The sequence below is a fragment of the Cebidichthys violaceus genome, unplaced genomic scaffold (assembly GCF_023349555.1).
Source record: "Cebidichthys violaceus isolate CVI_PGR_0920_01 unplaced genomic scaffold, fCebVio1.0.p SCAF_13, whole genome shotgun sequence".
NCBI classification, from domain to species: domain Eukaryota; kingdom Metazoa; phylum Chordata; class Actinopteri; order Perciformes; family Stichaeidae; genus Cebidichthys; species Cebidichthys violaceus.
Window position 1 is genome coordinate 4928107 of NW_027176296.1, and position 144179 is coordinate 5072285.

General features: G+C 40.0%; 1 long non-coding RNA gene across 1 annotated transcript; it reads left to right on the forward strand.

Annotated features, from left to right (window-relative positions):
- The first annotated feature begins 3915 nt into the window (after positions 1–3915).
- On the forward strand, positions 3916–79158 carry LOC137870127 (uncharacterized). Its single transcript, XR_011102679.1, has 4 exons — positions 3916–3997; positions 78410–78465; positions 78792–78863; positions 78965–79158. It is a non-coding gene; the product is annotated as an uncharacterized lncRNA (long non-coding RNA).
- Positions 79159–144179: the final 65021 nt, after the last annotated feature.

Here is a 144179-nt window from a genome sequence, read left to right on the forward strand (position 1 = left end):
GGAAGTGTAGCTTCTGGTTCACTTGCCATTTTAATCCATTAAAAAGTGAACCTGCCATGACTGTAGAGAGGATGAAAGCAAAGAGAAGGGAAAGCCGTACTCCCTGTGTACATACAGTAGTAGCACAAAGGGAGAAAGTGTAAATGGGAATTTCATCAGGTATTTCAAGCTTAGACACCACTAAACGGTGTCTCCAGGGAAAGTAACAGTTGCTTGGTTGGTGAGTGGTGCAAGGTCTATACCATTAATGTATATAAGAAGTTCAGGGCAGTCACCGTGACGTCACCCATTGGTTTGTGGACTGCCGTTTTGAGACCTGAAGTTTGCCATTTTGGTGTATAAGAATGTCACCAACAAACACTGCCCATTTCGCATTTCCATTTTTCCATTAAAGCAGTGATTATATAATATTAAATATGCCCTTGCCTTCATCATGTTCACTCAGTGGGAGGACATTTCTGAAGCACTTGCGGTTCTCTGTCCGCTATTCCTCAGGAAAGAGAGAGAACTAGGCACCCATGTCCAGGGAAATATAGATGACTTGCATTTTAATGGTAATAATTTTGTGAGAGAAAGGCACAGTGGTTCAGTGAGTAGGAGTTTTTGCGTAGGTTTGTATTGTTGTGGGATCAAATCCAGCTTATAGCCATTGCTGTGTTTCCATGATCTTCACCATTTATTCTGTCGCTTGCCACTAACTTCTTTGGAGGAAGCAGAACCAGAAGAACCACATTAAAACCCAAAGTTTCCAGGCATTGTCTCTGCTGAAGTGTCCATAAGCAACAATCCTCCCATGCACAATAACGTCACTGTAGCTGACCAAATTATTAAAAAACAAATGCTTATGGATTACATAAAAGCCTTGACTTGTTTTGAAGATTTGTTTGTCTCACTGGATAACATTAAATATCACACTGATAGATGCAGCATTAGCATACTATATACGTGTCATTATGTATGCATGCAGCAATTTACATAATTCCCTCTAACTGTCTCCTGTTGTGTTTGTTAATTAATTTACAGTGAATGAGTTTATTATCTGGGCCTCTGTGACTAAGGGCCATTAATTTCTTGATTAAAGCAGAAAAATGTGGTCCCAAGCTGCAACGAAAAAGGCTGTGTTTCAGCAAGCTTGAAACAGGTCAGTCGTGGTTAAGCCTGCCCGAGGACAAAATATGAAGACAGCTTCAGGCTCCGTATTTACTGTTAATAAAAAAAAGTGTCTGACTACTTGTGGCTCCATTAAACCTGACCTAAGAGTGCAAACTGCAGACTGCGATGCCTCTATTTTTCCATGAGGAGCCAATGTCAAAGTCTTGGCCTCCTGTTTAAGCCCCCTTTGTGTGCTCTGCTTTTAACTTTTTTATTTTTATTTTATTTTATTGAAAACATAACTCTTTAAGCATTTATCTATCCAGAGAGAGAGAGAGCATGTTGAATACCTCTGCCTTTACAATACACAAACAGTGAGGTAACCAACATTTGAAGAAATAAACTCTGGACTGGGTTCAATATACATATTTCACAGACAGTATACCTCAAACATGCACAATAAAAGACATTATTGGTAAGATGTGATTTGAGCTTTGTAATTGTTAAAGATATACAACAATCCCCTTGGCAGAGAGGAATTCACCTTGAATAATTTCATATAAATCATTTGTCCCCCTTAATGAGCTATATCAAGTGTGTCAATAACTCCACTCGTGTACCGATAAAACTGTGGCTTGAATAGATCACAGTGGTGAACCAACAAGTGCCAATATAATTGCATATTGAAACTGGACACCTTATCTAAATATTTCTGTTAGCACCCATGTAAACAGTGTATAGTCATCAATAAAATGGATTGCATTTAGAAACAAACAAACGTCTAATATAATTGCAAAACATCCTGCACAACCCTCTTGGTCTGGCTTTATAACTGTGTATAAATGATGAATTAAAAAAATTATGAACATGTTTGACAGCATGATGCAAATTGGTGCAAAAAGAAACCTGATCACTCACCAATATACTTGTGCGTGCCCTCAAACACCTTCTACTAAGAACATCATCAAACAGCATGAGTGTTGATTAGGCCAGGTTGTGGAGGAGCATTACTGCACTGAGTTATAGAGAGAATAAAGTGCACCCTCAGACCAAGGACAAATTAAACTGAAAAGAAGCTCTGATAAAATGTCTCTGATTGCCAGGATGGCATATTTAGAGAACAAAAATGTGAGAACAAAAAGTATAAATCCTGTTTTCCTCCTCCCTCTGACCTACAGCTGGTGACACATACTTTGAAGACCTAAAAAAGATTGTTTTTGTATTCGGCGGATATAGACATGTAACACTTAAAAAGAGCTCTAATCCCAAATGTGTACCGAGATCCAAATACATACAAAGAAACACCAAGCAAACACAGACTATATCTCTTAATTGGGAATACATTTTGGTACTTGTTCAATCTTAAAATTAGATACATCTGGCAGGTTTTCACAGTTGCCTTTAGTTTTGTTAGTATACACACTTCTCTGGCATTTACAACTCACAAGCCCTCGCTCCCCATGTGGTTATTGTACACTCAGCTTGCTCAGTTTGCCACCACGGTGCGCTACAACACATCAACAGATGGGAACATTACAGCCTTCTCGAGTAAGTTGCTGCTTGTTACAGATACATCAAACCAAGCATTATTTTTTTTTTGTTATCTTTGACAGAAGATCAGCTTGAAACCTTTAATGCAGTGGCAGTGACACCTTGCGAACAGATGTGCTCGGAATGTAAATGAGCAAAATGGGAAGGGATCTCCTATATTTTTGCAATGCCAGTGGTACAGTTGGCTAGGAACGATGTTTTAGCTAACGACGGGCCTAGATAATCATAGGAAGAGTGATGATGGTAATAACCATTACTGGGCTGCGTGATAGGCCCCATGGTGATACTTGTTTACAGTTATTAGTCAGCGCACTACCCAGTGCTGCATGACGCACATTAATAATGTGTGTGTTAGAGAAGGAGAGGAGGAAGCGTTCTGGGTTAAATGTCTGCACCTGAATGCCGCCTTTGGATGAGAGTGTCTGACTGTTTATGTGCCAGTGTGATTGTTTTCACATGTTTATGTATGTACCAATTTGTGAGTCTTTTCATAATGGTAACCCTAATGTGTGTGTGTGTGTGTGTGTATGAATGCATTTAGGTGTGTTGGCGTGTGTGTGTGTGTGTGTGTGTGTGTGTGTGTGTGTGTGTGTGTGTTTTTGCAGCTCTGTTTCTGCTCAGTATCCATCTGCAGCGAAGCCATCCATCAATCTGTCGACTCCCCAGCCCACCGTATCACCTTTCCTCTTCGCTCTTGCATTCCTCCCATCTTTCTCTTTTATCTCACACCTACACCCCCACCCTCCCCCACATCTCCCTCCCTTATCCTACTCTATCCCTGTCACCTACTCACAGTCCCATTTTAAGCATTATCATACCAAGTTGCGGCTGTTGGACAAAATACATGCATGTGCACTAAATTTGTTTCTCAGGCCTGAAATTACTCTTTCCTTTTTGCCTCTGACTGTACTTTGGATTCTTTCAGTTCTAAGACTTTTAAATCTTCTTCTGCAGATCAAAATAAATGGAAATTACAATTCAAGCAGGGAAAAGATGAATTCAAAAGTTACAGTTACAAGATTCACCCTGCTTAACATATTTAAACACACACACACACACACACACACACACACACACACACACACACACACACACACACACACACACACATCAAGGCCATTTCCTCCACTCCTCGGGGCACCCACTGGAAGGAACTAGCTGAGGTCAGTGTAATTGTAGCGCCGTTGATCAATGCTCATTTGCTTCTATGGCTGCTGTCTCTCATTCCCTCTCTTTCCCCACACTGTACCAAACTCCAGCCAGCCATACATCATTTATGAGGAGTGTAAAGAGAAGCTCAGCAGCTCTGGGGCCATCCAACCTCCAGGCCAAGGCTGGCCCCCCAGTGCCCTTTGTGAGTTATGTTCTCTCCTGTCTGTCTGTAAACGTGACAAGGTGTTCAGTTGCGGGGAAGAACTGTCACCTGGGTGAACCGGATTTGACCGTCGTAAGACAACTATGGAGTGACTCACGTTCTACCGGGGTGTGAGATGGTGGATAGTCTCATATGACGAAGATAATGTTAATTACTGTGTCTATTTTAACATTTGCTCTATCTATGTCCAACTCTTAACTCAGTTACTTAGGTAATCTAGAGGGTTGTGTTTAACCTACTGTAAATGTAATTACTTGGTTACAATCTGGTTAAGTCTATGGTGTGATCATCAGGAACATTGTTCAAGGGTCAGGTCAAACAAAATACAATTAAACTACACACGCCAACTAAATTTGTAATTGCAGAAGAAAATAGTTCTCATGGATAAAAGAGGTGCTGTTGTCAACATGGAAAAGGTTTGAAACATTGTACACAGTTTAGATATGATGCAGTGGTACTTGCTGAACTACTGTAGCAGTAGTGTTTAGCTACTCTACATACAAATCTCCGCAAATGTCTACATAGTTGTGTTTTTACATCCAATTCAATGTCGTCACTAAAGTTTGCTCAACCATAACCATGGACACAAACTAGTGAGGGCACCTCTGCAGAAAGTACTTCAAAATTAACTTTTCATAACAAGGTGTGTTTGGTTCAAACTCTATCATGACATTGCATCTGCTGAGCTTTTCTTAAGTAACATTTTGCAGCTTTGATTGGCACAATGCATATGCAACTGAGCTAAGCTTATATGTTTTATGTTTATTGTCTCTTTAAATTATTTATAAATATTTATACATAATTCATTGCTTTAACTTTTTCTCCTGTATGCCGTCAGGTCAGGCTCTGACTCAGTCTTTTGCATACATTTCGATACAAGACACACAATCACCAACACCGATGCTAGCGCAGCAAATTTTTAAAACATTTCACGAAAATAAAGTCTACTGTACCCTTGTAACCTGGATGCAAAGACTACATGATTTTTATTCAGAGCAAAGCTTTGACAGCAATGTCTTCTTTAGGGGGATGTTTTACATTTTGATGTTGGGGGGGAAAAAAGTACAAAGACCGTCAGAAGTGTGTTTCCGTTTGGATAAGCAGTTATTTCTCCTGCATTAGAAGTAGCTGACTTTTTAGTCAAACGAGGTGGAAAACATCTCATCTTTTTCACACTAGTTTATTCTGTTGACAGGAGACTGCATGTAGTCAGGGCAAGTAGGGAGATACAATTGCAGGATATCAACAGCTTAACTCAACTATGACCATAGCTTATACTCCTAACAGTACTCATATGTGCATGTACTGTTCAATGTAAGTATTATCAACAAAAATGTGTGGGTGGCACTCTTTATTGCTTTAACGCCCACATCCCAGGACCTCTGATCTGCATACACATTTGCACAACATAAAGCATTGAGCTTAGGAAAAACTGTAATCTTTTGCATAAAGAAAACAAATCCTCTCCCTTTTGATCTGTGCACACCAAGGCCATGAAAGTCAAGGTTTTAAACAAATATCTCATTAGCCATCACCCCACTACACAGGAAATCCTAATCGAGCCCATGTTACTTTTTTCCTTATTTCTCACCCCACCCATGAGACTAACACATAAAAGTTCAAGCTGGCAGGGAGTTGTGTAATCAGAGAGGCATTATGTAAATAACTTCCTCTTCTGCTGCGCGGAAGCCACGTGTATTTAAACTTTCCTGCTGTTCCCTCATTCTGGTCTCCACTGGTGCCTGTTCATTAGTTAGGTAAGCCCCGCAAATGAGATCATGCAAGAAGGCGGTAGGACATCTCCAACATCAGTTGACGTTTTTTTGATTGGGGCTATTCTATGGTCAGGATAACAAGGCGAAGCTGTGATGTGCAATGTGGCCACATCTTTTATGGCCGTGGAGCTTCCCCTGCCTGGCAGATAAGCTGGTATGAAAGGTGGTGACAGTTTGTTTATGTGCGGGTGGGTGTCTGCGCGCATCTGCCAGAAGGAAAGAAGGAAGAGATCATGAAAGAGAAACATTCCCATAAAACAATAAAGTTGCTATGTGCACACAGGCCTTGTAGCTCCGACTGTACTTCCCACTCTTCCCTATGTCTCCCCCTTGCCTCCTCCGTCGATTCATCTCTTCTTTGATCGCTGCCCTTTCTTTTCACAAGCCTCACTCCTTCTGTGGCTGTACACACACAAACACTGTCCGTGTATTTTCCTTCTTTCCCTCTTTCTTTTCTTCCCATCCTGGGTATCACCTAGACTTTGATCTGCATCCCAGACTTGCACATCCCTTTCACCTTTCTTGTTCCCCCTTTGCTCTTCATCTGCTGTTCTCTACCATGCATCTTGTGAGTATACCTTTGTTCCTCTGGGTTTCTTCCATTGCTTACTTCCTTCTGTTTCCTCATACTAGACCAACACAATCTCTAATACCCACTTTAGCCAACCGAGATCGCCTGGTATTATCATGATTATTATATCCTTAAACCCAAACAAGTCTGAAATTGATGACTTTTTTTAGTCTTTATGGTAAACAATTACTGGACAAACAGGGCAGCAAGAAAGCATAGATCTGACACTTGTTCAGCATGACTTTTCTCTGACGGCGGTTAATTGAAGACTTGAAAGAGATAAAGATTTAACAGGAAAGAGAGAAGGACAATGATGAATGGCAAGAGTATCATAGGCCCCTGTATCTTCCATCAGTCCTCTTGCCTCCCCACTTCATTCGAAGAAGTAACCATGGCAACAAGGACAAAGAAGGGCAGAGTGAAAAGTAAGTATAAAAGACAGGAGTGAGGCAGAAGAGGCAGACTATTATAGACAGAAAGGAATATGACATAGAGGAAGAAGACAAAGACAGAGGGACAGAGTCGAAGAGGAAAGGCAAGTACAAGCAGAGGCAGGACACAGACAGGTCATCTCCTTCGAGGTCTGACCTCTTGCCAACGATGGTCCTTCCTGCTGTGTGAAGACGTGAGCCCTGCGAGGACAGTGACATATACAGGCATCACGTCTCAAGGGAAGCAATTTCACAGACACTGTGTACTGCTGCAAGAACTTCCATTTAGCAAATTTGGCCCTCAGGGATCATAAAACCTCAGGGCCATTTACTACCTTCCTGGCCTTTGTTTATCCTTCAATTTCTATCTGTGTTCATCACCACGACCTGGCCTTGATAAGATAGGCCAGTTCTTTCTTTGTGCATTTGCTGCAAAGTCTCACATTGCTTGCTTATATTAATTACTGTGTAGATCCTTTGGCATATTTCTCCTCCTGCATAGGAACTATGAGTCCGTTCCTGAGAGCAAGACAGTTGTAACACTGCCAAGTGTTTGTCTCAATGGCAGTATCAATGGGATCGTCTTCTCCTAGTGTTTTCCCAATAGGCACAACCTTGGGAGGTACAATCTGTTAAAAAGCCTACTACACACACAAACACACTCAAGCTGGTGGCAGCCCACAGCCAAACACTTCAGTATACTGAACTAGACAATGCAACAACAAGAAAATATTGTAATCCAAGCCAAGTGGTAGCTTGCTAGAGCTGGAGTCAGCAGTAGTAAAACCAGCAACTACTAATGAAAATCTGAGGGGTCAAAATAGGTATTAGCTGTTGGTATTACTTTTTACTTCGAAGAACATTGAGTTTATAAAGAAACACTCAAATGTTCTGAACAAGATCCATTGTATACTTCATCAAGTAAAGTCAGAATTTGTTTAGTTAGCTGTGGTATGCCATCAAACTGTGAAGATTTGACCGTTAAGGCACACAATGTTGTTGTTTATTTGGATCTCACTCTGAACCATTGGTTGGATTTAGAGTAAACATTGATTCCAGTCTTTGTCAGTAGTCATTATTGCTTCAATATAAATATAACTACAGTACATGGTAATGCCACATTTGTTTTAATCTTGTCTGCAGGAACGTTTTTAAAATGGTGCAAGTGTATTTACTTTATTGAATTGTTATCAACTTGTTTAAATTACCTTGGCCAACATAATACAGCATTTTTAGGGGTGGAACACCACAACTTCCAAAAAGACAGCACAGCAGTGCATTTTCATATTTTCCTGTGTGGAAAAATTCAGATGCCCAAAGTATTGTCCCACTAAATGGTGAACAAAATATATATGCTGTTAGAGGCAATTAGGAGGTAATTAAAGGAACAGTGTCTAACATTTAGGGGTAATTTATTGGCAGATATTAAATAACTATGTTCTAATCAGAGTGCAATCACCTGAAACTAAGAAACTAAGTGTTTTCCTTAGAAAAAGCCATTTATATCTATGGGGGCAGGTTGTCTTCAGCGGGGTCTTGCACCACCATGTTTCTAAAGCCCTGAATGGACACTGGCTCTAGGGAGAGCCATTCATGTTTTTATATTATCTAAAGGTAGGGAGGCGTTCCTAAACTTGGTATTAAACTCATCGTTGTATTGATAAGCCGAGACCCTACTGGTGTTTTTGTTGTAGTTTATCTGTCATTTTTTATTACACTGCGCCTTCTGTCGGGCTAAGCTCCTCCAACAACAAGTACACATAGACACAACCACATGCACAAAGTGTGAGCAGAGAGGCAGCTGTGGTGAAGTGAACCAGCTGTGAAGTGAAGGATACTCAAGTTGACAGCAACTACGCTTGTTACTGTACGTGCAATATAATTATTGCAAGTGAAAAGCTAAAACTTGAGCAATTCATCTATGAACATACAAACAAAAGTGAAACCTAATTCAATCCGCTGTGTCCGCAGTCTCTCATCCACTGTCGCAATTTTTACACAAGCACAGCATGCAAAAACTTGAAAACTTCTCTGCTGGCTGAGACAAAGCAACCAGAAAGACAGAGAACAGGAGGAATGACTGATACTGACGAATATCTGTGTTCTTCATTCTTTATGAACTTAATTTTACATTTGTTTCCACTAACATATTAATGACTTTGTATAGTGACTTTGCTGTTGTAAACTATTGCTGCCCTATAAACAATAATTAGGTTTGTTTTTAAAATTCTATATATGTTTTTTAAAAACGTATTTAGTCATTTAAACCAAGTATTGATAAGAGCAACTCTTAGTTGTACAAAAATCCTAAAAATACTAATATATATATATAGGTATTTTTTAGGATATACCTAAAATATAATCCTATATTTTAGGAGATATCTATCTATCTATCTATCTATCTATCTATCTATCTATCTATCTATCTATCTATCTATCTATCTATCTATCTATATATATATATATATATATATATATATATATATATATATATATATAGGCCACCGTAGGTACCCCAACATACTTGGAAAGGGAGGGGTGAGCAGAGGGGTATTTAGTTGGTTGCAACCTGCCACAAATCACTAGATGTCACTAAAATGTGCACACTGTTCATTTAACACATAGTTTTTCCTTGTGTGACTATCCAATTTTTACATCCCAACACAGTATGTAGAATTACTGAAAACTGGTCGATGTCAAGATATGCGAATACTTCCTACTACGCCGGGTTGTTAAAACCTGCCGTACAGCAAGACTACTGGCATATTGGATCCTCGGTTTTACTCTAATTTAAACTGTCTCTCAGATAGCCAGAACAAACTGTATAAACCCTCTCCCAGCCCTAACAAAGTATTTTTTTTTCTGAATGTGCACCTTTGAGGTCTTTTTCACTTCAATTCAGCAAATTACTTACTTCAAAACGCAGTTTTATCAACATTTTGTAGTAAATTGACTCAAGTACAAGTCAAGAAAGCAGAAAGGAAACTAAAAGTGGCAATCAATGTGCACTGCAATAAAAATTTAAAAATTATACTTTGATGATGTGTCTTGTTGTCTAACAAGATACCTCTACCAATGCTGCTGTGTGTTGAAAGTACAATGGAAAATATATATTTCAACTGGAGGCGCAACTGGCAGCAGCTGCTTACAATCTGGGTGTGTTGGGCATTTTGCTGGCATCTTCCTAGCTTAACGACCCCGCCCCGCTGTCTCAGACTGACATTTTGGCCGCTAGCATCGGCCAAATGAAAGATTTGTTTTTCGACAGAGACATTCAAGCATCGCCCTCCTTGTGGCCAAGGTGGATTGTTACAACTAAGTGCAGCGAGGGCTCTGGGTCAACAGAAAGCTCCTGCTTGGAGAGTGTCTATAGTATAAGTGGTCAAGGTTGGTCTCAGCTTTTTAGCTGCTGCACTACAGCTAGTTGCTCGTCCACACAAAAGGCAGTTTGGCGGGGAGGGGTGACACATATGGGTCTGAAAGGTAGAGCGGGTCATCCTCCAATCCGAAGAAGGCCGGTTCGATCTTCGGCTCCTCAGTCGACATGTCAAAGTGTCCTTGGGAAAGACACAGAGGTGTGTGAAGTGCGTGAATGTGAATTAGTTTAGAGCCTAATGGGCAGGTGGCTCCTTGCATGCAATCCATCAGTGTATACATTTGTGTGAATGGATGAATGTTGACATGTAATGTACAGCACTTTTAGTTGTTGGAAGACTAGAAAGACGCTAGGTGAACGGGTTACCTGTGCATTACTGAATGGATGGACCTGACTTGGTTATTCTCTCTAATTCTGCAGTAACCCTGCTCCGTTCATGGGGGTCAAGAAGGTGAATCTGTCCTCCCAGTAGGATATTCATTACCTCTCAGCAGAGATCCAGGACCTGTTACAGAAACAAGCTGTGTCTGTCGTCCCGAATCACAACAGACAGAAAGGGTTTTACTCCACGCACTTCCTGGTTCCTAAGTAGATGGTAGTGTTCAGTCCCATTTTGGATCCCCCTCATCCAAAAATGATGCATTGACCACAATGCTAAGCATCAAGTGGTTACTGAAACTGGTTTAGCCAGACAATTAGTTCTCCACCATTGACTTAAAGCATGCATACTTTCATGTTGAGGTGGCCCAAAACAAAGGAAACTCTTGCATTTATTCTTCCATTGGATAGCCAACGAATACAACAGGCTACCGCTCATCTCTTCCCTAGCCTCCCGTACCTTCAGCAGATGTGTGGACACGGTGCTGAGCCACTGTTTGACCGTGGAATGAGGGTCTTCTTTTATCTTGACGATCTCATTGTCATGACCATGTCCAGAACTATTTTCCACATGGCCCAATTGATCTTGTACCTAACCAAGTTGGTGTTCGCAATCATCTGGAAGAAGTTGCCCCCTACCACACCAGAAGGTGTAGTGTTTGGGGGTTTGCTGGACACATGCAGGCTGTGGCCACTATCAGAACACAGACGGATGGACCTGCAGCAGGCACTTTGCAAACTGCAGCAGAGTGCAACGTTGACACGCTCGGGGTGCAGTGGTTTGCCAGCCTCTGCTCAGATGCCAAGAAGCACAAATGACGCTTAGTAACTATTCCCCCTTCTGTAGAGAACCATATACACCATATACAGGACCTCTTTAGGAATGTCACACGAATAGTTAAAGTTTGAGGTGTGTGTTGTTGGGTTTCACCTGCCCCCCCTTTCAAATGTAAATGACAGTGCTGAAATAGAAATGTTTAAAATGAAAATCAAATCGAATCGTGTCCTTAAAATTGAAAGTGAAATCGAATCATGGATTTGTAGAATCATGACACCCCGATAGATAGATAGATAGATAGATAGATAGATAGATAGATAGATAGATAGATAGATAGATAGATAGATAGATAGATAGATGTTAACAACAGAACACCTTAACATTACAATATACCAGTGGAATGGTAGACAGCAGTGTGGGCTGCATTATATACTCTGGGGTCTTCAAGCATTTAGGATGGCAAGTCCTGATTGGCTGGCTATGCTAATGAAATTCTTCAGTGGGCGAATGCATGTTTGTGATTGGAGGAGAACAAAACCCATATAGTCCACCAGAGAGTGGAGCTTGTGCTTATAGAACAAGGGTAACAATATCGCAACCCTTGTTTCCAGATTCAATTCTTCTCAGTATGGTAAAGACAAGAACTATACTTTCACTCAGTAACCTTGGTCAAAGGGTGTTTGAGCAAAGCTAATTTCCTCAAACAACTTCAGCGGAAATGCTACTTAGCTAATAGAAGAGGAATGGTTGATCAACTGCTTTCACTTATGAATGTGTGAAAATTAAGCCTGTGCGCTAATTCAGGGAGTCAACTTGAGTCTGCACTACACTCACTTACTCTTCTCTCAGCAGTATATCTCCAATGTAGGCCTTTGATTATGGCAGTTCATTTAAGCCGTGAGTGTTCTCTTGCTGCCTTTATGATGCTGTAACATTGGCTCTTCATTATAGCATTTAGAAAGCCACCCCAGCATCCAACTGTAGGCTTTGAGTCTACCTTAAAACACTTCCCTGCATAAGAAAATGTAAAGTTAGTTCTGTTTATAAGACTTGTAGATAGACATTAGAAACAGTTAATTTAGAGACTAGGAGCTGCTTTTACAGGAGAGCAAAACAATATAGTATGCATGTGTTTTGTCCTTTATGTGCTTTCTCCCTCTCATTTTGTCCCTCTACCTCTTTCTCCTTTTTCTGTGCCCTGTAAAATGGTTTGATTGACCCAACCCAGGAGTTCAAAAACATGCCTGTGAAACTGACCATCTGTAGGCTCAGCTTGTGAAAAAAGTAAAAAAAATAAACTGTATGTGTGTGTGCTCCTTTGTGATGGTGAGTGTGTGATAGCCTATGCACCCCTTATCTCATGCAAACATGTGACCATGTTTAAAATGCAGCAAATGTCATGTGGTTTACTCTCTTACGAAATTGGTTTGGTTGAACTCACAGAGGGGAACCATTTTCAATCAAGATTACTAGTGTCTAGAAATGTAGACACTATAAATCAATTCACATGAATAAAGCCTGTCAAAATAGACCCTGTCAAATATATATGTTTTATGAATAGCACAAATAATAGCAAAAAAACAGAAAAGCTATATCTAGATCACTCCATTCTTACCTACAAGGCTCAATGTTTGACAGCCATTCGGGTTCACATTGGCTTACGTAGTGACAGGTTCCATCCTGCTGTCACCTTCCTAAACCTTTGTGACCCAGAAAGCCCAAATACATGTAGCTCTGGCAGCAGAGTACAGGAAGCAGATTATGACAAGTAGAGTCCATGATGAGGCACCCACAACCACACACACACACACACACACACACACACACACACACACACACACACACACACACACACACACACACACACACACACACACACACACAGACAGGTTGCGCCAGTACATGCCCAGGCAGTGCAGTATGATGCTTGAAGGGCCTGTCAGCCACTTGCATGCCAGTTCTCTCCTGCCTTCCTTCCTTCCTTCCCAGGTCTTAATCCTTTCCTCATTTTGATGAAGCAGGACTTTGTGCTCTTCCTATAATTGGACTGGCTTTGGGCAAGGTGTGTGTATGTATATGCATGACTGTGTGTGCATTTGTGTGTATTCAAGTATTATCGTGTCTTTGTGAGTCTGTACGAACACATTCGCAGGGGACCTTACAAGGGTTCAAACCACTGCAAGAAACATTAAAACATTGTATTTTGGTCTGGTTATTGTCTGTTCAATATTTTTTTTTAAGAATGTAATATAATTACAGTTTAACTTTGCAAAGATTTGTATCTTTTTGTAGATAACTTCATATTTATTTTTCAAATTAAGAAATTAAAAATGTTTTGAACATTTTGAAACCTGCATTGTTTTCATCCAGCACAGTTTTATCTGTTTTGTGTGTGAATATTGCACGTATGTGTGTCCTCGTGCACATGCAGGAAACATGTTTTTTTATATATATATATATATATATATATATATATATATATATATATATATATATATTTCTCCCTCCATCACTACCAACGTTGTATTCATGAAAATAAGATTTTTGTATTTTTCATTTTACTAAGTTTTAAGGTTCACATGTTTGTTAAGGGAGTATTAGTTGTCCATGCAGAATCATCATAGCCTTTGTGAGAGCACTTTACCAGAAACTCCAACTTCATAACCACTTGCAATAAATGGCCAATTTCTTAACATACAGTTGGTGTCTCACTCTCAACCTGAAATATAGTTAGCATATTCTAACCACAGTAAGACCGTACTTGTCCGAAATGATGAGCTTACTCGAGCGACTCTGCTTCTGAGGAGTGTCTGTGCCGCCGTATTGTTTTGTGTCTGTGTTTGGATCCATGTCGCAATCGTACAAGGGCTGTTTATGTCTGTGTTCGAGTGCATAGTTACCTGAATGATTTTGGCTTAGGAACATAGCTTTCCTTGCTGTGGTCTTCTGTGGGGACAAACATGTCAATGTGGGAGAATTTTTGAATCACAACTTTAACCACATAAAAGACATGGGTGTCTCTCATCAGTTTGAAATGTTTTTACTTGTATGTTAAGCCAGTTAAAGCAACAATGCTGAATCCAGTATGACACAGGCCTCTGCTGAGTGCAACATAATCAAAATAAGACTTAGAAAGAAAAACATTGAGCAGTGCTCTGCTAGAAATGCAAACCTGTGGATGTATGTGTGTGTGTGTGTGGGGGCGTGTTTTCATGACTTGTGAGGACAAAAAAGGTTTACACTGTCACATTGTGGGGACTCACTTTCCTTTTGGGGGCAAAATTATCATCTCCATAACTTAAATCTCAAAATTTTGGGGTGACATCTTGGTTTAAGAATAGTGTAAGATTAGGTTTCGGTGGAGGGTTATAAGGCTGGTAGCGGTTATGGTTAGGTTTAGGGTAAGTCTCCAGGAAATAAATGAATCATGAAAACATGACGTGTGTGTGCGTAGGATCTCTCCAAGAAAGTAAAATTAAGGTCATTGAACTTGTTTCCTGCAAAATATGAATTTTGAAGATCCAAAAAGATATGTAAACCAGATAATCCATTTACCCTGACAGCCTTTAAGAGATAGATAACCAACCACAGCATTCTTGCTTTGTCAATCTGACACACATCTGTGCTTTTGTCACCACAGAGAAGCATGCGCATACAGATGCAGTCACACAAACCGACACTCACTGGTATACACTCTTTGGTAGTCTCTCAGAGGTGCAGTCAGTCAGTCAGTGTCAATCTGCAAGTGTCACTCACAACGTGCCAAGAAAACCAAGTCTGCTGCTTGCATTCCTCAGATGCTGCTGCTCTCAGAGGCCATAATGACACATTTAAGAGCAACGCCTTGCTGTGAGGCCTCATCCAGTTCTTCATAAATGTAGGTGACAACTTGGTTTGACAAATTAAACAGCTGAAACCTTTTGAGCAATGGAAGTCTACTTTAAAACATACCATCTAGGAAAGATAAGTCTTACAGGATGAATGTAGTTTAGATTTAGCCATCATGCCTATTGTAGTAATGAGATTGTAACTCAACGTGCTGATATCTGGCAATACAGAAGCAAGCCTGTAAGGACACGTAGCACTAGCAGATAGACAAATCCCCAAGATATTCCAAACTACTCATACAGTAGAAGTATTACCAAAAGCATAGATTTTAAACATCCATCACAGTTTACTGACAAGTTTTTGGGTTCAACTTTGAAATACTGTAGTTTTAGTGTTTTAGGGATGGCTGAACTGTTGTGTACAACCTGTCTGAGCATCTTTTGAAAATATCTGAATTCACCAGGAGATGTAACGGGTGAGCATTATGGCACTACAATTTGGATGGATTAAGTGGAAATAACCTAGTTGAAACACTTGCAAATGTTTTCGTTTTTTTGTGAACTGAACTATGATGTTACAAAACGAAGCACAGAAAACAAGAATGTTTATTATGTTCAACTAACATTACAATGAGTAAAAAAGGTATATTTTCTTTGTCCCACAACTGTCCACTGAGTGTGAGTATGTGACACTTATAGCCTTTGCATTACATTAGGCCATATGAAAGTAAAAATTTTCACTGCCCAAACCCAACATTATTGATACATTCATACCCACAACCTATTTCTCTGGAACCTAAAATGGAAGAGCAGCTGCCTCTAACAGATGCAAAGACAGCGTTTTCTCCACTATAAAATTCAGAAAGTTTGCATTAATTTTCCCATTGAGGGCTCTTTATGAATAACCATTAGTGACCACCTTGTACAATGTGTTACCCCAGTCATTCTGTATGCAGCTGATGTTAGTGATTTTTGCATTTATGTTAAAATGACCATTCTAGTGATGTGAAATAAAAGTATAGCATGCTCTCATTTCCATACCTCTCATGTCTGTAGCAACTGATTTACCTTTCTAACTCTTCCCTCTCTCCTTGTCTCTTGTTCTGTCTCTCTTTATCTTTATGTCTTGTTGTCAGTGGTAACCTCTCCAGGGAGATGTATTGCTTTAGGCGGTACAAGAGACTAGGTATTATACTCTCTTTCTTACTCTTACTCTCTGTCCCCCTCCTCCTCTGTCGCTGTCCCTTTTTGACAGATGAACCTTAAAGGAAACTCAAAACGTCAAGCAAAAAGCTGGGTTATCATTCTAAACCACTTTATTTGAAGGTAAAACTTAAAATGACTTCACTCAAAATGTTGGTAACAAATCCTCACTGCACAGGAAAAAATACAGCAAGTGCATTATAGGTCAAAGTTGAAACAAGATGTCAGTCTGTCAATTGTGTTGGTGTGGGAAATCATTTTTCTGTTTGTCATTGTTCCAAACCTGTGGGTTTGTTAAAAAACAAACTGACTGACTGACTGCTGTCTACAGTCATTACATTTATTTGAAGCCAAGCTGAGGTCTCAGTGATTAACTTTGGGAACACAATGTTATTACTGATAGGAACAAGAAAGATGCACTCAGTATAGTGCAGAAGGGTACTCAGTAGTGTACTGCTAGGTTCTTTAGCTGTCCAACACAGTTCGAGTTTCCAAAGTCTTTTCCCCCATTGTGTCTCTGGGCTCAGAGTAGCGGCTGGGGGTCTGCAATGCACTCAGCTGTGTAATCACCAGTGGCCCTTAATGACCAGAGGTTGCATGAGAATAGTGATTGAGAAGTCATCAGGCAGTCAATGGCAGTATAAAACAGGCAATAAAAGTTTTTTTGAGAAAGTGTGTGTCCCCACAACCAGATCATTGAGCATGCAGCCATTACTGGCCACCCAAAATAGTATGCAGTCTGCAGAAGCAGAATGCGAGATTGGCTGTTGACAGAGACATACGGTAGGCAGTGGGCACCTACCATATGTACGGCCGCACATGCGACCACTCACATGGTCCTCCTGGAAATAATGTCGCCCCAAAACACAGAACTTTATAACAGTGGGTTTGGTACAGAGCCGGTTAGATTTTTTAGATTGTTTGACCGACATAGGGAATTAACTTGACAACCTCTAGCAGTGGCTTTTACCTTCTTATATATATCAGCATATTTTTGTAGATCCAACCAACATTATTTTACACAGTGCAGTCAGTGCCCATCTGCTTGTGAGCCTGCTGAGTTATTCATAATAATAATAATAATAATAATCATCACCACGACACACTCATAATTTGCAATGCAACCCTTCAATCACTGTTCACTGAGCTACACTCAAGCCTTTAAATGACAACAAATCAAGAGAATCTAGCATCTTTAAATCCTCACTCAAAACAGCAACTGTTGCCTGCAGATAAAGACAATTAACCTCTTAACAGTCAATGCAGTGTTCCCAGCTGCACTAGACTACAAGATGACATTCATCTAATATGTTGTCTTGCACTTATTCAATCATGGAGTGAGAGCAGCAGCACAATAAATCACCAGTTTATATGACATTGCTACAAATGACATGTTGAAGAGTATAACTTTGAGAAATACAGTGTTCTAAATAACAATAGAAGACGTTAAATGACAGCTAAAGAGAAAGAGAGTCAGTGTATAAAGGACGAATCAGCAATATTCTCATAGATTTTCTCTACCTAATAAATGAAATAACATTTAGTGATATCATTAGTTCCACTTGTGCAGATGTTGTCAGAGTGTTCAGCCAGTGTTTCCACTAACAAAGAACACTCACTATTTTAGAGTGGTGAGTACTCTAATTGAAAGAAATGTGCAAATGACTAGAATGTAACAGATTTAAGGATGACTTAAAATTGATGCCAATTCAGCAGGCGATGAACCTTTGTGACAGCTGACACTAGACTTTTTCATATGTGTAATTGTAAGATGATAATCTGGTTGTTTATCTTATATTTAAAAGAATAATTTAATTGGTCTAAGAAAGCCTATACGTCTGTGGCAGCTTTTGTGTGTGTGTGATAAGGAAAAATTAGAAAGTAGGTTGTATTGTCATGTTGGTTTCACTGCACATATCACACTTTAAACAGGATATATTAATCTGTTGACTATAGAATAAAAAAAACAAAGCTTTCAACATTTTTTGTTTTATTTGCATGTGCCTTTCGCCTTGTTTTTCTGATCATGTTTCTTATTCTTTCACACTCTCTCATTGTTTCTGCTAACACTACACTAGACACACAAGGGACTATTGGAAATTGCTGAAATTTTAGCTAATTAGTGCAAAGATCCTCTTCTACAGCAAATTAAGGCATTCTGGATACTCATTCTGCACACAGCAGTTTTTTTTATTTATATAAGCAAGAACAATCCAGTTTTAATGTATTTGGGGATGTATAGTATTCAACACTTATATTGAATGAATATATATTTGAATACATCTGTTCTTTTTTGGCCCAACCAATCACAATAATGGTCCCTTGTTAGAACGTGTATAGACGGTGAGTGTAGGCACGAACAGGGGTTGAGGTTTTGTTGACATTTCTTAGTTTTGTTTGCTTGATCCTCATGGATGATGGATGGATAGAAATACCAGGATGAGACAACCTGAAAAAAATAAGCAATGAGAAGTCAGGTCTTTTCAGACTGTTAAGCAGAGGTGTTTGTGAACCACAAGTTTGAACAGCGAGTCAAACTGGTTTCCTGTAAACATGACGGCTGTTGTCCTAGATACGTGTGGACAGCCATCATCACTCCAGTAGACCTCTGAACTCTAGCTCCATCCATTCTTCCGGCTCCCTCCTCCCCCACCCTCTCTTGTTCTGTCTCGTGGCTACTGTACAGCACAGTGATGAGAGATCTACCGACTGATGCGGGTCAAGAAAAAAATGAGATCATGGGAGGGTGAGACATGATAAATCTGTGGTTGATAGCAATCTGGAACTAGAATACATGCAGGTATGTACTGTTGCATTTCTTCTCTGATAAGACAAACAATTTAAAAATGTAGAACGAGGCAGACTAAGGCTAGATTGGCAGGATATGTGACTTAAAAACAATGCGAACATTTTTGGCTGTGTTCTATGTCTTCAGTAACTGACTGGTAGAACTCAAATAATCACAAATAAATCTTTAACTTACTTGGTGCACTGTTAAAGAATGTAGCATACCCGTTGCCAAACAGATTTGCTCAGGGCTCTTGGGAAAATACAAAGTCAGGGAATGTATCAGTGAGAGTAAAAGTTGGGTATTATTTATATGTTAGCACCGGGAGGAACACTTCATCCACTTTCCAATACCAGGGAGTCATGTAACATGATAATAGTAAAATGTACACAAAACAGACATGATAATGGTTTGTGACTGCATTATACTTGGAGATAAACCAACTGACATGACTGAATGGAAATATTTCTCTGGACAGAGCATTGCTGATATTGATGACATTTTCACTCTGATGTTTTTTGGTGCAAACAGTAAACAAAAAAATATTGTAGCCCCATTTTGTAACAGTCATGATGTAGTTAGGCTGAGGTCATTGGAACATCATATTCTATTGTTTCTATAAACAATTTGCATAAATTGCATTGCCAGACCCTGTGCTCACAAGCTGATAATATCCCACTGTAATTTCTTTATCTTGGCCATGAGTTGAGTCACTGTGAGTCTTTGTGGAGAGGTGTCCTTTGTTGTTGTGTTTACCTCCCCTCTGCCTGATGTTGTTTTTGCTGTTCCAACCCCCTGGCAAGAGCACAATGTTCTTGTTTTATCTGATACTGCTGAAGATCAACTTCCTACAGCCTTTGCTCTACTGTCCTCTTATGACATGTGTCCATCAAGGTTCAAACTGAAGATACGCTGGCTGAAGTTCACTTCTGGTACCGTCTATATTGCATTGCATAATTAAGTGGTTCGGATATATGAAGTTGACTGTAAAGGCCTTAACATATTTATCTTAGTCGAGGATGTGATAACTGCTGCTGTGCTTAATTTATATTTACCAAAAAATATTGGAACATTGTATACATTTGTTTTATTAATCATTCGATTGAAGCTGTGATTTGCCTCAAAACAATGCAATCTTTATACATACAAAGTCTGAAAAAATACTTACCTCCCTGTGTGTTTGAAAATAAGCTCACCTATCCACACTGCGTCATCTCTCTCCTTATCCTATTAGTGTTTTACAGAATGTCAAGAGATATAGCATGCCATAGTGCTAGATAAAATCAAGCCTGTTTAGACATGCAGTCTGGCGATGTAAGTAGTCCCCTTCTGCAAAAGCATCTTAACAGTGCCTCAGTGTTTACTGCTCTAGCTCCCTCATTGTTGTTATCTCAAATGTCGGTTTGATACATCCTGCTGGATGAACCTTGGTATCTGCCCTTTAACTATGTCTTGTGATCATTGCCCTATTCACTTCCACGCTACCTTTAGCCCAGAAATGTTACAGGGGTGAGGGTTGATATATTGGGTACAATGATATACAATTAGACATTGTAAAAAACTGCATGTTTGGTTCAAGTATGTATTTATTTATTTTATTATTTGCATTATTGAGTTTTGTTAAATGTTAAAATGTAGCTTTTTGTTCATAGCGCTTAGTTCTGCAGGTCTGTCTGTTTAAACCAGAGCCATTGTACATGAAGTCACTTAGAAGTAAGTTTACTTTCATATTGAAAAAGTTACATTATCCTTTGATAATTTAGTGTGTAATATCATCACGTTGGCAATATACCCTCAGCTACCTATCCTCTAGCGGTGTACAAAAGACAACATGAGACAACATCTCAAGTAAGATGCTTTAGTATCTTTGTACATTGTAATGTCCTCTCACCAACATGTGGATTCCACCTTTTGATATACCACATGCATGGTACATCAGATTTATTTCTAAATTAATGAATTGTGCTGGTATTGAATATAAGCCTATAATGCCACATTTCTTGCTGCAGTGCATTCAAAACACATCAAAACATAACAATCCTTCAGGGTTGTAACATGGCTTTGTTTGTAGGTACAGTATTAACAAACAAAAGACAAAAATGAGAAAAAATTTTCTACTGAGACAACCACAAAAAGTGTCAAAATGAAAAGTGATTTTCAATGTAATTTCTGTCTAAGCTCATTTTTAAGGCTATACGGTCAACTCAGGTAAGTGATATTAAAACTATTTTCCTTCAGTAGACCTAAATGCACTCCCACACAGTTTTTTCCACACTAGTTCTTTTGACAACCATGAGTCAGGATGGAAAAACCCTCCACTCACGCACAGAAGTATTTTCTTTAGCAAGAGCATGAGTTAGTGTGCATAATTACTCTTAAAACTGATTTCACTGCATTTAATCACTTCATTTACGGTGCAAATACACATGGGACTAACCTGAAAAATGTGAATCTCTTTTTCTTGTTCTTTACTTAATTTATACACCTTCAAATTTGAGCTAAGGAGCTAGCTATATAAACCACATTAAACAGTTTTTTTTAGTTCATTCATTTTTCTATTTCAATCCCTTTGTGTATAATGGCCTAAGGAGGTTTGGGGCATATTCAAGTGCTCCTTTACCTGCCCATGTAATTATTTGCATCTTATATAAGTAATGAATCTGCTTGGTATTTAAATTGGCCCTGTGGCAGCATTCCAAAATGACTGTCACCAAACAAAACAAGAAAATTATTCCTGGGAGTAACGTTTAATCCATTAGAAGCTGTGTAAGATCTCTATCTGGGCTTCTAATAAGGAAGTAGGCAGACGGTCTAAAGTTTCACATACAGGTCATTGACAGTAAGGAATCACGGGAAAGCACATGGAGGGTGTCTGACTGTGTACTCATCATATAATTCTCTCTGACATACTCATATTCAACAACCACCTGCCATAAGGCATTCATTTGTATTCCTTTAGATGCACACACTCCAGCAGGAGTCATCCAGTATCTGACGTGGTATTAGTGTTTTATTAAGTTAGTGTTGGATTGATATACAGAGGTAGTGTGGGGGGGATTTCCAAGACTGGTGTTTGATACATTTTACATAAATAAATAATACTCATATATTATGCTCTATGCAACAGAAGAAAAAAAACTTGAAAGATTTGTGCACTCTCCTTTATTCTTATCACCACAAAAATAACAGAAAAAGGCTAAAACACAGTGGACGATACAGGCAACAGAGATACACATAGTAATTTCCAGCTAACATCGAGCCATAGGTACACTCGCGGTTCATCTAACAAGATTAACTACCTGTGTTGTATTCTGTGGCCATTGAAATGTGTGACAATTTTTCACTTTTATAGCATTTGTACAGTTACAGAAATTGATGTTAACACTGCCATGATAATAATGTATTTACTAGAGCCTGTCAACACCAGTGTGCTGATGTCAGCCAAAGAAAACGCATCATCACACATTGTGTGACTAAAGACATCTGATAATAAGACAGCTCCAACTGTGCCCTCACAATTAATGACGGGAGTGTATTGATATTTGTCTGGATATCACTCTGACTCAGATATTAGTATATAACTCTGAAATAGGTTAAATTGCTGAAATGAGTGTAAGGCCAGCATAACTGTAATGCTCCAAACAGGTATTTCTTATCGGATACATTGAGAGTATTTTTCCTAGATACGTAGATGGGTTTCACAACCATTAACAAGAAGAAAAAGGGGAACACCATCACAAAACTGTTCAAAGGAAATAGTGAGTGTACTGTAAGACTACGCTGAATTGAGTTTTCCTTCCTGGAATACAGCTAGATGACCCAGTGATAAGCAACCATTACATGAAGGCCTCCAGTGTAACATTGCATGTGACAGAGACTGTCTTTATGTTTCTAAAGACACATTACGAAAGTGCTTCAGCTGGACCCCAGTTGGCCCACACTTTTGTCAGGATCAGGGACAGGTTTTTATACGCAAAACACTTTTTCAACGCTCCACAAACAATGCTGCTTTCAGCAAGAGTGAGGACACACCAGCTGGTGGTGTTACCAATTCAAAAGGGAGCAGGGCTTAAGCTGCCAGCGGGGACACATAAATTAGCATCTTGAAACATACCACCTACATTTACTTTCCAACTGGGAGAGTAAAACACGACAGGGGTCACTGTTCTCTAAATGACCAACTTTAGATAAAGACTTCATCCTCCTCCCACCAACATACACATCACAGGGCTCTTGGAAGGTAATAATAGCTTGATCTTAATGCAGCCCCTCCAGAAGCCTCTTGTAGGCCAGTTTAGGGTTCACTGTCAATCAATAAGGTCTATTGGCCAATGAGGGCTTCCTCTGATTTAGCTGAACCATCCAAATGTATTGTGCTTAGTAGCCTAATTTTCCTCTGATTGCCACTGGGGTTGTGTGGTTAGAATTAAATGTTGGAACAAAGAGGCAGAGTTGTCAATGTCAAAAAAAAAAAAAGTATAAACGAAGCAAGGATATTTTTTAGAGTAAACTAAAGCGTTTGTTTGTTTGTTGTAGATGATTTTTGCAAGAAGAGCAAACGTATAAAAACTGCTGACGTGCCAGAGAAGCCAGAAGTCAGAAAGTCAGAATACAACTTTCAGCATTATGTGCATGATGCAAAACAGCCCATGTCTGACCCCTAACCAGCATATTTTCAACATGATGTTTTGACGGCTTTGTTATGAGGGATAGGAGAGATAGTGATAATTGGCAGAAATAAAACTCTCTGCAGGTTTCTTATGATGATCATGTTCTCGTCAGTGGGCCAAGTCAAACAGAAGAGTTGGTGAACCTGGACCTTAGCAGATACGTCCACCAATCCTCCATGCAACCTCCCTTTATCGTTCCTCCCTTCCCTCCTTGCCTGATATATCGTTCCCATAGTTGGACTCGGAGAGCCTGGGGAGGGTCCTGCAGCTCCAGATAACTCAAGACAACGCAGACATCCTCGCCTCCCCTCATGTCAGGGAGTCAAAGCTATATTTCTGGCTTATTCTGTGGTCTAAATGTGTGTTTAAATAAGTAAAAACCGGCAACAGTGCTCTGTGACTCTCTCATGCTTAAAAATGGATCAATTAATCGAGATCAAGGGGAAACTACTCAGATACTGATGGGTGTTTTAGGCTCTGAGCAAAGAAACAAACTTGCTACAGCCCTAGAGTAATGCATTATGCAGCATTTCTTTAGAAGCTACTGTGTTTTCTCATGCAGTATAATGAAAGTGCAAGGCGTAACATGGCCACTCCAAAAACTTACCACAATATTTAAACACGTTAATCTCACTTACATCGGCGACAGTTGTCCGTACACAGGTTATACAAACGCACATTGAGCCATTCTTGTGATGTATTTTTTCTCGTTCTTATCTGCGGTGCTAAAGCCTTCGTTATTCTACAGCAACCCTAGCGTTTGAGAAAACACAAGAGCCCATTAAAATAATAGGCCTTTTGCTAGTGGCGGCACATACCTTCTCTGTCCTCTAAGGTAGTCTGTCGGACAATGTTTGTTCTGTTATGGGATCTCACACAGCTGACAGTGTGTGTGTGCAAGTGGGTGTTTCTGTAAGAGAGAAACAGAAAGATAGTGTGTGCGTACATGGGCGACTGTGTGTCTGTGTATTTCTGTGTGTGATAAAGAGAGCCTGTTATCACTGCATATCAGCAAGGATCTAGCACAAGACCCATTCCACTCCTGAATATGGTGCTTGTTCTGAGGAGTTTGACTTACCTCTCTCTTAAGGCACAGCTTGACTCACAAAACACAGCAGCTTGGGTCTGATCCACTCTCCAGGTTGAGTTTGGTCTCTTTGCGTGCCTGCTGTGAAAACCATGATAGTCATACCAAGTCCTGGTTTATACCTGGAGCTGATAATATCAACTTGGAAGTTCCACTGTTCCCACAGGATGTTCAGTAAGCTTTAACCCCGTGAAAATGTCACAGCTCTTTACAAAGCAAAAAGATGATATTTGTCTGGAATTGATACTGTATGAGCATAGCGTTTCACTGTGTACAACAACAAAAAAATATCACTGAATGTGTAGAGAATGGCAAATTGAAACTAAGATATCTCCAATCATCATATCTATATCAATTGTGTCTTGAGTGGTTTATGAAATGTGTGTAGATTAAACAGCATTTAACATATAATTTTGCAGAAGAATGACTCATGTTTCCCGATCAATCTATAAAAGACAATGAAATGTAATTGTCAGTCATCAGAACAAGCTTATTGATCCTTGAGTGCAGCTTTTATTTGACAAGCAACTGGGCTATATGCATAAAAAATATGGAAGTAGTAGGGCGCCACGTTTGGGTTATGTGCTCCCAGCCTGAAGCTTAAAGAAGCACGCTAACAAGAGCAAGCTCACTGGCAGCATGCCATGTATTGCGCAAGGTAAGGGTCAAAATTAAGACTACTGAGAAGTGGGCGGAAGCTAGATCCTTGCTGATCTGGCCAATAATAAGCGTGTGCAGGTATCTGAGTGGCCAACAGTGGTAAATGAGAAGCTGACTATTCAAAAAAACTAAAACTTTTTACTAACTAAAACCAGATTCTGCAACTTGCTCAGTGTTTTGTGTGTGTGTTCATACCTACAATTGTCTAATTCAATTTGTGTGCTTATGCTTGTTTCTCTGCATGCGTATTCATGAATCACTTTTGAACAACTCAGTTTAGGGTAGAGGATTGCTTGGCTTGATAGAGCATTTTTCATCCCTTAATGATATCCACCTGCGAAGACAGTGGGGTGGGGGGCTCAGGGGCTATCGATCATATTCTAACGCAGGAAGGGGGGAAACACCAGTGAGGCTGTCAGATGAGGGGGCGAGGAGACAGATAGGCCCTCTTGACAAGTTACAGACCATTAAAGCATGCAGATAATGTGAGAAAAGGCGTCCAGAGAGAGACACAGTCAGAGCCATGGACAGCGATGTGAGACATCACTTTAAAAAGCAACAGGACCTGAGAAATGTAAGCTGGTTAATTGTGTCAGACTTCATGTGCATTTTGAGAGCTTTTTGCAGGGCCAGATGGGTGTGATTTCTTCTTAAACAGTCAGATCAAGGATGGTGAAATGTCTAAGAAAATTAATAATATTTTGCTGTAGTTGGTTAAACATGGTACTCATTTATCTCTTATGTGGAAAACACCAGAAATCTAATTCTAGGATTATGTGCAAATCTCCCACCTGGACTTGGCAAGTGAAAATTAATAGATTTTTAATTTTACATTTAATCTTGAGCAAAAAACAACAACATTACATTGATACCTTCTCAGTGCAGCCTGGTGTGATACAACTGAGATTCGTCTGGCACAAAACCAAGGAGATATTTTGACTCAGAACAGCACAAACAGTATGTTCTGTGCTTGGAGAAAAATGTCAACGCCACGCACTGTAGCTTTTAATAAAACTGAATAAGAGCTGAAACAACAGCCATACAAAAGTAGTGTTGGCAGGGGCCCCAAAACCGCTGTCTCAAGGTTACCAAGGTATCTGCTGGAACGCCTGTGAACAGGTGTACTGATGCCCTGTTAGCCATGTTAATGAAAGCATTAGTGCCAAGCTTCTGGATACAAGTTTCTCCATGGGATTGGGGGAAGAAACCCTCGACCGTCTGTTTTGCTCACCTGTCACACCCGAGATGGCTTTTATTATTTAATTAGGTAAACAAATGCCACCGGGAAGCTACCCATCGAGAACATGGTTCAAACCTGAGTAGTGTCCATTCATTAAGATAGATGACGCTTTCATCAAGCAATGACATGTTTTAAAAGGATGCATGACACAAAAACAGCCATGTACTGCATATCCAAATGTAAACTTTACTGGGTAAGTGCGCAAGCTTTACACAAATTATTGAAATCATTGATTTACACATCTGATTGATTTTGACTGACACACCATTAGAACCAAGCAGTCATAATATGGCTGGTTTAACTGAGTCATTGTGGAAAAGTGTGGAAAACAGAAGCAGATGGTTGTGTTGTGTGCGACTCAGTGGGGCTTGTCTACACCCATTTTGACCAGCTGAATTATTTGACAAGTAGCAGGTGGAAGACTGCTCCGAAACCTGGACAATTCCTGTGACTGCAGTTCAGTGCCTTTTTTCACATTACTTTTTATTTCTTGTGCATGTGCCAATAATAAAATTGGAGACATTTTTGTTTTTTATTTTGTGGGAAGAAATACATTTTTGATGTGATGCTAGAAGCAGTCTTTAAAGATTGTTTCCCTTTTACTCACAACAATTCTTCAACTGCTTCCATCATTAGTACTCATCGGGGTAACACACACACACACACACACACACACACACACACACACACACACACACACACACACACACTTTTCATGTGAAACGACAATTATTTAAAGTTACCTCAGGAGTTAGGGAGTGTGCACATACATACACAGCTGTCACACATACTGGCTTTCACTCCTATTCATAAAATGTCCATCTGTAGGAGAGCTTTGACAGCCAGATTCACATGCCCGGTTTATCTTGCTCATTTTATCGAGCATCTCCTCCAGCTGAAGACAGAAAACACTGTAGTGGAATTGATTGGTTGTCAGCATGCAGAGTAATAGCTCTGCTCATTTTGCATTGAAAATACATATTTCCCTCTTCTGCTTTGAGAGACTGATGCAGTGATGGGAGAGGGCAGAGTGATCAATGAGCCGCTGCCTTTGTGAGAATGAATGCACCGAGGATGTAACATTGATTCTCACACTGAATGATTCAGTGGATCACCTGACACTGAGTTGAAGTATATCATACTCCTTCAGTGAGGCGTTCGCCACCAAACTTCTAATCCTGTGACAGGGTTTATGGCAACACTTTGAAAACTAATGGACGTATGATGAAACCATGAGTGCTGAGATGACTGAAAAAAGAACTGGCTGACCACACTGCTGAAGCAATTTTAGCATCCCGGAAAGACACTTTATAAGATCCATTTACAAGTCAGTTAACGTGTTGTTTTTCTTCGCCGTGTCCTGCAGTCAAACAATGCCACATTCATTCTGCATCCCTAGACCTAACAAGAGGGTGGCGCAAATTAAAGTGGCATTAATTTCATTACAAGCGGGGAACAGTGAGGGATAAAACATTAGAGTAATTCAATTGAGAGGCTGACAGCAAGCTGAGAAGGCAGCAGTCCACTTGCCTGCAGCCATTATAATACAAAAGCCCCAGAATAACCCGAGAAAAGCGGGCTTTTTTTTTTTTACAATACGCCTGCCACTGGCTAATGTGATACAAAGCCACTCTATAAGCTGACGGCACTGATTACGCATTTGTAGTAGCACTTCAAAACACTGCCATCCACCATGGGCCCAATTCACAGCAGCAGTTTACAATTATATACTTTAATTTTTCTTAGACAGATATAAAAACTGAAAATTCAGTAAAGGTTTTATATTGCAAGCTTAAGCAGCAAATGGAAAAATAACTAATTCAAACAAAAAATGTTTTTGTCCGTTTGTGTCCAGGTTCTGTTGTATACTTCCCTGTAGATGGCAGCTCATTGCGTGGTCACTGTGGGGGTGGGCTGCGCCAACCTGCTTGGGTTATTTTGGGTGGTTGTGTGAAATGCGTGTTGGTACTTGACTCTCAAGTGGACTGCTGGCTCTGACAGGAAGGGAGGCTCACAGACATCCTTTAAGTGTCACTTTACAAAGCACATTGCACAGCACAGCGCTGTGGAGACCTCGTGTTACCACTGGTTCACCAGGTGGAAACATCCCACACTTAGATTAAAGATTAAACTTGCAACCCATTTGCAATTTGAAGACTGCACGTGTGCTATTTGCAATGTAAGATGTATTCAAATCCAGATGCCCGTTTCACATTATACAGTATGTAACGTAAACTCACAAGAATATCTGCTGTTATGTATTCATAACAACATAAACTATGGCAAACTTGATCAAAGGGTGTATTTGAGATGGAGCAGTGTTGTGGGCAGGTCTGTATGCCCAGCCTGTTTGTCCTGTGGTTGCCTTATCATATGAGCGTGCTGAAGAATGACTAAGCCACTCAGAGTCAAATAATCATTAGCAGTCTGGAGTCTGAGGCTGACGAGTGGACAGATTTGCGACATCAAAGGAGCTCCCATACTGTGAACAGCCATGCAGCAGCCGTCTTTATGCACAATGTTGAAATAATTAGCTTCCCGTTGTTGCGTGAGAAATGGAGACACTATCTGTTTAGCGCGGTTTTATAAACCCTCCAAAGCAACTCGGCTAGTTATTAAGTGCAGAGTTGAGTGGTTTTATGTGTTTGTGTACAGTTCAGGTTTGATCATTAGTGAGTTGGCTCAGACTATAGGGGAGTATCATTAAGACGGCAGGGTAATGTTATCATGGCACTGTGCCATTTACAGTAGGTTGCAAGCAGATCTGTTGCTTTGATGGAGGACATTGATTGCTTTGACTGAGGCTATTCATATTTTGAACATGATGGCATTCTTTTCGACAAATACTACTTTTTACTTTACCTGTTACACAACATATGCTCATTTATCACCACCAGACCTACACTCTTGATGATTGTGATTTAAAGTAATTCCATGATTTTGTCTCTGTTAGTGGTTGTGCTATCTTCAAAATGTATGATTGCCTAATATGCGTGTGTTGCAAAAGTGGTATGCATGAGAACTTGCAGTCTTGCATTTCAACTTTGCTGCTCGACCAAGATAATGAATAACAATGGAGGAAATGAAGAAATGCCAGAATAATCATCAAATTGCAGAATGTGTAACTCATTTAGAAGGTAAAATTGTTGTAATTCCTGTTTCATAACACCAGCACAATTCAAACAGGAAGAATCAAAAGTGACATGTCCACACATGCACGCAGCCTTTATGTGTGTTCATTTTTTGATTCAACTCACTTGCATACCACTAATATAACCTTAAGCAGGGCAAAATATGACATAATTATGAACATCATATTTATCGCTGATGAGTGAAATGACATGGGGATGATTCATAGTACTAAGTAGGAGGCAAAATTGCTTCACCGTGGAGCATAAACATTAGTGGCTGTGGAGCTCTGAGCTGAGTTGGTTCTCATTGGGAAAGCTTCATTAACCACATGCCCTCATAGTTTGTGTGACTGGGTAGTACCCATTATTATTGTATCTCATATCGAAAGGCAGAGTCACTGTCAGCATTACAAAATGACAAACCAATAGGCCGAACTTTCGAATCAACCTACAAAGATATTTATGAGATTGCTTTGCTTCGCAGCTTTATAAACAATGAGCCTGCATATGGTCCTTTACACCAGGTTCTAAAACCATGAAGCAGATTGTTTGTTCTGTTCCTTAAAATATGCAAGGATGCAAGGAATCAAGCCAAATTTTGACTAACAGGAGAAGTAAGCATGAGAGAGAGACGTGCTGGGAGGAGGAAGTAAAATCTTGAGAGAGCAGTTGATGCAGGGGGGAGTAAATGCTGTAAGGAAAAATGAGAGCTACAAACGATTCAGTGACAGGGCCGTGTGTCGCGTTGGCAGAAGCTTAGACATACAGCGGGTTGCTGTGACACTGACAGGCCTAGCAGACGACAGCACATCACAGGGTGTCCGGCGCTGTAGTGGTGGGCAGTGATGATGACACACTGTCTGATGACAGAAAGAGAGAGCTTGTTACTGGCAGAGCTCTCCAGTTAACTGGGGATAATTTTCGGTACTGTCCAGGGCAAAGAGTTTTGAGTCAAAAAGTGGGGCAATCTGTGTTGTAAAAATGAAAGACGAAGTGAAGCAATACACACAGAGGATAACGCCTGTAACTGATTACATGATGGAAATTTAAGATCGTACCATATTGCACCTGGAATTTGGTGAAAGTGATATTTGATCACCCCACCGTCCTCACACACAAGCCAAAACACATTCTGTTATTCACCTTGTTTTGCTTTAGCAGCGCCAACAGCCTTTACTGTACCTCAAAAATGCATTAACATACCAAAGATGAATTGATTTAATGTTTTAATAAACAGATGAAAAGAGCCACTGTTGTTCAGTCATTTCCTTCCCTGATTTCACTCTACATGTCCAGCCAAACAAGCTTTAATTGAGTTAGGCGCATGAACTTGAACTTTGCCTGTGCTCCAATGTTTGATGCTTAATTAAACTACAGATGGATGTTGGTGATTAAGATCAGCCAACAGCAGTATCAAATCGGACTCCCTTCTTGAAAACTAACTCCTCTGTTTGGAATCTTTGGTGCCGTTGGAAGACAGCAGAGAGGCAGGCCTGAATGGTATCAAGCACAAATGAGCCCATGAAGAAGCGATCAAATTTAAATAACAAGAAATTAATCTTGCAAGCATATTCAGCAAAGGAATTTGGGAGAGCAGATTGCCGTCATCAGTCTCTTGGAAGAAGTTAAAAACATTGTCCAGACTTTCTTATTCCAATGTTCCCTTGATGCCCACGGGAGCTGACTCCATTCGCTCTGATCCACTCAGCAGATTCCATCCCATTTTCCCATCGATTTCCCCCAGCGAACGCCCTCCAATCTCACCTCTCAAAGAAGAGCAAATTAAAAACCTGACACATGGTGTTAGAGTTCAGGTTGAGGCGTAAAAGAAAGAGTGACACAACTGGATACCTCGTTGCTACAGTTTTGTTCCCAGCACGAATGAGTAAATTAGACAAAGTACAGTAATTAGGATCAAAATGTTGGCAGACAATAAGCATGCTTGTCATTGATAGTTAAAGGCAGGGCATTGTGCCTCTATAAAAACATCAGATGATTGTAAAGAATTATTAAATCATGTCTGCAGAACCTCACATATGGACCTCCTACTTGATGTTAAATGTGAAAGGTCTCTGTTATTTCAAGGCTAGATCATATTTTTTAACAATACATGTGCCCCATTTGCTACATTATTTAATTTCCTTCCTTGCCCTATCAAAAGCTCTTGACTCATATCCTTTCTATTTTGCAGCTGCCTAATCAGTTTAATAGTCAAGTTAGGGTATTCTTGGGCAAGACAGTTAGCTTGTGAAATAATGTTAAGCATATGAGGAACAATTTTGATTTGCCAATTCTGAACTCGGGGCTTTGGGATGAATATATCCAGACTGAATTCAGAGATGTACTTTTGAATTATATCTGGTAAGTGTGTTTTCAATCTGCTCCAAAGAACTGTCTTTATGTTGATGGGGGCTGCAAGTGGAAGTGCTGAGGTTGTATTGAGGGTTGAGAGGGGTGTAAGTAAACATTTTGTGTCTGACAAGAATACAATATATCTTTCTGTAACAGACAATTTACAATTACAGCTTAGCTTTAGGACACAACAAGGTTGGCCATTGAGTCTATGAATAAGCTACATGAAACTTACACACACACACACACACACACACACACACACACACACACACACCTAAATGTGGATTTTTGTACTTTTTTACTTAGTTGATATTCTTACTGTGTATTACTTATTCACTTATTTATAATACTTGCTGCTCTTGTTTTTTACCATGCACCTTGTTTGCACTGTTCACTTTGCTGCTGTGATCCTGTAAATGTCCCCACTGCAGGACTAATAAAGGATTATCTTATCTTATATGTAATAACTATAATAATGTTATTATTACTCTACTGCATAATTCATTCATAGGTCCCTTTTACAAAACTGTTAATTCATAATTTGTTTTCCATTCCCTGCATTAGTTTGCTGCGTTATTAGTTTAATTAGGCCCTGTATTGTACAACATATCTTTAGTTGCTTTCCTTCAATCTGTATTCTAAAACACCGTGCTGTTCTGGAAGTACGCTGGTTTTGGCGCTCAGATGGCTAATGTCATTTTTTTTTTAACAATATAAGCAATGTTAGCGAACCCAAAAGCCAGGTGTGTATATTTAAGTATCATGCAATATGTCATCCATTGTCTGTGTCCAAAATTTCCCCCATTACCTATAGACCAATGTTTACTTTGCTTTAGATTGAGTTTCCAAATTCTATGTGAAAATTTGCTAAAAAGTTTCTCATAATCAGGTTTATTTGTAGGGTAATAGTTTAATATGCATTATACATTTAATAAAATGCAATAAATGCAATCGCAGCTGAGGGACATCTGTATCTTCATGCTTGTAGCTGTATTTACTTGTTGCCAATTGAGCGTGAATTAAAAACCTTCTTTTTCCCATTAACCGGAATGTATGTTTGTCCTATCATTCTATGGCTGCTGAGAACTCCAGACAGGTTAGAACAGCTCAGCGACTTTCTTATATCCTGGGGGTTGGGAAATGATGTACTTCCTGTGTTAAGGAGGTTGTAAAATACTTTTAACTCTACAAGTAGGTGCAAATATGCATTGCTGAAACTTTTGGGCCAGTTGCTGGCCCAGAACTCCACTTTTTGATCATCTCATTACATTCCTGCGTGGGTCATCGTTGCTTTTGCATTATCAAAGCCACGGTTAGTTGTTTCATTTAAACTTGGAGTTTAGAACAACAATTTGGAACAAAATGTCCTCTTAATGGCATGTGTTGATCAGAGTACCCATTCATGAAGAAGAAATCACCTTTATCCACTCGCTGAATGCTCTCATATGCATTAAGTAATGTTTGTTTTTTATCAAATCTGTTTGCCCTGGTTCCCTACGAAAGCTTATAGATGACATCAACAGTTTAGTCATATTTTCTCAACAGACATGAATGAAGCAGCTAATTGGAGTAAAGATCCAATACTTTAATCAATATGCCAAGGGCTCACTGTTATTGGGGTTATTTTATGTTATTGGACAGTAGAAGCTGTATTCCTCCTTTTTCTTATCCTCCTTTAAACTAAACCTGAATATTATAGCCAGGATACGTGAAGTTGTTTTTTTAGAAAAGGGCTTTTGTTTACTTGGTTTTGTAGTAGGTTTATCTATTCCAATAGCATTCTAAATTGTCTTCCTTCACATATGATATACATGTACAGTAAACAGTGTTCCCCAATTTACCTCACAAAGATACTGTGTGAACTTTCATCAGTATTACCACATGCATATGAACACATTCATTATGATTAATCCCCTCAATGCCATTTAACTTTCTACAGCATTCTTTTATAATCTATTGAGGTGGTGAACAATAGAGGTATTTCAGTGTTTTCTTTTATAAAACCCGAAAGAGAAATAACATGCCATGCGTGAGTCATAACCCTGGTCATTTCCTTTCATGACACACCTTTGGACGACAACGTTCTGGTTTGGCAAGTTATAGACCAAGCCCTCTTTTTCAACAGCATGCTCTATATAGTGCTTTGTTGTCTTTTCTGTTTTTGCTCCTCTGATCTAATGATTATAAAGACTGAGCCACCTGTGCATACTTTACCCAGCGTGTATTGTGCCCATTATTGCTGACGTCTTTCTCTTATGATGATACATGTACCTCTGGATGGATCTAAAGGGGCCACATGGAGCACCTTTTATCATCTGATTTCATACTGAGACAGACATAACTTCATGTATTATAAATAAACAAGAATATCATCTGATAGACTCTAGCTGTGTCTATGCTGCTATTTACCAGTACATATTTGGTCAAAGTTGAGCACTACAGTCGCAGGTGAGTCAGCTGATTAGCTTAATCTATGATTATCCCTGGTGTGTGTGCGTTTGTGTGCATAATTGGTGTTGTGGGTGCATGGTAGGACTAATGTACTTCATGTTGTTCTCTCTCCCCTGATGATATCTTGATCATTCATCCCCTCTTTGTCTCAGCTAGTCTTCATACTTCCCATTGCCAGTAACAGGCACCTCATTGATCTTTCTTTGTGTGTGTGTGTGTACTAGGGAGGCACATGCTGTGTACGTTGAGCTTGTCAGGGCTTGTCTGAGGAAGAGCTTGACGCTCAAAACGTCACTTGGTGGTAATTAAAGATATGTTCATGGGAACATTATCTAGTGTGAGGATTTTTTCTTTAACATTTTCTTCTATCAAGCATCTATTTATCGCCTGGATGTCTGAGCTTTTGTAAATGTTCTTGCCTTTTCTTGCCACATTTGGAGAGCAAGAAAACATGACACAGACAGAACTATCACCCCCCGCTGTATGCTGGATTTTAGCAGCTCTTTGCTTCAGAAGTTTTTCTGTGACAAAGACCTTTTACACTTCATGCCATCTGCCATTTGTAGTGATAGTATCTGCTGTAGTGTTAATTTAAATTAAGAATCTATCTATCTATCCATCTATATATATATATATATATATATATATCTGTTCTAAACAATTCAGAAGATTAATCCAGAATTAAGAACACGAATGGAATGACGGCAGTCATAAAGAGGAACTATTGTTGCATCTTAGGAGTTGACTGTCTATATTGCACTTCCACAGTATCAAAAACAACACAAGATAAGTGATAAGACAGAAACACTTAGCTGAGGCAATAGAAAGCATTATCATTCATCTATGCCTAAGGGTAGTGACCTCCGAACAGCTAACAGGTTATGTATGAGTTGCATTAGAGGGGACCGATTTACCTGCCCACCCCCAGCCTGGAAGATGGCTACTTTAATGGTCTCTGTGAAACAGGGGCTAACACAACGACTAGCTATACACATGTCAGGAATGATTGAAGTGGTAATAAACCATTCTGTCCATTAGCAGGGTGTTTTTTGCTATTAACTGAACCAGGGATGGTGTTTTAGCTTGTCAGTGCCTTCAGCGATCCCATATTGCCTGAATGAATAGGTTGGTGGGAGGAAATTGCTGGATCTTTGCAGTTAAAAATACACAAGGGGGTGATTTTGTGTTTAGTTAGGGGCTAAATCTCGTCCGTCTTCCCCACTGACATTTGCTATTGAAGGAGAAGGGGACAGGATGCTAACAAACACCACTGAACGTCCTGTGTGTGTTGGTCCTCCGCCCTTCTCAACAGTGATCCGTCTCCCTCGTGTCAAACTGACTTGAGATGACTCCCAGGCCATGTTGACCCACAGAGATGCTTCCCCTAAGAACACACGCACACACTCATGCACACTTACAACAGTCCCAAAGCTCTGTATAAACACAATTAAATGACCCCACCCACCACTGTCATTCTTATCTTATCTTGCCGTCCAACCTTAACCCCCTATACCCAGCACACACACACTGGAAAAGGCCTCAGGGTGGCCCCTGAATCCTCACCTTCCACGATACACACACAGATAGACAGCCCAAGCTAATTAATTTCCCCTTACTCACTCCATCATTTTCTTTGCCCCTGTCCCTCCCCTTTCCTTTCCGTAACCTCTCTTTTTTTCTCACACCAGAGTATCACAATGTGAGGCTGCCAATGGAAGGAAAAGTGCTTTTCTCAAAACTGTCAAACAGGTTACAATAAATTCCATTGAGGTGTAGCGTATCACAGCCTACTTACTGTATCCTATTAGTGGCAAACTTTCCTAAACTGAGCAGTTCACGGCTCAGTGTTTTCTGCTTGACTTGTTGCCCATGTAAAACCATCAAGCCATTACATGGAATGAGATGCCTCTGCACGAGGAGCACCTTTTGGCATGGCTGCAGAGGGGCCGAATGAGACATTCAGTGTCATTTTCCACTGCTCTGACTGCATAATGGCCAACGGCGGGCCCTGCCCTCAGCCTGTTATATATGATGTATAGCTCCTTTGGGTGTGTTTGTGAATATATGAACTAGCGGTCACAGATGGCTCAACGCTTGGCCGCCTTGGGTAAATAGGTAGCATAGTTCTCGGACGGTGATTTCTGTAATGCCTGGGAGCCTATATTTATGACAAACAAAACAGAAGGTATTATCATGTATCACAGCCCTCCAGGTAGCTGCAGGCCAATAATGAATTGTATGGCATACCTGGTGATACATTCGGCCCTCTGTCTGCTTATAGTGGAATGGCTTCATCAGTCACTCATGGTTTCAAGAGCAGTGGAACTGAAGGATTGTGTTGCAGCTGTGAATCAGTGCACGTCTGGCAAATTCTGCACTGGTCAGGGTTGTGCGTTGTTTCTAGACTGTAATTTAATATTTTAAAGTGACATTGCAATCTCAGAAAAATCATTCACAGCTCCATATGTAAAATTAATGTTAAAGGAATGGTTTGACATTTTGGGGTGTATGCTTGTTCACTTCCTTTCCACAGTTAAATGAAAAGATGGATACCGCGCTCATATTTGTCTGTTAAATATAAGGCCACAGCCAGTAGCAGGTTAGGTTAGCATTGTACTAGAAACAGAGGGGAAGCAGCAACATTTGCTCTATTTAAAGTATAACAAAATATTAAATTAAAAAGTAATACATTGAAGGGTTAAAATTAATTTGTGAAGAACCAACTCTGGACAACGCCCTGATTTTATGGACATTGTAAGGAATTCATATGAGAAAATGCCTTTAGCTTTATAGGTGATGGTAAGCGGATTTTGGTACTTTTGAATGGAGCCAGGCTTGCTTTTTCCCATATTTTCAGTCTCTATGCTAAGCTCAGCTAACTAGCTGCTGGCTCTAGCCTTATTAAATGTAACACACAAATGTGGTAGGTGTTGAACTTCTCATCTCGGCTAGAAAGCAAGTCGGCATATTTACCAATATGTTTTACTATTACTAGAGGCAAATGTTGAAAAAGTATATTTTATAAATGTTTTACTAAAACCGTCAATTAACGATATGTGCCTTACTGTATTCCATGGCCTCTATTTCAAAATATTTCCAATGGGCGTTTGCAAGGAGAACCTCTGAAAAATAGCCAAGGGCACCTACCAACAAAATCATAATAAAATATGGTGTCTGGCCTTCTCAGACAGTTACTTACTCTCATTCATTTCCAGTCGGCCAAGCTAGACAGGAGTGTAAGGCTATCTTGTGGAATGTAACGATCTCTACACCTCTGTGGAACAAAGACTCTTATCTCCCTGTGCCTTCTGCCATTTCCTTTACCCTCAGGCTCCATGGACATGAAGACGGAAAGGAGTGTAAATCACCTCCTCAATATCTCTTCTCCTTTTCCCCTCTTTCCTTCCTTCCTTCTGTATGTAGCGTCACACTTAGTGTGGTGCTACAGGGTGGATCTGTCTCCTGCAATAGCAAGAAATCTCACGCTGTTTATTCGCTTTCTGGATATTTTTCCTCCCTGTGGCTTTTTTTTCCTGCATGGCAAAACAATGCTTAATTTCCTATTTATCACAAGCTCATCCTCTCACTCTCTTTGATGCAGCCTTTGTTTTTCTCTGCCTCATTTTTTCTTCCCCTCCTACCTCCCTCCCCGCTCCCGCTTCCTCCCTTCCTTACAGTAATGGTTTAATTGGAGCCTTTTAAGGTGGTTGTGGTGGATGCAGAGGGTGGTGAGGGGGTGTTGAACTGTGGATGCTGCAGTTGCCTCTGCTGCTGCTGGGTCTGTTGAAGCGTGGTGTGGCCAGCTAGAGATAAAGCAGTTCTGTTTGTTTGTGTGAGAGACCAGCAATTAGAGCCCGCTGCAACACAGAGGGAAGGAAAAGAGCCGACGTCAGCCGCTGTTCCACCACATTGGATATGGAGAGACGGCAGGGCGGCAGGTTGCACACACAGAGAGAGGGAGAAACAGATAGAGAGAGTGTGATGGCGAGGAATGGGACTGACAGAAGTGGAGGGATTAAGTGAGAGGGAGGATTGGAGGCAGGCAATTGACAACAGAGGAAACACAATAAATAATTCTCATTAACCATGAAATGACCATTTAAGCATGGGAGGCATACAAACAAACCCACAGTCAAAGACTAAAAGACATGCAGCTGTAACTCCTCAAGTCATGACGGCTCTATTGAGCTGAAACATGTAGGTATATAACTTGGAATCACATTTTATTAAATTATCTTGCATTGTAATAACTTTACTAAAACAAAGTACCTCAGATCTTTTGTTTATTGCCGTTGGGTATAATTCTGCGGCACCGGCAACAGACAAACTAACCTTCCATCAGAGCATTATATAAAATTGTCCAATAAACAAGTTTCTTTACCTCAAATACAAATCCAAGCAACTGCTCTAAGCTAGTTCCTTGTCTTTTTTATTTTGAATTTCATGTGGCCATAATCATATGGTAGAGGTAGATCAGAGGTAGGAAAAGAAGTTGCACACTCTGCCTCCGTATGCATTTCTCTTTTAATCATATGACGTTTCAGCCCTCAGTCCTTCTTCAAGATCAACAATCATGAGTTGGACAGCATTACCACAAAATGAGGTCAGTGTCCTGGGGCGTCATTTACAGTAGAGTTACGTCTGTTGGTCACTGACTCACTCACCCTAACCATTATGGTACGGTCATGGCACGACTCTGCTGGTTGAACTAATAATCTGTTAACATTTGGATAAATAAATGCTTCTCTGTACCACACAGTGCTTTCTCACATTACCTCCCAAGTATTCATTCATTAAATAAATCCTTTGTTGTACAAGTAACCTTAGCAATAGCAGAGATAGAGATTACTAGCTACCAAATTTAAAAGGGAACTTTAACAATCTAAAATCGGTAACAGCATGGCCAAGCTTGACATATAACCTCTGGGACATATAGTGCCATTACCGATGAGCAGTATAGGAGAGGTCACTCACCGTATTTTCTGTCTACTTTTATTTCTCTTTCAATCTTGTTTTATCTCACCGTCTCTCCTGTCACTCCACAACCGTTAGCATGTTAATTATGCTGTCATGATAACAGCAACATAGTGGCTCCAATGACCTATCGACTTCCCCTTACCACATTTTAAGTTGCTGACCAGGGATAGAAAGAAGCTGTTCCCCTGCGCTGGTTGCAAGAATGAGGCTGTATGACTCAAGAACTGTTTGTTTCAACACGGAAAGCTTGAGAACATTTTTAATTGTACACAAAACTGTACTAAAGGGTAAAAAGATATCTGCATTTACTCTAATTATTGCCGTAATCACAGTATTTATGAACTCTACAGTTATTGAACTGCTGCTTTGCTGTACACAGAGGTTGAGAGAGTGAGACACAGTAGGAGCACTGATTAGAATAGACTTGAGCAGAGCAATACATACAACTGTAACTCCATAGGACACAGCTATGTATCACAATACAATAAATATGTTCAAGAAAATAAGAGATATTTGAGCCAAGATGTGCACTTGAGTTGGCAACTTACCCAACACCCTTCACACTTCCAATCCATCATTTATTGACTCCAGGTTTATAATGACTGACAACAAGCAGGGCTTTCACAGGATTCACAACATCCGTTATCATCTGTGGATTTAGCAAAAAAGAAACTAGGCATAGAACACACTGCATTGGCTACAGCTAAGCTATAATAAAAAAGTAAAAAAACAAGTCAGTATGTTTTGCTATTCAAAGATTGAGATAATGTCACTGCTGTTTTTGCTTTAACATTAGATGTGTGGCTGCTTCAAATAGTATTTAGTGTGCACTTATTCTGACAGCAAAAATGTGAAAAGTTACTGATAGGTTAGTATTTACTGATACGGCTTGTAATCATAACAACTGCTGATGTTAACTTTTGAAACTTAAACATAGAAAAACATTGTTTATTTATACAAATTAAAAATTACCTTAAATTATTACTTTGCATTACTTGGTCTGATGTTTATGCCTTTCTTGCTTCATCAAGACTATAATATTGTCAAAGTCATTATATGTCTTTTGTTTAATTACTCTATTTATTTAATACATATTACACTTGAGACTTGGGGGATTTGGACTTAAATTTTGTGAAAATCTGGTTTGATCCCAGTGATTCAATGCTTAGACGGGTAGTCATGCCTTGGCCTTGACTGTGCTCATGTGGGTAAGATTGTTATGTCTGTATGTGGGTTTCATCCCATGACTCACTGGCCTCTATTATTTTGCTGCCATCGTTCTGAGCGGCGAAATAAAAATGCTTGTTTATTTCCTTAGCAGAAATAACATTGGGAAATCCCTTGAAGGGCATTGCTCACGTTGACCATCGCTCTCACGCCTCAGTATGTCATCAGAGTGATCGCACACACACGCCCGAGTGCTATTCCTGCAGGGGTCTGGTCTTAATGCATGGTATCAATAAGGGCTGGTCAAAGGAAGCAACAGCTAACAGTGAGCCTAAAGTTGAAGGCTGGGCAGGAAGAGGTTTGGGCTTTTTACAGAGGAGGAAATGTGTGCTACACATACTGTAAATACAGACATTTTCTCTATTCCATGTGAGGCGTGACAGCCTTACTGCGGCATACAACATGCTCATTTACTCTCATCGGTGCACACACATGCACTCTCATTTCAAACTCCTGACTCAAGTCACAGACTGCAGATTTGATTTTCTTCTCAAAGGGCTCCTTTGTCAAACAAGCTTTGCCTATGAAAAGTACATACAGTACTGTGACTTAATTTGAACTTGGAATTAAGATGCTGTAATGTGTCCTCCCATATTGGATTACAAGGTTTACTTCTCATGACTATTCTGTCTGATGTTCTTCCTCTGCTTTCTGTCTTTTCTTTTGAATGAAATAGTTGATTCAAGTTTGAAAGGCATATCAACGTTGCCCGTGATCTGCTGTAGACAAAGGTACCCACAGTACTGTGAAAGGGGAGAGGCAGAGTGGAGGGGTAAAACTTAAACTGAGAGAAGCAAAAATCACAAGGCAACCTGACTTAATTAGCCAACCAATGCTGTACTGGTGCATATTTCAATTTCTTTCACTGCTAAAAGATTCAGAAGGTGGTTGAGATCCCACCTTTGACACATCTGTGCAAGTAAAAAGCCTGAAATTACACCGAATCACAAGTTAAAGTGCATGGAGTCAGGCATGAAGCGGAAGCCAATAACAAGTGGAAAGGAGGACAGCTACAAAAAGATTGTCCTGTACATAAATATGTGAAGCAGACCTGAAATACAGATGTAATGATGTAGAAGATATGCGTTTTTTGTCACGGTTGACATTCTGCCCCCCTGGGAATAAAAAAAAACAAAAACACGTCCACCTTTCCCCTCTGCCTCAGAGCACAGCCAAATGAAAAGTATGGAAATTCCAACATTGTTTTTATAAAGATTTCCTATCTTCCTTTGTTTAAGAAAGGGAAAGTATTTAGAAATAAGCCTTTTGAGGATTTATACTGAGCTGAAAAGAGCTGCAAATAATTAGGAAGGTAGGGCTGACCTGCGATAGAGGAAGCAATGCTAATGAATGTTAACTCAATTTAGTCTCACTCCTATTGGCCCCAAACAACAGAGTCTCAAGATGTCTGGTCACGTTTTCTCCTTCCCCCAGAAGTAAACATCTGCTGAGGCCTCCGTGACACATGACATGCCATCTGTTGTTTCTCTCTCTTGCCCTCTCATCCCTTTCCATCTTTTGCAATTATGTGAGTGGCAGCTTTTAGTAGAAAGGTGTGACGTGACTACTCTCATGGCCATGTCATTGGAGCTGTAATAAATATAAATAAATGTCAAGAAGTGAACTCCTCAACACTATAATGTTACTGTGTGCACTTTGCTGGGGACAGTTACTCCATCCTGTACATTGCTTTCGGTCTGGGTTATGCCCAGATGAGCGTGCCACAGATCTCCAGTGCAAAACAAAGGCCTCTTCTCTAAGTGAAACAGGAGATCTCCAAGGAAGCATCTGGCACCCTGGACGCTGGGCAAGTCGTGTAGATGATCTGGAGATGAAAAATGCCTATAATGCCTCCTTGAGGTCACTTGGCAGGGTTGGGCAAACTCGATACATTCCTTCCTCGACGTTTCTTTCTATCTCCCTCTTTGGCTCTGTGACTTTCTCACTCTTGCTGCCACTCTCTCATTTGTTCATCACCCTCAACGCTGGCTGGGAGAGGGAGAGGTGGGCTGACAGAGACAGGATACACTGTTTGTCAGCCAGCAGCGGATGTGCCTGGCGGAGCTCCGCTTTCAGCCGAGGTGTCAAACAAAGAGTCACTTGGTCCAGGAACTGCAGGACAAACTGTAAGTCCGTCCGCCCTCAGAGTCACACCCCCCTCCTCCTGTGATAGTGCTTGCCAGTGCTCTCTCTTTCACTACCTGACCCTACCTGACTCTCTCTTTCATCCTTTAAGGGAAAAAATAAAATAAACTAAGCAATAAAATGACATTGTCAACTCCTAACAAATTGCTTTCTCGTGCAGCCTATCACCCTTCTACGCCCCCCTACCCCCCTGCCCTCTAAGAACTGAAAGGTGACGAGTCAAAGAGCCACTGTTTGTGTTTTCATGTGGGTGTGTGTGTTTGTGCGTGTTAAAGGCGGAGCAGGGGGGCACGCAGGGCAAACACAAGTAGATTTAGTCTCGGACACAATCTCATCATCTTTTGTTGCTGCTGTCAGGCAGATGGTGCTGCCTGGTTCCTCATTTAACACACACACACACACACACACACACACACACACACACACACACACACACACACACACACACGTGCAGACATACAAGTACACACACACTCCCACCCGCTCAGTAAAAAACCACACATCATTTCATTACCCGTCTTCGGTTTTGTACAATAACATCCGCTGGGGTAATAACCGCATGCTCTCCCAGAACATTTCATCAGGGATATCAGTCTGTACTGCTGGGCAACGTTGCCAGGTCTTGTCTTTTCTTGTAAAACTATCCCTGCATTTCCCCTCCAACACCACCAGCATCTTCAATCAAACAACACCTGATACTTTTGATTAAATGGGAATCTACTTCATTCAGGCTGGTGGCACCAGCGGGGGAAATTGCCAATGTATTTTGTAGAGGTAGACCATATTGTTAAGAAAAAAATGTAAATACAAGATATTACAAATTATTGGAATTTACATTTTAGAATATTATTATTATAACATATTCCTAGTAGCTTATATCCATATCAAATGTACTTGCTTTCTCATCCTTTTAGGCTATTCAAGAAGGAAACTAGCAACTCTGACCTTTTTGAACATTGGCACAAAATGGTTTGCAAGCTTAAAAAACTTAAAAAACTTAAAAGACGCTAAAAACTGAGAGGAAAAGCTGAGGTGGGTGATCATTGTCACTCCAAATAACTCAAAACCCAAATAATGTTGAAATTGTACCCCGATGGGTTGGAGCAGCTTCTGTTTGTTGATGTGTTAGATTGTAGAAAATGTAGGGTCTATCTTACTCCTTTGTAATGGTTGGAAATGTTTCTACACAATGTCACACTGTCTCTATTTGGCTAGATATCCAGAAGCAAACTATACCACCGAACAACAAAAGAGAACCAAAAGCTCTCTACGTATGCGTGTTATTTTGTGTGACGGTGCGTCTTTCCTCACACCTCCCTCAGTGTAGACAAGCTTGACTGATCACAGTCATGCATGTATCTGTACATGTAAGTGCATATGGTTATACACTTGTGTAGGCATAATCCCTCATTAGTTTCACACCACTTTGTGTTTGTTGCAGCTTTCCCTGTTTTCTAACACCAGCTTTGACAACAGAGCTGTCATACAAGGAAGCAAATCATCATCACAGTGACTGAATGGTTGAGTGATAATACAAAAGAACAGCATTGACACATCATCACTGTACTGGGTCACCATGTCATAACTGTTTATAGACCCACACATGCACAGCTGCTTCCTTTACAATCTTCTATCATCACTTACCCTAGCAGTGCAGAGGCAGGAACACTGACGGTATGGGTGACTTCCTACCACCTGACTATTGACGTCCTTTTAAGGTGCTGATTGTTCAATTAGAATTTCCAGTCAGTCATGAATCATCATTGACAATTTGTAATGTTAAGTAAAGACAACTCTGCGTCAAATAACTTCTGTTAAATTTCAGCCATCCCTGTAAAGCAAAAGTTCAATCACAGGAGAAATGGTTCATTTCCCATGATTTAAACTAGTTAATACATATTCAATTTGCTTAAGTTGCTACAGTTAAACACAAAAGTCAAAGGTGACACTAACTGACAGTCCTCTTCAGTAGTCTGGCAGTCAGTGTGTGTGTGGCACGCTGTCTCAGACATTAGACTACAGACTGGGGTCCCCGGGGGCCCCGAGAAGCAACCATCATAGCCAAATGTTAACTTATTTCTTCTAAAAACATTATGTGTTAATGTAATTATTGCAATTTAAAAAAAACATTATTTAGGAAAATTACAGTTAATTTGTACACCCCTGATAGTGTATGCTACTTTAAATTAGGAGCAAACACAAACTCAATAAATAGTTCCATTTATTAATAATGTATAGGCAGAAATTGGTGTTTTTGACTGGGGTCAACTATAAATTCTAAGTATGAATGTAAAAATATACATTTAAACAATACCAAGAAACAGGCACACAACGTTATTTGACTTTGCTAAACAAACAGTTGCTAGAATAATTGCTCCTGTTGTATCAGTTTTGTGATTCATAATAATTTGTCAACTACCTTTTTTCAAAATGTGGTGACAAATAAAAAATCTAGGGGGACTTGGGTTACTGGGAACAATACTGTGTCATGACTCAACCAACCTTTGGGCCCTGGTCCTGTGCGTAAGACAAGAGCGTGTGTGTGTGTGTGTGTGTGTGTGTGTGTGTGTGTGTGTGTGTGTGTGTGTGTGTGTGCTGTATACCAGCCAAGTATAAGCCACACAGCAGATGGACAGTTTGAATAAATAAATGTTGTGCATGACATGGTTGCTCTTCCCCCCCCCCCCCCCCTTTCTCTCTCTGCGTCCCTCTCTAAAGCTTTTTCTCTTTCTCTCTGCCTCCCTCTGTCCATTACTACATGAAGGCCAAGTCATGAGCTGACTCTTTGCTTTCAGAAACCTTTTGTCCGACTTGGCAGCCAAACAGATTCAATCATGTCTGAAGGTCAAGAAGTTAAAAAGCCCTGAGTTGCCTCCTGTTTCTCTCTCCATGAGATGGCGAGATTGGAAACATGGACAAAAAAGAACAAGAAGAGATTCAAACTAGAGGAAATCATTCTGTAAGTAAGCATTGCCTCATTCTTTTATGGAAGCATACACGCAGTCGGTATTGACACACACAGACGCACACACTGGATACACCATTCAAATGAAATGTCTACATTGTCAAGCATAACAAAGAAATAAACAGTCACCCTACGTTTATCTTGATTTTCAGGAGTGCTAAGTGCAGAAGCAGACGGGGCTTCCATTTATACCCACATACATACAGAGTATGTACATAGAAGAAGAGAAATGTGTGTAAAGTAGCGAGAGAAATGGTAAAATGTCAAACAACTTCAATATCTTATCAGTGATGTAGGTAAATTACTAAAAAACTAAAAATCATTTCACTGTTAAATCACAACCACAAGTATTGTAATTAAATGTTCTTGCCATGTGTTTTTTTTTTTTAAATAACTTTTTCCCATATTGAAAAATGTTTTTGTATGACCCTATTCATTTGTAGTGATACTCTTTCAATGAAATGTGTCATCCATCAAAAGCAGCATGAATGGGAAGAAATTAAATATTCTGCAGGAAGCAGCTCTTCAGGACCAAAAAATGGCCCCATTTTTTCTTACACTGTCTTTCTGATAATTCCTTTAATCACAAAAGTGACAATTAGAACATGTAATATATGTTTGTGTTTTAGTTTGGAGAGCTACCAGTTTCTACGGTCTTTACAAGTAGTAGCCGTGGACAACCAAATCCGTTCTAAGCGATGGGGTTGAGGATTATTGAAGTGTGTGTGCTGGGACGTCTGGCCAGATTAACATTCCTGGGGGAATTTTAACACTCTGGGCGACAAATTTGCAACACTGTTCCCTCTTGTGTTGCTCCTGTGTGCTAAGCCCGGGACCCAAGTTTAGAGTAGGTCATCCGGAAAGAGCAGATCAAAATCCCTTCTTCCCTGAGAGCTGTCGGACTCCACTAAAGAGAAGGCAGAGGGTGTGTGAGTGTGTCTGTGTGGTAGGGAGGAATTTAGCAGCAGAGGGAGGAGGAGATATGTTTTTCAGTCATCCTGTTCCCATTCGCTGAAACTGAGCCCTTTATTGGAGGTGGTCCCTGCCATTGTTTTGGATGCTGGCGCACAATGAGCTGAGGATTTGCTTTTGGAATGTAAATTGGTGCAGTTTAGGGTTATCTTCATGAGCTAATGCTCTAAACAGTCACCCTCTGGCGACTATATGAGACGCACCAAGTTATCAAGTAATTACAAATTTAAACCCATCCGGGTCATTATTGGACATTCAGAGAAAATGCATTGGGATTTTGATGACGTAGTAAAAAGATAGAAAACCACACAGGGTGGGAGGGAGAGGAGGTGGATGAGTCAAACAAACACTGGACTTTTAACCAGGAGTCTGGTGTTGGTTGAGTTATTTTAAAGTTACGTTAATAAGGTTTGGGACGTCTTTTCCATACTTTTGTTACTTTGTTTAAGTTTTAATTAGTTTATGTCCAGCCAGGATATTTTTCCGAAAATATCCTGAACTATGTGTGTAGCAAGAAATATCTGGGGTTAAATAAAAGAAAATGTGATTCATCAGTCGGATGAACTGACTGTATTTCATGTTTAATTTGATGTACATGTTTGAGAATATTATTATATATAGTCCATACAATTGAAAAAAATTTAATAAAAATAAAAATAAAGATAGACCTGGTTGAGAAAAAAACAATTTGGGTTTTGAATACAAAAGTTGAGTCAAAGTCCTGACAGCTGAGAATAGACACCAACAAAGCAAGATTCAAATTCAAGTCTAAAGGAAAGTGACCAGCTGAGCAATCTCCTCCAACCTCTTTGTATTTCAGTAACCTTGCCAGTAAAATTGACCTTGTGATATTTACAGTAATGCACTCATCTCCGTGGCGGAACTGCCGTCTGCGGTTAAATGTGTCAGCCTGGCTAAGTGGAGCCAGAAAAAAATATCTCTGTCGCTCTCCCACAGCTTATCTGTTAGCAGCTCTTGTGTGAGTCAGGGCAGGGCAGGCGTGGGAGGCAAGATACCACAGTGTCATCAGCTCCACACCAGAAAACCCAGGTATCTAAATAAAGCATAAAGTGTAGCGCTGGCATAAAAACAGATAAGCACTCTCATTCCACTCACACTGTCACGCACGAACAGCATCCTGACGCAAAGGTCTTCAAAAGGATGTAGCGTTTTCAACACATCCGTGGGCAACATCTATTTGTGTTTCTCTAGAAAGCTGTCTCTTGCTACTGTTGTGAAAATTTGAATTTTAATGGATTACATGTTAGTGGATTGGGTAATGCTACAAGCCACAGCTTGTGGGAACTTTCAAAACATTCAGAAAGAGCAGTCATTTTGGAGATACGTGGTTTCCAACTGACTGTGACAGTATGCTGATTGGAGCGTGCATTGGTTGAAGATTTGGTTGTTGTGCATAAATAAAGTGCACCAGAGGGGCAAAATGAAAAGACATCTTACAAACACAAAGACACTTACAAACATACATGTTAAACAAACTGAAATTACATCTAAACCAGCACAAATACACAAACACACACACACACCCTCAACCACACACATATTACAAGTTCTTCACATATCATCCTAATGCAGTAGGTCTCAAATGTGTGGCAAAAGGTGTTCGTTCAGCCAGATAGCCTGTAGGCTTACAGCATGGACATTTATTTTACAGGAACAATAGGAAAAACAGGCGATGCTTCTGAGACAAACAAGGCCAAATGCTCAGCTGATGGTAATCAACCAAAACAAGTCAAGGAGAAAATTGCTCTTGGGTTCACAGTGAATGCAGTGTGAGATGAGAGAAAGACTATGTGGTCCATTTTTTGTCTGAAAACTCTGGCAGCTGACAGTATGACATCAAATTAAAATCATTCTTTTTTAGTTGCTGACATTTCCCTGTCCAGTTGATTGGAGGGTTATTGAGATCACCTGTTGCACAAGGTGTGAAGACTGGCTTCTAATTAAGAATTGAAAGCAGCTTGGTGCAGTTCCCCTCTTGGCCAATCAGGAAACACTCCCTAACCTCCTGGACAAGTGTCTGCTGACAGGGGAGTAAAGACTGCTGAATCTAGATGGACTACCTGCATACTAAGGGAAATAAAGGCCTTGTGTGATGACAAAGGCTATGGTAACATTATTTTTTAATTATATATTTGTAACTCATAATATTGTGTATACAAAATCACCCAATATTAGCACTTTCAGCATGTTTCTCAGAATGTGACACATACTGTAATTAATGGTAGCACTGTTCCAAGGTTCCTTCTGTATTCCTTAATAGTGGTAATATACACTTTGTGCCTCAGGGAGTGTGGTAAACACATCCAAAGCTGTCAGTCATGTCCCAGTTGAATCAGGAGACAGAAACTGCAATAAAGGTTTAACCAGAACAAATTTGACAAGCTGTGGAAGCTGCTAGAGAGCACAAAGTACTAACTGAGTCTGGGAGAACCTTGGCTTGTATAGCTTCCTGGCCAGTGTTCTGTATATTCAAGTCCAAACATTGTGGTTCATCTTTGCCAGTTGAGCATGTAATCCACTTCAATCTCTCACAAAGCACTCAGTCGTCTCCTCTTTTTTTAATTAAAAATCATCCAATAAGGAAATGACTGAATGCAAACAAAGCATACACTGTCAGATTAAAAGTCATAAATACTACTGCTACCACCTGTGGGAGTTTGACATGGCCCCTGATAGAGATGAGACAAAAAAACAGTATGCAAAGGGATATAAGGAAAAAGGACATTTGCCTCTGTACATAGACAAATGTGCCATGAATTGGATTTTTAAAAAGATGTTTCCTTATTCAATAACGGTGAATGGTGAGACAGAGAGGGAGAGAGATGGATCTCACACAGTAGAAACTAAAAAAGGCAATGTGACATGTTTCATTGCCATGAAGCAGCCCCAGGTTTCACCAAAGTTCAGAGTTGCTTCATAGGTTTGACTTTAAGGTGTCTTTAACCTTTTAACCTGATGACCTAGCTCACCGTGAAAGAAAGACAAATGGGTGAGCCACTTAATAAAGACATCATCAAAGAAAAGAGAAAAGTTTGTAAAGATACTCTGCAAACTGATGAGACGCTCCCTGAGCCAGGGTGTTAAAGGACTTTTTGTATTTTGCAGGCTAATAAAGAAGGTAAACTCACACTAATGTGCCAATGTGTACCCTCACACACCTGTCCAAACATAGCAGAACGGTGTGTGGACCAAACATGATTGATGGGTCATTCATTTCCAGGACTAGACAGTAAACTAGAGAGAGGCAAACTGGAGTTCATAGAGTATACAAGATCACATTTTGACTTTCGAACAACACATGTAAGGTTACCATGTCCTTACATTGTTTAAATTACAAAAAAAAGACTCATAATCATTCGGTTAATTGGTAGACTAAACTTTAGAATGGAAGTCATGAGGAATATACAAACAAAATATGTATGCATATTTGATGAAAATTCCATGTGACATTATGTCATGATCTAATGTCAACTAATAACATCCATAGGCAAGTTGTCCATCTCCTATTTTCATGTACAATTTGAAGACATTTCAATTTGACTTTGCTTACTCTAGCATAACCAAGGACACTAGATTTGAAGTGGTAAGACTGACTTGTTGAGTCTTTGCCGACTGAAGTCATGCCACAAATACCAGCTTCCCTGGGCTTTCAAAGGAAATGAGAAAATGCTAAGGACAAAAACCAGAGGAAGAAAAAAAAAGTTCTATTAAAAACCAAGCAGAAGGCCTGGTTTATGCTTCATCAAAGTGAAATTAACTTTGAAGAAAATATATAACAGGGGAGTTAAATGTATTACCTATTGCATATTTGGCTAAAAATGCAATTTTACAAACCAGCAACTAAATATGAAAGAGGCACACCGGCTAGGTCTTTCCACTATTATCATCATGCTAGCACTATTATTAATTCATTCACCTCATTTCTATCTATTCATCAGTGGATCGGAGGGAAGATAAATAAAGGTTTCAGGGAATCAGTTGGAGGACAGATGTGCGACTGTGAGAGTTGATGATGGATTTGTTTGAAACAGGAACAGCCAGGCTGTCAGGGATCTGTATTGCTCATGTTTAAATTCTTTTGTTTTACTAACGCAACAAGCGTTATGGGCCCCTTTCCATTATTCATACAGAGCTGATGTGGCTTTTGCACTAAATGGATTAAAGACAGTGGCAGTTTTTGTTATGTTGGTCTGTTTGTTTGAGAGCGAAATTCTGAAATATGTGCATTATTGCTGTTTTCATTGCCTTTTTTTGTTCACATTTTATTTCAATCTCAAATATTGTGCAGTATGTCTCCTGTATTTTAAGTAGTAAATAAGAGATGTTGAAGATGCATTGTGACCGCCCTTGATGAACTTATCATGAAATTCAGCAGTGATCTATCATTTAATCTGCACTGCACTGCATAGCAAAGTTTCTATTTTAATGTTTCCAAAAGGTCTCTTCACTTATGCATGCAAAGGAATGCTATGCGAATTGCTCCAAAATTACTTCTGGGTCATCCCAATTCAGCCGGAGCCTGCATTTTCTATCTACTGCCTCCTGCGGGTATGCTGTTTAAACCTTAACAACCACCAAAATGTCAGCCAATCAACTGACTTTCCACTCTACTGTTCCTCTACCTCGTCAGAGCACATGTGTAATGGAATACCAGGACATAAAGCAAAAGGTTAACTGGGAGGCTATGGTGTGACAGAATCCAGGGGCAGAGCCGACCCATGAGATCTTTACATCTGAGAGTCTCAATCTAGACCTACCGCTGTGAAGGGCGCTTTGCTTTAAACACTGACAATTTCCCGTATGCAGAGTGATTTGTATCTGCTTCTTCTGCGAATGTGAGATTTGACTTCTCGAGATCTGTATCTGTATGCAGTCACGCTGCATTCCTCCCGCTGTTTACATGGGGATTGCTTGAGATATGTCCATAATTGTTTGGGGCTTTGGGATGTTTTCATCTCCTTGGTGGTTTCACCTAACAATACCGTATTACCACTAATGACTAACTTTGTTATTAGTAAGCGGTTTTGATGTTGCAATCGCTGATGCTTGCTCTTGACCATAAAATAAAGTACTAAGTGGTAGATTAATCTATTTTTGAGTCTGAAACCAAAATAAATTGCTGAATGGAAATCATGGTCAATAAAGTATTATCTTTCTCAACATCTTAAATACCCTGACTTCAGATCCATATCATCTTTGAATCTATACTTTCTCTGATAACAACTTGGCTCAGGAAACCATTGCTTTCTCAAACAGCAAAGGCTGGATTTCATGACTGGTCAACAATTCTATATGGATTGTTTAGTCTAAAAGCATTTCTCGTTGTCTGTTTAGGAGGAATTACATGGTCCTGTGTCTTGAAAAAATGCAGTAAAAAGCCAGAAACATAACTCTTGTAGAAACAAGCTGGTAATAAATGTGTCGGTGTCCTATGAACTGGTTTACATCCATTTTATTTTTTCTCAAGCACACTGGTGTCTCAAGGCCTTGTGGTTAGGCAGGTAATGGGCTCTTTAAAATTGGCTACTTGCAACAAAGTTTCACCAAACTTTAGAAAATTAACAAAATAAAATAGTGGTGAACTCTGAAACACAGATTGAAGAGGCATTGAAGAATGTTTTTTACAGTATATTGTATAGCAAGAGCAGGACCATTGTGGAAAAAAAAAGGGTTCAAACTGTAAACAAATTGTAAGTGAACAAAATTAAAAAAGATAAACACTATTATTACTTCCCAATACCAATACCCTTGATTCCAATGTCAACCTGTGTCTGCTCCTGCTTCTTTACCCATCAGATTTTGTGATTTGTCAATTTTTCAAGCACACTTTGTGTCATTTGTTCTTTTAGACAGTGACTAATCTTGACTGTCAATGACCAATGACATCCATCCGTTCCTCCAAAGAGACGTTAGATGCAGATTAATTGCATCACTTGTCCTGTTAGTGCAGGAAGTAGTCAACCACAGTCTCACAATCCACCATGTAGACCATCACCACTGTGAGGCTGCTCAACTAAATCTTATACATCACTCAGTCCATTACTCCCTAACCTCTTTGGCATTAACATGCACTTAGTCCTAGATGTTTACGGCTATTGCATTTAAGAGCTCAGAGAGAACATGCCTTCTTCTGGCATAAAAAAAAACAAAAGAAAACTCCAAGGCAGTCCAGACATGCAACGACCTCCTCAGAGTTTTATGTTGTAATAAAACATGTTTACATGCTTTTTGCCTGTTTGGACCCAAAGGGCACAAGGGTGAAAAGGTTATCATGAAGCCACCATCTGCCCCAACCTTCAAAGGAATCTTTTCTTTTTTTTCTTGCCTTGAGGCGTTTTTTTATTTATTACATTTTTACTTTCTTAGTTTCCCCACCCCATCCAACACAAAAGTAATGTTTTAGGAGCATCCCAGAATTAGTAGAGGGCTGGTGTTTGTGAGAAAGCAGAGGATTTCTATTGCTCTCCTAAAACTGCTTTGAAGGATTTATTACAAAGATCAATACTTGGATTTGGATGGGAATGAAACACAGACCTTGACCTCTTGAGTCCTTCAAAAGAAAAACTAAATGTTTCTTTTGGGGTGGCAGAAATACTGAGAATCTGAACTCATTAGAAACCACCACTCATCCCTCTTTGCTGTTGAGTAAACTTGGCTTAACCATCCTCCTCTTATGTCTAGCTTTAATTTCTTAATCTTTTTGCTCTTTCCCGTTCAGTCACTCTCTCTCCTATTACCCCTTGGTGCCCTGATACACATCTTTGTCATCAACAAATGGTTGGGTCTTAGTTTTATTAGTGCCCCTGTTTAAAATGATTTTCTGAAGGGAGCGCAAAGGTTCCTCTGCATGGCTGGGCCCATCTGTGGTGTGGCATAATGATTTTTTCACGCCACATTAAGTTAACACTGCTGCCAGCAAAGAGATCCAAGACCCAGTTTCTAATTGGACTAAGAGAGGGAGAGAAGCGGGAACAGCAGCAACATAATACCTGGCACTTTTCGACCTCAACTTCATCCATTCTTCCCATCTTCTTATCTATTTAAAAAAAAAAAAAAACTGCTCTGTTGATATAGCTAGACACTTTTTGTATTGCCCTCAGTCCAATCTGTTGTCGCACTGAAAGATGGAGAGAAGGATTGCCATTCGGCTTTGTTTGTTTACACCCCTGGCAGATTAAAAGTCAGTGTCAGGTCATTTTGTTGGGCAGATAAGGTATTTGGGATTGTGGTGCACAAGGCCAGGCTGCTGGTCAGAGCCAACCAGCTACACATGAGTGGATTTCCCCAGTAGGCTTAAGCTGCGTACAAGCGTGCTGACCCACTGGACTATTTAATGCAGTTTTCTTCTTTGGCAAGGCAAAGCCACCTCTGAGCTCCAACAATCATTTAGCTAGTTTTGGCTTTGAAAGAAAGTGAAAGAACAACACTGACCTGTTTAAAGTTAGATTCAAATGAACCAACGTAATTTATGCTTCCCTGCTGATTGTGTTAATTGTTATAGAATAAATTAAACAAAAAAAAGTTTGAACACACAATTTCAGCAAGGGAAAGGTATTGCTCATATCAAAAAGTGTATTTATTTGGGTTATTTGTGCAGCCCACTTTGGGAGCTCTCAAGGCAAAATTTCCAGAGAAAAATCCTCTCTGGTGGACAATGTAATTGTGAATTGCTTACAAAAAACAATGGAGAGTGAAACCATCTCAGTTTTAACATGTAATGGTCTGAGAAAAAAACTAAAAGGGCTGCATTAAATCTGTGTTTTGTTGAATCATGTACAGTTTCCTCACTTGTCACAACCAGTCATGTCTGCATGTTAATAACAAAAATGTAATCACGACATGTCATTGTTGGGAATCATGGCTCTCTGCATGACTGCTTTCGGAGATGCTAACATTGGTATGACATGTTTTAATTTGCTCTGTTAGAAAACAGCCTCCAGGACATTCCTTCACTGGAGAACAGCCCCATCCATTTTTTACAATGTACCTGACATCCTGATTATAGACAGGTGAGCAAAAATTGACAAGCAGACTAATCTCTTATTCTTTCTTGAAGTGGGAACTGGAATCTGCTGTCTTCTTGTGGCTGGCAAAACCCTATCTTTTACGTGAAGATTTGACAACAGCTATATAACTGACACTGGCAGTATGTAAGGCCACGCTCACAGCACTGCTCATGCTGATCTCTATCATGCCATTCAAACACTTTTTGGGATGTCCCTTGTGTTGTATAACCAACAATCTAACAACTCATGAGAAGAACAGCTTAACTGACTGACAAAACAAAATGCCAATGTTTACTTTTAGTTTTGCATGGTATTGTGCAGGGGTCTCCTGGGTGAAAGTCCTGTTAGTTTGACTCTTTCACCACCCCTTCCACGCGCTACCTATCTGGACTACCTACCATGTTATATGTCATTTGCTCTGAGCATGTAATGAGTACATGGGTGTGTTTTACATTGAGTTAGTTGCAAGTCATGTGCGTTGCATTCACATGCTAAATGGTGCATCCAAGCGTCAGTGTTAAATGCCGAGGAGCCCTGACCAAGCTGCAGTATTTCACGCATTGGGAGTGAGAACAGGTTGGGTTTATACAACTGTCGTGTCAAAAAGCTGGTTTTACAATAGATCAAATGTTGCCTTAACACGTGTGTCCACCATGCAAATGCGACCTCAAACCACCATTTATACAAATTGAAAACAAATGTCAGTTTTACTATTGCCAAATTCCAATCTGAATGTCACAGAATTTGAATGCCAAGTCACATGTAGGTTGCTTTTCCTGGGATTTAACATATGAGATTGGGTTTGAGTAAAACAACACAATGCTATATTGTTAAAGATACCATGAGAACATGAGATCTGAGTCAAATGCAAAGGAAGAAAAGTCATTATATGCAGGTAATGTTTTGCAAGTCAAACACCGTTTTGGAAAGTTGGGACGCAACAATTCTTTGTAAAATCATAGTCTAGCTGTGATTCTTTAAGCAGGGTTGTAGTTTTTCCCAATGATTAGAAAGCTTGGCCTATTGACTGACAGAATTTTAGCCTATCCATCCTGGCTGGTCCTAGGTTCGAGGCTCATCAAAATGTCCACTATTTAGGTCCTTGATAGGAAATCCCAGGGAACACAGACTTCCACAAAAATGCTACCTTGCATTAGGGCTGGCCGATAAGGAGAAAATCAAATATTACAATATTTTGGATCATATACCTTAATAGGGTTGACCAATGGGGCTTTATATAATACCATAACTAAAGTCATGGCCATATTAATTAACCCTAAGTCAGTTCTAAATATAGGTGCAGTTGAGTTTGAATTTGTTTGCTTCATCAGAGGTGCTTGATGTTGAATTATTAAGGCATTAACAGTAATGGTAAATACATTAGTTACTGATCAGTAGAGTGGTAGATGCATCTGAAAGACTTCTGTGCTCAAGAGAGTGCCCTTCAACATGTTGTATAAGCTGATTGTTCACTAGAAAGACGATAACAATAAGCCGTGATTTAGACAGGAAGGGAAATCACAACTAAATATACAGTGATGTATGTGAACTATATGAATCTGGATCAATAGAGGCTCAAGCCACAGACAAATGTAAGTCTTCAAGAATGTCTGAGGCACTACAGCCCTTTCATGTATTAGTTCTCACACACACACACACACACACACACACACACACACACACACACACACATATACACACACACACACACACACACACACACACACAAACATACTGATTAAATACAATATCAGCCAAAGATACATGCACATCCCAAAGAAGAGGCACACACACCCATCAGTGGGCAATGATGCAAGCCAAGAATGCCTCCTTCTATCTCGACCTCTATCTCCATCCTTCTCCCTTCTGCCCCTATTGGGGTCCTCATCCTTCTTTCCTTGTGGACACTGGTGTCTTCTTCAGGTGATGAATGCTTCTTCCCTTTCACACTGTCTGGGTTTGGACGCTCTTAAATTACCCCAAGCTGAAGAGAGGAAAGGAAAGAGGATCTTAAAAATAGCATTTGGACTGGGCTTTTTCTTCACGGTTGCCCCTCCCTGACCCTACTTTAGGCCCCTTGTCACTCTTCCTTCACTTCCTTATTCCCTTCCTCCCACCTTTCCCCCTCTATTTATGTACAAGGATGGGAGGTGGGTTATTGATGATAATTCTGCAGACCTGTTACTTCCACACACACACACACACACACACACACACACACACACACACACACACACACATACACACCATTTCCCCCCACAGGCTTTAGCTCTCTTTCTTTCTCTTCCACTCCTCGGGCTCTCACATGAATAATGTTGTCCCCAAGCCAGAATGAGGTCAGGAAAGTAATGGCGAGACATATTGTGCAGTTAAGGCTGTCTGCAAATGGCCCATCAATAATCAAAGGCCACGCATTAGCAGATGCAACATTGTGTCTCTGAGTGTGTGTGTGTTTTTTTAATTGAAAATAGATGGTGCTATTGATTATCTTATCAACTAATCCCTTTAGTGTTTAGTGCAATAATTGATTGTTTTAAGAATAGAACCAAGCACAAATTAGTTGGAACAGGAAGAATCCTGAGGATGATAGTTTGTAAAATGAATTTCTCATATATTCTTTTTTTTCTTTTGAGAAAAATACTTTTCTTTTCACAGAAAAAAAGAAAGGAAAACAAAAGCATTTTTTTGGTGGAATCTCAAAAGAATAAAAATACTCCCATAGGTTTTAGGTACATGGGATGTGGTGGCAGCCAAACGAAGTCCCAGAGTTAGCACTTGGCATATAAATTGTTATTCCTGCAGTTAAAGTGATGAACAGCCCACAGCTCCACCAGGGTCTGTTTGACCTCCACTGTTGGCACATCAGCAACACAACTTGTCATCAAAGTTTGTTACAGCCCAAAGAGCCCCAGTTAACCCTTGACCTTTCACCTCTGCTGCCTCTCCGTAAAGTGGGTGCCTTTAACTTTGGGAGACAGCTTTCTTAAAGAGTATGTGGAGGGGTTCTGGGTCACGGACGTGAGGGGGGGGGGGGGTGCAGTGTCATAGGCTGATGGGTTTGGTGAAATAAGTGGGGGCTGGCTTTTTGTTAAAAGTCTTAATTGTGCCCTGCAGCACTCTCCTCAATCTCCTTTTACAACTCCCCAGCTTAAATATTTACAAACAACCAGCGCCATGGCCACATGTTTGTCCATTCTCTCATTTGCTGGTGTTTGGAGAGCTCTTGTTTCTGACTCAAAAGCCCATTTAGAGCGAACCTACCTCCCCCAGCCAAACTCCCTAATTCCCTTTACCTATTACCACGTGTCCCCCTATAAGACAAATTACTTATTTCATTACCTCTGAAACTATTTCCTGTTGAGTTTTTGTCCATAGTGGAAAAACATGATTCCTGGTATCTATTTTTAAAATCACAACACATAAAACCAGGAATTAAACGTAAGCCAAACCTCCAATAATTAACTTACAATGTAGGTCTGTGTTGATTCAATTGCAGCTTTCTCGAACGGGTTAGATAAAGTTTGCTGCACTCTCTCAGGTCTACATACCCCCATCTAGAAGCATGCAATTGATTCAAAGTTTTAAAAGGTAGAGTTTCCAGACGGAGGAGAAATCAAAGTATGCATTTAAGACATCAATAAGCGTAGCATGCCAATAACAGCCAGGGAGGCCAGGGCAGAGAGGCAGACAGACCAGACCTGTTGAAAGGAGCTGACTTCCATTCAAATAACCTCCAATGCCGCTTTGCTCCACCGAACAAGCTGAACAAATCAATACCATTCATTTAAAGTCATTTTTTGGTGAAATTATCAACAAGTGCTGAGGAACGTTTACGTGTGTGTGTGTGTGTGTGTGTGTGTGTGTGTGTGTGTGTGTGTGTGTGTGTGTGTGTGTGTGTGTGTGTGTGTGTGTGTGTGTGTGTGTGCGTGCGTGCGTGCGTGCGTGCGTGCGTGCGTGCGTGCGTGCGTGCGTGCGTGCGTGTGTTGTGATTGTATTTAACATTCACCCAAATGGAACCAGGCATTCAGATATTAAACACACATTTGTCTCAGAGGATTCATATGGTCCTATCAAGTTGCAATACGTACAGAGAACCATTGGGCATACTTTAAAGTCTCAAGATATAAACCATAATAAATGTATTGTGATTAAGTGCAGTTACAGAATGCGTCCTCTGCTGCTGTGAAGCAGAACAGATGCCTTTTTATTGAGCACATGGTTTAGTTTTGGGGATCGTATTGACGTTCTGACTATCACTTCAAACTGTCACTTTGAATGACGGGTAAGAATATTGATCACAAGAAATAAGTGGGGTGCTACCAGCAGCAACAAGGCTATTAGTGTACTCCAGTGAAGCCTGGAGCTCTGCTAAGGAGACAAGTCTTTTCTTACTCTTGCGAGGCATTCAACTGTCTGGGATCTGGCACATGCACTTTGATAAGCCATCATTGTCCTGTGGCCCAAAACCCAGCAGTTTGTGATGGTCATTGTGATTGTGTATTTAAATCAAACGCTTCTCTGAGTTTATGTGGAAAATAATAATTATCTTAAAAATTACATATTTCTAATGAGGTGAGATGAAGGTAGAGCAGAGTGCAGATCATATTTTCCGTCTTTTTGTCTGAATAGAATTTGTGTCAACTGGTTCAGATTTGACCACAAATATTCCACCTGTAATTTTGCTGTATCACATCATATTGCAGGTACAAATGCCGTGCTATTTTTGGCACACCATTTAGAAATGAGATGTTGACCACAGAATATTTGGAATGTATTTCATTGTCTTAAGATGTTTCTTTATGACAGCTCATCTAATTGTCAGAACGCTTAGCTGCAACAGTCCTGTTTGATGTAAAATAGAAACACAGAGGTTTATGAACTTATTTCGCAGCAACCACGTCTTGGTTATGATTTAATCAAAATATTCACAATGGATCATTATGCATAATGACTCTCCACTTTGGTACGCCACTTTTCAAATTAGAGGCTGACGAACACACACAGTAGCTGTCCTGCTGGCTTCAGACGGCTGTGGGGGTTTAATCAGCTGAAGGGGAATGCTTTAATACTATTTGGTGATGACAGATACTGGTAAAATAAATCACCCATTAATCTTTCTTATCAAGGCAGATTGATTTACTGGCATAGGTACAATCGCATTAAACCTCTAACATCTTACTGTGTTGCTAAAACTTAACTCTCAGTCCCCCAGATAAAGTTCTTATCTCAACAATTATAACTTATCCCATGAATGCATATTTATTATTACTACAACAGTCATTCATTATCTGTTTATGCAGCAGCTTCCATTATTGACAAATACATAACCATATAGGAATATGATTATAGCTGCATATAAGTACATTTTAGTGTGTTATATAAAATATTGATGTATTACCAATGTGTCTGTAGAGTGTATTAAATATTTTTGTTCACATTATTCCCCATTGTTATGTTATAACTCCATATTTCTGTTATTCATTTATTTTTTGCTTGCTGTTGGAATCTCTAAATTATCAACTGAGTGGAAAACTCAATCAAGTATTTGGGCAAAAACAGAGACCTGTGTAAATGGGGAAAATATGGCCCATGACTCATCTTCATGCAAAGTAGGTGAGAGATGGTAAATGACACAAGACAAATGTGGAGGCAAGCATGTGCATGCAATGGTTTACCTGTCAACAAGATGCAGAATGATGGATATGGGTAAATAAAGAGGAGAAAGAGGGCAATGAGTTTATTCCATCTGCAATGTGTGTGTGTGTGTGTGTGTGTGTGTGTGTGTGTGTGTGTGTGTGTGTGTGTGTGTGTGTGTGTGTGTGTGTGTGTGTGCGTGTGTGGGAGGGAGTAAGTCAAAATAATGCATGTGTGTTTGTGTCCATGCATGCTGCTGTGTGTCAGTTTAGATGCAGGCCAAGCTCTGTGTGAATATAATGAGACAGCAACACAACTTACCTGTCCAGTTGCCAGCAAGAGGTCAACTACAGGTGAACGCAGCATTTCTTTCTCTGACACATACACACAGATGAATGCACACACATGTGCTTGCGTACACACATATACACAGTACTGCTCACACTAATACCGCAGAATAATTTAAAAAAAAGTCTTACACTGTCTGCTCTGATACTTTCAATGATGTTGCATTTGCTGTCCCCTTTTCCCATCACCTCCTTTCCTTTCCCTCTGTCTGACTTTCAGAAGTTGCACAAAAGTTTCCCTAAATCCGATTGCTCTGCCCGTACTGTAAATATATATTTTTTTCAACAATGAAGATGCAATGGCTTGCCGAAAAACATGTCTTCAGAAGAATGCTTCTCCCTTTCTGTCCTCGGAGGATTCAAAATCCTCCTTGACAACGCGCATCCTAGCAAGTAGTGCATCCTATTATTTGATACACCTGTCTTTATAAAAGGTGTTAATCTGCCTAAACCTAGGTTCATATCATGGGATTTATATAATCACTCACTGCATTCTTTGAAGAAGTATTAAGTTATTAACAGAGACAGCCTTCTCAACAACGTATGTAATCAATTTGACTGAGACTTAAGTATTTCCTCTCCATTTAATGCTGGATTTTGCAGGATAAAATGACCGGTATGTAGTTTTCTTCTCATCCTGAAAAATATGTGATTTTGTGAACTAAACTGTCCAGTAAGCTGTTCCTTCAAATCAGAAAATCATTTTCAAGCTAATCATTTTTTAACAGCCACTGACAGTGGATAAGGCTATTAACAGATTGTAGAGGAAGGCAAATATAAAGGCATTCTGAAATCTCTTTAGTCAATAAAATGTTGCCCCATCCACAACATACATATGTGACGATTTCAAAACACGTCACAGGCACTCCATCTTAAGGGCTTTGAGAGCTGTGACTGGTCTAAAAGGCTGAGTGTGACAGTCCCTGAGGAGCACAATGCTAAAATGTCACTATGGTAGTTCATTTAGCATTGCTGTCCCACCAGAGAGCCATTGGGTCTTAGCAGCCCTAATAGTGTTCACTGCACCAGCCACTTAATCCAACCCTGGCCTTCCACAACTCTCAGCTCTCTGCTACATACACCCCCCCCGGCTGGGGAGAAGGGGACGTGCCAGTGTCTCAGAGTCAATTACAGGTCCAAGGCAGTCCCTGAAGAGCCAACAACAGCGTTTGTGACAAAATGGCCTGTCCTCATTCCTTCATGAAGATGCAATTTGCAAGAGCAAGGAGAGGCTTTTGTGGGTGGAGTGCAGAGTGCATTTCTTCGGAGCAGGAGATCATGGACTCCCCGTAGACGATGCTGTTAGCCCAAATGAATAAATGATGAAATGGGCTAGCACATTGTGCTTTAATGTAAAAGTTGAGTGCAGCGCAGTGAATTTAGACTGCATGAAGTGTCACAGGTATAAAGCACGGTGGATCTATAGTTAAGCTCAAGGCATTTATGACTTGAGTGGGCCGGGCACAACTCAACTGAGTGCAGTGTTAGAAAAGATGTTGGCACAGAACGAGGCTGGGAATGACAGACTGAGCTGAGCAACAGATCAGAGATAAGTCACTTTAGAAAACAACAACAAAACCAATTTCAATACACACTTGGTCATGTATTATTAAATGACGTATTTTATTATTTATTTAATTCATCAGCTAATAATGTTGTTGTAACCGTTGTGGCCTACTCATGATTGTTTTCATGAGAGTTAATAGAAACTTGAATGTGTACTTTATTGTGGAGGTGCTCTCAAATTACAGAATCAATTAATTTATATTAATAAAGTTACGACATTCACGCCTTGTCCCAGGCATTGTCTTTCTCATACAAATTTGATTTTACATTGGACATTGCTACAGCAGTCCTTGTTTACCCATTGCACAAATGTTGCTGTGTAATGCAATGCAAAATATACAGTGAAGGTTTACCGGTCATGGACAATGGCAGTACTTTGGGATTTGTCTGCAGTCTTGTGTTATCTTTGACATCCACAATATATATTTTGAGAGCAACTGAGTGTTTTTGTTAAGTAATCTTTACAAATTTCTATTTCAAGCTCTTTGACTTAAATGCTTGTATATTGGTAGAATTTTTTTTTAATTGATCAGATAGCAGTCTTGCAATGTTTGCGCAAAAGACCTGCAACTTGTCTTCAATAACATTTCCCTGTTGTGTCTTCCCAATAAATCACTGTTTTAACACTATATTTACATCTCGGGTTTGGTTGGGAAGTCACTGGGCTGAATCTGGATCATATAAGGAAATTCTGGACTGGATAACAAAGCATGAAATGCTTTTCCATTTCTCCAGCAGCTGGGGCACCCTTGAGCAAAGTGCTTAAATGTCCCTGTGGAATGACTCGATGGTGACTGGCTATCCTGCAAAATCCCCTAAAAAAGGAAAATACATGTGGGTGAACCCTCTTTTCCCTCTGCAACTGTTCTGTGAGGTCTCTAAATTAAATAGAATCTCCTCTTTGCTGCTGCAGCCAAAAGAAATCGTCTTTGTTTTGTCTAAGCTGTGTTTTGACCTTTGCACTCTTCCAACTCAACACTTGAGTAAGTGATTTTGATCAGCTTAATGGCTGAAATGCTGTCTGTGACTTTCAATGACCTGAAAATATTTCATATATAATCAGTGTCTTGCTGCTACTGGATGCATAAATCAGCATTGAAAGCTTGCCTATATTATCAGACAATGTCAAATGAATGTTTTTATGTCAATAGTATTTCAGCCCTGAATTTCTAAAGAGTTCCTTTAACTGAAGTTATTAAAAATGTCACTAGGGTTAGCTGTCAGAATTTAAAAGACTTGTAAGACCATCAGGTGATGCCCTCCATGTGAACAGTAATAACTCTATTCTGCACAAACACGACAATTTGCATTTGACATTTACAAAATTCCCTTGAATAATTTGTTATCCCAAAGCTATCTTTCTCAAAAATCACAATTCAATTAATTAACTTAGGAGTTATCTAATTATATTTGTACAGTTAAATTCATTCCCTATAGAGGTAAGACGTCAATTTCTTTAAAGCTCTCAATGGTAGTTTATTAGATTACCTGATTAAATGAAGACTGAATGATCGGAGGGCAGAAGGCAATGTTTTCCACCTTTTGAAAGATGAGTTTAGAACTAGCATGAATCACATGTCTTACGTGGATAATTTGCTGCTAAATGCTCTGTTTCTGAGTGTGTGTGTGTGTGTGTGTGTGTGCGCGTGTAAGTACAATTGTTCAATGCTGCTTATGAAAATATGAATTCTAGTTCCACAACTACAGCGACAATAAAAACAAGTCATTACACAATGGAATAGGATTTTTTTCAGAAGATGTCACGTTAATGCATTTGGCAACCCAGGAAGTGACTCCTTTTTTATTTTATATCTGTAAGGACAAACTTCTTTTTAAATGTTTTCTTTTGAGATTTATATCCCCTATAATGATTCCCAAAAAAATGTGTTCAATCGTTATGTGGCAGGGATCTGATGGTGCTTCAGCTGCCAGGGTGAGTGTTTATTTTCACAAGTCTCAGAGAAGCATAAACACTGAGGGCTGAGTGTGGGGGTGGCCATTTTTATGCCAAGTCTGCAGAGTTTTAAAAGCGGCACCAACCCTGTGTTGTTCGGCAACCAGACAAGGTATTCCCTTTCATCCGACAAGGATTCACCCCATTTCATGTCAACAAGGCCCTTTAAGCTCGGAAACTAGGTGGAAAAGAAAAAAAAAAATCAACGGAAATCACTGTGACTTGTAGTTGACAGACAAACCTCTTCCTCTAGACTAGAAAAAGAAGAAAAATGAGGCTCGTGTTGCAAAAACAAATGATCTGAATGCGTCTCAGGAACTTGTCCAGGCACGTTACCTTTCTGACGAGATTTTGATCGTCATTCTCAAATGAAATCACTGTGTATCATATCAATCAGCCCTGAATCACTGCTATTAATGGTGTACGATTTAGTCAGAAAAGTTTAAAAAAAGTCTCACAGTGCTGAGCTGTTTTGACGGGTTGCGGCATACCTCACCACGATGCTTTAGCCAGGTGACGCCACAGCCGGATGCAGGTGTTGTCTGCTTGACTCTCGGTCAGACCCGACTAAGCCAGGACAGAGGCCCTGCCACTCGGTCATTCATCCACCACCCCTCCTTGTTCCTCCCCTTTCAGCCTTAAATGCCTGGGCTATCTGGCTCAATCAATCACCTGTGTAAAGAGCAATGGCTGTGTGTAAAGGGAGAACTGTGATGCGGAGGGCGGGGGGAGGGAGAGAGAGCTGTGAGGTGGGTGTCAGGGACAGGTGGCCAGGGTCAGTATCTCTCTCACCTTGGCAGCTCTTCTCCAAGTGCTCTTGACAGGCTTACATGCATCCACCCACCTGCACAAGAGGGGCCACGGGCACACATATAGAGTAGGTGTCTCTCCCACACACTTGCACGCACATGGACACATGCACGCTCACGAACAACAGCATGAACTGCTTCAGGCTACTGCCGGTCCCTAGGGGAGCACTCGAACTATGCTAATGCATGCCAGTTCATCAATTTAGTCCTGGACACAACAAGCTTTCTGGTCTGCCTGGGCATGCATATTACTCAAGGTTAAAAAGTTATCAGGGGTAAGATGGCCACTTCTGTGTGAATGAATCTCCATATCATGAAAGGAAAATCAATAGCTGTAGCCAATAATGCGGCAGATGGAGTTCAGATGCACCCAATCCTTTTTAATGCACTGTTATTAGTTGGGATGTGACAATCACTGCAGGCAGTATTATCTTACGTACTACACAGTTCTGTAAATGTTAATAATGTTGACAAGAAGCCATTAACTTACTCAAATAACCATAATGACACTTGTATATGTTGCTCCCCGACCAAAATGTCTTAGGTTGCTTTGCTGTAGTTATAAGTGAGACATGCCCCAACAGTGACACTAAGTTTCGGGAGTGATGGATGTTCTGCACGTACGTAGCTGAACCAAGCAAGCAGCAGCCACATGACAGCAAAACGAGATGGGCAATTAGACCAAGAAAGAGAGGGAGGGGTTTTACAAAATGAGTGAGATTGACTCAAAAAGAAAACACAGGGGAAAGAGGAAACGGAGCAATACGAGGATGGGGGATTAGGTAGGAGGAGAGAGTGAAGGAGCGACGGAGGGTTGGGGTGGTAGGTGCTAGTATTAAGAAATCTCATGCATTTGTAATTTCCATTTCTATATTCAGATTTGTGCCTCTTTTTATTTGCTTTTACAAAAAAAACCTCATGAATATGGATGAGCCTGTCAATGTGATGGTACTGTTCCTTTACATGGACCAAATAAAAAAAAAATATTTCCCCAGTGTTCACTTGACCGAACATTTCCTCTGCCGCAGTGGACGACTGCTGCACTGCTGCTTGTTCAGTTGCTTTTCAAAGAGTGTGAGAGTTTTTGCGAGAAAGAAAGCATGTTGCAGTTTTACCTCCTTTTGTATTTTAGCATTGCAAAATGTAAATGAGGACTGTGGGAAGTGGAATAAATGGGATGAGTTCATGTTTATATACTCGCATATGCATAAATTCAACACAGCACACACACACAAGTTGCAAAGATATGGAGACTTGATTTCAATAACTATTGGCTCCCTACTGATTATGTACTGCTATTCACCCTAAGCCTACATATGTGTATGAATAATTTGAGTTCAACCCCCCACCCATCCCAATAACATGCCAGTGCTGTAAGCTTCCCAGTCAGCATATTTCTGATCCTAAATCCCAGTGATCAGAGAATTTCAGTGTAAATCCTGTCATTTTGCCCTCTAACACAAGACATGGTTGTTTTCATCACTTCAGCTCTGTGATAGTGGATTTAGACTCTGTAATGATACTGATAACTACAGTGTAAGTAAGGAAACAGAAAGAGAGAGAAAGAGAGAAAGACATAGGGACTTAAAGCTGGAGAACGGTCCCTTGTTCCGATGCTTCTTAAAAATAATGAGCAGCAAACCAGATGCATAATTTACTAAGTAGTTAGGGCATGATAAAATATGTCAGCTGAAGAATGATCTTTTTTTTTTCTTCTTCTTTTCTCACAATCTCTTAAAAAGGAGAACACAAAATAAGCATGAGAAGGAAAGTGGTGACTTTCAAGCGAGGAACCAAAACATAGAGATCTGCTCTTACTTACACAGTAAGATATGGTGTTGGTCAATTTGATTTGTGCATGGCTGACAAGAACTGAGTAGAGTAGACATCATCATTTATCACTGCTAACACACAGCAGGATGATCACTTCCGTTCTCAGCCTGTTGTGAAGGAGACACAAGAAGCAGACTCATCTGGCTTCCTGCAGTCTCAGCTCAAAGCACTTAACCTCCGACACAGGCCTAGGTTCAGCTCCAAGGCATGGGTCGTCACGATTACCACCCCCATGCTCCCCTACCCCAATGTACAGACTCTTTTCAGCAAGGGATAGTTGCTGTCACAAGGAGGTGATTATACATGTGTTTTCTAACCAGAAGAGAAAAGGTGGTTGGGCAGAGAGCAACTATGAAGAGTCTCCCTCTCCTCCATCTGTATCGATATATTAGGAAATACCTTGAATTTCATAAGGTACACAACAGAGAATCCAAGTTTTCTTCCTTGGCGAAAAAAGATAGCACTGATGAAAGATTGAGTAAAAGCATGCAGACACTGTTGGCAAGCACACACAGTGGCCAGAGGCCTTGGGGGAAATGCCAGATGTGTCCAATTTATCACAGAGACGGGTGAGAGGTGGGAGACAGACAAAGGAACCCGACGGATCCCTCTGTGTCTCTTTAGTAGCAGTTTTCAGTGTGTGCAAGGGAGTGAGAGAGCAAGAGTGAGAGAGCGTGGTCTTGGATAGATGATATGTTTAAAGTTATGATCCAAGATGTTCTGATACATATCGTTTTTTCTTGTATAGCCAAATTACGCGAAACACTAGTGATGCAACCCGTCCCAACTACATAAAGGACTGCTTTTCTATGCACTCTGAATCAGGTAGGACTTTCCCAGAATACATCCTCTAGCATATATCAAGTGATCCTTTTTAAGTTGCAGCTGCTTGTTTGTATTATACAGAGCCAGTACTGGGTACTTATGAGAAGCAATAGCTACCATGAATGAACAAACAAAGACAGTATGTGGCATCTGACACAAAAAACATTTAAAAAACTGATGATTTGCAAATTATGCATGTAAAAAAATAAAACTGATCTTGATCCTTATTCAAAACCCTAACATGGTCTATTCCATGCCAACGAATGTGACTGAATGGGATCCCACACCAATTAGCCCCCTGCCGTGCCATACAATTCAAGTGTGCACAGTCAGCAAACAGCCGCTGCCCACAAGGCTTAAGCCTCTGCTTCTGGGCGTTCCTTCCACCCCAGGTAGGTTCACACACGTATCAACACGAAATCCCTGCGTGATCAGGCTGGGATCTGTTCCCAACGGACGGTTCTCAATGGACCCACACCTGTGTGCTTCATTATAACCTAAAGCAAGGATTAAAAACCTCTGAGTTCCTTGGCTGTCTCAGTCAGCAGTCAGTGAGCTGTCAGTTTCAATCCTGTATGATGTAAAGAGTAGGCACGCCACACTTTGACAACTGTCCAAATAATTTGTTGTTGCACTTAACATTTTTATTAAAGGCATCAAGCTTATCCAAAGTGACATATAAGAATATAAAAGGAGATAATGCTTAAATCTCTGGATTCCCTAGAGCAGTCAAAAGCAAAGACTGCAGGCAGAATTTGACTGATAACGCTGCCATTGAAATCTCAAATCTATCACAATTCAATTATGTAATTAATAAAAAGCTTTACACTGAAAATGAATTTCAGATACATGTGATAGCAGAAGGATATAAAGTGCTATCTACATGTGACTGCATCTCAGATTTCCTCTCATCTTAAGCTTTCTATCATTGATGCAGACCAACGACTACATAAATCAAAATATTGAAAATGGAATGGAAAGTGTATTAATCTTTCTTTAGAATTAAGATCACACACGGCGGCAAAAAGAAAGAAAGAAGGAACAAACACACGTCTGGTTCTATGTGATATAGCATTTACTCTTAAAATCATTTAATGATAAAAGAACTCAACCTTTTTTAAGACTGTCATTACCACAGTTAATTATTCTTCCCAACCTGTGTACTTGCAGGGCAAGTGTTGCCTCAACATCATTTAGACATGTTAATTACAGCGTGCAACAGCAATTATGCCGGTTCTTATTTTTTTTTTCTTCCCACACCTGGTAGAATCGTCAAGAGTTCTCTGCATCATGCCGCTGGTTTGGTATGCCCCGTCTCAATATATGTTTGAGTTGGCACTGCACCAAGCATTTGGAGGCGAGTCAGTGTTTGCTTAAAAAAGAGTGACAGTTTTCAACAAAGCCTAAGGTTTTTTCACTTAGGGATCCAGACTGGGTATTGGATGGCTGAATGGGCTCAGTTTGCCTTTTCAGAGTCTGACACGGAGGAGGCCGTGTAGAGGTGCTGTGTATTCCAATGTTCTAAGGTTCATATGTCCTGCCACCCTTATTTGCTATGGAAGAAACTTTAAGAACCTCTTTAAAGCTACTGTTACATTAACATAAATATCATCAAAAGGTGCAGAGCTCATTATATATTTGTATGTAATAATTTGAATAAGTGTGATCATGGCTTAGCATTAGCTATACATGTCCCTTGTTAAAGATATTTCCTTTTTTTAGAGAATATACGGAGCATGGTGGTGCAGAGCTGATTTTTGGATATGAAATGTGTTGATTAACTTCTGGATCACAAGTTGATTGGCGACCAGACTGCTGATCCTGGAGATAAGTAATCCAACACTGAAATGCTTTACAGGCTCTCCTGCAAGACAGACACAATGGCTCTACTGGGGAGCTTTTAATTCAGATCAGGTTCTGCTGGAGCCAAGTCAGACAATTGGCAAGACACCAAATCAGGCGTGGTCCTTGTCTTAAGCTCTTTTCAAAAACCCTATTTAAAATGATGAGATGATCCTGCTATGTTTTACATTTGATGGAGTATGAATGGGTTTTGATGGAATAAATTAAATGAAGGGAAGAAAACAACTTCATTGTAATAATGGGATTTCTCCAGAGGAACATTGAAGATCATTTTGCCTATGAAAACTTGAACCAACCCTAAATCCATAAGGGGGAATGAGTGAACGGCAAGGTTCAGGATGATTTGCTGTAAGGAGTAACTCTACACTAAACCCTGTATGGAGGAAAGCAGCATGACCTGCTGCGCTTGACCACACCCAACTGTGATACAGAGTTAGTGCATTTTTAAGTCATGCACTAAACATACATCAACTGTGAGATTACTGTGCAACAGGATAAACAGCCTTGGTGAAGTAACTCTTTTAAGCATCCAATTTGAATGCAACATTTTTCATTTATCATTTCTAAAATATCAATACATTGCAGGTTGGTTCATTAATGTTCAATGTTGGACAGCAAAAGGTTAAGGTTATTTAAGGTTTGTGGTAATGGTTAAAAATAGTGTGGACATTGTTTTACTATTGTTCCAAATTAGTAGAAAATAGTTTCTGATTAAAACTGTTGACAATGTGATTCGTGGCTGAATAACTACAACATTGTCTCTGGAGAGACACATTGCTGTTGAGTTGAGCACATTTTTTGTTTCAACACTTTGAGCATCACAAACAAAAAATTCATCCCCCTCTGTGTTGTAGCGGTGGCTTAAGTCTCAGCAGGAAATATCTCTTAACATCAGCAGCTAAAGCTGAAAGTGTCTACATGGCTCGTACAGTCCCAACATTTCCCAAAATAAACAATGTGCAAAATCTTATTCCAATTCTCTGTTATATGTGTAGCTGGAGAGAGAAAAACGTGGAGCAAAGGTTTTCTTTTCTTCTAAAGAAAAAGTAAGTCTCACCCCTTATTTCAAACACATCATGTCTTGTTGCTGAATTGCATTCTGGTCTCCTAAGGCTACTGTGGGTGCAGAAACTGGCATCTCTGCCAGTTTGACAATGGTTTCCTAATGTTTGAGTGCTGAACATTGGTGAAAAACAACTCTCAAAAAAAGCCCATGTTCCAGGCTATTTTGCATTAAAGTACTAGATACTGACAGTTAATGCTGATGACAATGGGTCATTTTTTGTGTCGTTTTTGGGGAGAAAACATCTTTATTTATGTTATATATGTAACATAAAACACAGTGATTGAGTTTGAACACACTCTTTGGTGGAATCTCAATGCTTTCAACTGACAAATAACACTTTGGAAGAAAACTGATTCTAGTGGATGTTGTTAACTGTGGCTACAGAAGGTGGGAATTGTTTCTTGACAATAAAATATTCTTAGTCAAACACCATCACAGCACACATCACACCCAATCTGGTAGTTTCATCACTATCAGTGATTGAGTTCAAGTCCAAAACACATTAAAGGAAGCCTCTCACTTCCATTTCCTTTCTGTAACTAATTTAATATGCCTTTTATCATTGTAAAATTTCACTTGGCTTTAATGTGTCTTGTTCTTCATGCTGTCTGTAAACAGGGTACATCTGACAAACAGCTGTGCCAGTCCCTTTTAGAATAAAATATATATTTATTACTTTGTAGTGGCACTGAGGAGACAAAAAATATACACAACTAACTGCACACAATTCTTATGAATTCATTAAAACTATCTATAAAGCCACACATAAACCACACATAAACCATCAAAAAAGGCATTTGTCATCATTTTTCACTTTCCATGTTCCAAGCACTGACTTTCCTTTTCAGACAAAAATCTTTAGTAATCCTGTCATCTGCTGTCCTCTCATCTCTCTCTCTCTCACACACACACACACACACACACACACACACACACACACACACACACACACATACTGCTGTTCTCATAACTAAAGACAGCCACACATACTCATACAACACTTCTAAGTTGAAAAATAAAGCGGACCAGTATGACATGATGAATAGCTGTATCATCAGTCTTGTTAATTGTCAACAACTTCAACGACGTGTGGCAGTTTGTCACAAATGAAAATCAGCACAAGGCTCCAGACAGTGAAAATTGTATGTTGCTAATGAAAAATTCTCTATCAATCTCATGTCAACCCCAGATTGCCAACTGATTGAAACATTCATCTCATCTGAATATAATGGAGGATTCCATTTCACAAAACGATTAACACTATGATGCACCGCAAAGTCAATCTTTGTCAAGTTTCCTCTTTCTTGTCCATTTTCATTTCCACTAAAATTAACCCAGCCATTTTCTTCAAATATAGTAACGCACAAATGTTTTCATTTCCGTCATAATGGGGGTTTGTGCATTTAAAATAAAAAAACATGAAATAAAAGCCTTATTGAAAAGTTAAAACAAGACTGTATAATCTCGCCATTCTCTTTGCTTTGTTTTTTTCATCCTTGCTTTTTAACCAGAGCCCCATGCTTTTCTTCAGTCAGCTTCATAACAAAGAACCCATTCAATGTTCAGGTAAGAGCTACAGAGTCGCTAAAAAAGTCAAAACTCCAAATAGCTGTCACTCAGCAAAACATTATCAGGTCAATAAGACAATGACGACATTATGCTAACGTGCATGTTTCCTGGTTTCTCCTGGAGCACTGAATCCTGGTACATAAAGATGAAAAGGGCACTTGGCGCAGTCGTGTTTTTGTTTGGTGTTGCATTACCAGAGAACGTTTTTTGTGCTATTGTTTCAATCATGGACTATTATTGAAGTGTCAAACCCATTGCGGCTCTATTTTCCCATCTGTAATGATGTTTTACCTCCTGGAATTCAACTTGACTTTGGAAAGTTGCAAGAACTTTCCAAATCTGGCAAGTCGCACTTGCCAGATCTCATTGTACTTTCTTTTATTCTTGAGATGAATCAATTGGAGTATGCATTATTTTGCTTAAGAGTAAATTATATTGTGTTTTGTTTTTGTTTTTTGGAGGGGGGTGGGCAGTAACCCAGTGTGAAGGCAATATTGATATATCACTTTGATAGTAACAGCACTATTGCCATTTTAGTTGTGTTGGTTTACTTTATATTTGAGTCGCTCAATCTTTGATATTCGGTGATCAAGATGACAACTAGGAAACAGTAATAGGAAACAGAAAAAATAGGAAACAGTATTATGGCTTATGATCTAGTGCCTTTTCCTAATTCATCCTGCCAACTCATCCTCCAGGTCTGATTTAAATGATACTAATCCATTCATCTACCCCTGAGCATGCATCCATCCATCTATCTATCCTCCAACACACCCATCCGTGCATCTACAGTAAGCTGTTTTATCCATTTTCACCACAGACCACTTCTTTTGTGTTTGTGGAGGTGGAGAGCAGCTCTGTCTGTACCCCATCTTTGATATGCTGTGCCCATGCCAGCTTATTCCTAGGCAGTAAATGGCACCAGCTCACAGACATATTGTCTGAATCCTGCCACTGGAGTTGGGATGGCAGCTTTAGGCATGTCAAGCCTTTGGGCATCAGGATTGGGTTTCCCCAGACCCCCTTGTCAAAGGATTAGCTCACACTCTGATCATCGGGAACGCAAAACTGTTCCTCGTCTTCTCCGTTGCCACTGCAGACTCTCATTCCTTTGTATTTCTTTCACGCCTGGTGAAATTTTGCTAAATGTGTGGCAGCAGTCTTACTATATTCCTCTGTTCCCCTACCCCTGCTTTTTCTCTCTCTCGTTACTCTTTCCACCTCCCCCATTTCTTCCTTCTCTCCCTCTTTCTCCATCACTTCCTCCTCTCTTTTTTCGCCGTGTGTTGATGAGCCTGAGCACTGTTTTTTTCTTCTTTTTTTTCTGAGGAAGGAAGAGGGATTATGTTAAGCCCTAACTCGGGTAGACCAGCCTTATCTTGCCTGTAGCAGCTCCGTGCACCAGAGAAAAACAGGCTGGAAGAGAGCACAGCTACAGGCTGGGGGAAGACAGTAGGGGAGGAGAAAAAAATGGGCATGGCCAGTAATATAGAACACATCCATGTTGGTTTGTTTTTACATTGTTGGTACATTTGGCCATCTCTAGCCATGGTTTTCATCATGCTCCTTGTAAAATCGCTTTTCTAGTATTTGCATATAAACAGGTACATTAGCTTTTTTTTTTTTCTTCTTCATGTGGCCTGCAAATTGCTCCAATCACATATCTGATGTTATTTATCCTGCAGTGGAATGACAGTGTTCCCCAGGTGATTTAGACTCCCTGTCCCTTCCAAACTACCCCTCACCAGGAGACTCAATTGTGCCGAACCCTGCTCCAATCCCTCCTTTTAGCGTATCTTCAATTACGGCTGCATTATACTCAATTAGGGTGACTCTAATTAAAGTCCCATCCCCTGATCCATTTCCTGAATGAAACCTTCCCCCTTTACCCCAGTCCTGAGACAATGGGCCATGTTACAGCAGGGAACAAGGCCCCACTGTAAGCAGGCTGCTGGCCTATTCACCTGGCCTAATTGCCCTAGCCCTATAGGGGGCTGTGCTCCTGGGAAAGGCCCTGGCTCTGGGGGGCCCACGGTGAACTCAAATTTCTTTGCTGTGCCTGAGACAGGCATCTGCCCAAGGACCAATGGGAAAGCAATGGCAGTAAGTGACGTAAGCATTTTCAAATCCAGAAGGAAAGTATAATTTGCACTGCTGTTATGACCTGTGTTCATGACATAACCAAATATCTCAGTAGACCAGTAACTGCCATGATCTAAATAAATACAAAATGTATGGAGGCATCAACTTGTTAAAAGCAAAAGATCCCTCAGGGCAAAGGCCCATACACACATTAGCTATAGTGTTACCCCTTTGTTAGTGTTTGTTGTCTGGCTCCATTTACTTCAATGTCATCTGAAAGCTTTGCCAAGAAAGCTACACCAACAGATTAGCTGGGACTTGTGGGGGCACCAGAGCTAACGGAAAGTAAGCCTCCATAAACCGAAGGACGACATTAAGATACCAACCAAGGACTTGGTCTTTCAAATACGTCTGTAAATCCAGTATGCAAGAAAACCAAAATTGATGAGACTTTAAGCCCATGCATTGTGTCTCTCTAACGCACGACCCTATGGACTCTGTAATTCCTTGGTGCAACAATGCCATGGATTCTCAAGGCAAACATACATCTGGTAAATGTTGTCCTTTTAATGTTTTGTATTACTGTGCCATTTTTAAGGGAATATTGCAACTTTGCAAAACAATTCTTTCATATTTGCAGTGAGGAATAGAAACAAGTGGGCATTCAGAATTGTTTTTTAGAAATATTAAGTTTTTTACTTATTTTGAATCATCAGGTTACTGTTATCAAGTCAGAATGGCCTCATAATGACAATATGCTTGACAGTGCAGTACAATGTGTTTGAATTTAAAATATATCATGTATTGTATCTTAACATTGCATTACAGAGCGGAAACTGTGTAAACCACAATCTTGAAGTGACCTGAGTGGCCCTGGGGTTATTAGAAGGCCAGGGTGGGGTATCAGAGGGGGGAGGTATAGGGCAACAAAGCCTCTTTCTTCACTCTTCCTCCTGATCCTATCACTCCATTCCTTGGCTGGGGAGATGAAAGACTAGTCTGTAATTGGAGAGGAGGGAGCAAGTGGAAGTAATGAGAAAGTAAAAAAAAGGGAATGGCATAGAGAGTGCTTGAGCAGTAGGTAGGGGAGAGTGAAAGAGAAAATACTTTTGATTTCCTCAAATTAAGAGAAGAAAAACAGCCCAACCCTGGTCCTCTATCAGGCCAGAGTTTGATTGACATTTTAGCAACGTGAAGCTCTCGGCTGTAATAACTTGCCTTTGTGAGGAGAACTCAACGCTTTGTCTTCCTTCTTGGTGGGGCCCAGGGTTCAGGGATCAGCATTGACTTATTATGACTGGCTTTTGTCCTTCAGGAGCTGTGGGAGACTTGACTTGCCCTTTTGTCTGTCATCGGAATAGGGATCCCATACTGGGGCTGTTCACCAGGCATGGGAATGCTGGAATGACAGCTGAGGACAAGGCCAAAACATGTAGTGTCCTCTGATATTGTAATACACGTGTTGTTAAGAGCCCCAAGCCTAATATCTTTAAAATTAAACAGGCTATGTTGAATGTTATGTAATAATGAATCTATTAAGTAATCTTAAAATGTCTTCTTTATTTAATTGTTTTATTTAAAAGGCAATTATCAGCTCCATAAACTCATATAATGGTGAACAAAACGCACACATACATGTACAAATGTATCGTGCTGGTCTGGAGGTTTGAAAGACCTCACTGAGACACCTGTACATGTACACTATAACTCAAGTGTGTAACCTTGCCAACTCTGTAACCTCTCAAGCACCCTTAGACTTCATCTTTTTTGGGTGGAAAATCCTTTGAAATGGAACCTAAAAAGATAAAAAAAAAAAAAAAAAAAGAATTGGAACATGCAGACATAACTTGTTAGGAGTTTGAAATATTGTCCTCAATGTTAAATGGTCAACTAATGGATTATTATGCCTGGAAGATTTACTCTTGTCTCCTTCTGGAGTCTTTTAGTTGCTTGTCCATAAAGGGGAATGTCTTCCATTATCCAGTTGGAATTTTTAAGGAGGGACCTGGGCGCTTATCTTTGGCTCAAATCTGCAAAGCCGGGGTCTCCTGTTCCTTCACCCTGCCTTCATAAACTAGGGCAATAAAAGAGCTGTTACCCCAACCCACCCAAACCAAGAGCAACACCTGGCCACGACTGTGGACAAATATTTTAAATAAAGATACAACATATGCATTAAATTACGACCTGCAACATGCAGCATAGTTCATACCAATGTACAGTTTGATTTGAATGGTGTACCAACTTAGTATATACCGATACATACAAGCAGGTATAGGGGCACAAGATACGACTAACTTAAAATCGTATTGCCTTACATGTATGTTTAAATATGTACTTTACTGGTACAGCATCAGTACAAAAAATTACACTGTAAATAGGGCGCTGCGCATTATGGGCTTTAATCTGAAGCGTTTCGAAAGAGTGCATCAAAAGGGACTGAGGACTAAGCAGGAATGCAGAGGAAGCTTAAATACCGTGAAGGAGAAATGGAGGGAGGGTAAGTGAGACACAAGGGTATGGAGGTAGAGAAATAGAAGAAAGTGGAAAGGACGAATGGCTATAGCAAAGGTCAGAGAGGCAGCAGAGAGAGAGAGAGATGAAAAAAGTGTTAAGAATTTTTTTAAATAATATGTGTGGGAGGAGAGAGTTGGGTTGAGCTACAGGTTAGGGAGACACATAAAGGGGGATTCAAAGAAAGGAATTGGGAAGTTGTGGTTTTCCAAACACTGTAGCTTTAGTAAAAATGATCTTAAAAGGGGTTGCTATTCATTATTTCTTACCTGTATCCTTTACATGCTGTGACATACATTCACAGAAGATTTGCCCCCAAATGACCACCATCATAAACACTGAAAAGTTCTAGAGGACAGTATTAAGACAGCCAGTTTGAACACTGAAAGTGACTCTTTACTAACCAAAAACTATTGTGAATCACTTCACAAATATTTTGTGAAATGCCATCCTTTAAATGCTAGGCGAAACTGAAATGATTGGTAATGAGAACAAGAAATGGAATTTACAAAAGCAGATGAAAAAATTGTTTAGAGATTACCATGACACGTTTATCGTTTCTTACAATGTTTCCTGGAATCAGTGTCTTTTCATAAACAGCAGTTAAATGTTGACCTAACTTAGCTGCCTGTACAGCCTGAAACTACAAATAGATCAAAAATTACACAGAGATGGTGTTTCCATTACTCGAGAGCACATCACATTGACTTATATTAATTTCCTGGAGAACTACCCTAAATTTAACCATAACCGCTACTTTCCTAATCCTAACCCTCACACTTACCTTAACCTTAAAATGTGATAATAATATACTAACATTATATAATAACGTTTGCGTTATGGGAACTTGCATTTGGTCCCCAAAAGGAAGGCGAGTACCCACGATTTGACAGTGTAAAAAGATAGATGTCCCCATAACATGGCTAATACAAGCCAACACACACACACACCTACGCGTACATGAGCCAGAAATACAGCCTATTTAGTCACGACTGTGTGCCCTCTTGACTTTGAAAGTGACTTGAGTGAAAGAAATGTGCTCCCGACCTTCAAAGAAATTGGCTCTTTTCCACCTGGCCACCCCTTCTTATTTCCCTTCAGCCATCTTCACATCCTATCAAGTTAAACGTTAAGATGTAATTACCTCTGAACTGGGTGAACTACCAAGTGGGGGGAATGGCAGAGTTATAGGGACCCACTGAAAAAAAAACAGTAGCTTATAATCACGACAGGTGTTTTCTCCTGGGCCAAACGGCAATGAACATGAAAATGAATGTTTGAAATGTCTTCAGCAGGGAGAGGGAAGAGAGAAAGGCAGCAAGAAGGGAGAGCGAGCATCTAAGCAACAGAGGTAATTATTCCGCGACTCCTTCACCTGTGACAAGAGGCTCAGGCGAGTGGGGGTATTTTCAAAGGGAGGCAGGGAGGGATGGGGTGGGTGGTTGCTGCTACCCAGAAAGCAATTGGCCCGAGACCTCTTGTGCTGTCCCAGCCGACTTCCACAATGACATAATAAGCCCTTTAACTCTCGCCCTCTCCCTCCCACACTCAATTTCTCTCTCTTCAACTAGCTGATGATTATTGTTCTCTTTTTTCTGTCTTCACTCCTTTCTCTGTATACAGCAAACAATTTGACCATTCTCTCAATTTAAGTTTTATTTTTCTCTTTTTCCGCAGGCCTTTTGTGCTAGCCAGAGCTACCCCCTCAGTCCAGGCGAGAAGTAACTCACTCAGGGATGGAAATTAAAGGTCAATTTTGGTTATTACAAATTGTAAGGTCTGCAATCTTGTGGCTACGTCAGATGTATAGCTTCAATTCTTCTTTGCCCACTTTCTCCTTTTTTAAACAGCTCTGGAGCCTTGGTCTCTCTTCATGTGGATGGCTGCACTCGAGCTGTATAAGACAGAAAGCACAATAAGAAACTGGAAGAGTGAGGTGAAAGCAGCAAACACCAATCAGCGTTTTCTGGTGGAGGTAGCGAGACAGTACAGAAGCACATCTATTTTCTTCAAGTGTCACAGATCAATAATGTTCTGTCGGTTCTTCTTTATAAAATGATACCTTTGAAGGAAAGGAAGAGTGAGGGAATTAGGTAGGTGGAGAGAGTTATAGCCAAAAAGGTGACAGTTGTTTGAACTTGTGACCTATGACTCAAGCTCCAGGCCATTTCATTCAATTAGAGAGCGGACTCCAGTTGCAGTCCAAGACACAGAGGTAGAGAATCTCCTTGCACTGTGCGCAAACTTGAATTAAACATTTACGTGATCGGAACTCTGTGTTTCTCTGGGTGATGGTCTTGTTAGCCTGCACACAATTTTCTGTTTCACGCACCTACTAAAGGGAGGAAAGTCTTGTGATAATTAAGAATTATATTATAGGGAAAGGTATTTCCGTAAATTTAATCAAGAGATGTAATGTGAAAAATCCCATTATATAGATGCAAAGCAAACGTCTTAGAAGGGGTGTTTTTCTTTCATTAATAGAAATGCCGAGGCTTACAATAAGTTGAGTGGATTCATTTTACTGAAATTGTTAACAGTACGGACTTAATTCAATTTACTCTCAGTCCCTGTGCAGTACTCCATGCACAATAAAACTGATTCTCAGTCCTGCCCAGAGGCGGGCTGCAGATGATGTCATGATGCCATTATCAGCCAATTACATTACAGGGCAATTGCCTCTGATATATTGGCTATTCAAAACAATCACCAACATCCACTGGGGCCATCAGGAGCAATGCCATGAGCTCTCCTTGCTGAATAAATGCATAGTTTTACAGCCAAGCTATGAGTGCATTCTTTTGTGTTAGGTTTTTACTTTTGAAAAAGGCCTACAAACTGAAAATTGGTTATTTGATCAGTTTAAGTAGAATGGCAATAAAGAACCCCTGAGAGTAAAATGTAGACTGGTTTACAGTGAAATGTCCCCTTTCCTACTGCTGTGGATCCAAACAGTAGGCTGGGCAGTTAATCAAACGCCATGGCTCTGAAGTCATCGTGCATTATCCGCATAAATTACAGTGTCACCCTCATGTGCAAAAACATCTTGTGTTACTACTGTCGCCACATGGAATGTGGTATAAGAATATAAGGCTGGAACCGAGACAGATGGACACACTGAGAGACAGACGCAAAGACGGGAGTGTGATCGAATGTCCGCAGTGATCGGAGAGAGTTTCTGAAGGAAGCAGCCTGGAGTGAAACTAAAACCAAAACCAATCGACAACCTCCTAGTAAGTCAGAGGAGAAAATATAAGCAGATAAAACAGGAGATGGCACTGCTGCTGCTAGCAAAGAGTGCTTTTCTTCCTTTCTACCTTTGCCTTCTTGGAACAGTGTCAGATACAGTGAACTTGGTGGCAATCAAAGCTACTGAATACTGAAGGCCTCTGACCTCGTATGGGAGTCCACTTTACAGAGAGAAATCTGATCCATGCATCTGAGAAGTGTTAACATAACTCTGCTCTTACGTGAGTGTTCCTGTGGTTGTATACACGTGTTCATGTTGCATGACCAAATACTGGAGCCTCAGCTTGAGTGTGACAAAGTGTCTGTTGTGAAGTGTGGGACCCTGTTTAACAAGACTTCAAAGACAGTTGGGGCTTGTTTAAAATATGTGAATATTTGTCAATGTTGCAGACATCTGGAGATACTCATTTCATCTGACAACTGTGTGAATAAAGCGAGCATGCGGTGATTGTGTAAATATGTGAAATTTGTATGCAAAGTCTGTGAATTCCTGGCAATGTTTGTGTCTGGCTTCTTGCCATTCTTTTTTTCTTGTTTGCTGCTTTTAAGAACGTAGGCCTTGTGTGTTTTCATGTTTATGTTCATACTGTATGTTTTTCAGTGGGTGGTTTTTATATTGGCTTTTAGTATCAGATAAATACTATTCAGGGTTGCCTCTTTTTGCCGATATGAAAATGTGAGCATATGATTTTACTCAACCAGCTGTAAAACCATCCCATACTGATCATCCATTTTAACAACTATTGTGTGAGGAAGAAACAGTCTGTGAACAGTTACAAATCATACATCAATTAATTTGTAATACATTAGTGACCAGGCACTGCTCCACTGACTGATAACAAAATGACTGTGTGCATAAAGATTAGTTCAATTAACAAGCGTTCACAAGAATTTAAGCTCCATGTGACTTAAAAGAATCCTCTGATTAAGAAAAAACTACACATTTCACATCACAAATTCCATGGTTATATTTTCTTTTTCTAGCTTTATTAATGAGCAGAATACGCTTATATACACAGGAAACTGAAATATGAAGTTTTAAAAGAACTGCTTTTTAAATGGACTTTTTCTTCCAGGAATGAAATAATGAGCAAATATTATGTCTTTGTTCATAGAATAAAAATGGTCAGTATTGATATTAGAACTTGAAGATCCATATCACCCGAGTGCAGTTGGTCCAGTTCCCTCTGCTCAGAGTTAGACAGTTCTCTTCATGGAAAAAGCTTTCTTAATGAACCTCCTGGAACTTGCTGAAATCTCAAAACTGCCTTGAACTTCACAAAGGGCCTTCTGCCATCCCCCTGTGCCAGCAACTCCTCGCTGCGGTACGGAGACCGAGGGAGAGAGAAGAGAGAAATAAGGAGCAGCTAGTGTTCAGAGGTAGAGGGGAGGGAGGGCAGTATAAGACAGGACATTGAAAGAAAGAAAGAAGAAATGGAGTGAGAGCTGCAAAGAAGATGAAGTGGAAGAAGAAGAGAGAGAGCAACACTGTGAGAGAGAAGAGATGACAGGAGCAGAAGAAGGAGGAGGAGGGTTTGTTCTCTTTTTTCTTCTCCCTCTGTTGCCATGTCTCCCAAGAGCAACAGAGGCTCCCATCTAGCCAGAATGAGGATGCTCTTAATCCCGCTTTGCTCGTCTCTGCTACGGCCAACTCTACTGATTCATGGTGTTGGCTCGGACACACAGAGTGGCACACACACACACACAAAGAACAGACACGCACTTACACTTGCAGGTGCACACATAAGCTGACACAAAAGTACTGTATGCAATCAGATATTGATGATATATAAGGATTTGTATACACATATATTCAAAAAGACAGACACACAGTTATAGGATATATAGAAAAACACATTTACAAACGGAGACGGAGGACGGCACAGACACTTCCATAGTGTCTGTGCATTTACACACAAGCTCAAACAGAAACACACACACACACACACACACTCATGTGTATATATGCAAATCCACCAGAGGCCGGTATATATGTGCACAACAACAGGTGCACGATAACACAATCATTTAAATGTACGCACAGACTTGCCAAGCAGGAACACACACACACACACACACACACACACACACACACACACACACAACAGCCAGGTGTATGAATTAAAACCCATCCGATTCCATTAGTCTGAGCGGTTCGATGGCGATGATTACCTCTGATTGGGTATCACAACATTGGCAATGGGGAAGAACAACTGCTTCCCCATGACACACGATGCTGCCGACCATTCAATCGCAATTATATCCACCATATTAGCAGATTAGCAGACAAGCTGACCCCAGCGTGGAACGGAGCCAAGAGAGAGCCCAGGCGAGTTACGAGGCAGGTGTTATAATTCTCCCCCCCTCCCCCCGCGCTGCACCCTCCACCCACACACTCTCTGGGGTGCTGGCTTACAGCTGCAACAGTGGCGCACCATGCGTTAACTCATTAATGATACATGGCAGAGGGGCCCCAAGTCCCTTTATCAGCTAATAGTGATGTGAGATGATGGCACACTGTCTGTTCTCTAGTTTATTTGATGGAAATAGAGTAGGAGGCAATTACTTCTACCAAACACACACACACACACACACATACATTTAGCGTGTGCATGTTAACAAATGCAAATGTGGTGAATATGCCAAAGTCCGGCCTCTTTGTTTTCCAGAAACACACAGAGTTGATGGTGGTGGTCATGGTGTGTGCAGTATGTGTGTGTTATGTCTCTGGCAGACACTAGACAGTTATTCATCTGCACATCTCCAATGATTACATGCCACAAGAAATACCTTTGCTCCTGTCACATTTTGTTTTGTATTTCACCACGTAACATTTAAACCTGGAATATATCTCTGCATCTGTTCTTTGGGAGTAAATATAACTGAAGTGTTACTATAAATAGAAAGGCAGCCACTTCAATAGAGAGTGTGTAAGGGTTCAGCTGACACTCTTGTCAGCAGACAGTGGTTGATTTTTATGTGTACAAATTATCTGTTGTTGGGATCAATCATCTGCCGATTCAGTTACAGTGAAGTGCAACGGCATGTTTCATTACTGTACCGCCTTGGTGATCATTATGTTGGCATAAATCATCACCTTTGTCTACATTATCATCACTGCCACTCTTGTCGTCATCATACCCATCATTTCCATCGTCAAGCTGTGTACAAAAACACTTCTCACCATAACATTTTGGTCCCCTATGTTAAGCAGTGACATGTACTAATGTCCCAGCAGCTGGTACGACTACGAATGGGTTTATGTATTTCAGTTTGATAAGGGCTCCTATTCACCAACCCCCTGTCTTTTCTCTCAACGCTTCTCTCCTCGTGTGTCCGTCTCATCTTCCCTACCCACCTTAGGGTGCACCCAGGAATGTGACACACTGCCAAGACAAGCGGACACACAGACTAAGTGGGTGTACGTGCTGTCAGTGTCCCGACTAGTGATGGGTGGGTGGAGTTTTTTCCAACAAATAGTATTCAGTTTTGTGTGTGAGGAACATGAGCCGCATTGAACGGGGATAAAAACACCAAGATGAGTGTTTTATGTGTAGCCTTCTATGTCAAACATTTTCATTAAGGACTATTGCCTGATATTTTAAAAGCTGAATTTCATGCTTTTCTTAACCCTCCTGTTATGTTCCGGGTCAAATTGACCCGTTTCAAAGTTTGAAAATCTAGAAAAAATATTTTAAAGTACTTTTTCTGTATGAAACTTCTTCTGCTTGCCTTATTTAGTGTAATCAACGTTTTAAAAAATAAATTTAAAATATCATGCATTTGCAACCACCCCCTGCAGGTTTCTATAACTTGAGATGATGTTCGGGTCAATTTGACCCGGCAGTGAAAATGGAGGCTATAAGGGGTCAGAAGTGTCAAGTTTAGACCATTTCTTTCTTTGAAAACGTGAGACAAAGTATTTCTTACTCCCTCCCATCATGTTTCACCCCATTTCTCGCACACACACACACACACACACACTCTTTCTCACTACCCCACCTGTGCGAGAAATACAGTTACTATTTTGACGGGAACCTTTTATAAACTCCATCCACATTAAGCAGGGGAGGGTTGCTTGAGAGTCCGACCAACATTACACTCTGCAGATGCATACAACACAGCAGAATACTGTAGGACAACATGAGCAACAGAAACCAATCACACACACACACACACACACACACACACACACACACACACCTCGTTCATTGTGCTCATCTCTTGTTAATTTTTGTAAATTTCTGTTTCTTAACACTATAAATGAACATAAATGAAGTTTACTTTCAATACAAATCCTTTTGTATTCGTTTGGCTTGATTTTGAGTGAGTGGGTCAATATGACCTTGAACAGCAGAGGTGTCTCATCTCTATTTATCTACATCACCCCATGAAAAAAAGAAAGTTTCAAAATGTACAAAAAAATTAGAAATAAATACATGTTATGGTAGACTAATGCAATTTATATCTAGGTTTTTCCAAAATACCAAATGTTTGAACATGTATTTTTCATGAAAACAAGTGGATTATCCTAATTGAACTATGATCTATGGAGGGGTGAATAACTCCATTCCACTAAATACTGATTGAATTGTTAGTAATGGAGTTGGTGATGAGGTACAAACTATATTTATTAGGATTTTTTGGTTTCTGACCACTTTTGGATGATTAAACCTGTACCGGGTCAATTTGACCCGCGAACATTATGGCTGTACCTAAAAAACAAACATAACAGGAGGGTTAAAGGAGATTAGATGAAAACCAACTGACACACACACTCAATGGCTGGGCCTGAACAGAGCTTGAATTGTATAGAATTATCAAGGTAAAAATGCGTCCTCATCAAAATGGGATTTTTTTTTTTTATTATTCAATCAACATGAAAGGATATAGGGAAAGAAACTGGAAAATGAGTAAAACACTAAATGCTGTCAAAAGTTTCTATTTTCTAATAACCAATGCTTTAATATATGAATAATGCTACTAACTATTCACAGAGGTCTTAGAAAACCTTGATATATGATGAATCTTTGGTGATGACGGAGATCATAGTATAATTGTTCCATTTAGAGAGCTGCACATGAGTAGATTTTGATGTTTTCCTTGTTTTTCTCAGGTTTGGTTGGAAGCCTGTGAACTAGAGTAATTATGTGGTCTCTGATTAATTAAGAAACAATCTATTTTCATTCTTTCCCGTAACTCCACAACAATGTGTCAAGATTCCCCAAGTGAAACGCCTGATAGAGAAAGTAACATAATGAACGGGTACAATTTACTAAGACAGTGTCTGCAAGGAAACTAAGGGTAACATATTTAAATGGATTTTCTTCTCTATTAATATTCATTGTGTTTTCATATAGGGGGCTTAATTAGTTACGGCTGCTTCAACCTCTGGAAAGCACCAAGACTAAAACTATGTACGCACTTTAATTCCCCCTTAGATAAATAATGGTTAAAACTGAGTATTGTACTGTGCTTCTATATCATTAAAGCCCATAGACAGAAGCACTGTCTCTGTCAGTTTTTCTCCCCATGCCATAAAAAAGATGAATGCATTTGTAGAAAGAAAAGGTTTTGAGGCAACGATCAGTAAGCACCCATTACAGCATCCAACCACCACAACAGCCTTCTAAATGATCTAATTCTCCCTAATTCCAAAGCCATATAGGGACTATCTGGCTGTGGAAGTCTGAGATTCACGGGCTACTATTAAAATAATTTTCCAAAAAATGTTGGAGCCTCTAAGCAGAGTCTCATATATCACACCAAAATGTGATATACTCCCTCGCCAAAAGGAAAGCGGAAGAATGTAACATGAAAGACACACAGGGGCAGTATTTCCCATCCTGTGGCTACTACGCATTACATTTCTATTGTTAAAAGCCAAGAAGAGATCCAAGTCATGTTTAATACAATGTGTGTGATTGATAGGATACCGGAATCCATTAAAAATGATAAAGAGGAAACCATGGTACAGGTGGAAATTCTTATTATGGTTGCAGTAGAGCTGTTGGGACTTTACCATGTGGTTGAAACAAAGAGAGAGGCCTGCATGTCATTTTGAAAGCCTAGATTGTGAAATCGCGGCAAACCACAACAAGGGTGCCTCATTGGACGAGATCCACGGGAAGCCCAGGGAGTCCATTTGACACGGCCGTGACGTCACCAAGACAATAAAGACCAGAGCATACCTTCACTCTGCTCCATCCATGCACTATCCACTAGGCTTGTAATTGTGTAATAATTGTGTTTATTTATAATATCATTGATTTTTTTGATCAGTATTGTGATAAAACCTCTGTTTTTGTTTTAAAGAGCAGTTTTATGAGATTATTTTGTGCATATGTGTTGTAATAATAGCTAGTTGTTATTACCGTTCCACAATGTGGAACAGAACTTTGACTATTGACATTTTGAATGAACTAATTTTGAGACTTAATCCACAGCTTGGACTTTGGTCCATGAGCCCAGGGTGGTGCCCCAATTTTAATAATATATGTTAATATTCCTATTGATATTACACATTTTATTAATAATGTAATTAATATCAATAATGACATGTTTATACTTAATAATTTTTATACTAGAATTTAAGAACATTTAGGTTGAAATGTTCAGAATATATTGGCACTGTACAATTAAAATATATATATAGATATAGATATAGATATATTGTATATACTTCAGAAAACCCAATATTTTACAGATGTGGATGATTCCCAACATTGTCTCATCAGTTTTTACAAAAGTTTTTGGAGTTGTGCAGATGCTATGATGGCTATGATGGCCTACCTTCTTTTGCCATATGTTTTTATGTTTTTAATGGTTTTATGTGAAGCACTTTGAATTGCCTTGTTGTTGAAATGTGCTATACAAATAAACTTGCCTTGCCTTGCACGTCAGTTTCCTAGAATGATTTAGTTGATGTGGCTGTCTTTCCCAATTATATTTCTCACTTCAGATCCATTACAGGATTACTGACTCGCAAAGTGACCATTTGTAAATTAATGACTTAACCCTTGTTACCTTGAATTCTTGCATGCTTCCATGTTTAACAAAGAATCATATAACAAAGTCAATCTTTGATGAATTGAAGTAAAAATGAATGGGGCTGGGGGCGGGGACAGGAGACTACATCAAAACATCTGTTTACAAACTCTTACACAACTACAGGAGTAAAATACAAGTCTCATTTATCCAGTTGTATGCTCACTACTTCCCAAACACATGCATTGTCACTTTCTATTTAAACACAGGCATAAACAGTCTCATGCATATCTGGCATTGTATTTTGTGGGTAAAGTATTCCTTCAAAACTAATTCCCTCTCTTTTCTTCTAAACCGTTACCTCATCTCTCTGTCTCAGCCCAGGCCTCATTTGTATGCCTCTCTACCTCTGCCTCATCATTCCTCATCTTTTCCCTTCTTTTCACCAGCTTTGATAACACCTTGTGGTATCTGTTACGTGCACAAGGCCCTAGAATCCAATTTTACTCATTTGATGAAACTGTAAGAAAACCTTCCACGCAGTTTTCTCTATTTGACCTTTTCGTAGAAGAGTCCATCTGTGTCGGCTCCCTGTGACTCCTCAGCGTGGAGCCATCGCTGCCAGTTTCACGGATCACAACGTCTTGACAGACATAAAAAAATAACACTATCACATAAAGCGAGCTGCTGCCAGCATTTCAATGAAATGAAGTGAACCGAGACGGCTGGCCATAACTTGCCCTAACGACAGAATCACTTATTTAGATGTCACTAATTAGAAACACTACTTGTTGTGGTGGGGAACTGTATCAGCTCATTGTTGTGAATGACAATGGTGAGGAGCTTAATAAAATGCTTAGAAAGCTAATAGCTGATAAAGTACTAGAGTAATTTTATGCTGACTACAGCAGAACCCACAAAGTCAAGGCTACAGCTACAAAATGACATTACAGCTCATCACGGAAAACCTCAGTGTCAATCAATTCAGTTTGAGAAAATCCACTTGTCTGGAGTTGTTCTCTCCCCAATATACCCACCACCACCACCACATAGGCCCCTTTAGATTAGAAAAGAAAGTGGGTGCAGTGAAGCATTTCGGGAGCAGGAAGCCTTGGGCTGGGCAGAAATCCCAGCCTGTATTCTCCAAAGCCCGCTGGCCATGAAAGATGTCGGCTCCCTTTATAGATGCTCACACTGAGCTGATGGGGCCTGACACGGGTTGGCTGCTGACCGGCTCCCTGACACCCACAAACCTCCAAAAACCCAGTTGGGTAAGGGTGCCCCGTTTTGAGCCAATATGGCTGACGTGTGAAAGCAGCCAGATGCCTTAACAGAAAGAACCGTGGCATTGCTGAACTGGGCCTGCTCTGTTCACATACTGGGGGATCGGCAGGAGGGGATCTCCGGGGGCAGCCAAGATCCCAGGTGACAGGCGGCTGGGACAATGTCCCAGTGGTGAGTTCATAAAAGACGATGGGTTGTTTTGTGGTTGCAGCCTACCCCAGGACATGAATGTAATTAGAGCACAGTTGAAAGGTCAGGGCTGTACTTTTAAGTGCCACTAAACACTGCAAGGGCCTAATGTACCATTCAGGGAAAGATTGACTGGTGCCCCATCCTACCCTCTCACCCTTCACACCAGGGGAACCAGCAAGTGTTCAAAAGTCTTTGTTGGCCTGTCACAACACTGGTTGAAAAGAAAAAAATATGTGTGCTCAAAACACTTCTTTGATGATATCTAAATGAATAATCTTTTCATTTAGAAAGTTCTCTCATAAGCAACACAATAATTTAAGGCATCATTAATGGCAATATCATTTCACTTATTCTACTATGCGAACATATGTACTGTACCTGACTCATAACCTTTACTTATTACATGACACACTAACTGTTCATATGATTATACAGTAGTCTTTCTAACCTATTTTGGTAACACGTTATAATAACTACACGCTATGAAGCATTAGTTAAGTATGAGTAACGCTTAATTCATCATTTATAAAGCATTGTTCCTACATTAACACTCATAGTATACAATTCATAACAACAGTTATAAATGTTTTTTTCTTGATTAATAAGCTTATCTATTATGTGTTTGGTGATTGTGTTTTCATTCTTTATAAATGATGGATTCCCCATTTGCATTATATATATTACAAAACAATTATTAAGGAGTTGTAGATGATTAATAACATCCTTTATAAAGTGATAGTAAATGATTAAGAACTTAATTAGATGTATATTATTCATGCATTTATATATATATATATATGATTATTATTTCTTATATGTCTCTGCCTACATGACACAGCTCCAGTTGCTTTGAAACTTGCTGCAACAGAGCCTCTATAGTGTGTTAAATTCACATATAAGTAGTATAGTATAGTATATAATAGTATAACAACGACTGCTTGTGTAGGGCTACTACTTTAGTACTTTAAAGACTTCTATAACTTTAAAACTACAAATAGATGTGATTTGCACAGTGGGTTTAATATGTTCATTGCAGTTTGTGTTAAACCTATGCATTTGCATCCACTGGCAGCTTGACATACACATTTTATCTCTTGGATGTTTTCCTATCATCAACACAGTCTGTTGCCGGACCTGCCAGACAAGCAGCTCTGTTCTCCTTCATCCAGAATGTACCAGATTGTTCCTGTACTGTAGGTCCATCTGGTCTGCAAAGGGATTGGGCAGAACTGTATTGGCTTTACTCTGCCGCAGCAACAACTCTGATAGTGGTTAGTCTGCTCGCTCATCACGCCCTTTATCGCAGAGGTAACCTTAGAGGCGCCTGTAAAAACGATCAGTCATGTTCTTTGACGTTATGCTGGAAGAGTAGTGAAGCTCTACTGGACATCTTTTCATTGACTACAACAATTTGGATCCTGCAGTGTACAGCTTGACCCCGATAACCAATTGTGAATACTCATAAGTCTTGCACAATGGTACTGGCCCCTTAGAAGAGTGTGTAACTGCTCCTTGTGTGTGTGTGTTTTTCACCTTCCGTCTTTTCCTGAGGCTATATTGAATTATGTCTCTGTCAGGTCCCTAAGCCCCCTATATTTCCTCTACTGTGCAGCAGCTCTAGATTCAGTATCAAATTCTCCTCATGCTGGCACTTTGTGCATCCCCCTGGCCCCTCAGATCTTTATCCCTGCATCCCCTTCCCTGGCCTGTGGACAATGCTGAATTCATGCTAGGGTCAGGTTTTAAAGGATTTTACCACAGACAGAACATGCAGAGACCTGCATGGACCCTGCACACATCATCAATCAAGATTTAGAAGTTCGGGGGTCAGAATGTTTGCCTGCACCACCCCAGCATAAACGGGTCCAAAAATATGCTGATGCCGTTAACTAAAAGGTGTAGTTAACATTCATCTTCATGCTCAGTTGGCTTATTTAAAAACTATTTGAGTCCAATAGTGATTGGCTTTAATTACTGGAATGGCTAATTAGCCCTGTACATGTGTAGGCTATATTTCCCATCATGCACTGATAAATTGGATTTTGAATCACACAGTCAATCTGATGGACCACAGACACTGGTGAATGCAGTAGACAGAATGACGATAGAGATCCCAGTCTTGCATTGCTCCACGGACCCCTGTCTGAATCATCAATGGTGGAGTAGCAGGGAAAATGGGCCTGATTGCTCCATTTTCTCAAATGAGGCAATTAGGAGGGCAGCCTGAATGGAGATCAGGCTCAGCTTCACAGTATCACGAGGAAATGAGTGAGGCAGAGAGAATCAGCGAGAGTGAGAGACACAGGGCTCTTTGCACCTCCATTGATTCCTTTTAGCCCAGAAGCATCAAGAGCTCCTGCGAAAATTGATCAAAGCAGGGAGCCACCTTTGATATCGATAAAGATAAACTGGGAGACTCCCCAACACCAAAAGGAACCAACATGGGGATATGGCTGGAGCTGTGAAGACAATCTGGCTGCAAATGCAGCTGCATAACCAAACAGGGAACAGGCTGGTGAGAGGCGAGTACCTCAGACCAGACTGTGTCCTTTGGGGAGTTTGCTTTCACTGCAAGGTCAGTCTCTCAAGTGATTCATAAAACTGAACAAATCAAAGCACTACATCTGAAAGCTAAATCTCTGAGAGGAAAAAAGTGTCATTGCAGCCCACACTGACAAGATGGATGATCAGAGATGTAAGAGCTCACATTAATGCTGCTAATTAACAGAGAACATATTTCAAACTACAAACACAAGTAAGCGTGCCGGAAATTTCCAAACGTATGCCACTCTGACTGAGAACAGGAAATATCCTGTTGGAGAGAACAGGCTGAAGTGTCACAGCTATGATGCACTGCAGAGATGTTGTTTTTTATTGTACAAACTATATTTCGGAACATAAACATTGATTGAGTATGATGATTATCATAATGTATTATTGTAATTTTGCCATGAATTAAGTTATTTTTTTCAAGTGAGAGATAAATTTGCTCTTAACTTCTCATATTAAGGATTAATTGTTTTCATTAACAGGGTTTGGGCTGTTGACACCAGAATTGTCATGCTTTTAACAGTCTCAGAGAGGATCCAAGCTCTCAAAATGATGCCAAACTGTTGCATATGGATAGATTGAAAAGTGAAATATATAATTATATAGTATATAAAATTACAATGGAACAGCTGGAACAAGATTACATTTTGGTTGACCTTGTCTGACCTCTCCGTACTAGATCAAGATGTACTAGATCACTTTATCAAAGTAAAAATTAGTTTAGAGACCCTCAACATATAGTTCTATGATCTGGGAGAGCTTGAAAGCTCATATCTACATGATTTCTAATAAAGAAATATCCTGAAATTGCTTTTTTTTCCCAGTCGAAAATTTGAATTTTCAATTTGTGCTGTGTGCCATCGTAATTTACTCTTAACCAGTAACATATATACTGATATTTACACATAAACACATCTCATAAGTGTTAGGGTTATTTTAACACCAAAAGTATTAAAATAGCCCTTACAGTTGCAACGCTACACTCATTATCGTATGGGTATGCTATTTTTCGAGCTGAGGCCTAAAAATAGGGCTAGGGTCCAAGAGGCATTACTGGTCTGAGACATGGGTCAACTAGTGTTTGAAACTGTTCATATTATTGTCCAAATATTCTGGTTATCTTTTTATTTGATACAAATACTGAAGTAGTCCTTTTGGATTCTGGAATAGAGATAATTTGAATAGGTAATTTCTTAAATTTCTATACAAAGCCATCTTTGGGCAGACAGATCTGGTTGTTGGTCAGTGGAGCTTCTCTGAAATTGGTCACTGACCTATCTCAGACCCAAGACCGTATCAAATTTGACAAAAGCAGATTCATGTTGTCATAACCTTGGCTAAAGCCTGTCGTCTGATCAATAGGATTTTTTGTATAGATCCTATTTGTGAGTCTGTCTCCACAAAGTGATCCAGTCAAAAAAATTTGGTTCAGAAAAAATGGAAATAGAAAGCCTGCATGTGCCAAACACAGGGGTCAGTTCAAGACTGCAGAGGGCACTGGGAGTGATACAAACCAATGAGGCAAGTTGCTCAAGCGAGTCCAGCCTGTCTTGACTGCAGATGGGCCAATTAAGAGATGATGAAAAGCTTTGGGTATGCCGGCCCAAACTGTGTCTTTGTATCTGGCTGGGATTTCTTTGAGGTAAGAGAACACCTGCTATCCAATTTTACATCAGAGTAAATACACAGCATCTCAAGAAACAGGAAAGTCGTGGTGGCAGTTGGGACTTTGACAGACCTTGTGGAAAACAAAATAACCAAATTCATAACCAGACAGCTGTTACACAATATCAAATCAGGTCTGGGAAGTCTATTGAATTTACATTCCAATCTGTATTAAGTATATGTTAGTCTTTTCCTGAGCAATACAATTTGAGGTAAATTGTAAAAGCTTGAATAGCAAAAACTCTTGAGGGCACTGACAACATGTCTGGCTCATAATGACCCACAAAAGCACTTTGACATTGATAATAGCTGCATACTGATGAGCGGGAGTTTGAGAGGAAGCAGTTTCCTCTCCCCCCACTCTTGTCTTCTTTTTTTCCCTCTACAGGCAAGACTACAAGTTTTTTGTATCTTCTGGCAGGCCATCCTTCTCTCTCCATTTTCTCTATCTCTCACCTTCCAGAGCATCCTGCTATTTTTCATTCCTCTATCCAGCATGGTGGGTTTTTTTGTGGAGAAAAAGTGGGGAGTGTTTCAGCACTTCATAAATCCTTGTCTATGTTGTCTCATTTGTTATCCCTTTAGCTTTATGGTATTCCTTCTTTCTATGTGGGCAGACTAAGACCTGATCCCTGGAGGCCTCTTGGAGCTGGAGGTAACCCCTCCTGTAGTCTTCCATAACAGTTACAGCATGCGTGGCACTGAGCCATGGGAAGCCTCCATGACCTTTTAACATATCCAGTCAAATACATTCAAATATCAGCTAGGTTGAGAGCAATATGGGGCTGACTTGTCTTTTGACCTTCTAACTATTCATCCAACATATTCCCACTATGAGGTGCTGTCCATTTTATGACTGCTATCTGGGCTAGACCTGGATTAATAATTGTCCTCTTTTCTCACTCTAGTCAACTGTGCAGTAATCATTTTCCTAGCACATCAAACAATTAATCTCATTGTTTTACTTTGAAATAGTTGACGTGTATTGACAAACAATCAATATAGGTATTTCAGGCATCCTCTAACAGATGCATTAGGTTGTGCATGCTGCAATATTGCACATTTCAGGTCAACACAATATTGTACCACACACTGAAAGGCTTGAAACAGGTTACTTGTCTATAATTTATTATGATGAACAAACCAGATGATGCCTGTATTGTGTTGCTATAGACACATGAAATTAGATGTGTGCATATTTATGGGTACGGCTATACAGTATGCAGATCTTAACCTCAGAGCAGAACAGTTTGTCATATTGAAATATTACTTGGTCACAGTAACAAAATCCCACTTTTAACCATGAAAATACTGTGCACATAACAAGTGGGCTGACAGGTAAAAAAACAATCTGTAAAATGTTAAAGTTCAACTGCATGAGCAGGCATATTTTTAGAGTAACTGTTGAGTGCTTACAATGAGTCTTCTTTTCCTATCAATTACTGCCAATTCATTGCTAATGCAAGTCACTTAATAAATCAAATCATCGCTGCTTTCATATTTATTCTATTTGGACAATTTCCATCCCACAATGACCTTACTGTGTTTGTTTAACTGTTGTCATTTCGACTAGACAAATTGAATTCAGAGTTGAGTATGTATCGGATTTGTTTCCAGGGATGCCACACAGGACTTTCTCACACCCCAGGACCTTGGAGGGCTGTCCAGCCATGGCGCTTGGCAGAGCCAGGCGTCTACTCCCCTCCATGAGTTTGTCTGTCTGTAGTCAGTCCAGTACCACAGCCTGTCAATACTGACAGAGACTCCACTGGCTAGGAAAGGCTGGTAGGGCCCCACACATATGTGTGTGTGTGTCTTTGTGTGACAATACTGTATTTTTGCTGCCACGACAGGAAATATTAATATGTTTTGGGTGTTGACAGTCTATAGTAGTATTCATTATGCACATACATTATTGATCGCATAACATTTGCTGTTCTAAAGCATTCCGTAGTAGATCAGAGACCAAATCCTCTGTTGCATAGGAAATGTGGCAACAGCAGTTTGCTTGGAGTTAATAGAGGAAGAACTGGGTGGGTAATAGACAATGTGGTTAAACAAAAGGAAAGACCTACAGAGTCTGGAAAAAACTGAAAAACGTCTCTCTGTGATTTACAGGTAATAAGAATGTGTAAATGTGTTTTTTCTCAATGTTATATATGTAGTTTGATCTGTCAGCATGTATGTATGTGTGCTCATTGCTGTGTGGAAGTCAGTGCTGACAAGTTAAGGAGAGAGAGCGAAGGACAGTAGAGTGAAACGAAGTTAAAGAGGAAGCCAACCAGGATAATGAGCCAACAAGAAAGGAAAAGCAAGGACAGAGCCTCACAACATTCAAGAGTCTCATTCATATTCACTGTCATCTGGCAGCCGGTGGTTGGGGCAACAAATTTAATCAAGGCCCCAGCATATGAGTAGAGTGTGAAGGCTCAAACACTGGGCAGAGGCTATGAGATACATTAGCATCCCAGATATGTAATGTTTTGAGCATATGAATAATGGGAACAAGCACAGATTTGGGTGGAGGGTGGTGCACATAACATTTTTTCATCTCATTAACCTGATAGAAATTTAGCTGACGCTAATATGCAATATAAAATGGTTACCAGAATTGCATAAGGGCAGAGTGGGTTAAGCTCCTAACACTGTGACCATTCCTATGAGAATTACCACTGAGGGGAAGTCAAGAAAAGATAAAAAAACAGGTCAATGGCAATAAAGTTTTTGATAAGAAGCCTTTCAATTTACAACTTCTGGAATTCTGTTGTTAACCAGCGCACTACCCATCCAGCATATTATGTTTAGGACTCAGCCCTTGCTGTTTCCCATGCTTTTTCTACACCACACAAGGACATTTTATCGAGCAAAATCCATTTGAAGTGCACCTTAAAAGAAGCAACAGGAAAATTAACGAACCGTGGATAAGATTTTGTCCTGGTTTTTGAGATACTTGGATGTGCTACCTGGAGTACACCAATAGAAAACAATTTACTGTGACATGTAAATACCTTATCCTGGTTTTTGAACATTCTTTGTTGGTCCAGAACATGGCTAAGATGGGGAGAAATTCAAGCACACCTGGGAGGCAGGCTATCACAAACCTGGATACTGTTATTTTCCATATGTGTACAGGGATGTGAAAAAACGGCATATTCAAAATAACAAATTTGGAAGTAAACAAAAACAAAGTGTACTGAAAAGAGATGGTAGAAAAGTAGATGTGAAAGAAGAAATAGGAATTTTGTCAACATTTTGTTCCCAAGCTTGGAATTGAATAATATGCATCATTAACTTTTTTTTAAAGTCTTTTGACAATGTCCTCATATCATTTTTCATTAGTTCGTTATTTTGGGACATAGTACTCAAATATCTTAGTCTTCAGCAAATATTGACTTTTCAAACAAGCAAAACTGAAGGTCATAAGCCTCTCCTTTGTTATACAGGGGGTGTAAAGAGTTTAGAGGTGTTTTAAGGGGCATTGAGGGGAACATATCATAACCGATTAAGGTTCCATGGGGAACGCTAAGTGGTGCGTCTAGTATGAAGTATCAGTTACTTTAACCACTTGTCGCTAGCTAATCAGTTACACACATCTAATTGTAGCGGTATGTTCACAGATGTAATCAGCCACTCTTAAATGGGACTTTGTTGAGTTTGGAGACGGTGCTTTTTTTTTTGTTGCAGGAGCAGCAAATAACTGCCTGATCTACAATCCTGATATCCCACATTCCTAACTTCTCCTATATCCCAAGCTGAGCTAAAGCATTATTCATTGACTACATACTATATATACCTCCTAAAAAAAATAAACTAAATTTTGATTTCAATATAATATGAATGTTTTAGTGTATATACAAAAACAATGGTTGTGTCCAGGTTTAACTTAAAAATAATGTTTTTTTTTCAGCTATTGCACTTTTACCGAAGTGATTTCACACCTACTGTAAGAAAAACGTTTGGGTTATTGTGCTCGTTAGCAAGATTCATTTTTAGCCCACATTTGTGTATTACTATGTTAGTTTCAACTTGTCACTAGAGTTTATCTTACACGTTTTACTTAATCTCAATAATTTTAAATGCTTATAGTTTCACTTTAGCTGCTTTTTAGAACAGTCTGACAATGATTTATTTGCCGAAAGTGAATTTTACCAGCATTTTGTTCTTAGCAGGTGTTAATATTGGACCTAGATGGCAAAAAATGAATGCTGAATGACACCATAATGAGTTTATGGCCAATAGCCAGGTTGCTTTGTGGATGTTAAAGTAGCCACTAAAATCATAATGGAAATCAGTTATATTTTTCCACTGTCTGGTCAACATGTATAGGAAACCAGGGGTGATTGTGCATAGAACTGTAACCATTCATCTTTAGCACTGGGGTTTGGTGCCGCCATCACAGCAGGGACTAGGGACATCTTCCTGTCCATCTGAACTGTACAGAGAGTAATCGCAGTCATCTCGTCAATCCGTGTGCCCAGATGGCATCAAGCCCTCACGTCAACACACTTACTGCCCATTCCAGGGTTCTGGCGCTGTCTCTCCAACAGGCAGGAGCACCAACTGGCCATGCCAGCGACCAGCCAGGACACAGGGCCCAAAATAATAGATAGAATCCACTTCCAACTTCTCTCCTAAGTCCTCCCTACCATCATCCATCAACAAAATGAATCTACAACATGGGGTGCCTGGGTTGGATTTATGACCAGTTAGGGTGTATTATTGTTGTTAAACTTAGTGGAACAAAATGAGAGAAATTTGTAGCAAATTTCATATGCCCTAATAGATTTCCATAATATACAAAGACACGTTGGTCTGAAGCGTAGATCTGAGTGTTTGGACCCAGTAGTGCATATACAGTATGTATGTAAAAAAAAGCGCAAATGAGCAGTATAATGGAATAAATGTGTCATGAAATCCAATGCAGAGTCCTCTCTCAGTGGTTAGATTATCCTTGATGATGAAGAGGAATGTCATCTCAGCCAGCAAAGGCTTTTAACCCACGAGTTCTCTGCAACAAGGTAATTTGCTTAATGAGACCTTTGCTTTGTCCTTAATTACTGTCGTCAAATGTAAGATCCCTACAAGCTCCAAATGCACAATTAAACACAGAGCCGGAGGGGTTGATCAAATCATACTTGTGCCTCATTATTCAACCACTATGCTCTGGGACATAAAAGCAATGCAGTTATTGTAAATGATCAAAAAGGTTCTGATGAAACCACAAAATCTGTGAATTATTCTGATTAAACAGAACAGTGTTTCAGGATAGACACATTTGTACAAACATTTTTGAAAGTAACTTTTTGAGAAACACACTCTAGATTCCACTCACCTCGATTTTACTGGGTGAAGGCAGAAATATCCAGATGCAGATAGCTCAAAACCTGGGAAATTACCTGCATACCATGATCTGTCTTTATATTTAGCAATACAACCTTAAAAGTTTGAACGCAAAACTTAATCTGATGGATACCAACCAGCCCTTATCAATGCCATCTTAGCCAGTAGACCGTTTCAACATGCAGTCAATTTAATGCAGTTACTCTAATACAAAACTTAAAGAAAACTACATTTTGATGAGATAAAGACACCTTATCGTAAGCAGAGCTATATGGTATCACTCGCTTTTGCAAAGGTACCAGCTGCAGATTTACAGAAAACATTGTAAATTTGGACTTTAACGGTCGCTCACATTTTACATAACAGATGGCTACTACAGAGCTATAGGGTGATAGGGGAAGCCAAAATTGCAGTCGCAGGGTCACCAGTGTCGGCATGCTTTAGAAAGTAGACGATGTTATGTGTGTGTGTGTGTGTGTGTGTGTGTGTTTGTTTGTGTGTGTCTGTGTCACAGGGGCAAGTGATGACAAACGATGGCAAATTGGATTGAAGGCTTCCCGCTGCTCACTCACCATGCCAACAGGGAATCAGAGGCAAGGAAGCAGCTGAGAAAATGGCTGTCAAAAACACACATACACACACACCAACATAGACACACATACTGGCAGGCACAGAGGCCACCTTTTTAAAATAGCGAGTAAGTTGCAAAGGGTGAGGTGGAAAAGTTGAGTAGTTCAAAAGAGACACTTATCTAATAGCATTCATCTCTACATTTCCTTTAGACTGATTGATTGCTTTTTTGTACTTATCAAAGCCTGAGCCAGCATTGTCAACTTAAGCCTGGAACATACAGTAACAATCAAAACGCAGAGTATCTGGTAAGTCCTCCACACAGTTGAAAAATCAAAAATCCCTTTCTTCAGGAGCAGAGATAAAGAAACAGACAGGTTTTCCTAATCACTCAGGGTGACCTAAATCCAGTACTTTGCATTCTAGAAGATGCTAACATCAAAGATGTACGTACACATCACTATGGATGTGCCAGAGCACAATGCTTTGGTTACTCTTCCTCTTTTGTCATGAGCATTGTCTCTCTAACTGGATTATTTCCTGACTACCTCCTCCCCCACAGTGAAATATATGTCACATCAGTGTGTTTCTGGGTCTCCGCAGAAACCCAAAATCAGGATGCTCCTATCTAACAAAGACATGCGAGTGAGTAACTCTCCATTAAGTGTAATGAACCCACAATTCAACTATTGTTTTCTCAATGATGGATTGACACACAATAGAAGGGAATGTCAGTTTCACTCGCTATTCCAATGATGGACGCTGAGAACTGCCTGATGTGTTCCAAGACAAAAGAGATCATTTGCCAGAAATATTAAGTTGTGTTCTATTCTGTTCAGTCAGGATTTTAGGCCATTTTAAATGGCTTGGAGGGCAACAAACAGTATTGAACCAATACTTTCATTTACAGGTTTTCTTTCCTGACAAGCTGTTGACAAATTGCAACACAATCAAAGATACAACCACATCCCCATTAATTTGAACGTCTGACAAGCCTTCAGATAAAATTCTTTACCTCTGCAAACAGAAGTACTATCAAATTCAGGAAAATCTTGTAAAATCTATTGACTAGAGTCATTAAATAGTCCTAGCTGGCCCCATTCCATAACCCAGATAAATCTATTTATTCAAGGAAGTAATTGAATCAATAGCAGTTGCGGTATCTGGTGTTGCAGAAATCCTTTCCTTTGAGACCCGAAGCTCAATACTCTCTTTTGGCTGCTGAGTTGCCCCCGCTCTCATGGCTTAATGAGAGATGGCGTTTCAAAAGCATTAATTGAGATGGTCGGCAAACATCCTTGAATGTGGCGGCCTCTTCTTGGCTGAGAAAAACTCCATCATGCAATTTAGCACTCAACACTTCACCTCTTTGAGGGGGAGGCAGATACAAATCGACTCTTGCATTGGTGATTATAAAGTATAAAAAAAGGTTAGGACACACAGCTAAGCATTGATCACAAAAGCAGACAAAATGCTTCTGCAGAAAAAAACACATCTCCCAGCGTAGCATGGTGCAATTCTATGGCTTTGTGATGATGAAAACATGTTGTGTCTTTGTGAAGATGAAATTAAATGAAAATGAGGTATTCTGTACTCTTGCAATCTGGAATTTGCCTTTTAACATTTGGTGTGCACTTTTACCCAAAGCTTATTTTTTTTTATTAAAAAATGCCATTAAATGTATCTGTGTTAAAATGGGGTTCTAACTAAGCAATTATATTTCTTCACAAAGCAAGGCCACAACTTCCTGTTAATGAGGTGTTGCAGCTCACCTAAAATGAATGCTTTCAGATTTCAAGGTAGGTTCAAGGCTATTTCAGGAGAGTTGACCTCCTCAGACGTTCTCGCTCACTTAAATGGCCACAAGGGAACTGTGAATCTATCTTCGCTTAATGGATATAGGAATCTCACTTCCCGCCTCTGTGATGAATGACTATGAATGGGTGGCTAAAGTATCACTCTCAGCGGGATCCACAGCTTCATTCATTCTGATAAGAATCATAAAGCCGGGCAGGCATGCTTTGCTTGGGTCAATATCCTGTTTGAGTAGCCATTAAGCCACGTGCGACAATGGACACTAATATCATCAAGGTGTACCGCTACCCTTCTGTCATTGCCTTCATCTCAAGGTGAATTATAAATGGCCCACAAGCGTCTAAGTTCTACACATTCTAGCTCACTAGAAAGATAGTGATGATGAACTGAATCATGCTATCCATCAGTGTTCAAAACGAACATGCGCTGTGATCCTACAGTGAAAGTGAAACATTACCCATTATTCCCGACAGACACAAAAACCAGCTCTTTAAGCTTCCTATTCAAACTGTAATAACACTATCTTCACATACAGCCAAAGGAGCTGTCACTGTGATGAAACACCGCCTGCCATGAAATGTCAAGAAAATTGTGATATGGATTTTGCCGATACGGTTGGTTGTTGTCCTTTGCTGCTAAACTGTGCTGAACAAGTTATTTGATAGCATATGAGTGTCTTCCAGCGAGAGTGTGTGTGCCTTTGTGTTGTGACATTTCAGCAATGCTTGACATGTGCTCTTGAAACACAGAGGGATCATTGCAAACTGGTAAATCACTTGACAAAATTAATTAGGTTGAGCTTTGGGTCCAGGCTGTCCCTTTTAGGGTAAAGGTCATGAAAGGAAAGGTATAAGAGTGAATTGGTTCAGTTGAATTTCCCGTTGTATTTTGTAGTTTAAAAAGGAAAACTTACTTAATCTTCATTCATTTCATTGACTCATTGACTCTGAGTCATCATGAAGTTAAGAGTTATCTCTTTGTCTACATGTCTTTGTCTATTAAAGACCTGAGATTGAACAATATTGAGACACTTCCAACACAAATCATAAATCTGGAATGTGTAGCTTTCTACATGCTCACCAACAGTGAGAAACAACCATGTTTGACCTGCAGCAAAGATAGCAGAGTTGTTGTGTGGAAACCTGCTATTTACCTGCATCTGTTATTGAACTGGCAGCTAGATAAGTGTGATAGAACTGGGTCTCCACTGTTGTTGACAACCATGTTGGTGTTGTCAATCAGGACAAGTAGGACCAAATCCAGGGACATTTTTCACATAGATTATAGAGAATGACACCAATCACAATTGGTTACTGTGCTTTCCTTACTGTCCCTATGATGCTCCAATATTGAAGTGCATGTTGTACATACTGATTTCAATGTTCTAAATTGCCCACCACTGTTTGCATTGACAGATGTTTTGACATGTCATGGATTAACTGGAATCTGGATTTGTTAGGTTGCACTGTCTAGAGCAGATGAGAGCGGTGCACCTGGAGTGTGGGTGGGTGCACCTGTGTGGGAGTGGAACAATGAAACAGGCCACTGTTTGTCCAGGTTTAGTCATTAACTCGATCTATAGTGCTTTGATGGTTAGTCTTGCATGGGACAGCTTTGGTTTAAGGGTAAATAGCTTGAGGGGGACAACAGTAATGACATGCATTTCTTTTTGATGAAATGGAATGATATTGAAAGAAAGAACACGTTTGTGATAAACCTAAACACAGGTCACTGAGAACAAATATGTTTAATTAGGAAAGTGCTTTGGCAAACAGGAAACAATATATTTTACAAATACAGAAATGGTGGCGACAGCCACCATGGGTAACCAGAAAATGAGTGTCAACAGCTACACTTTATGAAGAGAAAATCTAAGCTAAAAGCATGTCACAGTACTGGACTACTGACTGACATGCGATTTCTCAGAAGTCCAGTGTTGAGAGGCTACAGTAGTTGTTAAGCTGTTCCAGTTGTCAAGCTTTATTTATTCAGGAAGTCTCATTTAAATCTAGATACTTTTCGAAGAGAGAGGGCCAAGGCAACCTGCTGGCCAAGGGGTTTAGGAAGCAGACCATGTAATTGCAATGTCCCTGGTTTGAGTCCAGCCGGGGACCTTTGTTGTATGTCATTACCAATCTTTCTCCCCATGTTATCTGTCACTTTATACTGTCTCCTTCTGAACAAAAGTGAATAAATGCCCAATATAATACTTAAAATATCATAACCCAGTCAGGAACCAAAAGTTAAAGAGAAAGTGAAATATTTAATGTGGCAAGTGGGAGATGGATGAGTAGTCCTTTACACCAATTTGTATTTTTGTCAAAATGAGAATTATTTTCTTACTTTACAATCTCATTAAAGTAATATTCTAATTTAAATAATCGTTAATAGGTTTTTTTCTAAATACACACGCTAAAGAAGTTAGAAGTAACAGAAAAAGATTTCATCTTATATCCATAACACCCATGCATACTGCTGTGAAGGCACTTGTGAATGTATCAGGTGTGGTTTAAAACCTGAGACGTGGCCTCCTCCGACCTTATCTGCCCATTCCATGCCCTATATCCACTTCAAGAAACCGCAGAGCAAGCACTGAGGCTAGAACTCACTGATGTCCTGCCCAACATCCATCCTTGAACTCACTGATAAAACCCACATCCACAGGCCGTCTAGAGGAGACAGTAGTGGCAGCGGTGGGATTTTGCTCACGTGATGTCAAGGATTAAACTCGGTGGGATCAGCTTCGAGGAGACGGCTTCCCCGAAGGGCTTGCTCCATTTATGCTGCTCTACCCCCATCCCACCCTCCACACCCAAACCCCCACCCCGATTCATTGGCACTTTAAATTCCACAGTATGATATCCTTTGTCAAATTTATTCACCCTCAGAGCCCTTTCAACCAAAAAAATATCTTTCTCATCCAATGCTATAGTAGCTGCTACCTGGGCAGAGGTGGGCCTCAGGAAGAGAGAGCTGTCAAGATTGCGACTGTTTCGAAGAAATACTCAAAGCAGACTGCACTTGCCTCCCTCCTCCTAGCACCTCCTCCCCAGTACACCACCCTCAGCCCTCCTATAACTCCATTACATGGCACATTCCTCTGAAGCTCAGGAGATGTGAAGCCTCGGGCCGGAACTGAAGTTATGCATAAGTGTGAATTGGGGTGGCTTTGGTATTTCACTTTCAATGGCCCCGTTTTGTCTGTAATTGTGGTTGTATGTGTGCATGTGTAATTCCTTCTCACTTAGTATGTATTGGTGTTATTGGGAGTGTGTGCCATTAATGGGGAAAGAAAGAGGGTTAATCCTCCAACTACAAAGTAACATGATTATTATTAAGCCTTCGTTTTAATCCTGCAGACCTGAAGAAGCTGTGGTATCTCGCCTCAAGGGCAGCTGGGATGTGGTGGTAGGTGTGTGTGTGTGTGTGTGTGTGTGTGTGTGTGTGTGTGTGTGTGTGTGTGTGTGTGTGTCTGCGCGCACGCATGTCCATGTGTCTGCCATCCCTCATATGTGCGTGCATATTAGAAACCACAAGGCTTGAATTCACAGGCAAGGCTCCCGAATGTGATATACACCCGCATCGGGACTTAGTATGTTCTTTTGGGGTTAACATTACAACAATAAAAAAGCTTTCAAGATGAAGTGAGCAGTAAATCTCCACACAAGTCCCCATGAATCTGGCTAATAAATGCAGCAAAAGCATGAGACAAAGTCGGTTCCTTGGCTGCCAGGGACTCACGGGGCCACAGGATAGAGTACTTCTGATCAAATCCCAGACCAAATAAAGCAGACATGGAGTGGTGATAGTGATCACTGTTAACAGGTATATGGGTTTTGAAGCTGCCCTGTAAAGTCCACATGTTACAAACTGTCATTACTCTTACACTGGAATTAATTGGGTTCATATTAAAGCAGCAAATCTTGTTGAAACCTGATCGCTTGGATGTCATTCTCAATAGAGTGGCCCTTCACTCCGTTTTTTCTTCATTTCCTGACTCTTTTGTTGCTACATTCTTTCTTTCTTTTAAAACTGATTCTTACTTTTCAGCAGTTTTGGGGCCTTCACTGGTTTTAATTGCCATTTAAAGATTGTGGTTGCCTGGGAAAGCAACTTTTTGTGGTAGCCCTTTCACATATTCTTAAGTTAAAAGCATGTCACTCACACACAAATAGTGCACATTAGTCCATGTGTCTGTGTGCGTGCGTTTAAATGTGTACAACAAGTCACCTGTTTCCTGGACAATGGACATGGTGTTCTTCTACAGCTGGATCTCTCTGACTTCATGTGTCCTGCTACCAGGGAGCTTTTACAGTGGGCTGGGATCAACAAGCTGCTTGCTGAAGTCGGATTGGTATACATGCTAAGCAAGCTGCTGGTGTTGGTGGTCATGGACCCCAGGTGGAGGCTTCCAGACCCCTGTTGTGAAAGTTGTCAGCACCATTACAAGGGCCAAGAGTAGCATTTGACTCGATCAAAGAAAATAATGCAGGGTGTTGATGGGGTTATTAATCAGTTCTAGTGACTCAATGATTACTTCACCAGGTTCTGATTGATCTAGTGGCACAAAATGCACATTGGAATGAAAACTCCCTGCCTGCTTGCAAAACACTTTCAATCCATCAGGACCACCCACATAGTTCAGGGATAGAGGACAAAGCAACAAGCAAAGAATCGACCGTAGGCCATGTCCAAAGACTCCAAATCTTTGTTCTCAAAACAAAAAGCAAAAGGTGAAATTTGGCCTTTTTGGTAGCTTTCAGGGGGAACATGAAGTGAACAGTACCATGTGTTATTCAGTTCAAGCTCATAACACCTTTTCACACATCACCTGGGATGTTGTCATATGCTGACAAGGTAACATTTAACAACAGAGCTATGCCACGATGTATTCCCTCCAAAGTTTGAGGTCATTTTTTTTTTTTCTCAATAGGAGGTAGCTCTCTGATTGGACCACAAGGTTGCCTCTGAGCCATCATGGCATGGCAAACGATAAACTATAACTACAATATTTCTGAGCATGTTGCACTATTATGTGGTTTTCTTGTAACGGGTGCAGTAAGGACCCAGGAGCAGTACGACAGACACCACGGATAGTTTAAATCAAAGCTTTATTTTCCCCTGGACACACAACAGGGCCCCGTTTCTTGTACCTGGCTGAGTTAGCCGGATAATTTTCAGGATAAGATTACATAAATCAGGCTTTTCGGTTCTACAAAGCAAGTTTGGCAAAATCACCATAGCAACACATCCATAAACTTGAACCTGCTCCAGTGCAGGCTAACTTAAGTTAGCTGGATAAACTTGCCACTCCCCCGGAAAAAAATGGCAGCTCCCTTCCTCAGAGATCCTATTGATGAAGGAGCGATATTAGTTAGATTAGCGTTTTATAGGGAGAGAGTTCTTCGAGATTGCCAACATCCGTTATCACATCATGATGACTTTCTATACGAACGCTATCGATTCTGCCGAAAAGGAATCATTTATTTACAAGACCTTCTCGAGCCATACATTGAGAACACCACACGCCGCAGCCGAGCATTGACTGTCTCACAGACTGTATGCATAGCCTTGCACTTGGGAGTGGTACATTTTTGTAGTGTCAGTGATGCGGAGAACATCGGGAAAGCCGCTGCATGCCGTGTTGTTTGTAAAGTTTATTTGGCGCTTAAGAAACTTATGGATGTGTTCATTACCATGGCACATATTGTATTGACTCACCATTCTGAATAATGTTTTTGTGCTTAGTTTTTACTTGCTCCCGTGTCCTCTTGATGGCTGGGTTGAAAGCACTCATAATTATATGACAGTGTTATTAGTACACCATAGCATATCATAATTGTAGAAAATGATTAAGGTGGACTCATGATAAGAATAGAGAGAATCACACAATTTATTTTCACTGCTTCAATTGATTGAATTTCTGATTATGAATAATACATACATACTGATCCGCCCATACACAGATTTGCACACACATTAAAAATCCTACTTCTATATGGTAATCTACACATACATGTATATACACATATATAGTACATGATACATAAGCGCATATATCCTCATAAGTATCTATTAATTTGTATCAATGAGATACTCTTTGGGCTTGTTTTTATCTACTTATTCTGAAAGAGTTGAGATAATTATTTTTGCTAGCAAGATCTCATTCGATGATGCATTTCATTAAGCATACTGCCAGCAGGCACATTTAAAGAAATATAATCTGATTGATTGGGGTGATGAGGCACTTAAAATTAGCCTTTACATTTTCCCAACACTTACGCATTTAACTTGTCTGTGATATTTTGCCATGCTTCTTGTCTAGCCCTCGCAGAGGTGATGGTGTTAGATTTTGCCATGATTATGGTCTTGAATTCCTCATATGCGTTCATGATCATCTCCTGCTCGTCAGCAGAGAAAAAAAAAAGAAGTATTTTTCTTTGAGTTTATTTTCCATTGTACCGTTAGAAAATCATGGTTTCGGTGATCGACGCTTCCCCCTTTTGAAGTAGGACCGGCACGCGCAATTATCCTGATAACTGACGGCTGGTTCGAATTAACGAGATTGTTTGAGCGCGGATCAGCCTTTGAGAAACCTAGATAGCCTGACTTCAATCATCGGGTTAATTAATTTAAGCTGGCTAATAGGACATTTGATCGACTTATTTGAACCACGTACGAGGAACGGGGCCCAGGTAGAATATTCACAGGGAAAAAGTGGCAGGATCTTGTGGTCGGGGACAGAAGGTGAGTGAATTACCGGGGCAGAGGCAAGGCGGGCTAGTCCAAAACAGGCAGGGTTGGTAAAGGGGAATCAGTCCAAGGGTATACGCTGGAAGGTCTTGCATGAAAGCGGAGAACGATCTGGCAGTGAGTGTGTGTGAGACTGGGGTCTAAATAGTGGATGCAGCAGAGTGAGCAGGTGAGAGTGATGAGCTGATGAGGTGGGTGTGACTGGCAGGTGCACCGAATAAACTGGTTAGGTGAGCGAGAGATGGAAAAACAGGATAGTAGTGGCAGAGTTGTGACAGTTCTGTGAACTTTTCTTGAAGTAGCGCACCCACTCCTTGTTTGCATCCATCTACCGTAGCACAAGGGACAATAGAAGACACAAGACGATGGTGCTTGTCCTGTTGTTCACCGATAGTGGCCAGTAAAGGTCACTGATGACTGTATGTCCCTGACAGATTACAACAGGCATTACAGAGAACAAGCATTGGTTGTGGAGCTATACTGTAGAATTTGTTCTCAAGCAGCAACGAGGGAATTTCCAGCACATGAGAGCGCTGTTCCGTTTGACACTGGAATGAGGGAATTAGGAGATTTATGATGGTCCGAGGTCACAGAGGGAAGCATCTGAGAACAGACCCACGCCTCCCCTGACTCTTCACAGTGCTTTACAGTCTGACAGACTGTGTCATCTCCACACCCACACACACTGAAACCTAGACACACACACACACACACACACACACACACACACACACACACACACACACACACACACACACACACACACAGACATAAAGCAATACAGAAATAAAATGCACAAGATAAAGTAGTAATAGTGTGACAAACAATCACACTCATTTAGGCAGACATACTTAATAAGGGAGGTACCTACTCAAAATAAGACACTTCTATACTTGTGAGGACCCTCAGTTACATTACACTGTATATTCCCATGCTCCTAAACTAAATCTTAACCTTCACAACTACATGCCTAACTTTACTTTTACCCTACCTTAACCTGAACAAAACTGTAATCTTGATCCCAAAACAAAGTATTAACCCTCAAACTGCAAAAGACCAGCTGAAATGCTTTCACTTAAAATATCCTCTCTCTCAAGGTTTAACATACACCTTTACTTGTGTGCATATGGTAATTTATTTTATATTTAAAATAAATATGTTTGTGTGCATACAGTCATTAGCAGACTGATCATGGTATCTCTTTCCCACAAATGCTGCGCAGACAAAGCCTGCGCTGCTCCGCTGGCCGGCAGACAGAGCCACTGAAGGAGCCTTTTGTCCTCAGAGCACAGACAAGTTCATAGGAAATAGTGTGAGGCCAAACAGACAGACAGTGGCCGTCCTATGCCATTAGACACACACACACACACACACACACACACACACACACACACACACACACACACACACACACACACACACACACACACACACACACACACACACACACACACACACACACATTGTGGCTTACTCAGCATGGTATTGTATGTCACAACACTTTCCTTTTAAACACCCATATTTCATTCTGTGACAGTCTTAACCAAGTACACCCCCTCCCCTCAAACACTGCTCACCCACTCGCAACTGTTTCAGTTTTTCCTGAGGCCGGCTGAGGAAGGCTAGGGAATGAAAATTAAACAGCTGCATATATGTGAAGGGAAGGGAGCTTGACACTTCTTTTCAAGGTGTACTTCAGTACTGTCAAATGATGAATTTATAATTAACAACAAAGGAAACATTTAGTAATCAAGCAATCATGTCTTAAAAAGGTTTTTGATGTGAAAACATCCATTTAAACATGTGACAAAAATCCCTATTTTGAGCTGATTTCACATATTTTCACATCAGCAGTGTATGTCATATGTTAAAAGGTGAGTAAATCAGATTTTCTACCCCCCTCTCCATTACATCCTGTTAGTAAGTGAGCTTTCCTGGGACCATCTCGCTCATAACTGCCCATACTGTAGCATCCTAGGAATGTTAATCTCCCGTTTTCCCTGGGAATGCAGTGTCCAGGCACCTCGCCTCTTCAGAGACAACCCGCAGATACAACAGTGGACGTGTCAAGGGATTGGCTGATAGTCTTCCCCCTCAACCTTCTTTTCCCAGCCCGGAATCCTTATTTTTCCTTTTTTTTGTATCCCCACCCTTTGTCCTGTTGTCTCTTCAGCCCTTCCTCAACCCCTTATTTCTCTTGCACTTTCCTGGAGACTCTGTTACTCTTAGCCTCGCTAACTATGCGGCAATGCATCATACTCATTCACATTGAGGCATTGTTAGCATACTTTGACATTATTACCCCCTTTGATTGAATATTGGTTATTTGCTGCATTTGGAGTGAGGGATGTCTGGAATCAGTTCCCTGTGTGAGTTTAGATAGCATGGGTGCAGGCCACACTGTGAGCCAATGGAAGAACTTGAATATGTTCACTGAAGTGATGTATCCCTGTGAAGGCAGATGGAAAACTCTGCACTTGGATGTTGTTAGTGGAAAGCTATTTGCTTTATTGCAACAGCTATAATAACTTTCAATCCAGTCAGACACCTGGATGTAGCTCCCAGGCATCTTTGGGAAAAAATATTGAGGTGAGATATGTGAAAATAAAAGGGGGTCAAGAAGTGAAAGCTGGGTTTGGCATATTTAAAATCCCCAAATATTCTGCTTTTCCTCAAAGTAGTGGGGATAAGAACGCCTTGAAAGACCTTGTCTGGAGAGCAACTAGTTGGATCGATGCGGAACAGGTGCATGAGGAGAAAAATTTGATAGACTTCCGGTTTGGGTGTATGTTCCATCAAATGGAATGAGATGTCTATTATTCCTCTTTGAAATTACTAAACAAAAATAATCTCTATATCTATCTCTGCAATTATGATACCAAATAATGACATGCTATTTATTTATGAATGTTGTTTAAAGAGATAACATTTAGTTCTTGACTTTTATTCTACATCTGGTCCACATAGCATGGAATTTAATGCAGTTGAAAAATCACTGAGTCATTGCCTGCAAAACTACAGTCATGCCACCCACCATTAACATGTGTTGTCCTTTTTACTTGTACATCACAGCCAAAATGTGAGACTATCATTAATTTTAGCTAATGCCCCAATACAACATATGTTTATTTTCAAGTAACAAATCCCTCTAACGGCCGCTGAAGCAAAGGAGGAACTGTTTTGCTTTTTTAAAACATAGCCACAATTATTGTTCCCTAACTAAATTGTTATTGTTGCAACCTTGATGATGAAGGTCCCGAAAACCATGACCTAACCAAGACGTTTTTGTACCTAAACTTGATGAAATATAGTATAACATATTTTGGCATTCAATTTAGAGGACTTGTATAAAAAGATACAAACACAAGGTTCCTGATGAAGCAAAACACTATGAGAATTCTGTATTTAAAAGACAAATATGAACAACATTACACTATTTACATTTTGCAAGTTTTACATATGCTTAAGTTTGGGTTGTATACAGTGAGGCAGCCTGGCATATATATTTACTCTGTACTTAATCAAAGCAGGATTCAACACAACATTCATACAAAAATGAATATCACTCCTGTTTTTCATCTTTTTTGGCAAGTGCATTTAAAAAATTAACACATGCAGCCAGAGAAAGGTCATGTGGAAGTTTGACTTGAAAAAGTAACAGCATTTGTGCTGAACTGTTGACGCAAATGTAAACACACAGATAGAGCACCAAACCTCTGCAATCACACGCTTACCCCACAGCTGACCTTTTAACATGGAGTCATGCACGCAATTCTTGCAGTACATCCACACTATATGTATGCAGTCACCCGTGTGCACACACACACACAGAGACAAACAGTTGTTAGCTTTGTCTGTGACATGTTAAGCAAAGACTGGAAACAGAGGATCACTGGGCCTAGGTGTTCCCGATAGGCTCTGGCGACCTCTGCTCTCATTCGCCCTCAAAGCATCAACAATGACAACATATCAACAAGCAAAAAAATATATTATTCTTAAAAATAAGAATTGTTACAGATATTGTACAGCTAATCATAGATATTTTCTTTTTGTTGTTGTTGCTGAAAGCCATTTTGCCATACAAGAAAGCCAAAATTTGTAGAAAAATAATTCAGTTTTCAAACTGGAAATTAAATTTACTGAAGACTTGAACAAAGTTGATGAAGCTGATACATCTCAATGATTCATTGTCGTTCCATGCAAAATATTCAACAAGCTAGACTGTGCACACTGCGGCATTCCATGATAATTGCAGCAGTTCTTAGAGTTCACAACACAGCAATTTGCCGACAGGAACACACTAAATTTGTTTTTTTTGTTTGTGTTGTGTTATTTAAATAAATCAATATCAATGAAATTAAACTGTAAACTTTATTGATCTTCCTGAGCAGCTGATGACATAGTGCCGTTAGGGCTTGCAGAGAAAATGGCCTGAATAAAACCTGTTATTCTAGCTGCCCTCAGCCTCAGGGAGGTGGGCGGTTTGTGAATACATAACCTCAGGCTTCGGAGCCCTCTGCCTCAACGATTGCTGTTTAATCCATCTTAGGAACGGTACCTGCAGCATGGCTAGCCTTAAGGGTTAACAGCTAACACTGTGCAGATGTTGCTCTGTGTACAGAAAAGCGTAATCATAGGATCACTCAAGTCCCTGAATGTTTTGTGGTCAAATGGCAAGCTAATCTCTCCTAGAAATGGTATACACAATATCCACCTTGGAAAATTTGAAGAACTTGCTGATATATGTGTCACTTGTTTATTTTGTTCTCACAAAATGTACAATGTAGGAGTGCCTAACATTTGATTAATTTACAAGTTTCTGAACAGTGATGTATTTTATGAGTTTATCTGTTAACCATTCACATAAATCAACCAAATCATTATTATGTGAGAAAGTACAACTGAATGTGGGAAGACTCCAGATGGTCTATGGAGAGGATATGCCGAAGATACTCCCCTGTTCATCTTATCTCAACGAGAGGCTGGAAATAGCAAAGCGCTGCCATTCCCTGCGAGTCTTCTCAGCTCCATGACGCGTCGACACTCGTCTAACACCAATGCTACAACGCCTCTCCACCACTTGCACTCTATTCTCTTTGTCTCCTTACCATACGGCTATCACTCTCTTCCACTGCTTTACCTCAAAGCTGTTTTCCCACAACCCGTCTACTCTTTTAAAGTTTGGAGGAACCGTATACTTATTAGACAGTTTATTAGTATAAATATATAAGCTAAAAATTATTTAAAGCAAAGACTGGGAAATATATCAGGAATGGCTAATTTGAAAACTTAACATAGCAATTAAAACACTATTTTGTTTGCTTGTTTATTTCTTTGTACATTTGATTCAACAAATTATCACCGAAAAACTTGGTCCAGGAGTGTACTCACCGGATTGGAACCGATAAAGTGCAGTCGTACTAACATCAGTGACTAATTCAGATACACCCGTTTTTAGGAGTTAATGGACAAATCATTAACAACATAAAGAAGTCAGTATGATTTACCAATAAAGCTGTTTCTCACTTGACTGCCAAATAAATGCCATTAGTCAAGGAGTCTGAGTCATCACTTTGAACAGAGCATGTGAAATAAAATTATTCTTTCCTGCCTCCTACACAAAATGTAATGGCCCACTTGAGCTTTTCAATTAAGACGGCCTTCAAATCCAGTGTGTGAGGAGGAATGGTGAGACTTGTTTATTTCTACACATCGGCAGAACAAAGGCTGACTCAACGATAAATTTCATCAGCGCTCAGAAGCATGTACTGTATCTGATGTATTCTACTTTTGCATGTGTCTTTGTTTGTTGAATAGAGCAGTGAAGAAAACAGACCCATGTGTGTCTTGAGAAGAGGTCAACTCAGCCAAAATCATTAAAATCACCTGAGTGAGTTTATGGCCTAAAATGTGTATAGTCTCTGTGTGATTATTTGTGTATCTTAATGCTATATCAGTGCAGCATTGATTAAAACCTTTAATAACTTTAATTTCATTTTTGTCTTTTTTTTACTTTGACACCATGAACTGATGGGAATGATTCATAGTGTAAAATATCTGCTAAGAAGTACGTACTGCATTTTAACATCCTGATGATTGCTTTTAACTTTGGGGTTACTAGTCATTTTTTCTTTATGAAGTGCCTATGGTAATAAATCAACTTAGTCCCCCCCTCCAAACGATCATTACATTTTTCACTTTCAGGCATTCGGCTATAAACTCAGCTCCCACTACTGTGGTGTTTCTGAACTGAACTTTAACATGCATGGTACCGACATCAATTTTACTCCTTCATGTTAGTGTCACAGAGGGCTCACTATTTTAAGTCACTAAAATAATATTTGATAAGTTTGAGCCAGTCACACATGCCAAGAAAGCCTGGTCTCCTTTACATTCCCAAACAACAAAACTGCATTGTCAATTACATTTCAGGGGAAACATATTTTCACCCGGATTACATCTGTCTTTGATGTATCACAAATGTGTCTAATCAATTTCCACAAAAATCTATATAGATAGATAGATAGATAGATACTAACTTTATTGATCCCGCGAGGGGAAATTATTTTGTTACAAGCAGCAATAGGTTACAGAGCAGCAATAGGTCACAGGTAAAAAATCTTAATATTATATATAAAGAAAAAAGAAAAAGAAAAATACAAGAAAAATACACGTCACAATATATACAATTATAATATAGTAAAGATGTTATATAAAAAAAGAACGTTCTCCTGTATCTGTCCTTGTGACAGCGGAGCTGGATCATTCTGTTGGAGAAAGTGCTCCGCTGTCCCAGCAGTAGGTGGTGGAGAGGGTGGTCCTGGTTATCCAATATGGATAATAGTTTCTTCAGTGTCCTCCTCTCCACCACCTGTTCCAGATAGTCTTGTTTACAGCCGATGATGGAGCCGGCCTTCTTAACCAGTTTGTTAAGTCTGTTGGTGTCTCCGGCTCCAATGCTGCTCCCCCAGCAGACTACGGCGAAGTACAGTGCACTGGACACAACAGACTGGTAGAACATCTCCAACATCTTGCTGCACACGTTGAAGGATCGAAGTTTCCTCAAGAAAAAGAGTCGACTCATCCCCTTCTTGTACACAGCGTTGATGTTGGCCTTCCAGCTCAGTCTGCTGTCGATGGAGACACCCAGGTACTTGTACTCCTTCACCATGTCCACGTCCTCTCCCAGAACTCTCAGTGGCTGTGGAGCCGTCGTCCTCCTCCCGAAGTCGACCACCAACTCTCTGGTCTTGGCCACGTTCAGAAGCAGGTGATTTCTACCGGCCCACTCCACAAAGTCATCCACTACTGCCCTGTACTCCTCCTGCCGTCCGTCCCTTATACACCCGACCACTGCAGAGTCATCAGAGAACTTCTGCAGATGGCATGACCCCGAGTTGTACTGGAAGTCAGTGGTGTATAAGGTGAACAGGAAGAGAGACAGAACAGTTCCCTGTGGGGCTCCAGTATCACTGACCACCGTATCAGACAGCACACGGCCCAGTCGGACAAACTGTGGTCTGCCTGTGAGGTAGTCAGTGATCCAGGAGACGGTGGACGCGTTAACCCCCACCTCCCGCAGCTTCTCACTCAGTAGCACTAGTTGGATGGTGTTAAATGCACTGGAGAAGTCAAAGAAAGTGATTCTCACAGAGCCACCGGTTCCATCCAGGTGCGACTGAGCTCGTTGCAGCAGGTAGATGATGGCGTCGTCCACTCCCACATGAGGCTGGTATGCAAATTGCAGAGGGTCCAGTGATGATTTCACCTGCGGTCGGAGGTGGGCCAAGACCGCAGGTGGTCGTTGGATCAAACAAACACAGGACATTCACTCAGGAATCCATTGTTTGTGTCATGTGTGAACCCAGAAGTCAATATTGACCCAATTTCAATTTATGTCTGTAACCTAATTACCTTAACAAACATAGTTATTTTAAACCAAACCATGATGTTTTTTTAAACCTTACCAAGTAGCGTTGTTGCCCAAACGTAACCACATAGTTGCAAATATGTTTTCCTTTTAAAAAGTAGAATGCAAGTTCAACTTACTACTCTAGTAAACAATTCCAAAACTAGCCTTCCATTAAGATTTGATGAGGTCAAGCCACAACTGGATTAGTAACTGCAAAGTCATTATAGAGGACATATTTCATCAGCGAATAATCAACACACTTCAGCATGCTTATTGAACTCCATTAGTATAAAAAAACATTACTCCCGCTGGCGAGTATGCATGTTTACTCTTTTAACGCTTGCTCTTTGAGATGCTTTAACACTTTCACTTTGAGATGTTGATTCGGATGCATGTACCCCACCCCTTCATACCCCCTACAGTGATATCCTGCTCAGACATGCCCTCAGGGACATGATATGAATATAAATGTGAAATTAATATAAGACTGTCTTGGTGGCATCCCTTAGATGTATGCAGATTCAGTCAATGTTGCTTATTCAGTATGTACAGTTGCAGGTAGACCGCAAGCTGTGTGTTTGCTCAATTTATCGCTCCTCAGGCTCAGCGGAGAAGGATGGTTCTTATACATAAATATATAGATGGTAATATGTTTGAGTCTAGCTCAAATCTTAAATTGGATATCAGTGTAGTGTCTGTTGTGTGTGATGTTACTTTGAATGCTGTTTGCATTAGACCAAGTGCTGTGATATTAGAAGTGTATCCAAGGAGTGAAACAAGTCTGATTAATTCAATTTTAATATAGACCATGGTGCATGCGTTTTTTTCTGTTGATTCAATTGTGTTGCTTACTAACAACAATGACTTTGAACTCCACGTACTTCGTGTCCAGATAATATTATACAAATTATCGAATCACACTTAACAAGGGTGGAACCAGAACACAGTGTCTCTCACACCCACAGTTCCTCTTGATGGCATTGTGGCTTTATGCAAAAAATGAATGAATTGTTAAAAGGCCACAAGTAACTAAGCCTTTCGCTACCTGCTAGGTCCCATGTAAATGACAAACATCTTTAAAATGGCAAAAGGGCCAGTAAGTAATTTTAAAGGCAGAACAAAGCTTGGTTTTACAATGAGCTGCTGGAATGTGAACATAAACCCAGATACATTATACATAGAATATAATGTTCATCATGGTTATTTTGTAATATCTCAAATTGTGTAATCATGTGGACTCTTTGTAGTAAAAAAGAAAGAAACTAGTATTTTAAGATTCACTGTAATGTATTTTTAAATACATTTCTTCTCCATAGAAACACAGCTTTAAAAGCTTTACTTAGGAGGATTTCACATGCTACTATTTTTCAAATATTACTATATGATAATAAAAAAAGAGGAATAATTGAGAGGAAAATGTTTTTGGGCATGGAGGCTTCAAGCTGGAAACATAATGTCTCCAAATAAAATATGAATCTCTAATCTCCAAAGCGAGGAGCCAATGTGTCAGACTGGATATACCAGAGTGTCTCACTGAGTTGTAGTGGTGAGCAGCTGACATTAATGGCAAGCTGGGCACCCAGGTGTGGAATACTGGGCTAAGTAACTAAATTGTGATAAATGACACACAGGTTTTCTTTGCAATGTTTCTTTTTTTATGAGGGAATGGCAGCCTGCTTGCTTTCGGCTCTCCTTTGATTCTGTGCAAAATAAACCTTCACATAGGTTGATATTCTCTCCCATTTTCTTTACAGTAAACATTGAAGTCAAACACAGAAACTGACATAAAGATTATAAAAGGACTGCACTTGTTATTTTATTTCTGAGTTGTGGGAGTTCAAGAATACTGATGAAATGACATTCCTTAATAGAAGAAGCAGTGGTGATATTAATTTATGCACCATAATGCAGTGGATAAAACATGTTCCATTTTGATTAGAGGGCACAAACTCTGCATGCCTTCATAACCTATTTTTCCATCTACCTGTTAAACTTCTTGAAGGCAACATGTCCATTCATCAAGTCGGGAATATCACAGAGCAAAAGTAGATTAAAAGGTTAAGGGAAAATAATGAATGAATTATAACACCATTCAATTATAACACCATTTCAAAAGAAAACTGGAACACGCAGAATATCACTGATGTTTATGAGAGCTGCATGTGATGGTGTATTTTTCCTTTAAGAATAAGCACTAAAGTGTCTCCCACAGAGTGCTACATCCCAACAATGGCCAAATCCATTAACTTCTTGACTGAAGACAATCAAAACATGTAACCTCCTAATTACAAGATACCTACAATTGCATTGAAAACAGCTAATCGAGCTAAAGCTATATAAACATGTATAACTTCATCCATTACCAATTCCCATTCAGTAAATGAAGAATCACATTGAGCATGATTTTGTCTTTGAGTGACAGATTGCTATCACCTTGTCTGCCATCTTTCAGTCATCACTAGTGGTAGTGGTCGAGTTAGGTGCACAGTTTGAAAAACATGTTCAGAACAAAAAGAAAAGCAAGGTTGACCACGTTGTTTAATGACTGGAATGATAAATATGGGCTATTTTACCCAGGGAGAGTAGTGAGGTTAATTGGCATGCATGGTGGGAATGCAAAATGCCCTTAAGACACCAAACATGACAGTTTTTAACATTTCACTCTGAGTTAAGAACCACACAACTTAACCAGTTGAAATTACCATATCAAGCTAGCAGCAGAATCATTGTAAGTAGTATTTCATTTAATTGTTATTGAATCAATGTCACAGCAAGAGTTGAAAATATGATCAACAAATTTCATCTATAAATACAGTAATAGACTCACTATTGACGAAGTGCATAGGTTCAGTTTGACTCATTGGATGCATTAGATTCATAATGATAACTACTGATAATGGCCTTTAAATCAGTTGACAACATTCAAAATGGGTGACGAGATCCTCTACTGGGCCATCGTATCTTTTGTTTAAGGACTTGGCTACAAAACAAAAGAGGCACTTTTTCCATTATTACAGAATTGCTCCATAGTCTGGATCTGTGACACATTAGTAACTTTGGTAAGTGAACCTCATGATTTATTTTTGAGTAGTCCTGGTCTTTACCAATAGAGTAGACAATCTTAGGGTATAAGATCATTTTAATTTAGAGCTGGAACTTAGATGTATATGAAGCCTTGTAAATGTGAGGTCTCAATCATTCAACAAAGAATTAATGTGTTGTTTGTACAGTATACTAAAACAGATTATTTGGAATTAAAGGCCTTCAATGGGCCCAAATTAACATGCCATTTCAAATGATAGCTGTTTTTCGAAAGCTTACTGTGAGACATTCTTTCTTTGATGTCAACAAACCAAAGAGTACATGCCAAAAGCCATTTCAGTCAAAGTAAAAAATCAACTCAGCCTCTGTGAGACTGGGACTGGAACTGGAACAATCAGATTGCTGAGGTACTCACTTGAACAGGTCCCTCGTCTCTAAGGAGCCGGTCCCGCAGGACAAAGGCGGATTAGCTGGCATACCATCCCACCCTGTCTGGCCTCCACATCAGGACCAGACCCTGAGGTCCACAGATCCCACCAATTAACTTGTCATTCACTCTGCTTTTTTTTTTCATTGAGACTTCATGGCTTCATTGGTGAAATGATTTAAGCCCCTGCCACCCTCCTACCCTATCCTAAGTAGACTCATATGTCATTACCTTTACCCAGAGTTCCCATGAGGAGAGATATTGGTGAAAAGAAAGAACTACAAGTGTGCCAGCTGTATGCCTTGGTTCAATCAATTACAAAGGTTGTTACCTAATATTATATAGGTATAAATAAATATGGGATTTATCTATAATACAGAATAATGTGGATTGATGATATGACTAGTTACATATTCAAATATTACAATACAAAAATACAAGTAGACAAACATTTTCAATTGATAACATTTGAGTCTTACTTGAGGCTTAATAGGGTCTAGTAGAGAATGTAATTAATTCAGAATTAATTCCCACTGTAATTAATCATCTATCATCAAGGTCTTTTACAGGAGCTCAATGTTAGATATCATATTTTTGATAAGCAGGTATAAATCATCTGCCCGGGGGCATGCTTTTCCTGACACTTATTTTGGTTCCTCACAAGCCAACTAAACCATACCTCCCACAGTTACAGCATCAACTTTGATAAATCTCATTAGCCCTTACTCTGCACGCTCATTTGCATAAACTTGTCTGGTGTTCACCAGCCCGGGGTTGCAGTACCTCCAGAAATGCATCTGTGTGGTGATGACTTGATAAGTGACTTTTTTGTTTCTCAACTATAAGGCTGTTTATGTCACAGCGTTCCGTTTTTAATACTCACTATGCTCTTATGTGTTTTGCAGAGAATAAAACATATGGCAAATCTATCCCGCAGTTATTGTTTTTACATCCTCAAAAGAAAGAAAAATAAAGCACAACATACTTTATACAAAAGCAGCAGGCTGCACTGTTTCCCTCTGGAATACACTGTGCTTTGGCACCCGCCTGAGCTCTCCCCACAATAATCAGCGTTTTTATTGTGTTGTTGTGTCTCCACCATTCTCTGATCTGCCCAAACACTTCTCTATTATGCATCCATTTCAATAGTATGTTATAGTGCGGTGCAACAAAATCTGTGCATTGGAAAGAAGTATATGGAATGTAGGGCATCAATAAATTCTATAGTAGTGTTTAATGATACAGTGCAGGAGCAGTAGTAGATGAAACCCTGCCATAGAAAACTGTGAATATGAACTCCATTAATACGAGAACATGTTTTACCGAATAGAAAGACCTGGAGCGAGACATTTTAAAGAGGTCAAACATCCTATTTCAAATGACATTTTATCAGTAATATGAGTATTAACACCCATGTGGGGGTGATGATTATATAAATGATCAGGGTTTCCCCTTGCGCTGCGTGAGGGTACAGCAGTGTCTAGTGTGGGGGAGGGAGGCAGAATTTGAATATATTTTCATTCTGTCTTTGTCACATTGTGCTGTATTCAATGGGAACTGTAAATATGCATTGTGTGTGATTGTCAGCCACATCCCACTACATGTATGACAACCCTGACCCATCTCCCTCTTTTAATCCTTGCAAAATTTTCGATCCTGCTACTCCTTATCCATTCATTGGTATTTTCTTTTGTCGTATACGTATTAACATACCAAACAAATGTGTAAAAATATGCAAGGGTTGATTTATGAATGAAGATGTAATTATATTATTAGGCTCTGAAATTAATGTTTTATATTATCTTAATACATAAACAATTCATATATATTATTTTTAGCCCTAATTGTAAACCATTATGTTTACAATTTTTACACAGTCCACATGTTGTTTAACTGCACAAAGCAGCATACAGGAGTATCTTTTTAGGGGAAAGGGTTTGGGTAGTGTGGATTAGTTTAAAACCTCAATGTTGACCCTGACAATATGTATTGTTGGCTATTAATTCCACAAAGATTGCCCCTTTCACTGAAGAAGGTATTTAAGATCCACTGTCTCTTTATGGAACCCTGTGTCAAAATGTATTTGTCCGTACATGTGTTTATCATTTTATGTTATTTTGTAACATCTTCCATTCTTCCTTTTTTCACACTTTAGTCAGCGAGCACAGTGAAAAGAATGAGACTCTCACAATGATCATAGTTTCTTTGGTCTGCAAGTCCAGTTCAACTTGGTCTGCCCTGTAATGACAGACAAGGCCTTGGTTAATCCTCACTTCTTTTATTACCTTCGCCATGTTCCACTCCCACAAGAAATCCCTGCAGGAAAATCCTTGCATTGTTGGCAGTGGTGCGTGGTAGCCGGTCAGTCGAAGCTGTAATATAATTTCATATTGATTTCTTGTTGACCTCCCATGAAGCAGTCATCATTCTGTAATGTGCTGCACACGTCTTCTTAATGAAATCAATAGCCCCCCTGCCAAACAGAAGTCCAATAGGACTCTCTGGGTACTCAATGCTATTACAGAGTGAGTGTGAGTGCACAGTGGGCTTGTCCTGCATTCAAGAGGACAGGTTCTCACACAAAGTAGCAACTACTGTTCACCACTTAGTTCTACACATGTCAAGTCAATTGTGTTTCTATTTTTGTGGTAAATGTTTCAGTAATTGTGATTGAGCTGTTTATGCTGTTAAATTCAATTTGTGGTCATGCTTAAATTGTTAACATTTTCAGCTTCATAATCCAGATATCCAACCTTTTGGCATGATGGAGTCAAAGGATGTGGTGTCTTCCACTTGAAGATTATGACAGCTCATAAACACAGATTATGATTTATGCAACTAAATTGCTTCTGAGGAATTGTAAACAATGACATTTCAGATTGTGACTCGAGGATCATTCATCACAAATGCTGTCGCAGCTGTCTGTTCAACCCTACTTAATACGACAGGAAACTTTTACAAGGATAAATAAAGTGCATATTATGATGAAAAATCCTGTTGGCGTGAGTCACTAAATCTGTCAGCTTGACATATGCATTGCATTGTAGTATGTAGGTAAACCACTAATCGCCCATTGTGCGGAGAAATGGTGCATATCACGTCGGGTGGTGGGGAGTTGACTTAAGAGGTTTGGGCGAAAACCAATGTTGTTCAATTTATACTTGCGAAGGTAACCTATCTCTGAATACATGGGAGCCACAAGCGTCTTACCATACATGCACACATACCACATTCAGAGTCACAGAGTGCATAAACACAATGATATTCCCCGTGGCTTTTGCAATAACAGGTATGTCGCCTCTGTTTTGCTTGTTCTGTTTCAACATTTGCAGAGTCTCCTCTGGACCGTTTGCGATGTCCTTCAACACGCTTAACACCCTCCATCTATTTGGATGACATCGCATCTACCAATGACAGCACTGTTGTGGAAACTGTCAAGGTGACTTTTGCACATCCGTTCCGATTTGCCAGTGGCACTAGCTAAGCCAATGTTGACTGTGAGGCTTTTCCACAGTTTAATTTTGAAGAGCCGCTTTGGACCTCCACCAACACAGCAAAACACACAACGTTGCCCTCAAACCTGAAGTGGGCACACTATAACAGTGTCAGAGTGGGGGTTAGGTGGTGTTCTCTGCAACTTTTAAGTGTTTCATTTAAGGCACTTTTATGATGTTGTCGTTTGGTTGATGATGATGATAACATCTACATATTCATAAGGTCTTAGTCAGAAGCAATAAAAATACATATTTAAATGGTGGTCTAAGTAGAAGACAAACTGTGGCTGCAGCAGGGTATCACATCCCCAATAAGTGATACTATTTTATAGGTTTTTAAGCCAATACTTGAAAAAAATATATTGTATGTATTTCCCTACCAGAAATTTATATTCCTGAAGATGGAGTGGTCAAAATCAGCATGTTCAAAAATAAATTTGAAAATATTTTGAACTGCTGACTATGATAATCATTTTGTGGTGTTCCTTAGGTAGGGGAGATGGGATGGAGCTCTTGGCCTCTGTATACATCTTAGCTATTGTGCTGAAAGGAAAGGATTGAAATTTAACAACAAAATATACTAACTTCTGACCTAAGAACCCAAAACTTACTCACATCAGATTTTTTGTTAAATTGCTCTCTTGTGTCTTTATCCTGCCATATAAAGAATTACACACCAGCTAAATTGATGATCTTTGAAGTTTTGTTGATGTGTCATATCTGACTGCCATTTAAATCTGCTAAAGAATAGTGACATGTTCGGAAATTTACAAAATGTTAGCCCTTTCAAATAAAGACACTGTCTCTAAGGATGAAAGGGAGATGATATGATGTGGGTACAGGGCTCATGAGCCAATGACTGCTTGTATACTGAAGGGGGTGGGGGATCCTACAACTGGAGCCCAGAGAGGAAAGAGAGGCCATGTGTGATGGGGCTCATTATCCGATAAAGACAGACCTCTACTCCCCATGGGATAAGACAGCTTAATGGTCTAAGCCATTTATTTTCCTAATTTTGGTCTGCATGGTCTCCTTTTATAATAATGCATCTATCCTGCAGTGATGTCACAGGACTGTATAAATAGTTATATGACTATAAAGACAAGAGAAAAAAAACAAAACAGAAATAGAATCTCAAGGAACTTTAATCAAATCACACAGAGAAAAATAAGGAAGAAGATTTTGGCCTTTTGGAAAATGTTCAGTCCAGGCAATCAGGGGGAAAATAAACATTCCGGCCAAAAACATTTCAATACATTTTTTTTTAAAAGAAAAGTCTTGGTGTATTCTACACAAAGTCTGATTTTGGGCTTTAAAAAATAAATTGAATTGAATTGAATTGAAATCATCACTTTCCAGAATAAGTACAAGGGCTTTTTCTGTATTCGTACCTTGTTACAAAGTGAATATACCTAAAAGTGTGCTGTCCCGAATTATTGGATTATTTGTTTCGGGCGTCTAGGCTCCTTCTTTTTGGATGTCAGTTCCTAATAATTTGCATATCAAGCATACAAACAAAATTCATAAAAAAGGAACAACAACTATGTATGTATATATATCTATATATTGCTCAGTGAGCCCTGGGCACACGCCTTACAATTCTAACCCAGTTTGCAAAGGATAATCTACACACTATTTATTATCCTAATGATACTCTTCTCATTATTTTGGTTGCTGCCCAAACAGCATAGATGATAATGTCATGTTATTCCATTACGCATGGCCTCTGAACTCAGCACTCAGCCGTGTTAAGCACACATGCCCTGTCAGCAACACAGCCTCCGTTTTGTCGACAGATTTGACCCAATGCATCATGGAATACATCTTGCAGTCTGTAGGCTTCAGCTAATAGCTAATGACAACAATAATTCCTTTCAAATAAATAGGTAACTAATCCCTGAAGACATTCATAAGAAGAAGAAGGATTAATTAGTTCTTTTTAAAGTCTTCAAAAAACACTGCTGTTCCATGTTGCATTACAAAGCATCTGATAGGGACACAATCACACCTGAGCCCTCATTGGAAAGCTACAATGGAACGAAGCCTATACATTGTAAGTTCTGCAGCGTTCTGCATATATTCCAAAATAGCAATCAGATTACTTTGCTGTCATATACGACAGTAGTAGACCACACCCCACCAACAATGACAAGGACACTTTGCTTCTTCAGTAGCATTGATATCTGAACCCTTCTTTCTTGACTGTCTGTAGTGGGACCATGTCCCTGCATAGGTGGGTTATTATTGAATTCGTAATGTTACTCCACTGCCTGCTTTTCCTTTATATGCAGGGCAGAAAATGCCTTTTCAAGGGATGTCTGATCCTTTGGCTTAGAAGTGTCACTAACATTATACTGACAGCCCTGAATCCAACGACCGTAATTGCACTCGCATTTTTCCAACACGTTTCGTGCTGGGGTGACGGGACATTACTAGTGTTAGCACTACTGGCAACTTCCAGTGCATCTCCAGTAACTCTTTCTTCAACTCACTTCATCCTCCTTCCAGTAGCGACGGAGCCTATTCCAGCTGTTAAAAACGAGGCCTATTTGCAGGCCTCAGCTCGAATAAAGATAAGAAATATGAAAACCCACCTCTTCAGGAAGTGCTACCCTGAGCCTTCCACTTAGCGCTTATTGTTTTCATACTAGCTTGTTGCACTTATTGTATTCGTACTACTTATAGCACTAACTGTTTTTCTTGTTTCTGCACTGTACTTTGGCTCTGAGTCATTATCTGCTTCATGCTCTTAGATGCTTGTTTGGAAAAGGAAATGTACTTATGACTTCTGGTGACTAGTAGTTCTTTTGATTACCAATGTTGAATGCACTTATTGTAAGTCGCTTTGGATAAAAGCATCTGCTAAATGACTGTAATGTAATGTAAATACCTAATTAAGTGTATAATTAAATAAAAAAATAAAAAATAAATAAAAAAAAAAAATATATATATATATTTTTGAGATGTGAAAAGTCATGGAAATATCAGTATACATGTTACAGGTTAACATAAGATAAGGATGGAACACAGCACAACTTGGAAAATTCTAAAACTCGCCCTGGAAAAACAGCAATTTCAGGATATTGGTTTTTGGAAATTATGGAAATCCAACATTTAAAATATTCCCAGCTCTTATAACAACTGATAAAGGCTCTCTATACACAGTTATACATAGATACAGTGAAACATTTATAAAATATAGAGCATATAAAATTAAAAAACTGATTAAATATTCCAATATTTGAATAAAAAAATATTTTTTAAATTAAAAAACACTCTATATCACTTCTATGTATCACTCCTGATGTTCAGTGAATCAAAAGACAGAAGATTTGGCCTTTTTTGAGTGTTTTAAGCTCTTTCTAAGCCCTTTTTAGTTGTTTAGTTTATGGTCACATACTGTTTCAGATTCAGCCCACTCTCTCTGTTTAGGGCTGTATCTCAGCCCCCCTTTCTCCGATTTTCACCATTGAGACCTCCTTCGAACCGTAGGAGCCAATAGAATTGCCTGGAATTGAAAGCTAGATGATTGACAGCACTATTAGCCAATAAAGCTCAAAAACGTCCCATCTCTGAAATCTAATTTGCTGAGCTTCCAACCCTCCCAAGAAGCCGAGGAGTGTCGGAGAGACACGAATCGAACGGATTCACACGGAGCAGCTGGACATACCAAGCAGTGGAAGTACGGAGATATTTCATTTTTTCGCTGAGATTCGACCAAAAGTGAGTACAATATTCGATGAAAGCTGTGTGACTTTTTGTGTTCGAAGCTGAATATCTCTGCGATGGTTTACCGGAGAGAGAAAAGGAAGATATGTCCGTAATCTCCGTCAAGCGGATATGCTTTTGCATGTTCGTAGGTAGCACGTTGCTAACGGAGTGTAGCAGCTGTTTTCTCCGGTCTTTTCCAGTCATATCGAGTATGATTTATGATATTTTGTTAATTGTTTGCTTGGCTGATGGGAGATGTGTTTGTCTCATGTAGAAGTGACCGAGTTCATGTTGTTCCCAGGACGCTGAGGTTTCTGCAGAACTATAACATCATTATATTCGTTCTTCGTGGGTTCTCTGCCAGTTACTTTTAACACAAAACTCTCTACGTTTTTATGTACTCTGCGTCCAAATGGGTGACCCTCGGGCTTAAAAGGTTTTAACAGACAGTTATGCTGCTAGCTAGCAGCTATGATGCTACCTATTATGCCGATAGACAATGTACATTTATCTCATCTCATCTAATCTTCAACCGCTTATCCGGGATCAGGTCGCGGGAGCAACAGCTCCAGCAGGGGACCCCAAACTTCCCTTTCCCGGGCCACATCAGCCAGCTCTGTCTGGGGGATCCCGAGGTGCTCCCAGGCCGGTTTGGAGATATAGTCCCTCCACCTGGTCCTGGGCCTCCCTCGGGGTCTCCTCCCAGCTGGTCGTGCCTGGAACACCTCCCTGGGGAGGCGCCCAGGTGGCATCCTTACCAGATGCCCGAACCACCTCAACTGGCTCCTTTCCACGCAAAGGAGCAGCTGCTCTACTCCAAGTCCCTCACGGATGACCGAACTTCTCACCCTATCTCTAAGGGAGATGGCCGCCACCGTCCAGAGGAAACCCATTTCGGCCACTTGTACCCGCGATCTAATTCTTTCGGTCATGACCCAGTCCACATGACCATAGGTGAGGGTAGGAACGAAGATTGCCCGGTAGATAGAGAGCTTTGCCTTGCGGCTCAGCTCTCTTTTCGTCACAAAGGTGCGGTAAAGCAACTGCAATACTGCCCCAGCTGCTCCGATTCTCCGGCCAATCTCACGTTCCATTGTTCCCTCACTCGCGAACAAGACCCCAAGGTACTTGAACTCCTTCACTTGGGGTAAGGACTCATTCCCTACCTGGAGTGGGCAATCCACCAGTTTCCTGCTGAGAACCATGAGAATTTATGAATTTTACTAATTATTTCTGTGTCCCAAATTGAGGCAGAGCCTCACCTGTCATCATGAAAAGTAAAAAACAAATAATGCTTAAATAAATATTAATATTTCTCTACTGATCTGTGCTATACATGTCATTTCTGTATGATTCCAATCATTTCATGCATTTTTATAATCAAAATCGCTGAATTAGCGCATGTCCTCTTCAAACAGAGGAGACACGTGAGGTGAGGCAGCGACGAGCTGTGCCTCACCTCAGATTGCGCAATCCCTCACAAACTGGGTTGAGCGCGTGCCTTTTGCTTTCTCATTGTTTGTCACCACTGTAATATTTGTAGACACTTTTATTATATGTCCTTTCCTTCCATAGAATAGGTAATGTATTTCACGTATGTGTAGAACATATTTAGTGTTGCTGATCTGACAGAAACCGCAGTGAAAAAGCACAGAGAGGCAAACACTACTCTGCCTCAAAGAAGAGGGCGTGAGAGAGTCCACGGGTCGGGTTTATGCTTGTTCTGTCGTTGCTCTTCTTCTACACTTCTCTTCTTCTTATATTTTGCTTTGACCACAAAAATGTAAGATTCTATATCCAAGCTTAAAAATGTCTCAAAAAACTGGGAAAAATGACAAAAATCAACAGCAATTCAACGTCGGACAGGTAAAGTAACCTTTTATGTGTTTGTTGTTCTCTTTATACATCCGTGGTTGTTACACAGATTATCGCGGAATCTCACGCTTCTGAAACGCTCCCGGTGAGGCAGGTCGGTGGGGCAGATCGCGGCGCACACGCTCCCGGTGGAATCAAATATGTACCTTAACTATGTGTGTGTAAAGAATGCTGATATGAAATATGAAAAACAACCAGTAGTCAATGTGCAAGCTGCCAATTGAATGGTGATTTAAGCTACTCTATTGGGTTCATATATTTGTAAATCTGACTTATGTAGTGTCAGTGCCTCACCAGCCACGAACCTCACCGCACGTCACTGGTCAGTGAATGTTTAGTAGATGCCTACCCTTTAAACATTAGACCTGACATCTAGGCTAAAATGTGTCAGTTAACGTTTAGTAGACGTCTATCGCCCAAGTATAGCCTAGCCATCAATTAGATGACTATTGATCAATTACATTTATAAGTCTTATAGTCACCAAAATAATGGACATAGGATTACATTTTACTCAAATTAACCTGGGTCTGGGAACAAATGCTATAGCAACTAACTGGGCTACTAAGGTAATTGTTTACTAGACTTTTTTTTTTTTTACATCTATCCTCCAACTGTGCTAATACATGGCTACATTTGGGCTGTCAGTGAAAGTTTAGTAGACATCATAGCCCAAGCCCAAAAGCAAATTTGCATTTAAAATATGTTTATTAGCAGTCATTACGTAGACCTGACATAGGCTGAAACACAGCTAAATTTAGACTATCAGCTAAATACCTTGAATTTAAATGTAAAATGTGTTTCATATTCATGTGCAGTAGTGTGTCAACACCTGAAAAATGAGAGTCATGGTACAATAAAGAGCCACTGTAGGTCTCCACCACACAAGGTTCTGACACATTAAATAGCTTTGTAATTGAACAACAGCTGAGAGCTGGCATGTCTGACAGACTCTGATAGCATTATACATGTCCGTCACAGTCATGGGTGCTTGAAACATAAATGTATGTGTTACTTGGCTTCAGATATATCAGCCCTTGCAGCAGAATGCCCTAGATTTGCACTGGGCCAAGACGAGGGGATAGAGAACAAGAAGGGAAGGGGGCGGAGGGGGAAACTGCGAGAGGCGTGCTGGGGTTGATGGGGGACATGGAGTGATGCAGAGGGAGTGGAGTGAAAGAGCAGGCGTGAAAAATGAAATGCACAAATGGTGTTGACGGAGTAAGCTCCAACCGAGAATGGGGCAAACGCCTGCACACCTAATGAGTTCCCTCCAAAGACAAAGAGACTGTCCTTCACAGCTTATTCCTGCAGCCTATTGTCAGACATGCAAATGCAGTGATGTACCATCAATGTACATAAACACAAAAATCACCCTGTGGACCATTTGTAAGCTCTTTTACAATAGCAATAAAGTAAAACCCATGCAAATACAGATGGAGACAAAGCCATCACATGTCTGACCCTATCTTCACATTTACGTGCATATCATGGCCACACATTCAGGAATCCAATGATAAACTAATGCAATATAATGGAAATAATTTATTTGTCAGTTAGGTGTTTGTTTTGTTTTTTTGTTTTTTCCACCAACAAAAAGCAATTACAACACATGCCTGCAAATTGGGTGTCAGCCAAGAATCTCCTGCACACCACATGAGAGAGAAAAGAGAGGGAGAGAGAGTGAAGGGGCAAAGCAAGAAAGGCAAGGGAGCTGATCTTACCCTTAGTAACAGAAGACAAAGGGAAACAGATGGAGAAGAATAAAAAGAGAGGGTTGACATGAGCAAAAGTGGCAGACAGAGATAGTGGGAAAGATGGACAATGTAAACATTTTTGAAGCATTTCAAGTTACAAGTTTTCAAGATATGCTCCAGGGGGAAGCGGTTCTCTGAAATATCTTTGTAGATCATTTTGCAGATGTGCAACAACAGAGTCAATCTTCAGCAATAAAGCAAATACAATTACCTATTTAATTGCTCAACACATCTGCAAAGAGTAGACTTTCACCAGTCTACAGGTGTACTGAATATTCTAGTTAGCTGTTGAATTTGAAGAAGATAGTGGGGAATCATTACTCAGTCGCCTTACTATAAACTCCATAGCACTAACAAGCTATTTTTATGTACAATAAAGAATGTACCATAATAACATGATTTCATAGATGTGACCACATTTTTGCAAACTGAATGAACTCATTATTTACATGGAGAAAGGATGCAACACATTGTCTCCCTTTCATTAATTATCTGAGGCAACAACAAGGAAAAAGAAAGCCAGACACTATGAGAGAGAGAGAGAGAGAGAGAGAGAGAGAGAGAGAGAGAGAGAGACAGACTTGGATAGTTAGAAAGAGAGTGTAGGGAAGCCTAGTGAGAGATTACGCTCTTTGCTGCTAACAAGGCAGTGTGTAGGAACCAATTTAAAAATAGGCTAGCTTTTAAAATGGGCCAGATAGTAGATAAAGCAGCCTTACTCTGCCAGAGTAATGAGCTAGGACCCACTCGCTCTAGTAGCGGAGAGAGAGACACTCACACAGCTGTGGCAATTAGACGATGGCAATCACCAAATTATTATTTTTACATAGTACGTTAGGACAAATCATCAATATTTGCCTGGTCAAATGGATGCATGCAAATGTGATATGCTAATAAGTTCACATGAGCGTGCATATGTGTTTGCACCTGCATGTGAGTGTGATTAAATGTGTGTTATAGTGTGAGACGTTTGTGTTGGTGCATATTCAGACAATAATGAGGGTGCAATCATTAGTTTTTGGTCAAAATGGGGTTAAGTAATATACCCATGTTACACTGGAATAGATATGAGCAGATGGGTCACAGAGTCTTCACTTCCTTTGTTGCCCACAGTGATGCAGACCAGTATGAGTTAGTGGGCATATTGTCAATTTTTCTGTGCAAAGACCCCAACCCCCATTTCAGTCTCCGACACGGGTTGTGTACCATCTGTGTGGGTGCACAAGCAGATGTGCACAAAGACCTTAACGTTAATAGTTTTAGTTGCCTAAACCTTACCATACCTTCACCTGTTTATTTGCCACAACTAAATTTTTTTTTTTCCAAACTTGCAATGCGCAGATTTTGTTGACATCGGAAATTTTTTAAATGTTCATATTAGATGTAAAAACATGACTAAACATTATAGAAAAATGTCTAATGGCAAAGCATTGATCCTATTATTTAAAGAGTTGCCTAGGACTCCGTTGACACAAGTTGGCATGAACATGAACTGCAGCACAAAGTAGTCTCACGGTAGTCTCATCATAACTTTTGCACATTGGCACCTTTTCCATGGTTACTATGTCACTCCATTATGTTTATATACTATAAAAATATTATTCCCATGTAAATTAATTCTGAATATGCCTCTGTAACATGTAGACTGCACCACTGTCGGCCCAGCTGAGAGATAATTGTCCAGCCAAGGATAATGTGTTTTGAAGTTTAGGGACTGCTTTGTACAGCTAACTCCAGACCCAACATGTGAATCAACCAAAGCATAGCATCAAAGACATGCAGATGTATATTTTGCCTGAGGCCAAACTGTTTCTCTCGCATGAAGGTCTGCAAACAACCAATATCCTGCCAATAGCATTATGTCACCCAGGCCACGAAGCACATCCGTCGACGGGCGTATAATCTCTGGGTGAGGCCAAACATCAAAATCCTTCTTTTTTTTCTTTCCACATTTGACATGTCTGTGTTCAAGCCGCATTTATCTCTGTAAAACAGAGATCCATTGAATAACCCCTTTTTTATTTTTGTTTATTCACATGGCTTGATGTATTTGCCCTGCAGCTCAATCAGGGTCAAAGGAATTATGTATGTTCAATGGCATTCAGCCTTATGCACTTGTACGCCATGCACACTTAGACATTGTCTGTCTTCAGTGCTCAAGTACTGAGCAAGTATACAGGCAGCAATGCAAGTAAATGATCTATTGGCCACCAAGTGTTCTATTGCTTCTTCTAATTAAAAATGTATTTATATTAATGAATTTTAATTTCATGAGGTTAAAATATATTATAAGCATACTATAAAAGCTGTAAACTACATTCATTAACTTCTCTCTCATGAAACAAACCTCATGGATTAGCATCTGGAAAGCAGCAAAAAACATACCTGTAATTATTCTTTTCTTTCTTTATTTGTTTCTTTTACAGAATTGTGACATCTGAATTGAACCTGATTCACACAAAAAATGCCACAATGGCCATGCAGAATTATGGACAAACTCTTGAGATATTGTTCCTGCCCGGCCTGTGTCCAACTACAGTGTAATGCCACATATTTTAGTTTCTGTAGAATAGCTGTCAGACTGACTGACAGTGATACCTATAACTCAACACTAAAGCCCATTGTGCAGGCAAAAGCACAACAAACCACTTATCATTTACCTCCTATGTTGCTGTTCGTCCATCCTACCATGTCACGGTGCAAGATGCATTGCACTTGATCAAAGTATATTCTGTTTCTGATATATTAACAGGGCTGGCGACCAAGGCTGAGCTTAAAATTTGTTTTAAGTACAACACTGCAGCGATATGAAACAGAACAGCAGAAGAGCTGGAACAGAGGAAGGAGTAAGGCAGCAGGAACGTGAGGTCATGGCTCCCCCTATAGGGCAATAGGTGCAGAGCAAACTGTACATACAGGGGAGAGAGACTGTTCTTTTACTCTTCTACCCTCTCGTAGGAATACTTGTGACATCTTATCTGCGCTGGTGAGCCCAGACAGCCATTGGCACTTAATAAACCCAAGAATTAACAAGCAAGACATAAACACAACTAAGTAAAGAGAGCTTGTATTTCCCTGACATTTTGAGCATACAGAGGAAGGATGCTCATGACTGGAGTAAATTAAAAGATGCTTATTCAAGGGAAGCAAAGGTTCGTTTGATCCACCATCAGTTGGAATCTGGCTGCTGAGGGAAAGTTCTAAGGCTGTAAGGAGATCAGAATGTTTCTATTCTGCTCAGAGCCTCAGATTTCAGCCTTACCAGGAGTAATGATCTCATCGCCCACCTGCCCCAACTGCCTTAGATTAGGAACTCTGTACATCAAATTCGTAAGTGCTGGCGTCTGCTGCAAGACATATAGGGAAATAGCCAGCCACACTAGAAAAAGATAAAGAATGAGAGCTCCGCTTCGGATATTAATCGTATGATATTTCTGGACATTAGGCATTCCTCAAAATACACACCATGAGGGAAGTCGTAAAGAGGATATGCATGCAGCAACCAATCTGTTTATCAGGACAAATATTGCAATACAAGTAGACAATATTGTGGTTTTATGTGTACATATGACAAGAGCCTTCACCAAGTTCTTGTAAAGATGGGAGGAATTTGAACCACATGCCGGATATCCAAGCTATGTGCTTTTATTATTCCTGAATGGAGCCTTAGTAAGGTACCCCTGGTTCCTCCCGTCCAACAAAGTAGGGTCAGAAGGTTAGGTAGGTTGCCATTAAGCCCTCTTTATGCTTTTACCCAGCCTCCCCATTCACAGTGCAGGAGTAAGGGATCCAGGCTTTGTGCTTGCTTCATCACCTCCATACCTTTAATACTCTGGAGACTTTATCATGTCTCAAGTAACAGCCCAAGGGGAGAGGCATTTCCAGTCTCAGTCAGGTGTGCAGTGCCCCTGCAAAATCATAAAAGACTCTGAGAAGAGCTTTATGTTTGTCACCAGCACCGGATTGAAGCCCGGCAGGCATCCGGTTTTTCCCCAGTATTATGATGACTCAGCAGGGAAACTATCTCAATGAGCATCATCCTGATTACAAAATTATTTCTGAACCCTGTCTTAAACTATAGTCAAATCAATATTCATCGAGTGCCAAGGTGCTTTTGCTTCTAAAAAATGTTTTTTTTTCTTCTAATGTTGGCATGAAGAAGAATAAAGACAGAAATAAAAATAGAGAAAAATTAATGGTGAAAGCATAAGAAGAGTCCAAACCCAGAGCATTAACATGTATTAAAGGAACTTGAGAGTAGACCGATAGGGATATGAATCTGATTACGAGTAGAACAACCCTGCCATTTAAAGCCATGATGAGTATCAAATATTCGTGGGAGTGAAAATTCAGCTACACAGGGAAGCTTCTCAGAGGGCTAGATGGAGTCTTGCTGAGCCCCTGACAGATCGGCGCTAACATTAAGGGATGTAAATGAGAAATTTTGCAATTCCTGGGAAGTATTTGATGTACAGCAAATGTGCAAAAAAAAACAGTAATATGAACAGAAACACAGAGATGAACAAGTCTTAGCTGATTAAGATCAGGGACTTGCTAGTTATTCCGTCGAAAGGAAATATTTCAAGGGTGTTACATCAATACATGAGAGGGATAGAGGAGCATTTTCTATGAAGGGAGCAGAATTTACTGCTCTTATGCTTCATCAGTGTGCTGCAGTGGTGGCTGTAAATCTGCAGATTGATCAAACTGCAGAGCCAAAGGGATCCAAAGCCTTATCTCAGAGTAAGGGCTCAGCAAAGTCAAAGACGCACTGTTGGTGTGAGTGATGGCGGTGGCTATCTGACTTCTACTTGGATCCTTCCGCTTACAAACACAGAAACATGCAGTGTGAGTATAGCAGCATAATCTCTCTCTTCCAAACACATATGTATACATAAAGCCTCATATATATACTCAAGGAAAAAGATGGAATATGAGATTGATAAGACTGAGAGAGATGGTTTGTACTCTCATATACAGACACATCTTCCTCATACTCTTTCTTCTACAGAGTTCTTCCCTGCAGCACAACACTACTTCATTACAACCTCTGCAGGTAAACAATGACCTAATCCTGGTCAAATCCATACCTTCTTGTCAGCACACCATCCACATCTGCCAAAAGACACTAAACCATCCACTCAACCATGTGTGCTGTTCGGGGGTGGGGGATACCTTTATTGGACATCTAGAGCCTGAAGGCTGAAGAGACAGACAGACCCAGTGTGCCTGCTAGGCTCAGAGAGGGCATCTCTCTTGTTAATAGAAGCCTTTGCCTTCAGTAACACACAAGGTACTGATCCCACATGGCGGATGCTGGGGGAGGAACGAGAGCCACATGCTCTGTGAAAAGAAAGCAGCAGCCGGCTAACCCCACGGCTATGCTATCTGAAGGTGTTGCATTTCAAATGTTGGCCTGTTCAGCTGGCAAAGACCCCCAAATAGTGCTAAAAGGTGGAAGTTAGAAACTGTTGATTTCTATTTATATGGGTACAAGACAAGAATGTCTGAATGTATGTGTGCGTGTGGATGATAGGGAGTAAACATGCAGAGTAATATACATACTTCCCCTTCAAACGGCTTCAGGTTTTTATAGTCTGAAAACTTTAAAGTCTTATATACCAACTTTAGAAGATATTCATTATCGATTCAGTATGTTCACCCCCTGCAACCACTATCACAGTAGCATTTGAAATACAAATTCCCTCCTGATATTATTTCCTTCAACACAAGGGGCTCAGATGCTCCTAATCTTTGTGATATACAGTCTTCATCAGAGTTTTCAATTAATGCTAGACTAATCCAGTAATCGTTTTGCTGGATCTTAATTAATTTCATACTGTAATTTTGTTTCTCTTATCATGTGGTGGGGATCTCTCTAAAGGAAAAAAGACCTCCCTGTGGAAAAGTGTAATTCCTTCAGTCAAACCTCTGTTTTACTACTTCATACCTGCACTTCTGCATTAACAGTCATCCTTAAACACCATGCTATTACATATTCTATCCCAATGTCTTGCACAGAGAGAGATATTCAAAGCCCACATAATAATAGGAATCATTATGGTTGACTGGGCTTTATAAGACATACACTTATACATACACAGCTTTATACGGAAGCAGCTTATTACAAATATTCATTATCTAATTATATTGTAACAACTATTACTATTAAACTTATTCCGTTTTTCCCAAGCATCAAACTTTGGTTCTGAAGTGTGAAGCCAATGTGGAAGTGCTTTAAACTTGCATTCTCTCTAATGGCCATCAGGAGGGAACTCCACTGGTTGCAAAAATAACTCAAATTGCATTAGAGATGCACCAATTGCATGGATTCAGATACCCCATCTTTTAAAAGTCTGACCTGCCAATTCAGAAATTGGCCAAATCCTTCTTTTTTTTTTCTTAGAACCATTGTTGACAGCCAGGCTCCAAACTAAATTTTTTTATTAGGAAATTTGCTGGAACCATCCAGATGGCAGTGTAAACCATGGAAATTCTCAAGGTTACCATTTGACTTATTTATTATCATGCATGTTGGCTATTTACATAAAACACACATTTCAAGATCATGATCTTTTATGATTTCAATAAAGCATTACAATCATTAAATAATTACATATTAAAAAAACGGGTAAATATACAAATAAATACTTGACATTATTGAAATATTATTAGATATATAAATATAGTTATTATTATATCATTATAATAATATGCTATCAAAGAGTCATGATATTGTTTTTTTTATAGTGGACAGGGGGTATTTAGTACTTTCTTTCCATGGACAGTATGGACACCAACTGTGGTCCTTGTTTGACACTTTTTCTCCAAATCATCTCTTTCCAGATGGTTCACTGTAAGACATGGCGAGGTGGTTAAATAGGACGAGCAAGAGAAAGTGAGCAAGGACGAAGAAGAACCAAGAGGGAGAGGATGAGCTCACTTTTCATTTGTGTTGGCTATAAATTAAGAACACATGCAGGCTATCTGTTTGATTCTCTTTCTATTTCCACATAGCCATAAATCAGACCAGGCCAAGGTCTGCACAGATACTTATACATCCTTAGCAGACAGGGAAAATCGAGGGCGAGAGGGTGACTGGAAATCTAGAGGAGAAAGCCTAGGCCTGGACTTTCTGACGGATAAGATATTGCACCATTTATGCTCCTCTTCCATTCCATCCCTCTAAGAGGTGACCTGCTGGGAGCCTGTAGACTCCCACACTTCATATTTCTTCCCAGATATTTTCTGTTTACTCTTAAGCACAAAGACAGAGAACGAGGAGAACATTTACAGTTAGACTGGTACTTTGTTTAAATATTGGACAATGGTCATCTAGATAAATGTGCATATCATCTGCAAAAAGAAGCAACTTTCTCAAGACCCTTCACCCCATTGCTATGATGCATGGAGGTCTATTTGGCTCAGAGCAAACTCAGTTCAAGCTCTATGAAAGGCCTCTGGGCCATCTGTTGGAGAAAAAAAAGCCAGTCATGTCAACATGAAGCATGACAAAGTCCAGGAAATGTGGAGAGAGGGGAAAAAAGACTTAAGACTGGATTGGGTGAAGATCTGTAGGCGGAGTTTGTTGGGGTTGACATGTTCTCTGTGATCTTTGGTGAGAACAACTCAATGCCTGATAAACTGACCATACATCACTGTTACTTTCCTTTCTTTTGTGTCTTCCTCTCTGTCTATGTCTTATGATGTTCTTCTTTTCAAAGGAATATTTCAGTGAACCGTTTGTCAAAACAGGACCTGTCTTACCGCTCAACGTTTGTTTGTAAGACATGTGAGAGTGAAAAGAAGGGAAAGAACATAGACAAAATAAACAAAGGCTATTTAAAGGATAAATATTATGATTGATGGTTTCCTGCAGTTTGCGACTGTGTCATTTGGCACCCCCTATTACTGTTAGGGTTTTAGGTGTCTTAGGACCTGGTGTTTTGTCTCACCAAACTGAGTATCTCTCCTGTTTTAGTTTCTGATGAGATTTGTCTCTGCTAAAGGGTTTGTGTGTATATTTGCTTTGTAGACCTTTATAACAGTTTATTTCACAAGAAAAGAAGACAAATTTAGCAGTAAGTGACCATTTCTGAGACAGAAGGACAGAGACAGAAATGTGTAAAGAGACAGATTGTCTAAGGGGTCAAAGTGGGACAAAAACAAATCTTTCAGTCTGTAGTTAAATAATGAACACAGTCTCGCTGGTTCATAGTGTTCAAGAGTTATTGTTCACAACAAAATTGCATTCTGCGATGACAATGGAGGTGTGCAGGGCGGACTATCCCTTATTCAGAGACTGGAATTAGAGAAAAACTAGTCCTAAAACATGCAAGCACACTAAGTTGTTGTCATTGCTCAGCTGTGGAAAAGACTATTTACCACTCACACACTGTTGATATTTCACTGACAGCAGAAGCTCTGTAAATGTCACAAAGTAGAATTGCATACATATTGGTGTTTTGTTGCAAATGACAATGTGTTTGTGAAGTCATTAAATAGTACACGGTGTTAGTGTATGGGGTCAAATCACTGTCAATATCCACAAGCACAAATGAGATCCACGTGCATGTGTAGCGGTCCCACGCCTGCAACTCAGACAGCCGAGATAAGCAAATATATTTGCGAGTGTTTTCACATAAATTCGTACAGAATATCTCTGCTTGCGCTACCAAAATTGAATCCAGTGAGGAGAAAAACTCTTCTATCACTGCTCTACTGCTCGCAAAGCTTTCACCTGCTCACTCGCAAAATATTTCACTTGCTCGCGAGCGAGCGTTTTTTCTTTTTGACAGTATGTGGGCAGACCCAGTAACCAGGGGTGGGCTGGTCATAGGGGATATCGGTAGGCCGACAGGGTTGGGCTGGTCCAATACCGGCCCACCTCCATCACCAACCGGCCCTCCCTCTGACCTCTCCGGCCCCGACTATAGTCTATGCTTCACAGAACACGCTAAATTTATTGTAATACCTAAAGTCAATAATCACTGACTGACATTTATACTACTCCTCGCGATCTGTATTCACATTCATGGTTTCCATCTTCTTTACCCATCTAATCTCTTCCGTCAGTCTAACTTTGTTTTAGGTGTTATTAAATGTCAATCACTCTAGCTTACTCAACACTTGTGTCACTCGCTCGCAGGCGAAGCCGTTTTTGAGCGCGAGCCGGCAGCATGGCACCGGCACCAAAATGTAAATCCTTTAAAAGGTGGAGCTGAAAAGCTCAGGGGGAAAAAGAAGAGATGTCTGGAGGAAGGTGCATCAAAATATTTTAAAATCTCTGATTTATTTGGGAAACCACCGACTGGTGACAGTGATATAATGGTAGTTGTAGCATATTCATCTAGCAAACTATACCAACCTTGGAGTGTTACAATAGCCAGTATTATTTTATTCCATGTGTCCATCCAGGCAAATTGGTGGATCCAAATGTTATAAAAAAAAACATATATGATGCAATTTCTTTGTAATCATCCAAAATAATGTTAAGTGTATGGGTATTTTTCCAAGTAAGCCACTGACTGGTCGATATGTGCGATGCATTGAGTGGGCAGCCCGCCGTGTATTGAATGGGCAGCCCGCCGTGTATTGAATGGGCCGGTCTGACAGTAACTCCCGGGCCACTTTTTTCCCCCAGTCTGTTCCTGCCAGTAGCCATTCAATCACCAAATTTAATTGGTTACAATCCTCGTTTTTGGATTGGCAGGATGTCACTCCCAACACAGATACTATAGGTGGCGGTATAAAGGTTGTTGTGAAGTGTACTATCCTGAAACTACAAACATACGATGATCTTATAGATGCATTGCATTGCTGTAGATTAAATTAACCAACGTTAAAAACATGCAACATACAAATTTAAATTAGTCAAAGCAACTTAACTCATTACATTACAGTCATTTAGCAGACGCTTTTATCCAAAGCGACTTACAATTCAGTTCTGTCTACACACCGTAGATGCAGCTACGGGAGCAATTTTGGGGTTAAGTGTCTTGTTCAAGGACACATTGACATGTGACTAGCAGAGCAGGAGCCAGGGATCAAACCGACGACCCTCTGATTGAAAGGCGGCCCTGCTCTCCACTTAGCCACGGTCACCACTAGGTCAACTCCAGTTTATTTACAAAAAAAAACACAACTTATAAATTAAAGCTGCAAGCAGCGATGAGCGGGCCCTCGCATCTTTGCGTACGTCGAGGGTACTTACGAGACCTCAGCTTACGCGGCCAAGAATGTCTGCGACCATCAGATAACGCGACCACGAGTTAGACGTTTTTTTCCTGCTTGGAGTATTTGACCCTGGAAATTGTGCTTTGCAAATAGTCCACCACTTCCTGCAACCACTGTGTGGCGCTAAACAACATGCGTCAACATAATTTATGTTGCTCTATATCAAGTGTAGACAACATCATGTAACTTTCATGTGAATCGGATATCGTTTGTCAAATAACGCTGATTTCCTTTCGCCATTAGGTGGCGCTTTGACTTAGATGGAAAATTGGCTTGTAGACATCCTCAAGCCATGACTGTTATGAAGCATGGCAAGTTTGGGACAGATTTGAACAAGTCCAGTAGAGATACATCAGCTTGCTGTTTCATGGGGAGTCACGTAAAATGGCCGCCACGCCACGGCTACACCATTCAATCAAACGTAAAGCTTTTGATAACTTTTAATCACAAAGGTCTTTAGATTGTAGTGGATCTGAAAAACTCCCTAGGAGGAGTTTGTTAAAGTATAGCACCTAGAAATGGTCAAAAATGAATGGAAAATGCACACAAAGATCAGACCAGACTTCCAGTATGGTTTACAGCATAGTCTCAAGAGACTTTTTTTAAATCTACATGTGGTACATGTGCCTACTAAATTTCATACATGGGGCTGGGGCTGCTTTGTTGAAAATTTGCAGGGGGCACTATCGAGGCAATTTATAACGGCCAAGCCAAAAATCCACATGAAATCTGTATTTGCATCACCTATGACATATGTACAAAGTTCCATGAGTTGAGTATCCCAAGTTACAAATAAATCTATCCAAATGAGCATTCCCGATTCTCTCGTACAGTCAAACGTCCGTCTCCTGATTCAAATAAATCATCCAAGCAACAAGTCCATACACTACTTCATGGTGATCTAGAAATAGCTTGTCTTAACAACTGGTTTCAAATGCACAGCTAACAGTATGAAAGCAAAGCTAACGATTAGTATGCTAATGCTAACGGCTAATCGCGATTAGCAACACAACTTGTTTTACACTAACATTTAGTCACAGTCCAACGTCCGTCTCCTGAATCAAATAAACCATCTAAGCAACAAGTCCATACACTACTTCATGGTGATCTAGCAATAGCTTAAGCCCCTAGGTCCCCCATTTGGACGCAAGTGTACATAAAACGTACAGAGTTTAGTGTACAAAGTGACTGCCAAAGAACCCACGAAGAACGAATATAATGATGTTATAGTTCTGGAAAAACATCAGAAACTTGGGAACAACATGAACCAAGCCACAACTCCCATCAGCCAAGCAAACAAATAACAAAATATCATAAATCATAACTCAATATCACTGGACCTGACTAGAGAAAACAGCTGCTACGTGCTAGCTACGAAAATGCTGCATGAAAAAGCATGTCCGCTTGACGCAGATTACGGAGATATCCTCCATTTCTCTCCCCGGTAAACCATCGCAGAGATATTCAGCATCAAGCACAAAAAAGTCACACAGCTTTATCGAATATTGTACTCACTTTTGGTCGAATCACAGCGAAAAAATTAAATATTTCCGTACTGCCACGTCTCTGTATGTCCAGCTGCATGTGCTCTGTGTGAATCCGTTCGATTCGTGTCTCTCCGATACTGGTCGGCTTCTGGGGAGGGATGTAGTCTCAGCAAATTGGATTTCAGATCTGACATCAGATGGGACGTTTTTTATTCTGATTGGCTATTAATGCTGTCAATCATCTAACTTTCAATTCCTTGCAATTCTATTGGCTTATAGGAGGGCTCAATGGCGAAAATCGGAGAAAGGGGGGCTGAGCTGCAGCCCTGAACAGAGAGAGAGGGCTGGATCTGAAAAAAGTTGAATGAACACAGAGACTTAGAAAGAGCTTAGAAAGGGCTTAGGGCCTTCAAATAAAGCCCAAACTGCTCTATTTAGATGTAGTGAACACCATTAGTGATATATACAAGTGAAATATATAGTTTGGTACATCATAAAGTTAAAAATAACACACATTGTGCAACATGTGTAAATATTGGAATCCTCACCTGAAATTTCTGTACTGTATCCTCTCTAGCTTATGAATGCTTCACTTTATCTAAGTGAAAATGTGAATAGAGACATATAGTTCTATGATCTGGGACAGCTTGAAAGCTTGAATCTACATGATTTCTAAAAAAAAAAATCCTGAAATTGCTTTTTTTTTTCAGGCGAAAGTTAGAATTTTCAATTTGTGCTGTGTGCCATCTTAATTTACTCTTAACCAGTAACATATCTACTGATATTTACACATATAAACACATCTCACAAGTGTTAGGGTTATTTTATTACCAAACATATTAAAATAGCCCTTACAGTTGCAACACTACACTCATTGTAGTATGGGTATGCTATTTTCGAGCTGAGGCCTAAAAATAGGCTGGGGCTTAACAACTGGTTTCAAATGCACAGCTAACAGTATAAAAGCACAGCTAACAGTATGAAAGCAAAGCTAACGGTTGTTATGCTAATGCTAACGGCTAATCGCGATTAGTAACACAACTTGTTTTACACTATAACATTTAGTCACAGTATAGAAAACAATTCACAAACTCGTATTTACCTCTTGTACATCACAACAGTCCAAACCATAGGATAACTGGTCGTCAGCCATTAAGTTATGAACATTATTGCACTCTCACAATAGTCACTATTCACTTGATGGTGATAATTCGCTTCTCCATTTCTCCAACACACTGAACCTGGCCGCATACGACTAAGCCCCACCCCTCTACATGAGAATGGGCTTGGATTGGCTGTTAGTTTCAGGACAAGCCAATTAAACAAAGTCAAAACAAAGATTGACATATCATACTGCTACACAAGTTAGGCTGTTAGGGAGAACACAAGTTCTGAATCATGTACTTATCAAACAAACTATGCTCATTTGCATGAACTGCAACTTTTGAACTGTAAAGCTTATGAGTCTCTTATTGAAATACATTTTATCCACCCATATCTATTTTTACCCATACTTGTACAGTTTTAACTTGGTTTTAGAAAACTATTTATATCCTGATGTCTGAATTAATTTTTAACAAGGGCTACACCAATATTCTACTAGTTCCTGAATCCACTATGTGGCGCTAGAGAACACATGCAAACATGCATTATGTTGCTCTACAACAAGTGCTCTTTTAGGGTCTATATCAAGTGTAGACAACATCATGTAAATTACATGTGAATCGGATATTGTTTGTCAAATAACGCAAATTTCCTTTCGCCATGAGGTGGCGCTTTGACTTATATGGAAAATTGGCTTGTAGACATCCTCAGGCCATAACTGGTATCAAGCATGGCAAGTTTGGGACAGATTTGAACAAGTCCAGTGGAGATACTTCAGCTTGCTGTTTCATGGGGAGTCACGTAAAATGGCCGCCATGCCACGGCTACACCATTCAATCAAACGTAAAAAATGTGATAACTTTTAATCACAAAGGTCTTTAGATAGTACTGACCAAATTTGAATTGGATCCGCAAAATTCCCTAGGAGGAGTTCGTTAAAGTATAGCGCCTAGAAATGGTCAAAAATGAATGGAAAATTCAAACAAAAATCAAAATAGCAGACTTCCAGTATAATTTAGGGCATAGTCTCAAGAGACTTTTTTTTAAGTCTCAATGTGTTACATGTGTCTACTAAATTTCATACAGCTAGGTGAAATGTACCGCTGGGGCTGCTCTTTTGAATATTGGTAGGGGGCGCTGTCAAGGCAATTTCTAAAAGAAAAGGCAAAACCCCATATTAGTTATTTATGTTTATCACCTTTGACACATGTGCAAAGTTCCATGACTATTTGTTCATCCTAAGCCACAGAAAACTGAGCTTCCATTTCACGGTGAATAATGCGTTGCCATGACAACATATTTTAACGAAAACTCACAAAATTCATGATGAAGTATCATCAATGTCTCAAGGCTTTCCTCAGAAAATGTGAGGTCCATCAGATCAACTGGCTAGGAGGAGTACATCAAAGTATAAAATGTGTCATTTCCTTTTGCCAGTAGGTGGCGCTATGACTTTGAGAACATTTTGGCATGGAAATGTGCTCAAGCCTGAAATAGCATTATGCATAACAAATTTTGGGCAGATTGGACAATGTACGTCTGAGTTACAACAACTCCCTCTTTCGAATGGCACAAAATGTGAGCGAAGTGGGCGCACGCCATGTCAAGGTCGTTCAA